Source organism: Musa acuminata, chromosome BXJ2-6 (genome assembly GCF_036884655.1).
Source record: "Musa acuminata AAA Group cultivar baxijiao chromosome BXJ2-6, Cavendish_Baxijiao_AAA, whole genome shotgun sequence".
NCBI classification, from domain to species: Eukaryota; Viridiplantae; Streptophyta; class Magnoliopsida; order Zingiberales; family Musaceae; genus Musa; species Musa acuminata.
In genome coordinates, this window is record NC_088343.1 from 25635021 (window position 1) to 25779199 (window position 144179).

Below are 144179 nucleotides of genomic sequence, written 5' to 3' on the forward strand. Positions count from 1 at the left end.
GGGAGATTTCTTATGATTGAACCAATAGAAGAAGAGGTCATTGAACATTCAGAAGAGAACCTTGAACATAAAGAAGATGTGGAAGAAGAGCCACAACCGACTGACATTACAGTACACGCACTAGCCAGCTACTCAAACCCGCAAACGATGAAAGTTGGATGCCTTCTCAAACAACAACCGATCACTGTTCTCATCGACACGGGCAGTACTGCTAACTTCCTAAATAGTAAGCTTGCTGTTTGGATATCATTACCTATCAAGAATCACTGCAAGTTTGATGTTAAGGTCATCGACGGACGGATTTTGAATTGTGATCGTAGGCGCCCGCAGGAGAAACTATTTCTGTAGGACCAAGAGATAATTGCAGATTTCTTCCTTCTCCCTCTTGATGATCATGAGGCCATGCTCATAATTAAATAGTTGATAACATTATGTGATATTTCTTGGAATTTTATGCAACTAATTATGAAATTTTACAGTAAGGAGAAGCAAGTGATACTGAACGGGAAACGTGAGGGTGACATAACGACGATTTGCACACAACAAATGAAGAAGGTTTTGCATAAAGCATGCAGCGGCCTTTTGGTACATCTTGAGCAGCAAACTAAGGGAGAGCCAATAGAATTTGAAGATCCAAACCTACTTCCTTTGCTTGCTGAATTTTCAGATATATTTGACGAACCGCACAACCTATCTCTTACCTGTCGGCATGATCATTATATAACGATTCTTTCAGGCAAACCTCCAGCAAATACTCGGCCATATCAGTATCGACATCTCCAGAAGGATAAAATAGAAAGGATTGTTAAAGAGATGCTCGAAACAGGAGTTATTCGGCCAAGTTGCAATCTCTACTCTTCACCAGTGCTACTTGTACGCAAGAAGGACGGAACATGGCGAATATGCATTGATTATCGAGCTCTCAATGGCATAACCATCAAGAACAAATACCTTATTCCAATAGCTGATGAATTGCTAGATGAAAGGGAGCACAAATCTTCGCAAAGCTGGACCTTCGATCCGGGTATTATCAAATACGAGTGTATGAAGAAGTCATACCAAAAACCGCCTTTCGAACACACGACGGCCACTACGAATTTTTACTTTCTTCAACAAAAGGTGAAATATCTTGGGCATATCATATTAGAGGAAGGTGTGACGGTGGACCCCTTCAAAATTGAAGCAATGCAAAACTGGCCTACCCCGAGGAACATAAAGTTGCTACATGGCTTTTTGGGTTTAACAGGCTGCTACCGTAAGTTCGTGAAAAACTATGGAAAGATCAATACACCACTTACTTCCTTACTAGAAAAAGATGTCTTCCAATGGTCGGACAGAGCCTCCACTGCCTTCGACAAACTTAAGGCAACCATAACGACGACGTCAGTGCTAACACTACCAGATTTCAACCAACCCTTCGTTATTGAGGCCGACGCATCTGGAGTCAGAATTGGAGTCATTCTCATGCAAGATGGTTGACCACTCGTATACACTAGCAAGTCATTATCTCCCTCCCATCAAAATAAGTCAACATATGATAAGGAGATGCTCGCCATTGTGCGCGCAGCAACGAGGTGGAGACCCTACTTGATTGGTCGGCGATTTCAAATTAAAACCGACCATAAAAGCCTCAAATACTTTTTGGAGCGAAAGATATTATCCCCTGAGCAGCAAAAATGGGTAACAAAACTTCTTGGATTTGATTATGAAATAACTTACAAAAGATGGAAAGAGAATGTTGTTGTAGATGCGCTTTCGTAGCTACCTGAGCATGCTGAATTTTTGATTGTTTTACTTTCAACCAACGACTTCCTTGAGGATATTAAGATGGAATGGCAAGAAGATTCGGAGACCAGTAAGATAAAAAAAAAAATTAGAGGAAGCACCAAGCTCCGTGGCTCATTACAATCGGGACTCAAAAGAATTATGCTATAAGGGACGCATTGTGCTTGTGACAAATTCTACTTACATCTCCAAGGGCAGATTTTGGACAAAGTTATTCCATATGCAGGGTACTAAATTGAAAAGGAGTACGACATATCACCCACAAACCAACAGCCAGATGGAAGTTTTAAATAGATTCTTAGAGACAGCCTAAAACCACCCAACAAATATGACTACCCAAAGAGAACTCCAGACCCAGCCAAGTGCCATTATTGACCGACGGATCGTGACTCGACGACGACGACCCACTAATGAAGTGCTAATACAGTGGGCGAACCTACCAATAGAAGATGCCACTTAGGAAAACTATGACGACTTGAAGATCAAATTCCCAGAATTCACGAATCATCAGCCTCAAGGACAAGGCTGATTTGAAGAGGGCGGGTCTGTTGGGACTCTAGCTTGGAGAGTCCTAATTTAGAGGGACATTCATGTAAAACTATTAGGACTCTAGCTAGGAGAGTCCTAATTGAGAGGGACATTCTGTTAGGACTCTAGCTAGGAGAGTCCTAATTGAGAGGGGCATTCATGTAGGAGGATTTTTCTTATAGAAGAATTACGAGTTGTAAGGGAATAGGAGTCTTGAGTAGGAGTCCTATTAGGAGTTGGTTAGAAGTAAGAGTCTTAAGTAGGAGTCCTATTAGGAGTTAGGGTTTAGAAGCCCTATAAATAGCCATATATTCCTTCTCTTTTCTTAAGCAATAGATGAATCTTTTCTGCAGCCTTTGAGCAGCAACTTGGAGGGAGGAACCCCTATAGAGTTCCAAGGAGGCCGATCCCCTAAAGAGATCAACCCCAAGTTTAGAACCTGCAAGGGTTCTAACACGAAGGCATAGTAAAAGAATAGTAAGGAGGAGAGGTAGTTTGTTATAAAAGTAAATTGCTCAAAGGAAATATAAACCGAGTTTATAATGGTTCGATCGTCGTGACCTATATCCACTCCACCGATTCCTCTTCCGTCGAGGCCACTGACATCCAATATCGGTCTTCCTTCAATGGACGAAGACCAACTACCCTTTTACACCCCTTTTCTCCTTTTCACAAGTTTAGGAGACAACCTTTACAAGCACACACTCCTCTCTAAACAAAATTCTAAGTTTAAGCTAGAGGAGGGGATTTCTCAGGTGATTTTTATAGCGTTTTCTCACTTTTAAACTTTATGCTTGTGTTTTTTAACTAGTGATGAGAGGGGTATTTATAGGCCTCAAGTTGAATCAAACTTGGAGCCTAAAAACATCTCATCCCGGGTTTCTTGGGTACAGGCAGTACCACCATCCGTGCTAGGCGGTATCACTACTAGTGTCAGTTTGATACTGACACTACATTGGGTGGTACCACCGCTTTACAATCTCTCGGAGACTGTCTGGGCGGTACCACCGCCTGACACAATCTCGGAGACTGTGCCACGACGGTGCCACCTCTTGGGTCACTATTTGGGCCTTTCATTAAGCCCAACATAGTCCTTACATGGGCCCAACTGGCCCATAATTGGGTTGGCCCAAGTCCATCGACACTTCGTCTGATTCATTAGCGCATCGTCCTCTTACGGCCTATTGCCTAATCGACCAGTTGACCTCCGCAACTCTGATATTCTTAGTGCAATTATCTGGTCTTCTTGGCCCAATGCCGAAACCATGGCCTGAAGCATTCTATCGATACGTCGATCGATCCTCCAACTCGACATCCAATCTTCTAACATATTTTCCTCCGGCCCAACATGATTCTTCCTGCTTTAATTGTCTCATCCTGATCGAAGCTTCCTGTGTCACTCGAAACGTAGATTAAATCATAAATACTATTAATTTGTTTCATCATTAAAATCTGAGATTTAACACAAGCAGCTTAACCCTTAATGGACCACATCCTCATTGGATCTCAATCCAATTATCAAGTTGGATCTCTATCCAACTATCTGGTTGGATCTCATCCACTTATCCAATTAGATCTTATCTATAGGATCCAAACTGGGGTTGTGCGGATATCTTATACCCGCACCTCTACTCGTTGCAACATCCACCATATGTGTGACCCTTTAAACCTGATACCAAGCTGGCCGTGAGTCGATCCTGTCAAAACTCCTTCTGACATAGTGAATTATTATCTCCATAATAATTCACTTGACTCATCGACTGCGATCGTACTATACCACTATGCCATAATCCCCAAACTATACAAGAGGATCTAATCCATCAAACCTATCTGTCCATAATTACCATGTATATATAGTCTTTCATCCATCTAATATCCTAGAGACTATATATTAGGCATGGTAATGTCAGGCCCATATGGAATCTTGTCCAAGTTTTGCTATAATCTAATTCTCTCGATCCCCACTAGAGTTCCGTCGGGGGTCTTCGATTCACATACTAAAGGGAGTTGCATGTATTACGAACAAATAGTAGGAGTAGATTAAGATAGAAGCCTTTATCTTAATTATTTATTTTTATAAAATCTACATGTTATTTATTTCTACTGCATATTTATTTTTAAAAATATGTTACTTTCAAATCCCTTACATGGCATATTTGATGTCAATTGCCTCACTGGTCTAAATTATACGGATTGGCTCTATAACCTGAGAATTATTCTCACAACAGAGAAAATCATATATATCCTTGATATGATGATGCCTATGCCCAGGGAAGGGGCAAGCAAGTATGAGATTACTCGCTACATGAAGTACATAGATGACTCCACTCTTGCTCGGTGTTACATGTTGGGCTTCATAACTCCTAAGTTATAGAGATAGCATAAAAAGATGGATACCAGATCCATTCTCCTATATGTCCGTAAATTATTTAAAGAATAGGGAAGGACTCAATGATATAAGATATCTAAGAGTCTCTTTCATGGCAGGATGATTGATGGGACATCGGTTTAGAACCATGTTCTAAAGATGATTGAGTGGATAAAAAAACTCACAGGTCTAGGAATGGTCCTATAGGATGACCTATGTGTGGACCTTATGCTTCAGTCCCTACTAGATTCATTTTCTCAATTCATAATGAATTTAAATATGAACAAACTTGAAGTGATTCTCCTTGAGCTCCTTAATATATTAAGGGAGGCAAAGAGCACTATCAAGAAAGAGAAGTCAGTTCTCTATATTGGTAAGAAGCTTAGAGAAGCTTCAAGTACATTCATAATCAGTCTCCATATGTTAGAGTCTCATGATAACACATGGGTATTGGATACCGGTAGTACTTATCACATCTGCAATTTATTGCAGATTCTGGCAAAGCCTAGGAGATTGGTGAGAGGTGATATGGACCTCCAGCTGGGCAATAGAGCAAAAGTTATTGTAGTGGCTGTTGGTGAGGTCACCCTACATCTACTTGGTGGAGCTATTATTGTAACATCCCTTATTTTTAAAAATTTTATAAGGATTTATTTGTAATGTAAGGACCTAAGAGTAAATATTAGAAATTTGATATGATTTATGAAAGATTCAGATTTAAGTTAAAGAGAAAAAAAATGATGAACATGTGTCACTAGCTAATCTAATGGTGCCACCTAAGTTTATTCTATGGATGACACCTAAGCCCCTTTCATGCATGCTTATCACCTTGCAATCCTTATAATAGCTAAATCTAATGCATTAGAGGAGAAATAAAAGGATGAAAGCTTAAGAAGCTGCAGCCAACATGGGTTTGAGATGAGAAGGGAAAAGGAATTGAAGTAGAAGAAGGAGAATAAAAAGCTTTGCTTTGGCTTAAAATTTTGCATCAATTCTACACTTTTGGGACTCAAATTTGTTTAAGGAAAGTGTTCTAACCCCTTTCTATGATCATCTTGATCTTTGATTTCATCTTAATTCTGAAAACTTTGGAAGATTTTGGCTTCATACTTGATTATTCTATCGTTTGAGAATAAAACTGTGAATCTGAAATTTTTCGAGATTTGGCCTTTCTGAATTTTTGAAATTTTCCAAAAATACACTCACATATCTTTCTTCTTATACCAAGATTGATAAATTTGGAGTCTATTTACCTATCGAAACTATTATTTCAATTGACCCTATGAAATCTGTAAAACAGAGATTGTCAATTTTGACCTTTCAGTACTATCTTGCTTATAACTCTCTATTGAAAACTCTGATTTATATGAAACATGATTTATTGGAAACTAGACTCATAAACCTTTCTATGTATATCTGATTTGAATGATTTAGGAAAAAAATGCCTATTGAATTATCTATTCAAATCAACTCTATGAATTCTGTAAAACAGAGATAATGTTCTCTGACCTTTGGTTACTAAATTGTTTATAACTCCTTATTGGAAACTCCAATTTATACAAAACTTGAGTTATCAAAAACTAGATTGATACATCTTTCGAATAACCTCTATTTTGTGTAAATTGGAGCATAATTTATTATCCAAACAATTCATTCAATGTGCCTCTCAAATTCTGTCAAAATCGAGCTTTGATCGATTTTGCCTATTCTTGTTTCGTCTCTTTGGAAATTGATTTCAGCTAAAATCCTTACTTCAGTTGAGCTTCACATTATTGCTTTGAATTCATGTATACTCTTGTCCTATGAGTATTTGCATACCTTGATCTGTTATGTAAACTTCATATTTGTATCATAATGTTTCGTATAGGCATATGCATTCCGTTGTTCCATATGTATTTCTGATATATCCCAATTTATTGCTCACAATACCTTTTGTACTCTGGTGTTTATGGGATTATTTGGACCTTTGCTAGAAATAGTAAAAGGATTATATGGACCTTTGCCATATATGGTAAAGGAATTATTTGGACCTTTGCTATAAATGGTAAAGGGTATGTGCTTAGAGCCCACGATGCTTTAGATTATGTTTGGTGGTCATTCATAAATGGATGAATCATATTATGTTTGGAATCCCACATCACCTTCTATCTGTTTGATATGATATCCAAAGCTTTGGTTATATGCTTCTATATGTACTTTGGATAAGAATGAAATGTATGCAACGTCAAATGTGACGTTTGAGCTTTTGTTTCGTATTTATTTTTTGATATGCTATGAAATGCTTCATATGCCATTGATATGTTCCGAAATATTTCATTTGTCATTGATATGTTCCGAAATGTTTCATCCGCCATTGATATGCTCTGAAATGCTTCATATGCCATTGATATGTTCCGAAGCATTTCATCCATCATTGATATGTTCCGAAATGTTTCATTTGTTATTAATATACTCCGAAACATTTTATACGTCCTTGATATGCTCTGAAATGTTTCATTTATTATTGATATGCTCCGAAACATTTCATACGTCCTTGATATGCTCCAAAATGCTTCATATGTCATTGATATGCTCCGAAATGCTTCATATGCCATTGATATATTCCGAAGCATTTCATCTACTATTGATATGTTCCGAAATGTTTCATCCGATATGCTCTGACTTAATTCATTTGCCATTGATCAGTTAATCGCTTGCTAAGCTCTATGTGCTCACCCCGTTGCTATATAAATTTTTTAGGATAACTTATCGCTTGCTAAAATGTTTAAATTGGGCTAACGCAGTGTAAAGTTAGAAGACTTTGGGCAAATATTTATTGGACGATATGTTTTGTTGTACAAGTACACTTAGTGTCTAATGGAATGTTGATGTTAAATATGAACTTATGAGTTCTGTAAAAGTTTAAAGAACCTCTCATGTTTAGGATTTTGGAATGTTAAGCTAATTTGTATAATGATATGAACATATGGTAAACATTGGTTTTTGTGATTGTATAGAATATCACACTTGTGGATTTATGAGGCGGTTATTGTATTGGTGAGTTGGTTTTAGATTTCATGATTCATTGAGTAAGGTAGTATATGATTTTAAATATGTAATTTTTTTCATTCTTTTGATATTTTAGATTTTAAAATTACCCGGAACAACATTTTGGAAACTTGTGGTTCAATCTTTTCTAAGTTCCTACAACATGGGTACATAAAGTGCAGCCAAGCATATTTTATATAAATAATTAAAATAAAAGCATAAATTATAATTAATCTTAGTGCCTTTAATGCACAATATCCACTAGACTTTTAAATGCAAAATTTATCTTTGTGGGCTGCATTTTCTGAAGACCTGATTGTTGAGTTTTTGTTGTTTCAGGTTTAAATTAACTGCATATCTGGGTAGTCAGGTTCTATTTCCACCATGCGTCATTTTTTTCTCTGGTTATAGACGAGTTCTCTGCAGTCAAGGTTAATAACCGTTTTGACCCTTCCAAATATATGAGATTGACGAAATTTGTATGTTTTGTATGACCTAAAACTGGATTGATTCATTAATTTAATAATAATAGCTACCACAGTTTAGTGCATACCTCACTAGCCTAATTTCTCGTTGTTTCAATGACAAATTTCTGTTTCATCTATCTTTGATGCAGTTAGTGATTTCAAATAAAGCTCAATTGTGTTTAAATCTTTCCCATGCTGCTTATTTAACAGGTCCATTTTACTTCCTTTTGGGCAGTTTTCTGAAAAAATATATATTTTTGATATATCAAAGAATATCTTAAACAAGTCCATTCTTATCATTTTCTGGATACTATAGGCCACTGGCATGTTTGGGGTCAAAATTTGGGTCACCACCTTTTTAATGACAATACATGACCGTGGTAATTTTTTCAATCTCTTTAAAGATATAATAATATGTTAAAATCAACCACTAGCATGATGGTGGCAACACATGACTGTTCGGTAGTGACGGTGTTATGCTTCCAGGTCGCAATTGAACACAAATTTATTGCAAGTTCTGTAATAAATTTTTCAAGTATTTTCCAACTTCAGACTTATTTTCGAATCCTTGAGTGCACTTTTACGAAGTTGTCAGAGGTAATATGAAGTAGTAATAAAGTGTTGGGACTTGTTGAATCCATTGCTATATTTTTATTTGACATTTGCACCATGGATTTTATCAGGTAGTGATTTAGTAGTAATATGAATGGTTAGTGTTAAATGCCAATATGTTTAAAGATACCTCAGTATTTGATGGTCTCATATGTTTGCCTCTAAATCAAATATGAAAATCTTTATACATTTGGTACAGATTGCTCGTTTGTGCTTTTGTTTTGTTTTTCTTTGTTTATTGTTGGGGTTCTGTTCATGCAAGATTTCTTTTCATGCAGGTACGGACATGGGCACAATAACACATTATTGTTCCAAATTACAAAAGCGTGTAGTATGTTTTTCATCTTAAATTTGACCCATTAAACCGTAATTGGCTAAAATAGATTAAACACAATAAATTCAGTAGGATATCATCAACTAAAAATTTTGATTGTTTCTTTGTGTAAAAGCTAAAGGACTTATCAGACACGGAACCTTCTAAACTATCTAATTGGTGCATAAGAGTATAGAAATATCTAATTTTGAAAGAATTACAAACATGAAACTTTATCCATTGGCTTAAGCTATCCCCAAGCAAGAGCAAGCTACTACATCTCATCTGAAATGGCAAGTGTCTCCAGCCTCATGGTCTGATGGTGCGTTTCTGCTTACAGTTGGCCTAGTTTAGCTAATGTAACAGCTTCTTGTGTGAGTTTTTAGAAGATGAGTTTTAAGTAAATTCTAATCAGCAAATATTTATCTTTTCTGGTCGTTATCGTTCAAGTTCAAGACCTCGTGGTTAGTTTATCTTCCAACTTATATTACTATTCTTTCATTTGTCTGAGAAGTTGACGGGTTGTAGACTTGCTAAACATATCATTTAACTATGTCATCTCACCTTCAGTTGCTATTGCCTTCGGCTTATAAGAAGTCAGTTTTTACAATCATCCCAAGCATTCTATACCTCATGGTTGCTTGGATGAAGGGACCTCGCGAGTAACGAGAGCGTCATGTTATGTTTCTAATACATACTGAGAGTCATAGCTCTCAACAACACGATTCTAGTGTCCCCCTAGCTAACGGTAGTTATTCTTTGTTATTGTTTTGGTGATGGATGGGAGAATTGTAGTGGGCTAGATGTCGGTGCTTAGATTATTTCTCGATGACGCCAACCAACCTTAGCTCAACTGGTAGAGTGTTGGATTGTTGCTGGGTGATGCCTTAAAGCAAATCCATGGTCGACTGTTCGAGTCCGACAGGTCGGTTCACGTATGGCCCAAACAGGATGTATGAATACAAGAGGCCAAATCTATTACACTTATTTCACCATGTGCTATAAATAGGTTGAAAGTTCAACGGATAGTCTTCTTTTCTTTATTTGTCTTGTTGGAAGCACGTGAAAAAACAGTTGCACAATGATGCTCCCATCATACCTTGAAAATTAATTGTGTAACCGATAGATGCTAGCAAAAACAGACAATTTCTTTTGCTGTCATACTAATCCAAAGAAGGTCAGTTTGGATGTTGTACCTAACATAACATTTAACATTAAGCTAAATGGAAGGTATGAACTAGTTTAGTTGATAAAAATCTTATCGAAAGGTATTAAAAAGATTTTATCAGATAATCACAAGTTCATACAATTAAAATTTATCTTTATCATTTATTTTTTACATATACAAAAAAAAGGTTTAACGGCTGATATAATATAATTTTTGATCAAAGGGTGCTTGTGCTTCTCTCTCATTTTGTTGATTTATGCTTAATAATATTAGATGAAGCTTACTACCAATCAACAGGGTATCGAAAGGAATCATCGTGAACCACTTGGAGATGGCGTGTATATTCTCTGACGTACGAGAGGTGCAAATGATGGTGGTTCGAACATTTCTTCGAAAGCGTCTGATATTCCAACATAGGTATACTTATACATGTGTCGTAGTAATGATATAACCATCAAAATTTGAGATCAAATGTAGTGGGAGGGATAAAATGAGTGGGCAATCAATAGCAGCAGTCCTTTGCATGCGGTGTCTTCATCATCCTGGATATTTGGGCAATCTGGTGATTCTGAAATGATCTCATTTGGTGGCATTTTATCCCTCCCACTGCATTTGGTCTCAAATTTTGATGGTTATATCATTACTATGAGACCTTATAGGAGAAAGGCAATCAAGACCTGCATGTGAAAAATGAGTGGGCAATCAACAGCGACAGTCTTTGTGTGCGGTGTCTTCATCATCCTGGATATTTGGGCAATCTGGCGATTCTGAAATGATCTCTTTTGGTGGCATTTTATCCCTCCCACTGCATTTGGTCTCAAATTTTGATGGTTATATCATTACTACGACGCTTGTATAAGTATACATATGTTGGAATACCAGACGCTTTTGAAGAAATGTTCGAACCACCACCATTTGCACCTCTCGTACGTCAGAGAATGTACACGTCATCTCCAAGTGGTTCACGATGATTCCTTTCGATACCCTGCTGATTGATAGTAAGCTCCATCTAATATTAGCAAGCATAAATCAACAAAATGAGAGAGAAGCACAAGCATCATTTGATCAAAAATTATATTATATCGACCGTTAAACCTCTTTTTTATATGTGTAAAAAATAAATGATAAAGATAAATTTTAATTATATAATCTTATGATTATCTAATAAAATCTTTCTAATACCTTTCGATAAGATCTTTACCAACTACACTAGTTAACACCTTCCATTTAGCGTAATGTTAAATGCTATGTTAGGTACAACATTACAAAAAAGACTATTGTCTGTTTTTGCTAGCATCTTTCGGTTACATAATTAATTTTCAAGATACGATGGATGCATTATTTTACAACTATTTTCTCACATGCTTCCGACAAGACAAATAAAAAAAAAAGACTATTCGTGCCGGACTCGAACCGACGACCATGGATTTGCTTTAAGGCATCACCCAGCAGCAATCCAAACACCGACATCATTTGACCCACTACAATTCTCCAATTCATCACCAAAACAATAACGAAGAATAACTACCGTTAGTTAGGAGGACACTAGAATCGTATTGTTGAGAACTATGGGTCTCAATATGTATCAAAAACCTAATATGACGCTCTCGTTACTCACGAGGTCCCTTCATCCAAGCAACCATAAGGTATAGAATGCTTGAGATGGTTGTAAAAACGGACTTCTTATAAGCCGAAGGCAATAGCAAATGAAGGTGAGATGACATAGTCAAGTGATATGTTTAGCAAGTCTACAACCCGTCAACTTCTCAGACAAATGAAAGAATAGTAATATAAGTTGGAAGATAAACTAACCACGAGATCTTGAACTTGAACGATAACGACCAGAAAAGATAAATATTTGCTGATTAGAATTTACTTAAAACTCATCTTCTAAAAACTCACACAAGAAGCTGTTACATTAGCTAAATTGGGCCACCTGCAAGCAGAAGCGCACCACCAGACCATAAGACCAGAGACACTTACTTCAAATTAGATATAATAACTTGCTTTTGCTTGGGATAGCTTAAGACAATGGATAAAATTGAACGTTTGTAATTCTTTCAAAACTAGATATTTCTATCCTCTTATGCATCAATTAGATAGTTTAGAAGGCTCTGTGTCTGATAATTTCTTTAGCTTTTACACCAAGAAACAGTTAAAATTTTTAATTGATGATATCCTACTGAATTTATTTTATTTAATTTGTTTTAGCCAATTAAGATGTAATGGGACAAATTTGAGATAAAAAACATACCACACGCTTTTGTAATTTAGAACAATAATATGCCCATGTTCGTACCTGCATGCAAAGAAATCTTCCATGAATAGAACCCCAACAATAAACAAAGAAAGCAAAACCCCAACAATAAACAAAGAAAAGCATAACAAAAGCACAAACGAGCAATATGTACGAAATGAAAACATATGTGGTATTCATTTTCTAGTTTCCCACATTAATGAGTGCATGAAAGACCCGACTGAAATTATAAAGATTTTCATATTTGATTTAGAGGCAGACATATGGGACCAAAATACTGAGGTGCATTTAACACTAACCATTCATATTACTACAATTAAATCACTGCCTGATAAAATCCATGTTTGAATTAATAACCAGTGCAAATGTCGAATAAAAATACAACAATGGATTCAACAAGTCCCAACACTTTAATACTACTTCATATTACCCCTTATTACTACTTCATATTACCCCTGACGGTTTCCTAAAAGTGCACTCAAGGATTTGAAAGATCTGAAGTTGAAAAACAAATCTGAAGTTGAAAAACACTCGTGAAGCAAAACTTATAATAAATTTACACTCAATTGCGCCCCGAAAGCATAACACCATCACTTTTTGAACGATCATGTATTGCCACCATCATACTAATGGTTGATTTTAACATATTATTATATCTTTAAAGAGATTGAAAAAACTACAATATTCTATCCCAATCATCATCAATTTATCCATCCAGCCACTCCCAAATGTCAAAATAGACAAGTACAAGTAATACAAAGTGCAAATGTGCAAACCATTAACTCACCATCATATTGCTGTTGTCATAAAAGATTTAAACACAATTGAACTTTATCATCACTAACTGCATTAAAGATAAATGAATCAAAAATTTGTCATTAAAACAACGAGAAATTAGGCTGGTGAGGTATGCACTAAACTCGTGGTAGCTATTATTATTAAATTGATGAATCAATCCCGTTTCAGGCCATACAAAATTTACAAATTTCGACAACCCCACGTATTTGGAAGGGTCAAAACAGTTATTAACCTTGACGGCAGAGAACTCGTTTGCAACCAGAGAAAAAAAATGACGCATGGTGGAAATAGAACGTGGCTACCCAGATATGCAGTTAATTCAAACCTGAAACAACAAAAACTCAACAATCAGGTCTTCAGAAAATACAACCCACAAAGATAAATTTTGCATTTAAAAGTCTAGTGACCATTGTGCATTAAAGGCACTAAGGTTAATTGCAATTTATGCTTTTATTTTAATTATTTATATAAAATATGCTTGGCTGCACTTTATGTACCCATTTTGCAGGAACTTAAAAAAGATTGAACCACAAGTTTTCAAAATGCTGTTCCGGGTAATTCTAAAATCTAAAATCTCAAAAGAACGAAAAAAAATTACACATTTCAATGCCCCATCCAATATATGAAAAACTACATTATTTGTTTTCAAGTTCTATATTATGTAAACATTTTGGATTTGGTTTCTCTTAAAATGTAGTCTCACAACTTTTCTTATAATGAGCATATATATGAACTTTCATAAACCTGAATAACTTGCACCTTGAATAGCATTCACCAAAATTGACCATCAAAGAACTACAGGAGCAACTACATTCTCAATCTACTTTATTAAGGATATTGTCTGCTACCCAGTAGGGCAAACCTACAAAAGAACATTTTAAAAGCATATATTACATATAATACATAAAGTGAAACAAATAGAAAGGTTCTTATTCATCTTCTTTAACAATAAAGCTTCCATATTTCGATGTTTATTTCTTGACTCATCGTAAATTCCAACGGCTATTTTTTTCTCAAATAATCCAAGCACATCATACTTAAACAAAAAATTTTAAATGTATAAATTCTTGAAGCCGACAACGCAACAAGTATGTAACAGAGAAAGAAAGTGTAGGATGATTAGATACATACAAAAAAGTGTTGCACAAATCATAAATGAAGATCTTCACAGCAGCTTCCAGTTTCCTGTGTCAAATTAAACAACCCAGCCGAAACTTGTATGACCACTCAAGATGCACCATGATATGAACATCATTGTACCATATGATCTACAATGGTAACAACTTCAACTTTATGTATTGCTTGTTAAAATGACACATAAAACAAAGGAATTATAGACAATAACAGCTTAATACCTTTGAATCAAATGGAGGAGCATCATACTTCCAGCAGCAACAGCAATAGCCCCTAGGACTTCAGTTTACAAATATAGAACATTAGTAGAGAACACAATTTTGATTTCACCAAGTGCATCAAGAGATGAGATCCAATAACACATGCTCATCATGAATATTCACTCATCTTCAGTTCATGGATCCCCGGCACCTACACGAGAAAAAAAATATAAGGCAAATGTCAAAGGAGGTATTGCAAATTATCATCCAAGATAAGCATCAAGCTGACTTTCTTATTTTGGAATCTGTTTCTAAAAAACATAGCACCTGTAACATCTGAATTTCCTTCTTCATGCAATTACTATTGCCAGTGATAGCTTAGCTAAGTCTTGTGGGCATCTTACTTGTGGTTGTCAAACTTGGACCTCCACTTTGGAAAGATACAGAGAATTTATGCGATCCAACAGTATTGGCACTTGCCACTCACATTTGGCTCCTACTACTCTATGTTGTTTCTCTGACTCTAGGTTGCTTCCGAAGGGCTATAATTGTATTCCAGCTCGGAAAACTTGCCCAGAAAATATTTAAAATGCTAATTAAAACTATTTGATTATCATCCTAAAATAAGTAAAACTTGTTTTAGACAAATAAAGGACCTTTAATCCTGTCACTCCAAACAAGGTCAACCAGACCCATTGGCAGCAATAAACCCTACTTCAACCACTTCCAAGACATATCTTGCAGAAAGGTATTATTGAAAAAGACAAATAAAAAAGAAAAAAGATTATCCCATGATATTGTCCAAAGAAAAGAACATTGACAAAATACTCTCCATAAAGAAGACAAGATGATTAACGTAAGAATAAAAGGAATGAATCAGTCTGCAGCAAGAAGTCTGAAACAAGAAAGATGAATGGAAGATCTTATTCATTGTGAGATGATGAATTTACAGGTTCTACAAACTTGCCCCTACACAATAGCTGAGTCACAATGACATTAACAGAGAATAGTCATTTACGGTTAGTAATTAGTCAGTCTGTTCAATCCAACCTGCCCGTGCAACCAATACAACTAGTTTGTGCAACAATCTTATGATTTAAGGTCAAATAAGAAAAACCAACTATTGATGTGGCTCTGATATGTCCAACAGACATTTGGAAATAAGTAGTCATCACACATTCAAGAGACAGATAATACAAAGATGACACAGAGAAGAAAAATGATTTGAGCAAATACAATGGAAAATGTAGTTAGAAACTAAGCAGTTGCGTGACAAAAATATTAACAGAAACGAATAGTCAACCCTAAGTGGTCCATCATGGTTTTTCTTCTATATATAGTGCAAAATTTCATATTAATGCAGAATGATATACAGCTTGTCTATCATTTATTGGTAAACTCAAGTAAGTTTTGATGCATCAATGGTAACACCAAACAAAAATAAATTCATGTTTGCTCCAGAAAACCAAAACATCTGCAGAATTCTATAGTTCCAACAACAGAATTGCATTCCATACTTCAACTGACACACATATATAAGTCTCAAGCACAACACATTATTCTTTTGTCAGAGAGAACATAGTCCATGGACAGGTTGCCTGCCCTCTGCGCAGAGAGAGAGTACAAACATTGAATATCAAGCAGACAAAAGAACCATAGATTCTAGATAAATATCCACCATAACATGCAAAGTCACCGACGATAAGCAGCCAAAACTTCTCTTAACAACTGCAAAATAGCTTATCTAGCATTACCTTTGAGAACCACAATTACATGGGATCTTTTGTTCTTCAAGAGGAAATTTGTAATTGTAAGTAATTTCTTCACCAGCAGATATATGTCTCTTGGCATAGATAAAGATCTTCTTTTGACCCTCAACAGTAATCACCTTTGTATAACAGTTTGGCTGAGAAAAAATCAACATACTCAGAACGAGAAATCAAAAAAACTCTCTAACATTCACCAAGAAAGAATCAACTAAAGCAAGTACCTCACAAGAATGATTAATAAACCTTGCTAATCCACCTCGTTTGGTAGCATCGACCTGAAAAACATAAAATTACCGATAATGATGGCACATGCCCAAGCAGGTAAAATAGCCAATTGTCTATGCAATTTGCACAAATAGTTATTGCACTTGCACCAGGTATTTAGCATGAGTTTTAGAAGACTAAGGACCCACAAAAGATACCGATTAGATTACACTAAATGCAATAACAGTCTTTATTAACATTATATTACAATTTAAAAAGTTTGAATTTATCAAACTATCAGACCATCAATAAAATCTAAAGAAATGATAAGAAATTCTGATCATATCCAAGGAAGAGTGATCAAGATCCTAACCTAGAAAGACTAATTTAACTTTCATTTCTTCATTTGTATCTAACAGATTCTGTTAATAAATTTAATAATCTATCTAAAATTTTGGAATTCAATTCTACAAACTGAAGAACAATCCACAACTTAAAATTAATTCATTAATTCAATTTAATATGAACTTCTAACAAACCTACAAGTTGTGATGCTTAGAAAAAATGGAATTGAGTTCTAAAATTCTGTTGATATTGTAAGTATAGTTACTTCTCAAATACTAAAGTACTTCCATTAATGCTATAATTTTTACCAAAATCTTTTGCATCTACCTACAAGTCATTGACTAAGATGGATAGGTCTAGTTTAGGTTTATTTTAAGTCTGGATTCAGATCACACATAAGTTGGGTCTTCCTGTTTTGCATTTATTTCAGAATAAATTTGTCATTAATTTTAGTGGTTGCTGTGCAGGTCGTGTCCAATCTTTTGTTGTATTAGCGCCAGGAGATCTTATTATATATAAATAACAAAGTCCAGGATAATTGATTAGCCATAAAGAACAAGTTCAGAGAGTTTTCAAAATTTTATTAATGTAAATTTTTTGGATTAATAATTCTTTTACCAGAATTTACTTCAATGGAATCCTAATTTGCTATAAAAAAAAACTACCCATAAATCCATACAATTTGTTGCAATTGATCTGATTTTTAAATTAGAAGTCAAAGTTTATTTGCCTAAGGGCTAAACAGTACTTTATGTTCCCTCTCGAACCTATCTACTTTCCATTTTCAAATGTCTTCTAGTTCTCTGCTGGTAGCATATGTATCAGCCATTATTCCTACTTATATATATTTTTCTTAAAATCAATACTTTTTTGCCAAGAGCCTTTAATCTTCACTTTTGCTAACTTAAATCTTTCATTTGAAATTCTCTTAGCGAGCTACTTAATTTTCCCTTTTTCCAAGAACTGCCTTTTGAACTTCACAACATGACCACCAATTTTTTGTCTAACAGACCAAAAGATTGCATTTGGACAAAAACAATAAATGTGATTAGTGACATTAACCTTTGAACATGATTTGCAACAAAATTTCCCATAATAATGGTGTCACTTCTTTTTTCAAACTCCACACTCAACTTCAATCTTGAGATTACACTAAGTTTTCACATTTAAAAATAATTAACCATCTTCCATTCTATCTTGCAAAAATTGTACACATCCTGAGTGATGAGGATACCACAACATACTTCCAAGATGACCTAATCCTAATGTGAACTACATATAAATTCATGCTCATGTTGGTTCTGACATAATTTTACTCACAATATCAACCTAGAATAACCCATTAAGTTTCAAAGTGCCCAGAAATGGAGTTTAAAAGATAGAACATGAAACACGGAATTCATTTACACCTACGGCCATCAATTTGACAATATCAATGCTTTCTAGCATTGCAAAATTCCAAAATGTACACTTGTATAAAAATAAAAATTATATGGTAAATTCCAAAAGTATTTATAGTAAAGAGAAGAAAAAGAAAAGAAGGCACAAGTTTAAATATAGCGAAAATTGCTCACCACATAATCATCATCTAATCTAAATAGATAACTGCTGCCAATTCCCATCTTTTCATACTGGCGCTCACGTACATCAGATATCTGTATTCACAGTCCTGATTAATTTTTCTCTCCAAATGTAGAACATAATAAGTTGTTGCAAAAGAAATAACTTTTTACCCGCCGACGGATCAATTCGCCCACATATTCAATCACAAAATCTTCTGCATCAATTGGCTCGAGTGCAACCAGACCCCAATCATGTATCTTGCTCCTTTGGAAACGAAGCCGTTTTTTCCTTGCCTACAAAGAGGAGATGAAAAGGTAATTGATAAAATGTTTTCTTTAATATGGAGTGTTTTTACTTAGATGGAGTGTTTTCTTTAAGCACCTTCAACTGATTGACTTTCAATAGCTCAGCACCTTCAGCAGCAGCAAGAAGGTTGCGGAGCTTAACCCTATTTGTTCTTGCAGAAGGGCCCTTAGGATTTGAATTTTGGGAAGCATTAGGCTGAAAACCTAATGAGTATGTATGGACCCGAATGCCTCTTACGCGAGCCCTCTCAGAGGGTAGTGCAGTCTTTGACCATTTATGCCACTCCCAGCCATTGATGGAAGACCGAGCACACCCATCCGATATGGGACATGGAAACGTTGGTTTAACCTTATGCTTTGTAGGGCGTTTATGCTTTGATTTCTTAGAAGAAGTCATAGATGATAATTTTGAAATTTTAGGATGTGTTAGTTGATTCAACTCAGCCTTTCTCTTCAGTCGAGAAAATCTTCTTGCTGTCAAAATGAAGGAACAACAAAAAAATGAAATGAATAACATTTTCATGATATAAATGCAAAGAACATTAGAAAAAGAACACAAGCTTGAGCTATATACTTACATTTTGAAATGTCCTTAGAAGTAAACAATTTATTGGATGCTTCTTGTACCCTCAGACCACAATCATTATTGTCATCAACTTTCTCGTTGGAATTTTGTTGCTGAACTAAAACTGCTTCCAACTTGTGTTTGATATCAATAGTAGAAACCACTTCAACTGTATCACATGAATCATCAACAATAGAATCTATTACAGGAGATTCCAATTCAGCATTGCACAAAAGTGTGGATGCTTCTCCATGGTTCCCATGAGTCTTCTTTCTCAACTTATGTCTTTTTCTTAATACACCACAAGGATCAGATAATTCTTTTTGGTCACTAGCCTGGTATTTGATACCAACAGTAGATACCACTTTAACCTTGTCCCATGAATCATCCATAAGAGGATCTATATCATTTGGAGAAAGCAATTCAGCATTGCATGGAATTGTGGAGGCTTCTTTATGAATCTCATAAGCCTTTCTCAATCTCCGTCTTTTTCTTGATAAACTACAAGCATCAGGTGATTCTGTTTTGTTACTAGCCTGCATAGATGGCCTATTTAGCAGATTTTCAGTCCTGTAACTTTTTAATTCTTGAGAACTCACATCAAGTAGTGTCCTTTTTACTGCTAACTTTGGTTTTGATTCAAGCATCCTCTGGCCTTGCAAGGTGTCCACATCTTGCTTGGATAATCCAGAATTCTCTGAACAATCTAAGGGCAGGTCTGATATTTTCTTGCCAAACCTTCTCTTCCGATAATAAGTATATTTTCCGGTTACCAGAGATGCATCAGTTGACCGATAGGCCCCATCCTAAAAAAAGTGAAATGATAAAGAATTAAAAAAATCAACCAATAAAGTACTAGAGATAGTAACAAGAGAAATGAAGACATAACGAAAACCAAAGAGATGCAGAAAAGCTAAACAATATACCTTGAGCATGTCTTTCTGGCATCCTCTCTTACTGTCAACATCAGTAGCATCCAATGTAAGTTTTCTCAAAGCACCACAAGAAAGAAAACATTTATGGAGAGCATCATTGAAGTAAGAGGACTTCCACATTTTAAGAACTTGATCATGCAACTTTTGGCGGAAAACTGCCATTGTCACATACTTGTCAATGAGAGGAATATGCCCCATCATCTTTGCAGGCTGAAATTTAGCTTGTCGAGGAAGAATCATTGATGAACAGTCATCCAATCCAGGAGGTGGTGGTTCATCAGTAATAGTATCATCATTATCATCACAAGACGCAGAGCTAATTGGAAAGCCCAATTGTTCAATAGCATTATTTATACAGTACGTAGAAGGAATTGCTGATTCTGTTTCAAAAAACAAAAGATCTGCTTTCCAATCACAACTCCAAATAAATTTCATAATCTATTTAAAAGAAAAAAAAATACCAGGGAGCTCTATCGCCACATCAGCAGTCAGATCAAGTGAACTAGACACAGATTGATCATGGCGTTCTGTCACATTAAAGATTTCCTGTTATCGGAAGAATAACCAAAATTTATCAGACCATTTAAGGAAATAAGATCTCACAAACAATTACCTATTTTAAGGCAATCAGCAGCTAAAGAAAACATCTAAATGATAAAAAGATATTAAAATGCTAAGAACCAAAAGAACATAACAAATAAGATCTTTGCATGTAACTTACATCATCCTTTTTATACTCTGCTTCCAAGCAAAACAAGTTTGTTAACTCCTCTTTTATGACATCCTCAAAAAAAGGGAACAAAGATGTCTTGGCCGACACATATAAGTCATTCTCTAAACTTTGTTGTGTATATATTAGATCTCCAGGTAAAGTGGCATCACAAGCAGCATCTTTTGCTATGTCCACCTCCTCATCCATTAGACAACCAGCTTCTGCAATCAAAGGTGAATGAGCAGAAGTATGTGCAGGTCCCTTGCCAGGTCCAAATCCAGGGGGAAAATCCATGTCATTTCTTAGTTGCTCTCGTTGCAAGACTACCTAGAAAATTGCAGCATAAAAAATATATACAGAATATATAGAGAAACCATTATCAAAAAATAAATCAATTAAACCAAAGAGTTTTCTAGAAGAAATAAAACGTGTTACATTATCATTATTCTTTTGCATAACATCCATCTTGGGCAGATCCTGCCTCTCACAATCAGCAATAACAGGTGAACATGGAAATGCAGACCAACGCCTTCTTTTAAGCCATGCACCACAATATTCTGCTACAGGATCACAAAGAACGGTGTCCCACAAAGCTTTCATACTATCATAGTACAAGAATTTGCAAAGTGCTAGCAATAATTCTGGAAAGTTATCATAGCTGCTGGAATGTTCTGAACATGTTTGCTGAGACACAGTTACCTCATGTGAAACAGCAACTTCTACCTACAAAATGGTAAACTATTCTCAATCGAAAGTTTAAGATGAAAGTGAAAATGAAAACATTGTTCCATTAAAAAAATAAAGAATAACAATGATCTCAGTTCCACTAATTACCTTCCCTTTAGATGAACCATATGTTTTAGTACCCTGATGTGTTAATTCTGGCCTGACATATTTCTGAGCTTTCTTTGATGAAATAAACTCTGGTATGATGCTGCTAAAGATTTCATCCAATAGAGCCCGTCGAGCTGCTTTCATTATGACAGACTGCAACTGAATTGAGACTTCTTCTGATATATTAGACATGAGTCTGGTAAAAGAACTGTTCAAATCCCTGTCAGTATCTTCGCTCTTAATATCAGTTTCAGATACGTTCTGGTTGGAAATTCTGCTCCATTCTTCAACTAAAGATGCAAGAGTAAATGGCCCAATTTTATTATCCACATGGTATATCTACAAAAGGAAGAAAGTGAATGTTAGGCAAAAATTGAAGCACAATGGACCAGAATAGTAGGAAGCAAAGAGAAATAATACCGGAACATGCATCTTGCCAAATAACATCATAATATAGTAGTAGCACATGTATAGCACAAAAAAGGCAGAGATTAAGCAGATTATTAATATGCAAACCCCAAGATTCCACCTATTAACTAAAAGGCTTCATTCTCACATACAAACACGCAAACTAGATAGAAAGCTAAAAGCTTCTGAAGAACATTATGCCCAGAGACAGATATTATTCAGCATCTTGATATGCAAATCCCAAGATCCCACCCATCAACAAAAGTGAACAAGATTCTTTGCCACACCTTTATATGAAATTTTAAAGCATTATGAAAGTAACATTCTACAAACTGTGCATAGGGCAAAACACGATGAAATTGAACAACAATGTGGATTATCTGTAGAAGCGCACAATGAGAACTTGCAGGCTTATCTTCAGAATCCTTCACCATGTGGAAACATCAACCAAGTAGACATAATGATAAAGCTCAGAACTTATAGACAGGTTAAAAGGTTGCCCATAACCAGATTAATTAACAATTATAATTCTGCAAAAACATAAAAAGCAATTTCTCAGCAATTAATGCAGTACATTTTTTTTACTATATATACTTCAAAGTCAAATACTATGATGAAAATAGACTGGACAGGTAGCTGACTTCAAATTTTACGCATTGCTAGATTCCTTGAAACAAATGAAGCCCCTGTATAAGATCTAAAATGACCTTCTGGGCATGAATAAATATTATAACAGGTGCACTTTCGGTACCAAAGGAGCTTCTAGCAGTGGCGGCAGCAGCAACAACAATAACAACGAAAAAAAAAGCAGCACAACCCCTAACTTTGTGAACATGACATGACCATGAAAATATATACATTAACATGCAATGCTGACTCACAAAGAGAGGAAGGGAGAGAAAGATAGGTTCTTCCTCAAACAAGAATTTGTAATTAATGATATCAGTCAAAGGAATAACAAGACCTAACATTGACAGAAGTGGTATCCACCATGCAAACTAGCATTTTGAGTGCTACAGATATGAAAAAAAGGATATGGGTCTTTAACTTTCCCATGTTCTAGGAGAGCTTGTGTACTATCAGACTATGGCCCAGTTTAAGCTGAAACTGGTCATGAAAGAACATTCTCACATATTGCGATGCAGTCCATCATTTGCAGGACATGAAATTTATCCTAATCACACAATAAACAGCACCGTGTCGTTTATATATATTAAACAAAAAGGAAAGCAGAATTGACCGACCATAATTAATCAAAAGCTACATTTTCTTACCATTAAAGAATCATCAAGATAACTGTTGTGATGCCAATAATACAATTCTGCAAATGAATGTGCTCCATGTTTTCTACCCTCCTGATCCTCGAACATCCAGCAGCTCTCTTCACTTGAGAGCGACTGATTCAGAAAAAGCCCATTGATTAATTTGAATTAGTTGGGAAACTAGACCAAGCAAATTAGACCAACTTTGTTTGAATATAAAGAAGTTACCCTTAGAAGCACCGATGAAGTACATTTGATCATGCCCGTATTGGTTAGTCCCTGTTCAGAACTTTGAGCTCCATATGAAATAGTCAACTGTGCCTCTGATGGTTGAGTTGAGTACAATGAGGAATAGCTTACAGACTCATCTACTTCATATGGCAAAGAATTACGGCGTGCCAGCTCAGAAGTTTGACTTGATGCTGCACCAGCAACTCTTGAAGCTGAATATATTGGGCTTGAAAACTGCTTTAAATACTTCAGGGCAACTGCATTCATAACACTTCCATTAACAACAGGATATATGGGAAGTTCTTCAGGCAAGAACCCTGAGGATAAGCCCTCAATAAGTTGTCCTTGACTGTATGGTCCACACATGTTGCCATTTTCATTAACATACATCCATCCAACGACAGAAAATTGAGCATATCCACCACAAGCACCGTTCTGAGGAGGTGTATGACTAGTGCCATGTGGTAAAGAGATCTCACTGCTGTTAACCAAAGATTGAGAACTTCCTTCCATGGCAGCATATGAGCCTACTTCCACAGGATCACAGCAACAGGATAACCAGTTATCCTTGTCTGAATACCTAAGTATTATACCACAAGAATAAAATGGGATTCATGATTTTAAAAAACTCTTGGAAGAATATAAAAAAAGAAAAGAGCAGCAAGTAGCAGGTGTACCAACAAGACGAGTGGCCTTCAGCATGACCTCGAGAAAAATAATCACTTATGTCACCCATACAATTTTTTGCTTCCTCTTGAGATAAGTGAAGTCCAGACAACTTCATCTTTTTCATCGATGAAGTATAATTAATAAAACCGTAAGAATCTGTCGAACAAGGCCTGGTGTCACTGCTGCAGCAATTTATGCAGACTCTCTCTGGTACAAGTTCCTCGCACTCCACCTACAGCCCCAAAAGAAGAAAACCAACATATCAGCCCAAAATAACCTTCGACGAATAGATTAAGGGAACAATAGGATTTTTCCAAGGAAAAGAATAGAAACACAATTGCACTTTAATTAAAAAAGGCCACATAACATATAAGCATACTAATTTTGTAATTTATTTATTTAAAAAAGGAGATACATCATATCAGGGTGGTTGCTGCATTATGACATGGAAGGAACTATATAGTTGCAAATGAGCCCAACATTAGTGAAACCTTGCACCTGAAGTTACCTTTTTTGTTGAAATGGTTATATCAGGATATAAATGTTGTCCTTGTGGTAGAGTTAATACCATGGCCCCAATTCTTCAGAATTTTTGCACTAACCAGAAGGGGCTGATAAATAAAAAGTTTAATGTAACATAATATGAACAATATTCCCATTCATTCAATATTGATCGAAATCCATATATAGAAAAATGCAAATGCAAAGAAAAAGTCCATCACCCCGTTCTATCATTGGCAATTAATTACTTTTGTTGAAATGGTTATATCAGGATATAAATGTTGTCCTTGTGGTAGAGTTAATACCATGGCCCCAATTCTTCAGAATTTTTGCACTAACCAGAAGGGGCTGATAAATAAAAAGTTTAATGTAACATAATATGAACAATATTCCCATTCATTCAATATTGATCGAAATCCATATATAGAAAAATGCAAATGCAAAGAAAAAGTCCATCACCCCGTTCTATCATTGGCAATTAATTACTCACATGATCACCTACTGTTAATGCCCAACAAAATACATACATACATACATACATACATACATACATACATACATACATACATACATACATACATACATACATACAAAGAAAAAGTCCATCACCCCGTTCTATCATTGGCAATTAATTACTCACATGATCACCTACATATATATATGACAATTTTCCCATGCCTTAAACTGTAGCCTCTCTTAGGTTAAAAAGCATATTCAGGGTGAGGAAGGACATCTAATGCAAGTTTACAAAGAAAAAACTAAATGTGATACCTCACAAAAGTTGCCTTAAGCTGCCAACAGTTCAACAAATAGCAAAAACAAATACACAATTACCTCCGAAGGGTTGCTGGAATTTAAATATGAAAGCAGAAAGAAAGACAATAATGAAGAAGAAATACACAATTACCTCCAAAGGGTTGGAATCTAAATGTGAAAGCAGAAAGAAAGACAATAATGAACAATATTTCCATTTGTGTGGTGCACAAAGATGGCAGGTATCACAAATATGGATAACTGATGAGAAACAAATGAGAACTCATTAAATAATGCACATAGTTCTGTGAAATTAGTCCAATGCAACAAGGAGAGAAAAAAAGGAGATTCCAGAACCCAGGAGAAAAATAATCTTAAAAGATACTTTATGGCATATATGTTTCACGTCATGAGTCGAGATTTATAATGCTGGTGACTTTGTAAGAAGCCTAAAAATGAAAAGGCCATTTTCACTCGCTTGATATTTAACATATATAATCAGAGTTTTTTTTATAAGGGTCTCATTCATCTGTATGTTTATGACATCCATTTTTTATGTTGGGCATCTCATCATTCCAATTCGAAGGCCTAAACAGATTTTCAAATTTCTTAACACACTAACACGAACAGCTTCTGTTTGCAGAGACAGAAGGAAACTTCCCAAGAGATTTATGTACTAGTCATAACACCATGATTATGCACTAATAAGCAGTGATGAAACAGATGCATGAGCAACACTGAATTGGTTTGCTTGGCTAGTCATCATGTAACATAGGTAATGGAAACTCGGAAATCATGGACCAAGTAGAAGTGTCGGATCCCAACACAAACAACAGAGTAAGCAAGAGAGCTTCCTCTAAATCGGTGTCTCACACCACGATCGGTAACAAGGTCCAAGACGATTAGCACAGTACCATAATGAAACATGCAAACAAAACGGAATCCAACCTCCCAAATCCGCCTCATAAAATTCCCACTAACAATCAAAGAGAACCCTAGAAAGGATTCTGTCAAGATAAAACATGTGGTCATAACAAAGAAGGTTAGTTCTAGCTGCATGACAGTCAACAACACGAGTATCGTTGCTAATCAAACATGATTATAGTGAATAAGTAGATCCATGCACGAGCACCAAGAAGGAACAACAGTAGGCAGGATCATCAAACCCTAACCCTAATTAACAAAATATCAAACGCCAAATTTAGGGGAAAAGGCATTAGCGGTTTAGGGTTGCTCGCGAAGACGATCGAGGAAGCAAGAAAGGGATCTTCACCGGATCTGTGGGCGAGAAGCGAAGCCGCGAGTTCCCGCGGGGCGGGGGCGGCGAGATGCAGATCTGCGGCATTTTCTCTGGCTATCGAGATCAAAGACAGATGGAACCCTTCTCCTATCTCAAGGCGAGGACGAGTTTAATTACCGTGAGTGCTGAAAGAGAAATCGCTCTTAAAGTTTGGGCGCGGGCTCGGCCACGAAGAAGATAAGAGGGCAGGAGGAGGACCGAGGCGGAGAAGGGAAGGAATGAGACGGAGGAGACGTGAGACAGATAGGACGGAGAAATTTACGGAGGAAAAGAAAAAGGAACATTAAAAAGCTAGGGCTCGCGACGCAACTGTTAACAAGCGCGAACATACTTATATATGCGAACGGGGAAGAAATTGGATGGGGACGAGGTGGTAACGATCCGGTAACCCGTACTGTAGAGTTTGATCCGATATTACGTGAGTCGTCGTTCCGGATCAGAACAAAACGGGTTATTGGGCTTTTCGGGACTATCAAAGATCCACTTCGATTGGATTCGGGTGGATCTGAATAGAGACGTGATACGTATTTGACTTTGGATTCGGATTTGGCAACGGTCCTGAAACACCCACCGATAGTAATGGGGATGGCCCAGCTGGACACAGGCCGACCTCCGAAGGCCTGCTTTGGAACACTGTTGATATTTTTACGCGTCTGCGTCTCTACGAAATTAATTACGGGAAATTAGCAAAGAATTTTTAATTTAATTATTGTCGCCATAGTTATTATAAAAACATAGTCATGTAATCATGTAAATTAAAATAGTACGACTAAGACATACATATTCAGTATCGTATGTTTATTTTGCATTCTAGTTGATTGTTATCCGTGGTCTTCAATAGCTATGAGTATTTATTTATTTTTTATGTTGATATGATCATTATATTTGATCGATAAATAAGTCATGTTAGATTATTGGATTACGATGTACTAAGGTGACTTCTTGGTGTCTTCATTTAAAACTTATTGAACCAAGCATAAGTTGTTGTTGAACTATTAAATCAATGAATATGATATAATTTTCGAAAGCCGTTAACGGTCATTAAATGATAGAGTGATCTTAAAATAGTATTTCACTTTATCTGATCTTAATCGTTGATATATTCTTTACTCGGTTATTTTTGTCACTTCTAGGATTTAAACCACTTGTTCTTCCTATTCTTTTTTTCTTTAAATTGAATTGGTTGTAAATAATCGTATTGAGTATGGAGACGGCCAAATAGAAAAAGAAGAAGAAATCATAACATCAGCAGCAATAAGATAGATCACGACTTTAAGCATCGATCGAGAGCTCTTGATTCCATACAACCAATGTTATTTGGTTGTGATATGAAGGATAAATAAATGGTCGAGATGGTGTCAACACCAGAAACAAAATCTTTGTTGGTACTCATCCCCTCTTATATGGTGTAAGTTCCAAACACTAATATATATTCTTTGATATAGACTTGAGTAAGTAGATTAAATCTTTTCTTTAACTGTTCATTGCATTTAAATTGTAGGACGATAATGTCGTAAACAATTATGATGATAAATAAGATCATATGTGTCTATTATCATCAATTTGAATTTAAGAATTATAAATCGTGTGGACACCACAACAAACACATTCATTTTTAATAGATGAAGCTTGTTGATGATCATAATCCTATCATCCCATAATCTTTGTGTTTTGTTATTCAAAAATTTATTTGCATTGCTTTCAATAAGTTTTTTAGATTGATTCTTTTCATATTGATTTAAAATTACATTTTCTTTTGCACATCTAAAATAATAGTATGATTATAATATATCATATTCATTTATCAAAGATCGAAGATGCTAACGGTGAATTAAATATTTACTATTTATTATTAAAAAAAGAAAAATATACGTTCATGTGTCCTAACCAGATATATTACATATTGAGTTAATCATTCGAGCATGTGCCAAGAAAAATCTAAAGTATAAGTTATTATATATAAAGAGAGAAAAAAACTTAATCATGTTAGCACCATAAAACACCCCAAAGACCAATGGAGTATTCAAATTTGGATTGTCCATCGATCTATTTTCATCGACATTTATGCATGACAAACTAACCTTTAATTTTTGTAAACCTGTGTTGATTTCGGTCGTCAAACAAAAATCAATTATAAAGTCAACCAAGTCCTCGACAAAATCTGCGTGCATATTTGTATGCTTCGTTCGTCCTAATCCTAATTCAAATTCTACTGGAAGACAGACTTACGATCTCATTGCCGGTCAACAGACAGCCCCCCCCGGCCAAAGAGAAGGTATGCCTCGAAGCTTCTTCCATGACCAAATGTCAACCAAAAAATTAGACATTACTGGTGGAATTGGACGTGCTTTCTCGTCGTTGCCGCTTCACAGCTTCCCTTCCTCGCAGTTTCCTGACGAGGAGGACCTGCGTCACCCACCCAATGGGATGTCTCCACTTGCCCGAAGTCGGGGTTGAGCAATCCATAACTTTGACTCGACGCTCGGATTTGGATCCAAAGATTTGTTTCCTTCCTTACTCTTTTGACTGATCATCATGCAGTGAAGTCATTTAAGCACGAGCCTTAATGTCTCGACCTAATATTTTATCTGTCATGACACTGTGGAGTGCCACCTGAGCAGCTATCGCCTGTTTTTTTGTGTTTTGCTGAATGTGAGATCATTAGTCTTTGTTTTGAGAGCCAAACCAGTCTTTGTTTCGCACTTTGATCTGTAGTTCTTTAAATAAATGCACGAACAAATTATTGCGATTGTTGTTTTGAAACATAACTCGAGATCGTACGAGTATAACTAAATAAAATACTTGATTAATAATAAAAAAGAAATATTTTCACTCAAAATGGTAAGATGATTCATATAATTTGATATTATTAGAAATAATATAAGTATGATTAGTGCAAAGTTAATGATGATTGAATTAACATTCAAAGTATTTGATTGGTAAGTTATATCTGATATTTTTTTTAACTAAAATATTGATTTAGTGATAATATATCGAATATATATATATATATATATAATTAATAATTTAAAATATTATTTAATATATATATTTAAATATCAATTGATATTTTATTAAAAAGTCATGAGTTAGAATGTCACTTACTTTAAAAATATATATATATTTTAAAACAAAATTTAAAATTTATTTTGACCAAGTAGAAATCAAAGTTGGTGATGGAAGGAAAATAGGACGAGTGATTGAAAATAGTGCACAAAATAATCATTGGATATGTCCGAGATAGAGTTGGGACTCGGCCTTTCTAATGAATAGAGATTGACCAAATGAATCGAACCAATTGGGAGATCAAATTTTCAAATGGCGGCCACATGGGGGAGAGGTGTATATATGACAGGGCCATCGCTAACCAAAGAAAAATTTAATGGATAAACTAATTTTGATGGGACTAAATTAAATATTACAGTACATATATGTACTTACATATATGTTTTTCTGTTAATTAATCAAAAATATTATGTTAAATATACTATTTTGAATTAGCTAGTGGCAATCGAACTTAGAAGTTGTTATGCCCGATTTTTGGGATCAATGTTAATAATATATAGTTTTAAATTAAAATATATATAACATCAAGTGTAAAAGAAAAATTAACGTGGCACTCAACAAGTTATATTAAAAAAAATTGAAGATGTTAAATAATTTGACAGATAAAAACTTTGATGGTATATTATAAAGTTATAGACTCCAATCCCATCTTCATCATTTATTTTTTAATAAATAAATATTTTTTTTTATAAAATTTATCTTAATTATTAATTTATTTAATAATAGAAAAAATGATTAATTTATGCAAGATAATTATGTGTACATCGAACGATTAACTCAATTGTGAGGAGATCTAATAGCCCAAATACCTGACTCGATGAAAACTTGCGGATTTTGATTTTTTTTAATATTATTTGTTTTATTGTTACCGGTGCTGTTGTTGCTTTATTTTATTATTATTATTATTTTTTTTTTTTTTTTCCATCTCGTGATAGTCTTATTAAGGCAGGGAGGGGAGCAGCAACAAAACTCTGATCTCTAAAGAGTGAAGAGGGGCCGGGGTGAGGAGAGGAACTCGCCTCTCGTCTTGCTCTGACGTCGCTGTCGCCACCGTCGTCTCGTCTCCTCTTCCCCGCTCTTCTTTCCGGGCTGCGAAGAGGAGGACTTGGTCAACAGCTGATCTGCCGAAAACAATCGCCCGCGAGGGAAGAAGACAGGGAATGGGCGACGATCGCTTCTCGCTGGGTGAGTCCAGGTGGTGGCCGCCGGGGTTCCGGTTCCACCCCACCGACGAGGAGCTCGTCCTCTACTACCTCAAGCGCAAGTTCTGCGGACGCCGCGTCAAGCTCCCCGTCATCGGCGAAGTCGACGTCTACAAGTGGGAGCCCTGGGAACTCCCTGGTACGCAGCGCTGTTGCTGTAATACGATGCTGCCTCTCCGTCTTTGCAGCCGAATCTGGTGACGCGAATCCCCTTCCTACTTTCCCCTTTGGCCTCATCCTCCTCTTTATCTTTGCCCAAGTAACCATGCCGCAGGATTCAATATGATCACTCCAAATTGCTTGCAATTGGCTACTTCAATCCTCTCCTTGCTTCCTCGAATGCCTAATCGTACTCGATCGTCGCAGCTATATGCATCATTTCAGCTTCTTCTCGAATCAAATTAGAATCGATGTGTCGGGTTTCTCTAAATTCGTCGCCTTTTTGCCTTTCCTTCCTTGCCTGACCGAACTGTCACGACTCTGTCGTTGTTTGCAGAGAAATCAGTGTTGAAGAGTGGCGATAAGCAGTGGTACTTCTTCAGCCCTAGGGATAGGAAGTATCCTAATGGATCGAGATCCAATCGGGCTACCGAGTTCGGTTACTGGAAGGCTACGGGGAAGGACCGGACCATCTCTCAGAACTCCAAGGCCACGGGCAACAAGAAGACGCTCGTCTACTACCATGGGCGCGCCCCCAAGGGGGAACGCACCGATTGGGTGATGCATGAATACACTTTGGATGACCAGGTGCTATTGAGCTACGACAATGTGCAGGAAAGTCAATCCTGAGAAAAAGATAGGAAACTGATTGTAGTATCTGAATTCACAGCTATCAGTGTATTTTCTTTGTTGCATATACTTCGATGGTCTTCACCTTGAGTCATCAATTTTCCAGGATTCTTATGCTCTCTATAAGGTCTTCATGAAGAGTGGACCTGGTCCTAAGAATGGGGAGCAGTATGGAGCGCCCTTTAGAGAAGAAGAGTGGGTTGATGAAGCAGCAGACGAGAGCTTCAAGAGCCAGGACAACATTGAATTGTCAAGGAATCAGGAAAACATCGAAGCACCAATTACTAAGCCTCTTCATCATCTTACCTCGTCTGGCGTGATGCATGATGCTGGGAACACTCTTCCGATAAACGAGCTAGAGGATCTTTTGCTAAAATTGCCTGAGGAGCAAGACATGGTTGGCCAGTTCTCGGAACATTCTGCATATATTTCAGAGGTATCACTGTATCCATAGTCTTTGATTATGCCCTAATCCTACATATTTGTTTGCATCACATATTTAGATTACTGATGTACATAGACAGCAGCAAATGTAGCAACAACCATATACACATGAATCCTGCACAAGCATGGAGACACACATGGCACACCATACATGCACACAGCGCCTTTTCCAATGCATAACCTCATACATGGAGACATGCAATATATGCTCACTTGCAAGGAATAATGCACCCAAGCTCATTGGCAACACATACACTTATTATCCTGAGTTTCAGAAACTAATGAAGTATGAAACATTCTTTATTCATGATTCGCTATACCATCAGTGATAATTCTAATTAGAGTCGGTTGCTTTTTATTGGATTTTCACTTCTGTGCAGGTTGATGTTGAAACAGAAGCTGGGAAGCATAATTTCAGCCCACCCTCAACTGAAACTACTACTTCTTTTGAGGACGATAGCACTCGGTGTGAGTTGAGCATTTTGGAGGCAAGCTTTCAAGTTGCAGAACCACATTCTTGCTTCGTGCAGCCTGTTGAGAATCCTGAGATGACTTCATTAACCTATAACTCCCATCAGAGTCCAGAGGAGACTCATGGGGAGTTTCTTGAAATCAAAGATTTCAATGAACCAGAATCTGTCATATGGAGTGGGAACAATTCAAGTAACGGAGACCAGACTGATGGACCTGATGGATTTTATGATTCTTACGATTATTTCGACGACCCTTTGTCTTTCTATAATCATTTTGAGCCTCTGGGCTTTCCAGCACAGAACTCATATCTTGATAGCTTTGGTGATGATGGGGTGCTAAATGAGTCCTATCATGTCTTGACTAATCTTTGGGAACATAATCTGGTCTCTGGTTTCTCAAATGCAGATACAAATCGGATCTTCATGGCATCACCAGCGTCAGGTGCTTAATCATTTTTCATTTGCATGATCCAGCATACCTATACAAGGCAATAGGTCATACAGCTTTTACCTGTGCTATTTCTCATTTGCTGCTGCTACTCAATACATAGGTGTCCCATATGCTTCTGCATCATCCAATATCGAGAAGCCTGAAGAGCAAGGCACTCATGTTAGAGGCACCTCAGAATCATGGCTCAGTTCTGCACTCTCAAACTTGTTAGATTCTGTACCAAGCAGTCCTGCACTAGCTTCAGAAAATACCTTCATCAACAGGGCACTTGAACGTGTTTCGAGTTTTAGATCAGGGCAGGTTGGAGTTCACGGTCCAAACACCACTACAGGTGAACACGCTGCCACATCTATAAGAAGGGGAGACCACCGCAATGAAGGGGTTCTTTTCATTTCACTCCTGGTTGGGCTGGGTGCCGTGTTCTGGGTCTTGACTGTTGGGGCTACAATAACAGTTTTCAAGGGTTTCCTGGCCAGATTCAATTCCCCTTGAGCAAAAAAACCATTATGAGCAAGCTTTGTTCCATGTAACTCTGGGTTTCCATATCTTACTTTCCTTGATGTTGATTTGGAGTATTGTACGTGTTCATGTATACTTGTAAAGGAAGGTTAAATATCAAGTTTCAAGTTAGGTAGCACTGTTGTTAGCCTCACAGCAACTATTTTGATGTGTAGTTTTGCTGTTGTCATTCAGAGGTTCCAGAAATGAGGTGGTTTGAGATTGTGGTAAAGGGCTCCATTGCAGATCTCTCCCTCTGTTGCTGAGGCAACGGGAGATTCTGTAACTCCCCAGTTCTGGCTCTCCACAAGCTAAAAGCGTCAGAGTCATAGCAACTCTTTGGTTAAGTTTAAAATATGGAGTGACGATGCTAGTTAGATTATGTGGGGGCAAGAGCAGGTCCCTATCAGAGTAACGTTGGTTCTGTGCGTAAGCATCTTCGGAAAGACTTCATTTGTGCAAGAACTAGTCAGTATACTACTAAAAGCTATACATGTAGTCTACACTTGTATGGCAATCTTATGTAAGATTTATCACCAGCGTATAGCTAATCATATGGTCTGAACATTGAAGTAAAATGATGACCGGCATTAAATAAATATCTCTCAGATGCACCAATGATTTGTAATTTCGTTCAGACCGATCCATACTAACCGGTGTTTACTGGACCGAACATGAACCTCTTCGCAAACCTTCATCATCTTAACAGAAGAATGAGACCAAACAAAGAACAACCATGTCATATGGCTATCTTAACCTTTTTGATGGGGTCTTACATACCAAAGAAACGATTTTATTTCAACAGAACCATCAACTTGCAATTACTAAGCCAAGCATCACTTTTGAAACACAAAATATACATCATAATTTCCACATAAAGAAAATGTATCCATTACAAGTGTTTTTGACCATAAGGACTAAAACATCACTCAGCATGATGAACTTCAAAAGCACGTCTTAAAACATTAGTCTTATAATGGAAACATCAACACTACTATAGTTTTGGGGCATTCTCACTTAGGATGTAGCAGGCTTGTAAGATGGATTGAAAACCACTTGTTCGGCACAATCCAGATTATCTCCAGAAAATTGGCGCCCTATTCCCATGAGATCCAGGTAATATTGATAGTGAGATATTATGTTGTTCATGGGATCAATATATCCCTGGCCACAAATAATATCTCCATACAGAATATTCATGGTAAGCCCAAAGCCAGGCAACCTTTTCGACAAGGTGTCATTCTTGGTGGGCTTCCAGTTTCCAACGAAAACATCATGAGCTGAAGGCTGCTTTTTCTTCATTGGTGTCATCCACCTCCAGATGGCAGCTTGGAAAGCCAGGGTAGCATTCTGCTCTAGGTATTCTGGATGGTTCAACAGATCTACCTTCAAAGCTTCACCAATAAGCCCATAATTGTAGTTCCTAGAAGTCATCAATTTAACCAGCAGCACTTAATTAATTTCAACCAAATGATAAGATTAATTATTTTGTTCTATCCTTGCACCTGGTGCATACTAGAAATGCAAGATGACAAATACCATTGACATACCAGTACACAGGCAGAGCACCACGTCCATAGTATTGAACTCCTTCGGTGCAGGGATAAAGGTAGTTTGGATCGCAGTAGTCTTGGCTTGGGCTCATCTCATGGTTATAGCACAATCCCCATGCAAATGGGCCACCAGTCGCAACACCATAACCACCTGCGATAAAGATCATCGGCAGATTATATACATATATATGTATACATGTCTATGAGAAAACAAGTTAGGCAGCCATGACAATCATTCCTACAGCATCTGAGACACCACAAGCCAGTAAATCCATTGGGTTTCTATCTCCCCAAAGCCTGCACTAACAGGAGCGTTGTGCAATCTGCATCTCTTTTTTAGGGTTTTCCAATAACCATGGCATGACAACAATTAACATCTAATTGGACATTTTTTGTGCATGATGCCAACCTAAGGTGTCTGCCAGCCTGTGGTGCCTACCAACCGAGGCAAATACACTGGAACTAGAAGGAAGGAACAGTAGCTGCACGCATCTCCACTGAATCCATTCAATCTTATCTTTGCTGAATCTGTTAAGATGAATCTTGTCCAGGTTGCTTGGTCATGCTAGGCAATGCAATTTATTGTTCTCATCACAGAAATTCTGGGTATCTCAGACATCTGAGTGTGCTGTCCAAGTTATTAAGTTGATAGACATTGTCCTCCTAAATAATATCTTCATCATCGATCATTTTATTAGTGCAGAAAAGTTATGTAGCCAGATACGAGGATGAGTGCAAAAGAATTCAGTTGGGTGAGGATAAAAGGATCCATTTTCATATGATTACATTTATTTTCATATTGTTATAATTTACAAGCATCTAATCTGGCTAGGAATCTAGCTATTCATAATATATGTCGGTGAGAGAAATAGTGAAGTTTGAGAAGCTACTTAGCATCAAATAGAGAGACAACGGCCCTTTAATATTTGCCTCCTTGATAATCTATTTTCCATTCTTGCATATGCATTTTTTTCGATAATTTCTCTTCCTTGTCTTAAATATACTCTATTTACCTGCAGTCCTTTTTCTCTCTATCTTAACTACCTACTGTTGAAGAAACAAGAACTGTAAATCACATGTTATCTATTTATAATATGGATCTAAGATTGTCTATATATCTAATTAACACAGAAACTGATTGATTACAACCTACAGCCCTATGTTTAACCTTTTTGTTCACCATGACTGTACAATTAGAATTTGAGAAACCTAATGCAAATTTCACTATAACAAGTTCATTGAATCTTTTGCCCTCAGAGCATTTCCTTGAAATGTATGACAAACTGGATCTCGTGCTTCTTTCCATGTTGTTATAAATCTCCTTTGCCTAAGATATAACCGATTATTTAATTTGCATCACACGAACAAGAAAAATGAACAAACCGTGGACACTCGGAATCATGTTCCACTGATGCAGATGGGAATAGCAGTCGAAAACATTTCAAATTTGTTCATAATCACCATAGGATTTATTTAGTGTCCAGTGACTGTGCATGGCTTGTTTCACATCTTTTTATTGTGCATTATGTTCTGATATCTTGAAATTTTGTCTTTGGCATTGATAGTGTTCCTTTACGTCATGGTAGAGGGAGTCCGCACGGCTTGATTCAGTCACGGGTACGTAAGATCATCCACGTCAGCGCTCGGGCGGCGGGGATCATCGTCTGGTGAGGTCAGGCTCGGGCTCTGGCTTCAAGGCCTGGAAACTCCCCTTGGCTGGCCGCCTCCCACTCTATTATTGGTCCTTGCACACGGGTCAGGGTTGGAAAGGGGGCTCCCGACTTCGACCCCTCCGAAGATTTTGTTAGAACTGGGTCGAAAATGAGCTAAGAACCACTTGTCGCCGGCCTCGTGATGGGTTTTTATCCCTCCGCCAGGGGACCAGTCGTACCTGTCATATTTATGGTTGCCGACCCTCCGGGCGACGGACTTACTCTTGGGGCGGATGTTGGGCGTCCTCGGCGTCACGACGTTGTGCAGTGGTGTCGTACTCAATGCCGTCCCGACTTTTGCGGGACGACACAGTACTCGGTCAGTGCCGTCCCGATCTTACGACGTTGTACTTGGCCGGTGCCGTCCCGACTTTAGCGGGACGACACGGTACTCGGTCGGCGCCGTCCCAATCTTACGACGTTGTACTTGGTCGGCGCCGTCCAACCTTTGCGGAACGGTGTTGACCAGGGGGTGCGGTCCGGTATGTTGATCTTGACGCTGATGTGGCTGTGAATAGTGGTTGGAAGGCAGGTTACCAAAATATGCCCTATCATTCTCTCCCCCCCTTAGAGAGCGGCTTGTGCCGGGTCGCTCCTCGAGGGGCCTGGTGCATGGTGCGGTGTGATCTCGTAAGTCGGGTCTACCCGTGTAATGACTAGTGGTACGGCCAGTGGTTCGCCGGGAACCTCTGGGAGCGGAGATCGGTCGTAGACAGGGTCCGTCAGGAAAGTTTGTCGGGATTTTGACTGGGCAAGCGACGTTGCTCGATGTTGGACGCGGTGATTCGGTCGTAGTTGGTGTGCACCTTGGCTTGGATACTGAAGGATCGATGTGGCTGAGTGTCACGGCTCAGGTTGTTGAAGGCCAAGATAACCGAGAAGCATAACCTGGGCGTTGTAGGCTGGTGTGACCGAGCTGGATAGCTCAGGTAATGAAGATTGACGTGATCGAGCATCATGACTCGGGCACTGTATGACTGATGTGGCCGAGCGGCATGACTCGGGCATTGTATGACTGGCGTGGCCGAGTGGCATGACTCGGGCATTGTATGACTAGCGTGACCGAGTGGCATGACTCGGGCACTGTATGACTGATGTGGCCGAGCGACATGACTCGGGCAATGTATGACTGATGTGGCTGAGCGGCATGACTCGGGCACCGTATGACTGATGTGGCAGAGTGGCATGACTCGGGCACTGTATGACTAACGTGACCGAGGGGCGTGACTCGGGCACTGTATGACTGACGTGGCTGAGCAGCGCGGTTCGGGCGCGGTGTGTCTGGTGGGGGCGAGCGGCTCTGCTTTGCCCTCGGCCGAAACGAACCAGACCGGAATATTCCCGCCACGTTAGTTTTGGCGGGAAACTTCCGTGCTTGCAATGGGTTTCTGTCCTGGCGGGAAATTTCTACCCTGACGGAAAGCTTCTGCCTTGGCAGGAAGTTTCCCGCTAGGGCGGAGACGCTTGCCTCGGAATTTATGCTTCTTCAAGGGTCATTATGGCGAGGGGAGCGACTGCTGGCCTTCCGGGGGGAGGCGAAGGGTCGCCTCGGTTGGCGGGGCTTTGCCCTATAAAACCCCCTTCCCACTCTCCCTATTTGCTTGTTTGTTTTCTTTTTGGCTAAGTTCATTCTTGTGCTCCGTGTTCCCGCTCCCTCGTTTTCTCCTTGGTCGGTAAACGCCTCAGGTCGGTCCAGATATCCACTTCCTCCTCTTCCTCCTCTTCTTCTTCTTCTTCTAGTAGGTCGGGGTCCGAGGTTGCAGCGTCGACTTCGAATAGTGGTCCGTCGTCGGGTGGGACACCTCCCGTGAACGAGAAAACTGTTCGGGCCCTAGAGGTCATGAAATCCCTGCACGACTCCGATTCTATCGTGACAGCGAAGTTGTTCGGCCGTGTCAGGGATCGCTATAGTATCCCGAGCGAATATGAGTTACACGTCCCTCGGTCCGGGCAACGGGCCAACGACCCGTTCCCGAGTGGGTTCAGACTGACTCTTGACGCCCTTGAGGCCGGGCTTAGGTTTCCCTTACACCCGGTGATTGAGGCCTGCTTCTCCTGGTGGCGAATCTCGCCATCACAGATGGCCCCGAACTCGTGGAGGAATATGGTGACCTTCCTCGGGGAGTGTCGAGGAGCAGCTATCACCCCGACCCGCTATCTTTTCCTGTCCTGCTTCCGTTTGTCTAAGGGGTAGGGCGGCTACTTTCTGTCCTGTCGCGGTGGCTTTAGGGTGAGCAGGGCGTCTTCTAACAACAAAGGGTGGAAGAGCCGCTACTTTTTTGTTAGCTGTAGTCGGGGGTGGGGGTTTAGCCTCAGATGGTCGGCTCGAGTGATCAACAACAGCTGCCCTAGGTTATCTAATGACGAGTACGAGCAGCTAGGGCACCTAAAGGGGATTCTCGCTACCTCACGGGCCATTAGGGACATGACCGAGGAGTGGTTGGTCGAGGCTAGCCTTAGTCCGGCGCCCCGGGGTACGGCTCGGGCCAATCCCCCTTTTACTAGTTGTCTTGGCGCTGTTTGACATTGTTGACGCTTTTTGATTTCTTGGATAGATATGATGAATCTCATGCGCCTGCGGGGGATGCCCCGTGCCTCCTCGGCTCCTTAGTCTAATCCTTCCGTCACACAACCCGCAGGAGATTCGGGTCGGCCGAGGAGCTCAGAGCCCGACCGCTCACGTAAGAAGCCGAAAACCGAGACACCGAAGATGCCTGAGTCTGCCGCGGCTCGGGCGTCCGCCGCTAAAGCCGGCGGTAGTTGGGGGGCGGTCCTGTGGTCCTACCCCAAGGGAGACGGCCGGGAGCTCGCATGGCAAGGAACGCGCCGGGAAGGCAAGGTCGGCCAAAGCAGCCCGCCCTGCCACAATGCGTGATCTCTGCCGCACCCGAGCCCGCTCCAAGGATGAACCTTTCCAGGCTCTTTTATAGCGGAGCTACCCGAGGGGCAAGCGTCCGACCCTCTCGTGATGCGCTGGCCGGGGTTGACCCTCGGGAGCCGAGTCTGGACGGACGACGCGGCCTCTACGACTTACGCCCGGGGTGCCCTTTCCCCGATATCGCTAGACAATTGTACGGTTCGCCTTTTGAGGTGTTGATCGAGAAGGTTGCCAAGTCTTTGGTCTAGGTATGGATATCTTTTTCCTTCTCGGTCCTCGTTCGACCTTCTTTGCTTACACCTCGTCGTTTCTTTATGCAGAACCTGCACTACTACACGGCGCTTGTAGACCATGTTCAGGACGCTGGTCGGATAATCAGCAGTCTGGGGGATAAGAACGCCGAGCTCCCAGGCCAAATCGAAGAACTGAAAGTGGGGGCGACGCCGGAAGCGGTGGCGGCAGCCGAGCAGCAAGCCACTGACCTGGAGGGAGAGGTTGCAAGACTAAAGTTGGAGCTCGAGGGCGCCGGGCAACAGCAGGTGGGTCTTTGGGAGTAGCTGAAGGAGTCTCGCAGGCGAGTTCGCTTGATGGAGGGCGAACTGTTGGACCCTGTCCTGGAGCTTAGAAGAGGCTCGTGTGTTAGCGAAGAAGGCCGAGGAGGAAACCCGAGCAGCCCTTGCAAAGAACCAAAAACTGATCGAAGAATATAAGGAGTCCCGCGGGTTTCAGCTCGGGCTGCAAAGGTTGGGGCAGGTCTCGTATGAGTACGGATATCGAGTCGTCGTGTCATGGTTTAAGGCTCGGTTTCCCGACCTGCATTTTGACATGGATCCCTTCTCGTGTCTTCCCAACGATGACGACGTCGAGATGCCCGAGGAAGTTCCTTTCGACGACAGCACGGATCTTCCCGGGGCCTAGGCTGCGTCCCCCTTTCCTTTTTCTTGCTTTTTTGATGGCCGCTCGCCGCTCTTGAATATTCTCGTTTGGTATTTGGCTTTCACGTTGTATTTGGCTTTCACGTTGGTCAAAGCTTCCTTTTTCTTGCTTTTTACAGGAGCCTTTATACAGGAGCCTTTCACGTTGGATGGCCGCTCGCCGCCCTTTCCTTTTTCTTGCTTTTTTGATGGCCGCTCGCCACGCTTTGCTCCAGTTCTTATTTATACAGGGCCTATCTACTTTGAAGACAGGGCCTTTATACAGGAGCAAAGCTTTGACCAACTGGTCAGAAGTGGGATGAGATATATTCATCTCGGGATTCTACAAACTAGAATCCAGACTCTCCACAGACAGGAAGAGGGAACGCTGGCACTACTAGTATTCCGAGACAACAGGTGGGCCGATGACAGGTCCATCATCGCAACCATGGAAGTAGACCTTACCAGAGGAAGTCAACTGGTCTACGTCATACCAGACACTATGATGACGGTAGGAGATTTTTACCGCAATATACAAATCTCCATACTAACCCGTGGATATGACACATGGCAGAATGGAGAAGCAAATTTGTTAGTCACCAGGGGAATGGTGGGGAGTCTTTCAAATACCCCGAATGTCGCCTTTGCTTATGAAATTTCTGGGGTGGTGGATTACCTGACAAGCCATGGTGTAAGAGCTCTACCAGGCAGAAGGCATTCCACATCGGAAATCAGAGGAAGGGATTGGATGATTAGGCCGACTCAGGTCTCAATCCCAATGCAGCCTGCCGAACTCAGAAGTCGAAACCTAATTGATGGAAGAATATCCATTAGTTTCGACAATTATAAAGCCACATCAACATCTAGCCGGATCAACTACAATACTGCGGACAACGAAGCATTCAGTGATGAAGAAGAAATCCGGGGACACAAAATAGCCGTCAATATTCAATTATCATATGACAGCGACAATGAGGCAGAGGAACTGTGTAGAAATCTTAATTCCTACTTTCAAGATACCGACATCTCAGAAGGGGAAGGAGAGTTGCCATACCCCCAAAAGCCCCAAAAGGAAGTAATCGCAGTAGGATTAGAAGATTTAGCAATGGAATACCCACAACTTGCAAAATTATCTCAACAGGTATATTCATCCTCTGCTGTGTCAAATTATAGGCCACCAACAGACTCAACCATGGGGCCAGCAAACTACCCCCCGGCCATAAATGTGGAATCATCAAATCAAAAACCAACATATGAAGGCTATACAAGGCAGCCGAAGTTTAAAGCAAAAGACTTCTCAGAAGCCTGGAACCTCCCATCGGCATTCCAACAACAAGGAGCTATGTTCATAATCCCATCCCAGCTCGGGATGTTTGATGAGGTATTCATGAGATGGGAATTCATCACTAAAAATTTAGTTTCCTTACAGGGATTCACAGATCCGCAAGCAAAAATAAAATTCATCGAAAATTTACTAGGAGAAGCGGAGAAGTTAGCATGGATCCAATGGCGCATGGCATACCCAGAGGAATATCAATTATTAATGGCTAACGCAGATGGATCGGGAGGAACGCAAAACATCCTCTCACAACTAAGGACCATCTTCATCTTGGAAGATCCATTCCAGGGCTCAACAACAGCACAGGAAGAAGCCTACCGAGACCTTGAAAGGTTATCTTGCACAAACCTCAAATACATTATTCAATTCTTAAATGATTACATGAGGCTGGCATCAAAGACAGGAAGGTTATTCACAAGCCCTGAGCTTTCTAAAAAATTATGGTCCAAAATGCCTGGTGAACTTGGAAAAAGAATAAAAGAGGCATTTGAAGCAAAATACAGGGGAAATACTATAGGAGTAATCCCAAGAATACTTTTCTCCTACAAGTATTTAGAAGCTGAATGCAAGGACGCTGCTTTCAGAAGGGCCTTGAAAGACCTATCTTTCTGCAGCGAGATCCCAATCCCAGGATATTACAATAAACCTGAAAGAAAATACAGTGTAAGGAGAGCAACAACCTACAAAGGTAAGCCACATTCATCTCATGCCAGAATAGAGAAAAAGAAACACTTGTTAAGAAATAAGAAGTGCAAGTGCTACCTATGTGGTGACGAGGGACATTGTAATATCCCTCGCTTTTAAAAATTATTAATAAAGATTTATTTATAAATTGGAGGACCTATATGTAAATATAGAAATTTCAAAGACTAAACTGTTAAGTTGTAAAAAGAAGTAAATAAAGAAAAACCGAAAATTTCGGTTTTATCCCACCGCCTCCCACGCACTCTCTGTTTCTTCGAGAAACAGAGAGGAGCGGTGGGGCATGAGGAGTGAAGAAAAGAAGAAGAAGAGGGAAAAGAAGAGAGGAGGAAGAAGAGAGGAAGAAGAGGGAGAAGAGAAGAAGAAGAAGAAGAAGAAGAAGAAGAGGAAGTGGCTGCAGCGAGGGCTGCAGCGAGGAGCTGTGGGGCGTGGGGAGAAGAAGAGAGGAAGAAGAGGGAGAAGAGAAGAAGAAGAAGAAGAAGAAGAGAGGAGGATAGCTGCGGCAAGGCTGCAGCGAGGAGGTGTGTGGCTTTGGGGAGGAAAAGGGAAGAGGAGAAGAAGAGAAGGAGAAGAAGAGGGAAAAGAGAGGCAGCTGCAGCAGCCAGGGCTGCAGCACCTCTGTTTCCCGCAGGTGGAAACAGAGGAGAGGATGTGTGGGGCGTTGAGGATGAAAAGGGAAGAAGAAGAAGAAGAAGATAGCTGCGGCAAGGCTGCAGCGAGGAGATGTGTGGCCTTGGGGAGGAAAAGGGAAGAGGGGAAGAGGAGAAGAAGAAGAAGAGGAAGAGAAAGAGGTGTGATACCTCTGTTTCCTGCAGAGGAAACAGAGGAGAGGGTGTGTGTGACGCCGGGGAAGAAGGGGCTGCAGCTGCGGCGATGGCAGCTGCAGCTGGAAGAGAAGAAGAAGAGGAAGATGAGCAGGGGAGGAGGGAGAGGTTGCGGCCGTGGCTGCGGCTGCGACTGCAGCAGTTGCAGCGGGGAGAGAAGAAGAAGAAAGGAAGGAGAAGGAAGAGGAGAAGGGAAAGAAGTAGCTGCGGCTGCGGTTGTGGCAGCTGCAGCTATGGCAGGGAAAGAGGAAGAGAAAAAGGAAAGGAAGAAGAAGAGAAAGGGAAGGAGAGGAAGAAGAGAGGAAGAGGAGAAGGGGCTGCGGCTGCGGCGATGGCAGCTGCAGCTGTGGCAGGGAAAGAGAAAAAGGAAAGGAAGAAGAAGAGAAAGGGAAGGAGAGGAAGAAGAGAGGAAGAGGAGAAGGGGCTGCGGCTGCGGTGATGGCAGCTGCAGCTGTGGCTGGGAAAGAAGAGAAGGAAAGGAAGAAGAAGAGAAAGGGAAGGAGAGGAAGAAGAGAGGAAGAGGAGAAGGGGTGGCAGCTGCGGCAGTGGCAGCTGCAGTTGGAAGAGAAGTAGGAGAGGAAATAGAGTAGCAGAGGAAGTAGAGGCTGCGGTTGTGGTGGCTGCGGCCATGGCTGCGACTGTGACTGCGGCAGTTGCAGCCGGGAAAGAAAGGAAAGGAAAGGGGGAAAAAGGGGCTGCGGACGGGATTGCGGCCGCAGCGGCAGCGACTGCGTATGCAGCAGTTATGTCTGCGAGAGAAGGGAAGAAGGAAATAGTGCAGTGGAAGGGGGCTGCGGTTGTGACCGCAGTTGCGGTCGTGGCTGCGATTGTGGCAGCGGCAGCGGCGGCGGCTGTGGCAGCTGCGTTTGGGAAAGAAAAAGAAGGAATGAGAGTAAGAGAGAGCAGGTGACTGTGCCTCGATGTTCGACACGTGATGTAGTTACGAAGAAAGGAAGAAAACGGGAGCACAAAACGAAACAGAGAGAGGACACGGAGGAAAAGTAGAAAGATTGGACTGGCACCTTCCTTGGATATTCAGATCAAAATATTTGAAAGGCAAGTTCCCTGATCGTTTCTCCTATAATTGTTCTGATATGTCTTATTGCAAGTTCCCTGATCGTTTCTCCTATAATTGCTCTGATATGTCTTATTGCAAGTTCCCTGATCGTTTCTCCTATAATTGCTCTGATATGTCTTATTGCAAGTATCCTGATCTTTCCTCACTGTCAATTTTATCTCCACATTTGCTTTGAATATGAGGAACTTTGAATTGTTGTAGCCTTGCATTTGATATATCTCCTGTTTAGACGTAACGATTCGAATCTGTGCAACTTCTGAGATTCTGACCTTTTGATACCGAGCTGCCTATAAGCCTTTGTGGAAACTCTGATTTGTTCAAAACTGATTTCATTGGAACCTAGACTCGTAGACCTTTCCTTGATATATGGATTGAAAGATTTGGAATCTAAACACCTGCCCAGTTATCTGTTGAATCTGACATTATGAATTCTGCCAATAGAGATTTTGTTCTACGACTCTTGCTTACCAAATTATTTGTAACTCTCTCTGTTGGACAGTTCAATTCATATGAAGCCTGTCTTATCTGAAAGTATTATCCAATGATTATTTCTGAGTAAATTGGAGCACGATTGATAGTTTGAATCATTTGTTCAATGTGCCTTCTGTATTCTGCCAGAAATCGAGCTTTGGTCGATTTCTCATATTCTGGTTTCATTCCTTTGGAAATTGATATCCTTTAGCTTTCTTATTCAATTGAGCTTTATATTACTGCTTTGAATTCTTGTATGCTCTTGTCCTAAAAATTATTTGCATTCTTGAAAACTGTTGTGTAACGTTTATGCTATATCGTATTGACTCATATAGGCACATGTATATCCTATTGTTCCGCATTTGCTTTCGATATGTGCCTATTCCAGTTTCATTCCTTTGGACATTGAATTCATCAAATCTTCTTATTGAATTGAGTTATATGTGATTGCTTGGATTCCATATGTGCCCTTGCTTTCAATTCCTTTCAAATCTGAATATACTTGTGAAAGATTATTGCTTACTTCGGATTGACTCGTAAAGGCACATGTACGTTTTGTTGTTCCGTGTGTGCTTCCAATATATGCTACTTATTGTTGAAACTGCCCTTTTGTACTCTGGTGTGTGGGATTGTCTGGACCTTTGCCAGAAATGGTAAAGGGTATGCGCTATTTGCCCGCTATGTGGGGTCCCGCTATGAGGGATATTCTGTATGCGCTTGTTGCCCGCTACGTGGGTATGTGATTAGAGCCTGCGATGCTCTGCCGGCCCCCTTTGACTTCACCTAGACGTGGGTGGATGGAGCTCCCAAACGTTGGAGACTTTTGTCAGGTGGTCATTCAGAAATGGATGAATCACATTCTGACTGAGATCCCACTACACCTTCTGTATGTTTGATATGATATCCAGAGCTTTGGTTATGTGTTTCTGTACATGCTTTGGATAAGATTGATATGTTTGCAACGTCAAAGACGACGTTTGAGCTTCTGTACGGTATTTGTTATTGATATGCTCTGAAATGTTTCCTCCACTGTTGATATGTTTCGAAATGTTCCATATGTCGTTGATATGCTCCGGAACATTTCATACGCCATTGATATGCTCCAATTACTCTGTGCTCCATTTGCTATGAACTGATATGTTCTGAAATGTCCTATCTGCCATTGATATGCTCCAATTACTCTGTGCTCCATTTGCTATGAACTGATATGTTCTGAAATGTCCTATCTGCCATTGATATGCTCCAATTACTCTGTGCTCCATTTGCTATGAACTGATATGTTCTGAAATGTCCTATCTGCCATTGATATGCTCCAATTACTCTGTGCTCCATTTGTTATGAATCAAATATGTTTTGAATGACATGATACTTATGATTTTGTATCTAATGAGATGGTATCCTTGAGAATTCTTGTATTCTGCCTTACATTATGATACCTTACTCGTTTGAAACCGTTCCTTTTGTTCTGAATATGTTTTGTCACTTGCTGAGCCGTTTTTGGCTCACTCCGTTGTTATATAAATCTTTCAGGTCAGCTTGTCACTCTTCGAGATGTTTGATTTGGGCTGAGGCAGTGGATAGCTATTCAGAATTATGGGCAAGTCTTGTCGGTTGTTATGCTATTGTTGTATAAGCATATTTTGTATGTAATGAATTGTTCTGATGATCGAAATGGATATACTGTGTAAAAGTGTTAGAAGATCTCTGTTATTTGGAATTTCGAAATGTTAAGTCTAATTTATGACGATATGAACTTGTGGTGAATAGTTGGAGTTCTGATTGTATAATTTATTTAGCTTGTGGATTTATAAATGTTGTTCATGTTTGTCAAGTTGGCTTGGGTTGCCATAAATGTGAAATATCGAGTGATGTGATATATGATTTTAAAATGCACATGTTTTATGGATGTGAATTTGATTGAATGTTTTTCAGTGTCCTCAAACGTTAGTTTGGATCCTGGATTGGTCTGTGACGAAAAGTTTAAAAATCATGGTTATATTTTGAGGGGGCGTGACAGACACTTTACAAGAGAGTGCCCCAATGACCGGAAGAACATCAAAAGAGTGGCAATGTTCGAACAACTTGACCTTCCAGAGGACTATGAAATATTATCAGTACAAGAAGGTGAAAATCAAAGTGACGCAATCTACTCTATTTCTGAAGGAGAAGATGTAGAGCAAGGTATACACTCATTTACCCACGAGATCTTTGCACTAATAGAAGATAGTAGAACTTGGTGGATAGGACCCGAGTCAGGCTACCGGGCCAGGATTCAAGTCTCCCAGGAACAAGCCGAATGCAGACACATATGGGAAATCAACACTGAATTACCAGCCAATCTGGAAAAGTGTAAGTGTTGCAAAAGAATATCACAAAGAAGGCACAGGAGACATTGCCCCCTATGCAAAATGACTTCATGCGGAATGTGCAGCATATATTACTTTGACAAAAAGACCCCCGTAATGATGGAAGAACCACCAAAGTATGAGCCTAAAAACCTGCTTCAACAACAGCAAGATTACATCAACCATTGTGAAGCAGAAATCAGAAGGCTGAAGATGGCTGCGGAATCTGAACAACAGAAAGCCAAGGAACTGGAAGAAATGAATGTCCAAACCGTAGCTACCGCCCAGGAGAACCTTCGCTTACGACAAGAGATATGCGAATGGACAGAAAAATATGATCAGCTTGAAAAGGAAATAATGGAAATGGACAGACTGAGACTAGAAAAGGCTGATCTGATAAGAGAAATTGAAAATCTAAGAACTCTGAAAAACAAAGAAAAAGAAGAAGAAGACATCTTCGTCTTACTTACAGAAGAAACGCAAAAGGTCTTATCTGTGGAGACCAAAGAAACGACTGGCTCAAGGAAATCCAAAAATATGCTGTTCAATCTAAAGGTACAAATAGAAATTCAAAATATTCCCCCTTTTAAGGTAAATGCTATATTGGACACAGGAGCCACAACTTGCTGCATAGATGAGGATGCTACACCAGATGCAGCGGTGGAAGAGAACCCTTACACTGTACACTTCAGTGGGATCACGTCCAAAACAACTGCAAACCGGAAACTAAAGGGAGGTAAAATGACCATTGGTGATAACACGTTCAGAATCCCCTATACTTACGCATTTAAGATGAAACTCGGGGATGACATTCAAATGATAATCGGATGCAATTTTATCAGGGCAATGCAGGGAGGAGTAAGGATAGAAGGTAATATTGTTACTTTTTACAAGAACCTTACTACAATTAACACACTGCCTTACATCCCAGCAGCAGCAGCCATAGAAGAATTAGATCTTGAGGAAAATGACTATGTTCAGATCCAAGAAGCAGTATTTTTCTCCGCCGAAGACCAACAAAGTGATAATACTATCAGGGCAAAGTTTGGAAGCCTACTAGACCAACTAAGGGCCCAAGGATACATTGGGGAGGACCCCCTTAAACACTGGGAGAAAAACAAGATTCAGTGCAAATTGGAAATTAAAAACCCTGATTTCGTGGTAGAAGACAAACCACCGAAGCATCTCACACCACAGGCTAAGGAGGCTTTTTCAAAGCATATAAGGGCCCTGTTGGAAATTGGAGTAATAAGGCCCAGCAAAAGTAAACACCGAACTACCGCCATAATTGTCAACTCCGGGACAACAATAGATCCCATCACTGGAATAGAAAAGAAAGGCAAAGAGAGAATGGTATTCAACTACAAAAGGCTGAATGATATCACCGAAAAGGACCAGTACAGCCTACCAGGAATCAACACCATTCTAAGAAAGGTCAGCAATAGCAAAATTTATTCAAAATTTGATCTTAAGTCTGGCTTTCATCAAGTTGCTATGCACCCAGATTCAATCGAATGGACTGCCTTTTGGGTCCCTGAAGGATTATATGAATGGCTAGCCATGCCATTTGGGCTTAAAAATGCACCAGCAATATTCCAGAGAAAAATGGACGAATGCTTCAAAGGTACCGAAGAATTCATTGCAGTATATATCGATGATATACTAATTTTCTCTAAAAATGAAAAGGACCATGCAAGGCATCTAGCCCAGATGCTAAAAATCTGTCAAAACAATGGCCTGGTACTAAGCCCATCCAAAATGAAAATAGCAGTGAAGGAGATTGAATTCCTTGGGGCAGTCTTAGGAAACTCAAAGATCAAGTTACAACCCCATATTATCAAGAAGATCACGGAATACCAAGAAGAGGATCTTACCACAAAAAGGGGTCTTAGATCATGGTTGGGCATATTAAACTACGCCCGAAATTACATACCTAACCTAGGCAGGCTCTTAGGCCCACTCTATTCCAAGACCAGCCCAACTGGGGAAAAGAGATTTAACGAACAAGACTGGAAATTGATCAGGAGCATCAAAAGCTTGGTCAAAAATCTTCCAGACCTGGAGGTCCCTCCAGAGGAGTGCTTCATCATCTTAGAAACAGATGGTTGCATGGAAGGATGGGGGGGGGTATGCAAATGGAAGAAATACAAAGGAGACCCCAGAAGCTCCGAAAAAATCTGCGCTTATGCCAGCGGAAAGTTCAGCCCTATCAAATCTACTATTGATGCAGAAATGCACGCAGTTATGAAGACGCTGGAAGCATTAAAGATATATTTCCTAGACAAGAAGGAAGTTATTATCCGAACAGACTGTCAAGCAATTATTAGCTTCTTCAACAAGTCTGCACAGAATAAACCTTCTAGAGTTCGGTGGATTGCTTTCACAGACTATATAACGGGGAGTGGTGTAGAAGTAAAATTTGAACATATTGAAGGAGCCAGCAATACCCTAGCAGATTCTTTATTCAGACTAATAAACATTTTAGTTGTAGGATGGCCCAACGAGCAGGTGTTCACGCTACTAGAAGCCACCCGGGAGGTCCAGACGCAACCAAACCCGAAAGCAGTAGCGATCCTCAACAGACTGATTGTAACCTTGTCCAGCAGTACCAACAAAAGCTGGACGAGCTCAAAGCAGAGATACGAGGAGGAATCACCTTTAGCAAGATCAAGGCAACAGAAGGAGAGCTTCTTGCAATTCAAAGAAAAGCCGCCAGACAAGCCTGTGAAGCATTACAATGCTTCCATGATATCCACTCAGCAAAAGTTAGAGAATATCAAAGGAAGAGTGGGGGAAGGGATAACTGGTACAAAGACTGGCTACTGACAATCTGCCAGCAGCAACAACAGCTGGAAAGGGCTCTGGCCCTGACCAAAGATTCCGCCCATAGAATTGAAAACTTCAAATTCTTGTGAATGGGCAGAATCTCGGAAGGTCTTGCATATTTGTCTACTAGTGTCGGCGCACTTAGTTTTGCGCCACTAGTTTTTGCACTGAGCCTCGGGGAGCCATGCATATTTGTCTACTAGCGTCGGCGCACCTGGTCTTGCGCCACTAGTTTCTACCTAATGCACTGAGCCTCGGGGAGCCGTGCATATTTGTCTACTAGCGTCGGCGCACCTGGTTTTGCGCCCCTGGTTTTCTTTTATCCTCTGTGCCCACGTGTTGCACCTCTGGTATCAGTAAAGGCAATATGGAAAATCTTGGATAGGACGTCGATGGGGGCCAATGACCACCCAATCCTCTGTCCAAGTTTCTCTATATGAAGCCCGAAGTTCAGCTCATTGCAGAGCAGGCGAAAGAGATCCGAAGTTCTACTTCGAGTCCAAAGTACAAATTCAGAGTCTGTAAGTTTCCTCCTAGTTCTTATTTCTTCCTAGTTCTTATTACCTATCTCTAAAGTTGTATTTGGCTAAAGACAGGGCCTTTATACAGGAGCAAAGCTTTGACCAACTGGAGCCTTTATACAGGAGCCTTACAGGTAATAAGAACTTTAGAGATGAGGAATATAAGAGAAACGTGGAATATAAGAGAACTACAAACAGAACTACAAACAATACGGGAATACGGGAATATATGAGGAATACAAATAGCCGAAGACATAAAGGGAATACGAACAGAACTACAAACAATACAGGAGTCACAACAAACGAGATCGACCCAATCTCAAGTGGTACCTGAAGACTTGATCACCAAATTAGCAAATCTCAACCTAGGCCCCTCAGAAAGGCCTAAGGAGACAAAAGGCAAAATCCTGGTTTTCAAGGATCCTATAAAAATCCTTCAGGAAGTAAAAAGATGACCTCTAGAACGCAAACCCAGGAAGTATCCACATCAACTCCTCTTATAGAGGACCAGATCAGAAGCTACAGGAGAAACCAGAGGAGAATATTCAACGCCAGACGGCGACTTGGGCAATTCATTTCCAGGAGCCCAGACCCAAGCATACAAGTTTTAGAACAACAAATAGACCCTCAAGCACAACTACAGCTATCCATGAGGGAGAGAGCGGCAATAGCACCTGCTGAAATATTATATCACTCAAGAAGAGATGATGCGCATCACAGGGTCTACACGCATCGATCAGAAGAGGCCATGCTAGTCACCAGTAACCAGGAAGACAGGGCCTTTATACAGGAGCAAAGCTTTAACCAACTGGTCAGAAGTGGGATGAGATATATTCATCTCGGGATTCTACAAACTAGAATCCAGACTCTCCACAGACAGGAAGAGGGAACGCTGGCACTACTAGTATTCCGAGACAACAGGTGGGCCGATGACAGGTCCATCATCGCAACCATGGAAGTAGACCTTACCAGAGGAAGTCAACTGGTCTACGTCATACCAGACACTATGATGACGGTAGGAGATTTTTACCGCAATATACAAATCTCCATACTAACCCGTGGATATGACACATGGCAGAATGGAGAAGCAAATTTGTTAGTCACCAGGGGAATGGTGGGGCGTCTTTCAAATACCCCGAATGTCGCCTTTGCTTATGAAATTTCTGGGGTGGTGGATTACCTGACAAGCCATGGTGTAAGAGCTCTACCAGGCAGAAGGCATTCCACATCGGAAATCAGAGGAAGGGACTGGATGATTAGGCCGACTCAGGTCTCAATCCCAATGCAGCCTGCCGAACTCAGAAGTCGAAACCTAATTGATGGAAGAATATCCATTAGTTTCGACAATTATAAAGCCACATCAACATCTAGCCGGATCAACTACAATACTGCGGACAACGAAGCATTCAGTGATGAAGAAGAAATCCGGAGACACAAAATAGCCGTCAATATTCAATTATCATATGACAGCGACAATGAGGCAGAGGAACTGTGTAGAAATCTTAATTCCTACTTTCAAGATACCTACATCTCAGAAGGGGAAGGAGAGTTGCCATACCCCCAAAAGCCCCAAAAGGAAATAATCGCAGCAGGATTAGAAGATTTAGCAATGGAATACCCACAACTTGCAAAATTATCTCAACAGGTATATTCATCCTCTGCTGTGTCAAATTATAGGCCACCAACAGACTCAACCATGGGGCCAGCAAACTACCCCCCGGTAAGGAAGTTGTTCGACTTCCGGAGGCAGTTTGGCGTCTTGAGTTGAGGCGAACTTCGCCAAGGCGTTGGCTTGTGCGTTCTGGGCCTGCGACACCCTTGTTATGGCGAAGCGCTAGAAGCAGCTAACGAGTTTCTTTACCTCGGATAAGTATTTTGCCATGGTAACATCCCGAGCCTCATAGTCTCCGTTGATATGGCCGACCACTAGCTGGGAGTCGGTGAAAACTTCGATGCCTTTGACTTGGAGCTCGAGGGCCAACTTAAGGCAGGATAGGAGCGCCTCGTACTCAGCTTCGTTGTTGGTAGCCTTAAACCCGAAGCGGAGCGCGTGACTGAACGTCCGGCCATCGGGGCTTTTGAGGACGAGGCTAGCCCCGCCCCCTTTTGCGTTTGCCGAGCCGTCGATGTGTAAGCTCCACCATTGCTCAATATGCTCGTCGTCGCAAAGATCAGCCTCCCAGAAGCCTCCCATGGTCCCTTAGAACCCACAAAAGAGAAAACGGGTTAGAGAAAATACCTCACTCAGGATCCACAAGCAAACATTTTCGAAAATACTTCATAGACAATGCAAATTACAAACAGACTTTACAAGCTCTAAACAGTTGCACAACAAAGGGTCAAAATGGTTCATTACAAACCGAAAATCTCTCACAAGTGTCCACAAGATACAACCTTTATTTACAAGCCTAAAACGACCGCCAAACCCAACTACAATGGGACTATTAAGCCTTTGGTTGTCCCTCTACATGCTGTGCAAAGCATGAACATACATAAGCATTACACGAACATATATAAGCATGAACATACCAAAAAGTTCGGGCGCGGTGTGTCTGGTGGGGGCGAGCGGCTCTGCTTTGCCCTCGGCCGAAACGAACCAGACCGTAATATTCCCGCCACGTTAGTTTTGGCGGGAAACTTCCGTGCTTGCAGTGGGTTTCTGTCCTGGCGGGAAATTTCTGCCCTGGCGGAAAGCTTCTGCCTTGGCAGGAAGTTTCCTGCTAGGGCGGAGACGCTTGCCTCGGAATTTGTGCTTCTCCAGGGGTCATTATGGCGAGGGGAGCGACTGCTGGCCTTCCGGGGGGAGGCGAAGGGTCGCCTCGGTTGGTGAGGCTTTGCCCTATAAAACCCCCTTCCCACTCTCCCTATTTGCTTGTTTGTTTTCTTTTTGGCTAAGTTCATTCTTGTGCTCCTTGTTCCCGCTCCCTCCTTTTCTCCTTGGTCGGTAAACGCCTCAGGTCGGTCCAGATATCCACTTCCTCCTCTTCCTCCTCTTCTTCTTCTTCTTCTGGTAGGTCGGGGTCCGAGGTTGCAGCGTCGACTTCGAATAGTGGTCCGTCGTCGGGTGGGACACCTCTAGATAAAGGAAAAGACCATCCTTACTATGCGCCAGTCTCTCAAATACCACATGCTGCTTGAACTGGGTGGATGCTTGTTGGAGCTTTAACGAGCATCACCTCGCAAACTTTCAAAGTTTTGGGTCCTTCCACCACAAAATTTGTCCATCAACTCTTCTTTCACTTAGTTGTCCCTTCCAAGTAGGTTCGCATCACTTCTACTTTCGATTGACATTTCGTTGGGAAATGAAGTGGACAATCTACTCTTAGTAGCACTGATCACCGTTGGTGAGGATTCGACAACTATTATCTTCCATTATCTTCGAAGGGTCTTTGAACCTGTGCAGAGCTCCTCTGCTGGATAGATAAGAGAACTAGGGTACTCGGTTTCGCCCATTCTCTTAAGAGTTGAGAAGGCAAAGGTTACTTGACTTCGCCCGCCTCCTCGGGGTTGTACTCCATGCATCGAGTTGGTTACTGGCCTTCGCCTGCTCTTTGCTCACACTTCTGAAGCACTTTAAGTGTTTGCACTCCTTGTGTTGAGTTAGTTACTATGATTCATCTTCTCAATGCCATCGAACTTCTAGAATGCAGGAAGTTTTCACCCCAACTTGGAGTAATTCTCTCATAGGTTTGGTTGCCTCTGGGATTGTACCGTCTTCTCCATCAACCCTGCCACCTACTCCACTGAGTAGCAAAGGTACAACACCACGTACTGCCTACTTCGTTCCTTGGTCGTGCACTCTTGCCTGACTCGAAATCCTTCACTTTCGGCTATCTTGATAAGAAGCTCGTTGACACCGGTCTTATGAAGTTCATTGGCCTCTGCCCTTCAGCCTTGTCTCGGTACTTGGAGTTTGCCTCTGCATGTTCCACCTCCTCGGCCCCTTTCACGACCAAGCGCTCTTCCTGCATGAGAGCAAGGGATCAATGACTTTCACGGAAGTCCCGCCTCTGCGGTACCATGGCGCTGCCATGCCCATGGCCCTACTATCCGTTGCCTCGCATCTGCATCCCTTTTCTTCACGATCAGTAGATATGTCTCTGTGGCACTCCTCCGAGTCTACCTCCATTCTAACTGATGCTTTATTTTGGGTAGCTAAGTCCCTCTGGCATCGTCGTCGCTTCCTCGCCCCTTTCGACCCCCTGCTTCAACACCTCTGTGTTCTCCAAGCAGCTCCCTTTGGTCGATGGAAAGACAGACTGCAACTCCCAAGCATGGCCTCTACCATCACGTTGTAGGTTTTGCACTGATTCTGTTCTCCTTAGCTTCCTTAGTAGCAACGTTCGTTTACTCAACCTTGTCCTCTGACTTACCGGGCTCCCTTACGCGAATATGAGCTCTGGAGCAGTCCAACTCTCTAACTGCTTCGATCATACCTCTGCATGATCGAGTCCCTCCCATGGGACTCACTGGTACTTGCATTCGAACTTTTCCCTCGATGGAACACAGCCCCCATATGCTGATGACCAAGGTTTTCATCCGATGCAAAATTCGATGCATGCACGGAAGACTCGCCTCTGCGGTACCATGACCTTCACTCCTTGAATCCATAGCCCTTCTTGTCGTCGTGTTGTTCACCGAAGTGGAGCTTCCAGTAGCTTCCGATTATACCTCCGTATGATCTAATCCCTCACGGGACTATGTCATGTGTATCACATTGCCACGAACTGTTCCACCACGATTCGCCGCACCATGTCGCCTCCAGGTGACATCTCCATTGCATTTTGATCCTTGTGGGATGAACTCGAATTGTGATCCCTCTATGTGTGGCCTCTGCCAATACATCGCAGGGTCTCTTCCACCTTCGATTTTGTTCGTTCCTTTGGAAATCGACCTTCATCCACCCGCTCTTGGGTCACACCTAGATGAAGCACCTCTCTAGGACAGTCCGTCGCCTAGTAGCTCCCGAAGTCCACCGACTTCGCTGAAAATGGTGCACCATTGTCTGGATCTTGGGCCTCTGCCCCTACCAGCACAATCTCCGCTGCGCACCGCTTCTTTCATGGCAACTTGAATGACAACACTATGGCATATTCTTCAAGAGTACCCGCCTTCGCGTCCTCTTGCCCCATGCAAAGGCCTTCTGAACCCAACTTCGCCTCCGCAAGTTGAGTTGCCCTAGTCCCTCCATCAAATGCTTCTCCGAGATAAGGTGTATATGCCCAGAAGCTCCCTTCGTCTTTGGCACCATGTAAGATGAGTTCGCTCCGTCAGAATGAAGGACCCATTGTCACGGACTTAGCTGGTTTTGCCTAAGTCGTGCGGCACCCTTGCGTGTCCGTCCGCAAAGGTCAGCCTCCCATGTCCCTTAGGACCCACAAAAGAGAGAACGGGTTCGAGAAAACGCCTCATTCGGGATCCACAAGCAAACATTTCCGAAAACACTTCATAGACAATGCAAATTACAAACAGACTTTACAAACTCTGAACAGTTGCACAACAAAGGGTAAAATGGTCCATTATAGACCGTAAATCTCTCACACATGTACACATGACACAACCTTTATTTACAAGCCTAAAGCGGCCACCAACCTAACTAAAATGGGACTATTAAGCCTTCGGCCGTCCCTCTACATGCTGTACAAAGCATGAACATACCAAAAGACACGGACATACATAAGCATTACATCAAACATCCTGTTTCGAAGTTTGTCCGTGACATTCTCCCCCACTTATTCCTTCGACGTCCTCGTCGAAGCCTTTGTCGACATTGCAACTCCTCGCCTTTGCTGAGTCTTCAATCTTCTGCTCCAGCTGCAATGCGCCTCCTGGCTCCCAACTGCTCTCCGCTGCTGTTTTTGAGTAGTCGAACCTTTGATCCGCCATGCTGCTTCAACTCACCTATGACTCTGACTCTGGTGTGGGGTTGGCTGAGTTGTGTTGATCCTTGTTGATTCCTACAGATCCTCCAAATGAAAGAAAAGACCATCCTTACTATGCGTTAGTCTCTCAAATGCTCATGCTGCTTGAATTGGATGGATGCTTGTTGGAGCTTTAACGAGCATCGTCTCACAAACTTCTGAAGTTTTTGAGTCCTTCCTCCACAAAATTTGCCCATTGACTCTTCTTTCACTTAGTTGTCACTTCCAAGTAGGTTCGCATCACTTTCGTTTTCGATTGGCAGTACATTGGGAAATGAAGCGGACAATCCAGCTTGGGTACTTCGCCAAGTCACACCCAAGTTGCTCCGCTCTTCGTTTTTGCATTGAGTTGATGATGGCACTCGCGCCCACCATTTCACGGGTCAGCCCTCCCTTGAGTCTGATCTCCATATCGACTCCAAGTATGCCTTCATTTGTGTTGCTTTGGGTCGCTCCCCCACTTGATCTCGCAATGCATCCACCAATGCATTCTCTCAAGCGAGATCATGCGACGACTCCTCGCCGCTTACTCGGTCCATTGCGCTTCGTGGAGTTGTTTGTTGAGGTACTCCTCCTCAACATGTGAGGTCCATCCCACATGATTCTCCCTCTGGAGAGCCAGGACTTATCTCTCCAGGATAACTGTCCCGTTGGAGCAACATCTCTCTTCGTTTCGGAGACCACCATCCCCTTGGACTACTCCGATTTGCTGAACAAACTGTGTATTGTTCTGCCTCCTGCAAACGCACTTGCTAGATTGCGACTCCACGTCAATACAACCCCCGCTGCACCACTCGAGGCCTAGCAACATGCTAAACTCGTTGCACACTTCAGCCTCCTATGGACGTATCCTTCATATGCCAAAAAGAAAGTTTCAATGCTCCATGGCGCCGAGTTTCGATCGCCTTGGGATGGCCGCGAACATTCCATCGTCTGCATACAAGCCCATATATGAGTACCGAATTCTTTGAATTAGTAATTCCCCTCACCTCTGTGAGCTTTGCACAACTCTTACGGTCGCTGAGCAACTCATTCCACCTTGCATGGTCTCATCCTTTACCAAGCGCCTCGCTTGCCTTGAGCACCATCAAGTATAGTTGTCAACGTTGAGCCGTAGCTCAAACTCACCTATCCCAACCTTTGTGCGCTCCGCATTCTTCCAAGCTTGCCTGTTCTCGTGGTGCCTCTTGCGCGAAGGGTTGGCCATTCCTCTGAATGTCAATCTCAGATGCTCGCTCCTCCGAGCGACTCCTTTTCCCTACATCTCTATGCCCGTTTTCCCCCAAACGGTCGCGCGTGTGCTGACTGCCCTCAACGCAGCCCCGCTAGGTCCCCCACGTTTGCATGCTAAGTGTTTCTATGAGTGCTTGTCCCGCTCTGATACCATCTGTCACAGACTTAGCTGGTTTTGCCAAAGTCGTGCGGCACCCTTGCGTGTCCGTCCAGAAAGGTCAGCCTCCCCGAAGCCTCCCATGTCCCTTAGGACCCACAAAAGAGAGAACGGGTTAGAGAAAACGCCTCATTCGGGATCCACAAGCAAACATTTCCGAAAACACTTCATAGACAATGCAAATTACAAACAGACTTTACAAGCTCTGAACAGTTGCACAACAAAGGGTTCAATGGTCCATTACAGACCGAAAATCTCTCACACGTGTCCACATGACACAACCTTTATTTACAAGCCTAAAGCGGCCACCAACCTAACTAAAATGAGACTATTAAGCCTTCGACCGTCCCTCTACATGCTGTACAAAGCATGAACATACCAAAAGACACGAACATACATAAGCATTACATCAAACATCCTGTTTCGAAGTTTGTCTGTGACACCATGGAACAACATGATCCTACTCTTGCCTCTGCAAGAGTTCATGTCCTTGACCTCTGTCCAAGGAAAGCACTGTGCCTCCGCTCCATGTTCCATCTTCTATACTGGCTCCCTTCATGCGGCGTGGGTACTTCGCCAAGTTATACCCAAGTTGCTCCGCTCCTCGTTTTTGCATTGAGTTGATGGTGGTCCTCACGCCCACCATTTCACGGGTCAGCCCTCCCTTGAGTCTGATCTCCATATCGACTCTAAGTGTGCCTTCATTTGTGTTGCATTGGGTCGCTCCCCCACTTGATCTCGCAATATATCCACCAATGCATTCTCTCAAGCGAGATCATGCGACGACTCCTCGCCGCTCGCTCGGTCCATTGAGCTTCGTGGAATTGTTGTTTATTGAGGTACTCCTCAACATGTACGGTCTGTTGCACATGATTCTCCCTCTGGAGAACCCGGGATCTATCCCTCCTGGATAACTGTCCCGTTGGAGCAACATCTCTCTTCACTTCTTTCTCTCTGAAAGTTTCGGAGACCACCATCCCCTTCGGACTATTTTGATTTGCTGAATAAACTGTGCATTGTTCTGCCTCCTGCAAACGCACTTTGCTAGATTGCGACTCCACGTCAATACAGCCCCCGATGCACCACTCAAGGCCTAGCAACATGCTGAACTCGCTGCACACTTCAGCCTCCTACGGACATATCCTTCACATGCCGAAGAGAAAGTTTCAATGCTCCATGGCGTCGAGTTTCGATCGCCTTGGGATGGCCGCAAGCATTCCATCATCCGCATACAAGCCCATACATGAGTACCGAATTCTTCGAGTTAGCAATTCCCCTCACCTCTGTGTGTTTTGCACAACTCTTTCGGTCGCTGAGCAACTCATCTCACCTTGCATGGTCTCATCCTTTACCAAGCGCCTCGCTTGCCTTGAGCACCATCAAGTATTGTTGTCAACATCGAGCCGTAGCTCGAACTCAGCCATCCCAACCTTTGTGCGCTCTGCATTCTTCCAAGTTTGCTTGTTCTCGTGGTGCATCTTGAGCGAAGGGTTGGCCATTCCTCTAAATGTCAATCTCAGATGTCCGCTCCTCCTAGCGACTCCTTTTCCCTATATCTTCATGCTCGTTTTCCCCCAAACGGTTGCGCGTGTGCTGACTGCCCTCAACACAGCACCGCTAGGTCCCCCACGTTTGCATGCAAAATGTTTCTATGAGTGCTTGTCCCGCTCTGATACCATCTGTCATGGACTTAGCTGGTTTTGTCTAAGTCGGCAGCCTTGCGTGTCCGTCCGCAAAGGTCAGCCTCCCCGAAGCCTCCAATGGTCCCTTAAGACCCATAAAAGAGAAAACGGGTTAGAGAAAACGCCTCACTCGGGATCCACAAGCAAACATTTCCGAAAACACTTCATAGACAATACAAATTACAAACAGACTTTACAAGCTTTGAACAGTTGCACAACAAAAGGTCAAAATGGTCCATTACAAACTGAAAATCTCTCACAAGTGTCCACATGATACAACCTTTATTTACAAGCCTAAAACGGCCACTAAACCCAACTACAATGGGGCTATTAAGCCTTCGACCATCCCTCTACATGTTGTGCAAAGCATGAACATACCAAAAGATATGGATATACATAAGCATTACATCAAACATCTCGTTTAGAAGTTTGTCCATGACAGCCTGGGCCTTGATGGCCGTCCTCGGGATATATTGTATGTCGAATTCCTCGAGCTCGACTGACCACTTGAGCATTCGTCCGGACACGTCGAATTTGGATAAGATTTGTCGCAATGGCTGGTCAGTTATTACCTTGATCGGGTGGGCCTAAAAGTAGGGTCGTAGCTTCCTGGCTATCTAATCGAGTGCTAGAGCCAGTCTCTCTACCGGTTGGTATCGCGTCTCGGGCCCACTGAGAACGTGGCTCAAGTAGTAGATCGACTTCTGCACTCCAGAATCTTCCCGGGTCAAGACGGAACTGACGGCGTGTTTGGAAGCCGCGAGGTGGAGGCTGAGTGGCTCTCCCGAGGTGACTGTAGCAAGTCAGGGTAGGTGCGCCAGGTGCTCCCTTAGTCGGCCAAACGCCTCTTGACATTCTGAAGTCCATTCGAAGTTCTTCGGGCTTTTTAGGATATGGAAAAAGGGGAGACATTTGTCTTTTGATCGAGACAGGAATCGAGCCAGGGCGGCGAGCCTCCCAGTCAAGCGCTGGATCTCCTTTACCGAACGGGGAGGCTGCATGTTGATGATAGCTTGAACTTTTTCTGGGTTGGCATCTATTCCCCTTCAGTGGATGATAAAGCCGAGGAATTTTCCTGAGCTGACCCCGAAGACACACTTGGCGGGATTGAGGTGCATGTCGCACTCCCACAATGTTCTGAATGTCTCGGTAAGGTCCGTCAAGTGGGTTCGGGTGGACTTGCTCTTGACGATCATGTCGTTAACATACACCTCCATGTTTCTCCCGATCTGGCGGGCGAACACCTTTTTCATCATCCTTTGGTAGGTTGCCCCAGCATTCTTCAACCCGAACGACATGACCATCTAGAAGTAAACTCCTAGGTTTGTGATGAAAGCTGTGTTCCTGGTCTTCCGGTGCCATCTCGATTTGGTTGTACCCCGAGAACACGTCCAGGAACATGAGGAGCTCGTGGCCCGAGGTTGCGTCGACCAGCTGGTCGATCCTCGGCAGTGGATAGCAGTCCTTCGGGCATGCTCAGTTGAGGTCGGTGTAGTCAACACACGTTCTCCAACTTCCATTAGGCTTTTTAACGAGGACTACATTCAACAGCCATCGAGGATATTTTGCTTCTGCAATAAATCCCACCGCCAATAGTCATTCTATCTCATCTACAGCCTTTTGTCGGTCGAGTGCCAGCTTTCGGGGTCGCTGCTTCACCGGTCGCACTTGGGGACTGATGTTCAGGTGGTGTTGCGCGACCGTTCGGTCAATCTCGAGCATGTCCGCTGGTGACCAGGAAAAGACGTCAGCATTCTCAACTAGCAAGTTGACGAGTTGCTCTCTTTCCTCCTCCGGTAGCCCCGACCCGACCATGACGATCCTATCTGGTCGGTTGTGACATAGAGGGACTTCTTGGGTGTGCTCGATCGGTTCGAGGCGTTGCGTTGGCTTGGCGACGTCCTGAGGGTCGGCGATAGGATGCTCGCGCCTCGACTTCTTGGGTAATGTGACGACCGCCAGGTAACATTGTCGGGATTCCCGAGGATTGCTCCTTGCTTCCCCGACCCCTGCTCGAGTTGGGAATTTTATCGCCCGATGGTATATGGAGATGACCGCTCTGAGCTTGTTGAGGGTTGGTCGGCCCAGGATGGCGTTGTACGCCGAGGGGAGTTCCACCACCATAAAGGTTACCATGACCGTCTTGACCTGCGGGTCTTCGCCCAGGGTGACTGGTAGGACGGTCGTGTCGAGAGCTGAAATAGAATCACCTGTAAACTCGGTAAGCATCGATTGAATTGGGGCGAGGTCTTCCTTGGTCGGGCCGAGCTTCCGGAAGGCGTCGAAGTATAGGACATCGGCGGAGCTCTCGGTGTCCACCATGATCCTTTTAACCCAAGCATTGGCGATCCTGGCCGAGATAACTAGCGCGTCGTCATGCTCCGGGTACTCGAATCCTCCTGCCGAGAAGGTGATCTCGGGCACTTGGGGTTGTCTCGGGCGTTTTTCAATGGTTGCTCGAGCATAAGCCTTTCGCCTCGCCATGCTATATCTCCCCCTGACGCCAGACGGCTGCTGATCACATCAATCTGCTTCTCAATCGGACCCGAAGGACGGGGCGACAATTTGCACGGCCTCCTAAGGTGGTGGCCCAGGTGCCCCCGGCATATGAGCTCTTCGATCTGGTTCTTCAAGTCGCGACACTCCTCGGTGTCGTGTCCGTAGTCACAATGAAACCGACAATACTTCGAGCGGTCTCTGAGCTCGCGTGGTGCCTTCATCAGGTTAGGGGCCTTCAAGAGTCCTTTCTCCCTGATCTGCAAGAATATCTCCCGTCCTGGAGGAATTCAAAGGCGGGAGTGGGGGCCTCGGGAGTGGTGCGTCGAGTCGGTCGATCGTTCTTCTGGGCGACGCCAGGGCTTGCCCTCGGGTCGATTCTGCTCGTAGCCTTTTATGCTCCTCACGCTTCCCCGTCATCAATGCTTCAGTGGCTACGTATTGGTTAGCAAGCTGGAGCATTTCGGGGATAGACGTCGACGACCGCTCGACCAGCGACCAGAAGAATCTGGAAGGCCGAAGTCCTATTAAGAACGCTTGCATTATCAAAGAGGGATGAGCATCGGGCAGCCCCCGGATTTCAGTGGCAAAGCGAGTCACAAAATGAGAAAGGGGCTCGTCGTCCTTTTGGCTGAGACCGAGAAGCAGAGCTACGGACGACTCCGGTCGCACGCTGGCCAGGAAATTGAGCTCAAACTCCTTGGCAAACTAGTCGAAGGAGGTGATCGAGGACGGTCTGAGTCGACTGTACCACATCCGAGCTGGGCCTCGGAGCGAGGTGGGGAACGCCCAGCACATGAGGGCGTCTGAAGTGCCGTATAGGGCCATCTGGGCTCAAAAGGCGACGACATGTTCCGTCGGGTCGGAGCCGCTATCGTAGGCTTCGAGAACAGGGAGACAGAAGCTTGGAGGAACTGGCTTGTCCTGAATTTCAGGTGTAAAAGGCAATCCTCCTGAAGAGGACTCTCCAAGCTCTTCTTTGGACTTGTGAAACTCTCGTTGAACCTCATCCAGACGTCGATTCACCGATCGCAGCTGTGCCCGGAGGGAGTCACTGAGTCGGACGACAGTGTGTCAGGCTCGGGACTGCCGAAGGGGGGGCGTTGGAGGCTTCGCGTACCGTACACGGGCATCGGCCTCGAGCTCAATCGCCATTCGGGTGACGAGGCGACGTTCGTCGTCGCGAGCCACCCGGGGACCAAGGGTGGTGCAGGAGAGGGTGGAGGCTGCGTGGAAACAAGGGGGCGGCAACTCCCGCTGTGGCGTCAGCGGGAGCGTCGAGAGTTGTACGGGGAGAGGAGCGAGGGGAACGATGGTTTGCACCATCCTCGCCATAACTTGGACCTGGTGCGCCAGGCTGAGGAATGCCTCGGTAGAGATGGAAGGTTGAGTGGTAGCCATTCCCGGGGGCAATAACCCCGGGTCAGTGAACAGCCGCCAATAGTGCCCCGGGGTTGCTATGGAGCCATTGGTCTCCTGCTCGGGGGGAGGCGGATGTTGCTCCACGAGCCCAGGAGTCGAGTGGGTCGGGAGGCGTTCGTTGCCCAAGTGTTTGGTCGTGTTGCCTGGGTGGGCTTGGTCCTGCGTCATCGGGCCCTCCTTCTAGCGCCAAAATGATAGTGTTCCTTTACGCCGTTGCAAAGGGAGTCAACATGGCTTGGTTCAGTCCCGGGTGCGCAAGATCATCCACGTCGGCGCTCGAGTGACGGGGATCGTCGTCCGGTGAGGTCAGGCTCGGGCTCTGGCTTCAAGGCCTCGAAACTCAAATTGGCTGGCTGCCTCCCACTTTATCACCAGTCCCTGCACACAAGTCGAGGTCGAAAAGGGGGCTCCCGACTTCGACCCCTCCGAAGATTTTGTTAGAATTAGGTGGGAAATGAGCCAAGAACCACCTGTCGTCGGGCCCGCGATGGGTTTTTATCCCTCCACTAGGGGACCAGCTGTACCTGTCATATTTATGGTTGCCGACCCTCCGAGCGACAGACTTACTCTTGGGGCGAATGTTGGGTGTCCTTGGCATCACGACGTTGTGCGGTGGTGTCGTACTCGCTGTCATCCCGACCATTACGGGATGGTACTGTACTTGGTCGGCATCGTCCCGACTTTTGCGGGACGGCACGGTACTCGGTCGGTGCTATCCCGATCTTACGGCGCTGTACTTGGCCGACGCCGTCCCAACTTTAACGGGACGGCACGATACTCGGTCGACACCGTCCCGATCTTACGGTGCTGTACTTGGTTGGTGGCGTCCCAACTTTTGCGAGACGGCACGGTACTTGGTCAACACCGTCCCGACCTAACGGCGCTGTACTTGATTAGTGTCATCCCGACTTTTGCGGGTCGGCGCCATCCGACCTTTTCGGAACAACGTTGACCGAGGGGTGCAGTCCAGTATGTTGACCTTGACGCTGATGTGGTTGTGAATAGTGGTTGGAGGGCAGGTTACCAAAATATGGCCTATCAGGCAAAAATAACCATTGCTGACAATGCGTGTGCGTATGTCCTTTTTTTTTTGCTTCCCCATGATTCCAATACCTAGTTATTGCTCTGATTCGAAATTCCGCATCGATTTCCACTCCCAAAATACTCATACGTTGAAGTAATTTGCAACAAATAAACAGATTATGATGAACCATACGTCTAAATATTGGATTTTGAAGCCTAAATTCAGGGAAAATAGGGAGAATTTATCATTAAGAAATAAGAGGAGGGACGATCGAGGAAAGAAGGAAAGGAGGGATCTTTCTTACAAGAGGTTTTGCTGCCGACATGGCCTAGGAAGGCGGCGACCTCCTTCATTTTGGTCTGCTTGTCGCCGGCGGTGCCGAACCCGAGCGGCTCGTAGACGGAGGCGGCGATGATGAAGGACTGGTAGTCCCAGAAGCCGACGGCGTGGGCGACGGGGGCGTTGCGCTTGCTGAAGAGATTTTCGAACTGGTACACCACGAAGTACTCGCTAATAGTCTCGTTGCAGCAGTAGATGCTGCCACTGCACTCCCACCCCTTGTCGCACGCCTTGTGCTTCGACTTCGACGCCTCCACCGCCGTTACGGCCACCGCGATCACCATCAGGACGGCCAAACACGCACTAAACTTCGCCATGGCCGGATCTAATAGGAGAAGAAGAAGAGAAACAAAAGCTAATCAGGAGAGGAGATAGAGAAGAATGTGGTTAGTAGATGGAAGGAGGAGGCGGTGAATGAAAGTATTAAGAGAGAGAGAGAGAGAGACCGCCGGAGGAAGAGAGCGTCGGTAGTGCGGAGGATCGATCGGTAGGGCGGACGACCGGAGTTGTTCTCGACTGCGAAAGCCGAAGAATACCAGCCGTCGGATTTGGGGCACCGCAGCTCACAACGTTGCTTCCCCAGAACTCCCCGCAGTGAACTTTAGCGGACCATCCCCGCATTTTTGCTATTTTTTCTTTAAAATACTTTTAGTATTATAAAATAATTATAATTCATTTTTTAAAATAGATTATAGCTCCATGGTTTGATCTAACAGGTAATCTAAAATTTGGCCGGTCGAATGTTTTATCTATGTCTAATGATCATCCTCTCGTATAACTCACATTGATGAATTTGATTGGACCATCTCGTTTGAGTGATGTATGGAAAAATATCTACAATTTGATAACGGATTGGGTGTTTGCGAAGTCGCTTATTTCATGTCGTTGATGCAGATTACACATGATATTTGACAGATAGAATTTGTGATTTAATTCAAATTAATAGTAATAAACTCATCTAATCTTATAAATCACATTAGAAAAACTATCTTTTAATTAATTTTAGAAAAAACATTTATCTAATAAAACCAATTATATCAAATATGATAGCAAAATGTGTATTAAAGTATCGATTATGTGATCTTAATTTTGATTTACCTGATTGATTCTTGTTAAATCTCGAATTTTGATGATGAAATCAATCAATATGTGTTTATGTTTTAATCTGCGTTTTGAGTGACGTATGATGCTTCGATCAGGATAAGACAATTAAAGCAGGAAAATCATGTTGGGCTGGAGGAACATGTCAGAAGATTGGACGTCGGGCCGGTGGATCGATCGATGTATCGATATAAGGCTTCGAGCCGTGGATTCGGGCATCGAGCCAAGAAGAGCAGACATTGCGCCAAGGATATCGGAGTTGCAAAGTCAACTAGCCGATTGGGCAATAGGCCGTAGGAGAGGACGATGCGACGAAGAATCGGACGAAGCGTCGAGGAACCAATGACATGCTGGACAACTTAATTAGATGCTTAGGATTAATTATCTAGATCGAAGTATATTTTACATGTACAGAATTAACTACGGTAGCTTGAAGACATAAAGTAAGTTTACCAGAGTCAAGTTCGATGGGTGTTTAAGAGTTCACCAAAAGTTTGAAAAATCATCGGAAGTGCTGCCGAAACCAACCGAGAAGGAATCGGGGACTTGCCGAAGTTTTCAGAAGTTCACCGGAAAGATCGTTGGAGGTTCGTGAAGATCATCGAGAATGTTCAGATACTTGCCAAAGACTCATTGAACTCGCCACAAGGCCAGGAGCCTGCTGGGAGTCCGTTGGAAGAAATCCGAGGGTGTATCGGAAGTCCACCGGAAATTCATCGGAAAGCTCGTCGAAAGGTAACTCGACGTTGCCACTTAAAATTTGCTTAGGGCTATGTCTTAATTTCATAGTTTGTATATAATTTGGGTTAGGATTAAGGGTTAATCCTATAACCCAGTTAGGGGCCAATTGGGCCCGAGTTTGGACTGGTTTGGGCTAAGTTTAGAGCCCAACCAGTGAGCTGGAACAGTTTAGGCGGTGGCACTGCTGGATTGGGCGGTGGCACCGCCGGACTGGGCGGTGGCACCACCCAGAACCCGAGAGGTCCGGTGGTGGCACTGTCAGTACACTATTGGATTAGGCGATATCACCGCCCAAAACCCGAGAGGTCTGGCGGTGGCACCGCTAGTACACTATCAGTGTCAGACACTAACAAGCAGTGGCACCGCCACTGATAGGCGATGGCACCGCCAGCACCGAAAAACCCAAAAGCAATTCAAATTTGGATCCCAAATTTGAATCCTCTTGGGGCCTATAAATATCCCTCAATTCTCAACAGAGAGAACACCTTTTTAACAAGTTAGAAAGTGAGAAAAAGCTCTAGCAAAGTCTTGTTTTCAATAGCTCAAGTGTTCACCTCCCTCTTTCTTTTTAAAAAATCTGTAAGAGTGTGAACCACTTATAAGAAGGTTGTAAGAGGGGTATTTGGTCCTTCCCCTTCAAAGTGATTTGCTAGTGGAAATTGGGAGCCTCATCGAAGAAGGCTTTGAAAGTGGATGTAGGTCATTTGATCGAAACACTATACATCATGGTGTTCCTTGAATATGTGAGTGTTTAATTTTCTGAACCATTTCTTTACTTAGTTACAAATCGTTCGGTTTTCATCTCCCTACTCTTGACTATATTTACTCGAGCTATTTTAGCTAAGTCATCCTTCATCAAATCGAAATCTCTACATATTTATGAAATCAATTTCAAACTTACGAGTTTTAATCTACTGCACTAATTCACCTCCCCCTCTTAGTGCCACTCCAATTATAACAATTAGTATTAAAGCAAAGCTCACTCTCAAATTTGGTTTAATACCGAAGAGAGATGGCTTACTCCGACATGCAAGAGAGTCACTCTATTACACGTCCACCTATGTTTAATGGGTCGGATTACATGTATTGGAAGACTTGTATGAGGATCTTCCTTATTTCCATGGATTTTGAGCTTTGGAATATTGTCGAAAATGGATTTCAAAAATCTTCTCTTTCAACGAGCGAATAGGATGAATCAGAGAAGAAGGTTTTTGCTTTAAATGCAAAGGCTATGAATGCCTTGTTTTGTGTATTTGACAAAAATAAATTTAATCGCGTTTCGATTTGTGATTCGGCTTTTGATATTTGGAGAACTCTTGAGGTCACTCATGAAGGCACTAGCCAAGTGAAAGAGTCCAAAATCAACATTCTTATGTATTCTTGCGAACTTTTCCGGATGAAACTAAGTGGGTCCATCGGAGACATGTATACCCGTTTCACGGATGTTATCAATGGACTCAAAACTCTTTGTAAAGGTTTTTCTAACTCTGAATTAGTAACTAAAATTTTAAGATCCCTTCCAAGGAGTTGGGATCCAAAAGTTACGACCATTCAAGAGGCCAAGGATCTTAAAACATTTCCTCTCGAAGAACTTATTGGGTCTCTAATGACCTACGAAATGAACAATGTAGCAAAAATGGAACTCAAGAACAACTTTCCAAAGAACGGGAAGGATTTGGGACATAGAACATTTGAAGACCACTCGAGCATAAGCTCAAGTGATGGTGAACCTAAACTACAAATGAAACAAAAATTAAAAAGCAAAAAGAACGGAACTACTTGCTTTGAACGCAAGAAGAAGAACAAAAATTGGGATGAATCGAGCTCCTCCGAATACGAGGAGAAAATAAAAAAAGGTGAGGTGGCAAACTACACCTTAACCGCATTCAACGATGAGGTAATCGAAACCCCTTAATTTATTTTGAAATTACTTGATGTTTTACATGATTCATTTTTTTTCTTAGAATAATTATTTTTGAAAATTACATGTTTAAAAAATAAAAATATAAAAATTAGGAATCATGCTTATCATTCTAGTAATTTTGAACATAATCATGAAAATTACATGTTTATGATAAATAAAATGATTTTGATTAAAAATGCCTTATGAAATCATGCTATATGTGGCTAAGAAGTAATAATGTGTATCATGTTGATTTCCATTGTTATTTCTCGATTTTGATTAAATGAAATCATGTTTGATTTGAAGTAATACATAATGATCATGCTTGATGAGTTTTCTTTTGAAATAATGCATAGTGATTTTTTTGATTTATGGATTATTGATTTTCACGATAATAAATGTAGCTTTTTCGGTTTAAAAATGATGTATATTTTGATTTGACATAAATGAAATAGGCATGCTTATATGAAATAGTGTAAGTGTCATGCTTGACGATTATATACTTAATGATGCATAAAGTTGTAATGAAAATATTGAAATTTTGATACCATGATTTGACGATTTTATGCATGAGATTTTGAAGTTATAAATAATAATTTTTGTAGTTTATTGATCTTGGTGGTTTTCATGACTAAATTTATTTATTGATCCTAAACGTTGATGTATGATTTTAATATAAGAACAAATATTTGAGCATTCTAATATAAAATCAATCACATAAATTGAAACAACTAAAAAGAGAAAAGTATTTTTCTTAAAAATTCTTTTTCTTTATCTTATTGAATTTAATGAATCTATTTGATCATCTTAAAAGTGATTTTGATCATTTTGATGATTTGAATGAGTTTCATCTAACCACGATTTTTATCTTGATTTTTGAAAATTATAACTTGAAAATTTATTTTATAAATCAAGATTGTCTATTATGATTCTTTCTTTTCACTATTTGAGTTATTAAAAAAAATCATAATATATCTCGTGATATTCAAAATTTATATTCATTATTTATGTATCTTATCACCAAAATCCTTTTTGGTATTCTTCATGTGATGATATGAATACATGAAACACTCATGATATGATTTTTATACAATTCCGTGTATTCATGAAATATTTATCTCATCACCCAATTAATTCTTCTTGATGTTACTAATGTAATGAAATGAAATTATGTATGAAATACAAATGAGAAATTAATGATCATGCATGATATGATGTAATGAACTTTGACATTTAGATACCATCATTGAAAAGCTATGATCATATTGCCAAAATGATGTATCATGAATGCTTGAATATTTGTATAATATACTCATAATGATGATTGATTTATTTGTATCATGCATGAAAAATAAAATGTATAGTTTTAAAATTGTGCATGTTAGAATTTGAAAATATGATGATGCATAATGATGAAATTATGTAATAAAAATATTAAATATTTTGAAACCATGTTTTAATATCATACATAATGATCATGCTTAATAAATTTTGAAATTATGCATTTTGATTTTTAAGTAATTTTAAACTTGCTATCGTACTACCATGTATATCTATGATGATAGAAACTTGCATGATGATAAAAATAGATATTATGTTGTTCATTCAATGAGTTGAACTTGTATATCATAAACACTCGATTATGGTACTCCTTTTTGTTGATGACAAAAGGGGAGAAGTATGTTGATTATATGTCATGATTTTATCATGACATGTTGCTTGGATTTTTGAATCCAAGAGTTTCTATCAGTATGGTATATTGATAGGGGGAGTTTGTTTAAACTCCGGTGTTGAATCTCGTATTTTGATGATGAAACTACTTGATATATGTTTATGATTTAATCTGCATTTTGAGTGATGCAGGATGCTTCGATCAGGATGAGACAATTAAAGCAGGAAAATCATGTTGTGCCGGAGGAACATGTCAGAAGATTGGACGTCGGGCCGGTAGATCGGTTGACGTATCTGTTAGGATCGAGAGCACTAAGAGGGGGGGGGGCTGAATTAGTGCAGCGGAAATCTTTCAGCGATTAAAAAATGAAAGCTGTGTTCGTTCGATAAAAACGATTTCGATGCAAAAGTCGGTTTAAGATTACTTAAGATTCAATGCAGTTTATGTCTAAACACAATTTACGTTTAAATGTAGTTTGCGTCTAAACGTAATTTTACGTCTAAACGCAGATTTACGTCTAAACGCAGATTTACGTCTAAACGCAGATTTACGTCTAAACTCAGTTTACGTCTAAAACGCAGTTTTACGTTTTAAACGTAGTTTGCGTCTAAACGCAGTTTTACGTCTAAACGTAGATTTACGTCTAAACGCAGATTTACGTCTAAACGTAGATTTACGTCTAAACTTAGTTTGGGCAGTTTTACGTCTAAACGTAATTTTACATCTAGACGCAGTTTTAAAGGGATCTGAACTTAGAAACTCATTCGTAAAAGCACAGAAGACAGTTTTGCAGAATCAAGGCGTAAACGTAAACTGCAATGTAAATATCGTACGAAAACACCGATTTACGTCTGAATGCAGATTCGGAAAGAACAGCAGTTAGAACTTGTTCGTAAAAGCGCAGAGAGCAGTAGTTATGAAGGAGGTTTGCAGTAATGATAAAGTGCTCAAAATAAACGCAAACCAGAGATTTAGAGTGGTTCGGTCAGTCTTGACCTACTCCACTTTTGGCTTCCTCCACCGACGAGGTCATCGACGTCAACTAGAGGCCTTCCTTCAATAGGCGAAGGCCAACTGCCCTTTTACAGTTTCTCTCCTTTTGACAGGCTCAGGAGACAACCTTTACAGACCTTTCTCTCCTCACTTTACAACTCAAAACTTGAAGAACAGAAGGAGGAGACTTAAAGGCTTTACAACACTTTTGAGCTCTTAGAATCACAGAAAAGATCAAGATTTCGGTGTAGGTCTATGTCTCTTCAGTGCTGAATGGGTGGGGTATTTATAGGCCCCAACCCAATTCAAATTTGGAGCTCAAAACGATCAAATCCCGGAATTCCGGGATCAGGCGGTTGCACCTCTTGACTGGAGAGGTTGCACCGCCTGGCAGAGCTCGAAGACTGAGCCCAGGCGGTGCCACCTCTTGACTGAGGCGGTTGCACCTCTCTGCCAGAGTTCGAAGACCGAGCTCAGGCGGTGCCACCTCTCTGTCAGGGAGGTTGCACCTCCCAGTCTTGCTCGAAGACTGAGCTCAGGCGGTGCTACCTCTCTGTCAGGGAGGTTGCACCGCCCAGTCTTGCTCGAAGACTGAGCTCAGGCGGTGCTACCTCCTGGCTGGGGAGGTTGCACCGCCCAGTCTCGCTAGGAGGCTTAGCCCAGGCGGTGCCACCTCCTGGCCTGGGCGGTTGCACCTCTTGGTGCAATCAGGGTCCGAATGGTTAGCTCCATTCGGCCTAATTTCAATCTTTCAGGGGCCCAATTGCCCCAAGATTAAGCCAATGGGATCACCTCCCATTTTCCAACTTAATCAACGTGCTAACTACGATTAAATCTAAGACAATTTCTGCAGCTTTGCTTCGATGCGTCAATCGCTTCTTCCGGCAAGTTTCCGGCGAACTTCCGTCGATCATCCGATGAATCCTCGGTGATGCTCCTGCGGACTTCCGGCAAACTCCTGGACTTTGCGACGATCCACTTGGCGAGTTCCGACGAGCTTCGCTTGGTAAGCTTCTGGACTTCTCGGATCTGTTCTCGCAGAACCTCCGACGACCGTCCGAACTTCCGTCGAACTCTCGAACTCCCAACGTGATCATGAACTTGACTCCGGCGCAACTCCTGCTGCTTGTCTAACTTTCATCGTAGTTAATCCTGCACACTTATCTCAACACATAGATTAGACAACAAATGACAATTGACTTCATCATCAAAATCCGAGATTCAACAATCTCCCCCTTTTTGATGATGACAATCAATTGATAATGGAGTTATCCTTAACTCCCCCTGTCTATATGCCATAGTTGAGATAAGTCAACCTTGAATTCAAGACCCAAGAATTCAAGTGACGTATTGATAAGTTAGATCAGTTAAACTTATCAATACTCCCATCATGATACTCATGATGTATCTCTTCAAAGATGATGTCAAGGCTTGACATACATCATCAAGTTTGTATGATTGTGTTTGTAACTATTCATCATGTAGTTTGGACATTATTATATAAAGCTGTGAAGCACTATTACATGATGCACACATTTGAAATATTCTAGCAAGTTTTGCATTTTCTTCACATGATAAGATATCAACTCAGGGCATAATGCAAACTTTAGCACATGTTCATATATTTCTTGGTGATGCAAGGATGGCATAATCATAGCAGTGTTTATAGCATCACTCATAGTATTTCTAATCATAGCAGTGTTTATCAATTCATGTATTTCTCCCCCTTTGTCATCAACAAAAAGCATAGTAATTATGATACCAGGAAAATAATATTGGCAAGCTTATAGAGTAATTTTACATAGATTGCTTTAAATACTTATTCCCCTTTTTTGTAAAGATTTTGCAGGATGGAATACATACACATCACTTCATCAAATTTATTCATGAAAGTGTACGAGAAAATCTGTTTTATAGCATTCGAATAAATAAGATGCATTCAGACAAGATTTTGTTGCAGATTTTCACATAGAAATATGGCAATCAAGTGATTTGATAATTCAATATAGTCCGAAAAATAATTTTAGCAAGTTTATCTATTCGGACACATCAACATTCCTAATTCTGAATGAAATCAAAGCACAAGGTTTTCAAAACTTTTAGTTTCGAAGCACAACATTCTTAATTTAGACACATCACATACCAAACATTAATGATACCATAAAAATCTGAGATAACTTTTACCACAAGGCGCAAGATACATGTTTACCACGATAGATGTTTACAGCCAGCACATCAGAAGTAACATAAGAAGTTTACAACAACAACAGGTGTTCAACAAGTTCATTGATGAGGTGGAAAATTAAAGTGCCTAAACAAGGAGTCAAATTGACTATGAATTTGCTGCAGCTCAGATAGGATTTGATCTTGTCGTTGTTCAATCCGTTCTTGTCTCTGTTCGAATCGATCCATTCGAATCCCAATTTCTTCGATGGATGTATGAGTTTGCTCAACTGGATGTGTTTCCTCAAAGGAAAGGGTTGGAGGAGATTGGGTACCCCTAAATACTGGTGTTTCCGGTTCTGGTTCAGGTTGAGGGTGATCAGTTCTTCTAGGGATTCTAACCCAGTTACCGTTTCTATAGTAACATCTTAGTCGGTGAAGTAGATTTTTGTTTATTATGCTGAATCGATCTACTTTCATTACTTCTTCTTCTGGTGGTATTAGAATGTCGTAAGCTTTCATTATTCTTGTGATTATACCACCATATGGGAGCATCATATCTTTCTTAGATAATTCTAACATGTTTTGTTGGATAAGATAACCAAGACAGATGTCATGTCCCTTCATGATTAAGTACATAGTTCCTAATTCCAATTGACTTATTTCATCATGATGGTATTGTTTAGGAAGAATTATACTAGTCATGATATAATGAAGTATCTTAGTGTTCAAAGGCAATAGATGTTCACAACTTTTAGGAACCAATGCTATGTTAGGATTGGCAAAGATTGTTCCTAAGGCTTCAACATAGGATGTTCCAATACTTTCATCATCCCATGATCCTCTAAAGTAAAGTCCTATGCTTTTTATGGGAATGCCTATCATATCACAAATGAACCTATCAGTGATTGAGATGTGTTGTCCTAAAAGATAGGTGGACATCCTTTCTTCATCATCTATTTGTATATTATTGTAAAATAATCTAACTAGCCTAGGATAGATGGGTTCGTTAATCTGTAAGATTGGAAGTAGATCTAGGTTTGCAAACCATTGGATAGTCTCTAAGTCTCTTAGTTCATTTAGATCTACGTATTTTCCCTTATTGATACATCTAAGTTCGAAAGAGGGAAATTTTTCAGCATGGTTTTTTGAATCGAAAAGAGTGAAATCAAACTCTTCTACTAATCTCCTCTTTCCCTTGTCCCTTGAGGATCTTCTAGATCCCATAACTACTGCTGTTTAGAGGGATGATGATGAGCAAGAGTAAATGAAGAACAAAACAGAATTTAAGGGCTTCTTAGAGAGTACCTTTGTGAAATCTTCAAGAGAAGGAAGGATTCTTGATGTTTTGCTCCGAAATGGGAGGTATTTGGAAGGCTTAGAGGAGTGAAATGAGAATGGAGGAGACTTGGAAGAGTAGAGGAGGAAATGGGAGTGAGTTGGGGTTGGTTCCACCGTCGGCCCTAGCGTGGTTTAAAAAGGCAGAGTTGCGGGCGGTTGCACCTCTGGCTGGAGCGGTGCAACCTCTAGCAACCCGTGGTAGCTGGAGGTGCCACCGCCAGCTGGAGAGGTGCCACCGCCTGCAGCCAGTGAACACCTAATGTGATTTTGATCAGGGAGCTTTTGCCTTGAGGAGAGTTTTTTATTTCAGAGCAATTAATGTTTATTAAGATAGATCTTTTAACGTGCATATGTCATACGTATGTTGATAGTTTGTTTGGTATCCCTTTTAAGATCATGACATATTTAGTTTCTTCATGATACAAGAATTAATTCGTAGACGATAGTGTTGACGGGTTCGAAGATCAAGGGGATATGTGAATTTGGATATCATATGTTTTTAATAAGGTTGTATCCAAATTGTATTTGTGATTTCATAACTTCCACTTGTTACTTAAGCGTTGCGAGTTCCTTTTTGACTCTTGGTTTATGACTATCGAGAGTCAAGGAGCAGAATATTATTTCTTGCTCCGGCCTAAAATTTTAATGTTTTTATAGGAAGGGATGATGTTTAGGAACCCATTTGCTTTTGGGTGCCTCAAAGATAGATCTGTATTGTTTATCATATTGCATAGAGTTTATCATGGTTCCTTTAGGAACCCAAATCAATTTGTTTGGACTTATTTTCTTGAATGGACAACAATGTGTCTTGTGTCCAAATTTACAACAGAAGTTACATTTGTCTTGATGTCGATTATGCAAGATGGAGCCTTTTATAAAAGTGGTTGGATTTAGGTGAGGACTTTTCACAAATCCAATTCCACCTCTTTTTGGAACGTGACCCTTGTTTGCAAGGATCATGTTCAATGACTTGCTACCAACCTCGAATTTCTTCAAGGTGTCCTTGAGTAGCATGTTTTCTTTTTGGAAAGTTTCTAAGTCATGACATTTGATACATGAATTTAAACTATCATGATGTTCAACTTTTAACTTGTCAAACTCACAAGTAAGACTATCATGCACCTTTTTCAGCAATTTATATTTCTTACTGATACTCTTGCATTCGTCAAGTAACTCATTGAAAGCATTTAATAATTCATCGAAAGATAAATCAGCATTTAATGAATTCGTTACCTCCTCTCCAATAGCCATTAAGGCGTAATAAGCAACTTGCTCAGTGTTGGACTCCTCTTCCTCAGATGCGCTCGAATCATCCCATGTTGCTTTGAGCGCCTTCTTCTTTGTTGTTCTCTTTTTGGCTTGGGGACAATCACTCTTGTAGTGTCCCGGCTTTTTGCACTCATAGCAAATAACTTGATCCTTCTTGGGTTCAAGTTTATTTTTAGTATCATTCTTAAATTTGTTTCTTTTAATGAATTTTTTAAATTTTCTAGTTAGAAGTGCCAAGTCATCGTCACAGTCCTCATCACTTAAGTTTTCTCTCAAGTGATCTTCAGAGGTTTTGAGTGCCATATCCTTCCTGTTCTTTGGAAGGATGTCTTCTTGCTCTTCATGAGCCTTATAAGTCATTTCGTAGGTCATTAATGACCCGATTAATTCTTCAAGAGGGAAATTTCGTAAATCTTTTGCCTCTTGAATAGCAGTGACTTTGGGATCCCAACTCTTAGGAAGGGATCTTAGTATCTTATTAACAAGTTCAAAATCCGAAAAGCTCTTTCCGAGTCCTTTTAGACCGTTGACGACATCCGTGAAACGGGTAAACATGTCGCCAATGGTTTCACTCGGTTTCATCCTAAAAAGTTCGAAAGAATGTAACAACAAATAGATTTTTGACTCTTTTACTCTACTTGTGCCCTCATGGGTCACTTCGAGTGTGTGCCAAATATCAAATGCAGTTTCACAAGTTGAAACACGGTTAAACTCGTTTTTATCAAGTGCACAAAATAAGGCATTCATAGCCTTTGCATTAAGAGCGAAAGCCTTCTTCTCCAAATCATTCCAATCGATCATTGGAAGAGAAGACTTCGAAAATCCGTTTTCGACAAGATTCCACAGTTCAAAATCCATAGAAATAAGAAAGATCCTCATTCGGGTCTTCCAGAAGGTGTAGTCCGTCCCACTGAACATGGGTGGACGCGTAATAGAATGCCCCTCTTGGTTTCCGGCGTATGCCATTTCTCTTTGGGTTTTAATCCGTTAGAGAGTTAACCTTGCTCTGATACCAATTGTTAGGATCGAGAGCACTAAGAGGGGGGGGGGTGAATTAGTGCAGCGGAAATCTTTCAGCGATTAAAAAATGAAAGCTGCGTTCGTTCGATAAAAACGATTTCGATGTAAAAGCCGATTTTAAGATTACTTAAGATTCAATGCAGTTTACGTCTAAACACAATTTACGTTTAAATGCAGTTTGCGTCTAAACGCAGTTTTACGTCTAAACGCAGATTTACGTCTAAACGCAGATTTACGTCTAAACGCAGATTTACGTCTAAACTTAGTTTACGTCTAAAACGCAGTTTTACGTTTTAAACGTAGTTTGCGTCTAAACACAGTTTTACGTCTAAACGTAGATTTACGTCTAAACGCAGATTTACGTCTAAACACAGATTTACGTCTAAACTTAGTTTGGGCAGTTTTATGTCTAAACGTAATTTTATGTCTAGACGCAGTTTTAAAGGGATCTGAACTTAGAAACTCGTTCGTAAAAGTGCAGAAGACAGTTTTGCAGAATCAAGGCGTAAACGTAAACTGCAATGTAAATATCGTACGAAAACATCGATTTACGTCTGAATGCAGATTCGGAAAGAACAGCAGTTAGAACTTGTTCGTAAAAGCGCAGAGAGCAGTAGTTATGAAGGAGGTTTGCAGTAATGATAAAGTGCTCAAAATAAACGCAAACTAGAGATTTAGAGTGGTTCGGTCAGTCTTGACCTACTCCAGTTTTGGCTTCCTCCACCGACGAGGTCACCGACGTCAACTAGAGGCCTTCCTTCAATAGGCGAAGGCCAACTGCCCTTTTACAGTTTCTCTCCTTTTGACAGGCTCAGGAGACAACCTTTACAGACCTTTCTCTCCTCACTTTACAACTCAAAACTTGAAGAACAGAAGGAGGAGACTTAAAGGCTTTACAACACTTTTGAGCTCTTAGAATCACAGAAAAGATCAAGATTTCAGTGTAGGTCTATGTCTCTTCAGTGCTGAATGGGTGGGGTATTTATAGGCCCCAACCCAATTCAAATTTGGAGCTCAAAACGATCAAATCCTGGAATTCCGGGATCAGGCGGTTGCACCTCTTGACTGGAGAGGTTGCACCGCCTGGCAGAGCTCGAAGACTGAGCCCAAGCGGTGCCACCTCTTGACTGAGGCGGTTGCACCTCTCTGCCAGAGCTCGAAGACCGAGCTCAGGCGGTGCCACCTCTCTGTCAGGGAGGTTGCACCGCCTAGTCTTGCTCGAAGACTGAGCTCAGGCGGTGCTACCTCTCTGTCAGGGAGGTTGCACCGCCCAGTCTTGCTCGAAGACTAAGCTCAGGCGGTGCTACCTCCTGGCTGGGGAGGTTGCACCACCCAGTCTCGCTGGGAGGCTTAGCCCAGGCGGTGCCACCTCCTAGCCTGGGCAGTTGCACCTCTTGGTGCAATCAGGGTCCGAATGGTTAGCTCTATTCGGCCCAATTTCAATCTTTCAGGGGCCCAATTGCCCCAAGATTAAGCCAATGGGATCACCTCCCATTTTCCAACTTAATCAACGTGCTAACTACGATTAAATCTAAGACAATTTCTGCAGCTTTGCTTCGGTGCGTCAATTGCTTCTTCCGGCAAGTTTCCGGCGAACTTCCGTCGATCATCCGATGAATCCTCGGTGATGCTCCTGCGGACTTCCGGCAAACTCCTGGACTTTGCGACGATCCACTTGGCGAGTTCCGATGAGCTTCGCTTGGCAAGCTTCTGGACTTCTCGGATCTGTTCTCGCAGAACCTCCGACGACCGTCCGAACTTCCGTCGAACTCTCGAACTCCCAACGTGATCATGAACTTGACTCCGGCGCAACTCCTGCTGCTTGTCTAATTTTCATCGTAGTTAATCCTGCACACTTATCTCAACACATAGATTAGACAACAAATGGCAATTGACTTCATCATCAAAATCCGAGATTCAACAGTATCGACAAAAGGCTTCGGGCATTGGACTCGGGCATCGGGCCAAGAAGAGCAGGTATTGTGCCAAGGATATCGGAGTTGCGGAATCAACTGGCCGATTGGGCAATAGGCTGCAGGAGAGGACGATGCACCGAAGAATCGGACGAAGCATCGAGGGACCAATGACATGCGGGACAACTTGGTTAATTGCTTAGGATTAATTGTCTCGATCAAAGTTTTGTTTTAAGTGTGCAGGATTAACTACGATGGAAGAAAGATATGCAGCAGGAGTTGCGCCGGAGTCAAGACAATGATCACGTTGGGAGTTCGAGAGTTCGACGGAAGTTCGGACAGTCGTCGGAGGTTCTGCGGGAACAAATCCGAGAAGTCCATGAGCTTGCCAAAGAAGCTCGTCGGAACTCACCAAGTGGATCGTCGCAAGTCCAGGAGTTTGCCGGAAGTCCGTAGGAGTATCACCGATGGTTCATCGGATGATCGACGGAAGTTCGCCGGAAGCTCGCCGGAAGCTCGCCGGAATAAGCGATTGACGCACCGGAGCAAGTTGCAGTAAATGTCTTAGGGAATATCGTAGTTAGCACAATGATTAAGTTGGAAATGGGAGGTGATCCCATTAACTTAATCTTGGGGCAATTGGGCCCCTGAAAAACCCAAATTATGCCGAATGGATCAACCCATTCGGACCCTGATTTCTACTGGGAGGTGCAACCGCCCCAGCCAGGAGGTGGCACCGCCTGGGCTAAGTCTCCGAGCGAGACTGGGTAGTGCAACCGCCCCAGCCAGGAGGTGGCACCGCCTGGGCTCAATCTCCGAGCGAGACTGGGCGGTGCAACCTCCCCTGACAGGAGGTGGCACCGCCTGAGCTCGGTCTTCGAGCTCTGCCAGGAGGTGCAACCGCCCCTGACAGGAGGTAGCACCGCCCAGAGGCTCAGTCTTCGAGCTCTGCCAAGTGGTGCAACCGCCTCAGTCAGGAGGTACAACCGCCTGATCCCGGAATTCCGGGAATTGACAGTTTTGAGCTCCAAATTTGAACTGGGTTGGGGCCTATAAATACCCCACCCATTCAGCACTGAAAGGGCATGAACTTACACCGAAATCTTGATCTTGTTATGTGATTTTTAGAGCTCAAAATTGTTGTAAAGGCCAAAAGTTCTTCTTCCTCTTTTCTTCAAAGTTCTGAGCTATAAAGAGAGGAGAGAAAATTCTGTAAGGGTTGCCTCCTAAGCCCGTCAAAAGGAGTGAAACTGTAAAAGGGTGGTTGGCCTTCGCCTATTGAAGGAAGGCCTCTAGTTGACGTCGGTGATCTCGTCGGTGGAGGAAGCCAAAAGTGGAGTAGGTCAAGATTGACCGAACCACTCTAAATCTCGGTTTGCATTTACTTTGAGCATATTATCTTTACTGCAAATTGTTGAATCTCGTATTTTGATGATGAAACTACTTGATATATGTTTATTATTTAATCTGCATTTTGAGTGACGCAGGGTGCTTCGATCAGGATGAGACAATTAAAGCAGGAACATCATGTTGTGCCGGAGGAACATGTCAGAAGATTGGACGTCGGGCCGGTGGATCGGTCGACGTATCGACAGAAGGCTTCGGGCCGTGGACTCGGGCATCGGGCCAAGAAGAGCGGGTATTGTGCCAAGGATATCGGAGTTGCGGAGTCAACTGGCCGATTGGGCAATAGGCTGCAGGAAAGGACGATGCGCCGAAGAATCGGACGAAGCGTCGAGGGACCAATGACATGCCGGACAACGTGATTAATGCTTAGGATTAATTGTCTCGATCGAAGTTTTTGTTTTACATGTGCAGGATTAACTACGATGAAAGTTAGACAAGCAGCAGGAGTTGCGCCGGAGTCAAGTTCATGATCACGTTGGGAGTTCGAGAGTTCGACGGAAGTTCGGACGGTCGTCGGAGGTTCTGCGAGAACAGATCCGAGAAGTCCAGAAGCTTGCCAAGCGAAGCTCGTCGGAACTCACCAAGTGGATCGTCGCAAAGTCCAGGAGTTTGCCGGAAGTCCGCAGGAGCATCACCGAGGGTTCATCGGATGATCGACGGAAGTTCGCCGGAAACTCGCCGGAAGAAGCGAATGACGCACCGAAGCAAAGCTGCAGAAATTGTCTTAGATCTAATCGTAGTTAGCACGTTGATTAAGTTGGAAAATGGGAGTTGATCCCATTAGCTTAATCTTGGGGCAATTGGGCCCCTGAAAGACTGAAATTGGGCCGAATGGAGCTAACCATTTGGACCCTGGTTGCACCAGGAGGTGCAACCGCCTAGGCCAGGAGGTGGCACCGCCTGGGCTAAGCCTCCCAGCGAGACTGGGCGGTGCAATTGCCCCAGCCAGGAGGTGGCACCGCCTGAGCTCAGTCTTCGAGCTAGACTGGGCGGTTCAACCTCCCTGACAGAGAGGTGGCACCGCCTGAGCTCAGTCTTCGAGCTCTGGCAGAGAGGTGCAACCGCCTCAGTCAAGAGGTGGCACCGCCTGGGGCTCAGTCTCCGAGCCAGTTTCAGGCGGTGCAACCGCCCTTGACACAGAGGTGCAACCGCCTGGGCTCAGTCTTCGAGCTCTGCCAAGCGGTGCAACCTCTCCAGTCAGGAGGTGCAACCGCATGATCCCGGAATTCCGGGATTTGATCGTTTTGAGCTCCAAATTTGAATTGGGTTGGGGCCTATAAATACCCCACCAATTCAGCACTGAAAAGATACAGAACCACATCGAATTCTTGATCTTTTCTGTGAATCTAAGAGCTCAAATTTGTGTAAAGTCCAAAAGTTCTCCTCTTTATGTTCTTCAAGTCTTGAGTTGTAAAGAGAGGAGAGAAAGGTTCTGTAAGGGTTGTCTCCTGAGCCCGTCAAAAGGAGTGAAACTGTAAAAGGGCAGTTGGCCTTCGCCTATTGAAGGAAGGCCCCTAGTTGACGTTGGTGACCTCGTCGGTGGAGGAAGCCAAAAGTGGAGTAGGTCAGGACTGACCGAACCACTCTAAATCTCTGGTTTGCTTTTATTTTGAGCACTTTATCATTATTGCAAACCTCCTACATAGCTACTGCTCTCTGCGCTTTTACGAACAAGTTTCTAAGTTCTGATCTTTCCGAATCTGCATTCAGACGTAAATCTGTGTTTTCGTACGATCCTTACATTGCAGTTTACATTTACGTTTTGATTCTATTTATAACTGCAAACTGTCTTCTGCGCTTTTACGAACGAGTTTCTTTGCAGTTTACGTTTACGTTTTGATTCCATTTATAACTGCAAACTGCGCTTAGACGCAATCTACGCCTAGACGCAAACTGCGCTTAGACGCAAACTGCGCTTAGACGCAATCTGAGCTTAGATGCAAATTGCGCTTAGATACAAATTGCGCTTAGACGCAATCTGCATTTAGACGCAAACTGCATTTAGACGCAAACTGCGTAAACTACGCTTAGACGCAAACTGTGTTTAGACGTAAACTGCACTTAATCATAAGTAATCTTAGAATCGACTTCTGCATTAAAATAGTTTTTATCGAACGAACGCAGCTTTCGTTTTTAATCGCTGAAAGATTTCCGCTGCACTAATTCACCCCCCCCTCTTAGTGCTCTCGATCCTAACAATTGGTATCAGAGCTCGGTATTTCTCATTTCGGACTTACACCCTAGAGAAATGGCTCTTCATGGCTTTCAAGAGGGCTTTTCGGTTTTTCGTCCACCGTTGTTTAACGGATTGGACTACACCTATTGGAAGACCCGAATGAGGATCTTTCTTATTTCTATGGATGTTGAACTTTGGAATCTTGTTGAAAATGGTTTTTCGAAGTCTTCTCTTCCAATGATCGAATGGTCGGATTTAGAGAAGAAGCATTTTTCTTTAAACGCAAAGGCTATGAATGCCTTATTTTGCGCTTTGGACAAAAATGAGTTCAATCGGGTTTCTTTGTGCGAAACGACTTTCGATATTTGGCGCACTCTTGAAATCATGCACGAGGGAACTAGTAGAGTCAAAGACTCGAAAGTTAATATTTTACTGCATGATTTCGAGCTTTTTCAAATGAAGCCAAGCGAAACCATTGGTGACATGTACACCCGTTTTACGGATGTTGTCAATGGTTTAAGAGCTCTTGGCAAATGTTTTTTTAATTCTGAACTTGTGAACAAGATTTTGCGTTCTCTTTCTAAGAAGTGGGATTCAAAAGTAACGGCTTTACAAGAAACAAAAGATTTAAATATTTTTTCACTTGAAGAACTAATTGGTTCATTGTTCACATATGAAATGACGTGCAATGCACGTGAAGAACTTGAGAACCACCTTCTAAAGAACAGGAAGGATTTGGGACATAGAATATTTGAAGACCACTCGAGCATAAGCTCAAGTGATGGTGAACTTAAACAACAAATGAAACAAAAATTAAAAAGTAAAAAGAACGGAACTACTTGCTTTGAACGCAAGAAGAATAACAAAAATTGGGATGAATCGAGCTCCTCCGAAGACGAGGAGAAAATCAACAAAGGCGAGGTGGCAAACTACGCCTTTATGCCTTTCGACGCTGAGGTAATTAAAATGCCTTTAATTTACTTTGAAATTACATAATACTTTTCATAATGCAATTTTCTTTTTTATTTAATTTTATTGAAAATTGCATGTTTAATAATTTTATAATGAAAATACAAAAAAATAGGAATCATGCTTATCATTCTAGTAATTTTGAAAATAATCATGAAAATTGCATGTTTATGATAAACAAAATGATTTTGATTAAAAATACCTTATGAAATCATGCTATATGTGGTTGAGAAGTAATAATGTGTATCATGTTGATTTCCATTGTTATTTCTCGATTTTGAGTATATGAAATCATGTTTAAAGTTATGATTAATGAGTATATATTTTTGAAATTATGATGATTCTTGATATTTATGGATTATCGATTTTCATGATAATAACAGTGGCTTTAAAAAATTGATGCATGTTTTCATAAATGAAAAGGCATGCTAACATGAAATCGACCATTTAAAATGAAATACTTAAAAAGGGGGAAAATATATTATCAATGAAATCATGAATCTATTTATAAATTTTGTGAGCCATAAAAATGATTTTGATGATTTAAATTTGAAATGAGTTTTATCAAAATTATGATCTTGATTTATCAAATTGAATGAATTGAAAATGAATGATGATTTTTCTCTTGAATGATTGTGACTTGTATTCCTTGTATTCATGACATGATTTTTATGCAATTCTTTGTATTCATGAAATATTTATCTCATCACCCAATTATTTCTTTTCAATATTCCTCGAGTGATGATATGAATGCATGAGATATTCATGAATTTAAATGAGAAGTTTCGATCATGAATGGTAGGGTGCAATGTGACAAATTAATACCATGATGATGAGCATGCCTTATCTTCATGATTATATTTGAAAAACTATGGCAAAAATATGTCTGAATGATTAAACGTGTTAAAATTATTTTTCGGACTTTTTTGATTGAATGATCAAATCACTTGATTGCCATAATGATTTTACACAATTACTTGCCATGATTACATGTTGGAAATTATGTGCTTAAATACAAAAATTTCCATGATAATAAGCATATTTTACCTTCATGATTGTAATTGAATATCTCTAGTAAAACCCTGTCCGAATGTATGAAAGTGTCAAATTTTATTTTCGGATTTTCTTGATCCTAACAATTGGATTTTCTTGATACATTATCCTTTTCCGAACTTAACAAGGATATGTCATATCAAGTTTAATTCACATCATTGATTTTTGACATATGGAATCATCTAGCAAATGCACTTATCATGTGAAAAATATTTTTCGAGAAACATATTTGATGGTTCCCTCTTATAAAAGGAAGATATTTTTACATACAAGGATTTGACTCACTTACATATCTTAATCCTTGCAAAAATGAAGTGTGCTTTAATATCTTATCGATTTGAACTTCACATATGGCTTTCCTCCTTCATGTAAAAAGATAACAAATAAAAAGGAAGAAGCAATAAAAGCTATCTCCATGTCATGTTTTCCTCGAGATGTTTGCATTACTGGTATCCTATCACTCACTGTTGGAAAATGACATGAACCAACTTATGGCATCGCACTTATATTTAAAATTTGCTTATATCGTTCTCCTTGTTGTTGATGACAAAGAAGGAGAAATATATGAATTGATATGTTTGCTATCACTAATGATGAGATGATCACTGATGCTGATATGGTTGATGATATGGTTGCTATCACTGATGCTATGATTAGGCCATACTTGCATCACCAAGAAATATATGATTGCCATATGCCTTGTATCAAGATATCAAACAAATATTTGCATCGTACGAGCTGATATCTTACCATGTGATGCAATGCTACACTTGCTAAAATATTCGAAATGTGTACATCATGAAATGATATCAAAATCTTGCTTCACAGCTTTATATGTCGATATCATGCAATATGATGAAATGCTACAATTGATAAACACTTGAAATAGTTGCGTTACGATATCAAAAGCTAACACTGCAAAGGAAGCAAAAATTTGCTAGCTTGCAACTTGCATATTTCAAGAAGCAAGAGTTGCCTTCTTGAATATCTCCAAACTGCTAGCTTGCAAGTTCTAAAATGTTGTAACATTGCTAGCTTGCATGTGCTATCTTGTATGCCGTAAAACTTGCATATCTAAAACTTAATAGCTTGAATGTTCTAAGCATAATGTAACATTTGCTAAATTTTCTGGCTTCAAACTTGCATGATGATAAAAAAAGATATTATGTTTTTCATGCAATGAGTTAAACTTACATCACAAACACTTGATTGTGGTACTTCTCCTATTTGTTGATGACAAAAAGGGAGAAGTATGTTGATGACATGACATGTTATGCATAAGTTTATGATGACATGTTGCTTGGATCCAAGAGTTTCTATCAATATGGCATATTGATAGGGGGAGTTTGTTTAAACTCCGGGAGTTAAATTTAACTCCGTCATCAAGTAGTTGTCATCATCAAAAAGGGGGAGATTGTTGAATCTCGTATTTTGATGATGAAACTACTTGATATATGTTTATTATTTAATCTGCATTTTGAGTGACGCAGGGTGCTTCGATCAGGATGAGACAATTAAAGCAGGAACATCATGTTGTGCCGGAGGAACATGTTAGAAGATTGGACGTCGGGCCGGTGGATCGGTCGACGTATCGACAGAAGGCTTCGAGCTGTGGACTCGGGCATCGGGCTAAGAAGAGCGGGTATTGTGCCAAGGATATCGGAGTTGCGGAGTCAACTGACCGATTGGGCAATAGGCTGCAGGAAAGGACGATGCGCCGAAGAATCGGACGAAGCGTCGAGGGACCAATGACATGCCGGACAACGTGATTAATGCTTAGGATTAATTATCTCGATCAAAGTTTTTGTTTTACATGTGCAGGATTAACTACGATGAAAGTTAGACAAGCAACAGGAGTTGCGCCGGAGTCAAGTTCATGATCACATTGGGAGTTCGAGAGTTCGACGGAAGTTCGGACGGTCGTCGGAGGTTCTGCGAGAACAGATCCGAGAAGTCCAGAAGCTTGCCAAGCGAAGCTCGTCGGAACTCGCCAAGTGGATCGTCGCAAAGTCCAGGAGTTTGCCGGAAGTCCGCAGGAGCATCACCGAGGGTTCATCGGATGATCGACGGAAGTTCGCCGGAAACTCGTCGGAAGAAGCGATTGACGCACCGAAGCAAAGCTGCAGAAATTGTTTTAGATCTAATCGTAGTTAGCATATTGATTAAGTTGGAAAATGGGAGGTGATCCCATTAGCTTAATCTTGGGGCAATTGGGCCCCTGAAAGACTGAAATTGAGCCGAATGGAGCTAACCATTCGGACCCTAATTGCACCAGGAGGTGGCACCGCCTGGGCTAAGCCTCCCAGCGAGACTGGGCGGTGCAACCGCCCCAGCCAGGAGGTGGCACCGCCTAAGCTCAGTCTTCGAGCTAGACTGGGCGGTGCAACCTCCTTGACAGAGAGGTGGCACCGCCTGAGCTCAGTCTTCGAGCTCTGGTAGAGAGGTGCAACCGCCTCAGTCAAGCGGTGGCACCGCTTGGGGCTCAGTCTCCGAGCCAGACTCAGGCGGTGCAACCGCCCCTGACACAGAGGTGCAACCGCCTGGGCTCAGTCTTCGAGCTCTACCAGGCGGTGCAACCTCTCCAGTCAGGAGGTGCAACCGCCTGATCCCGGAATTCTGGGATTTGATCGTTTTGAGCTCCAAATTTGAATTGGGTTGGGGCCTATAAATACCCCACCCATTCAGCACTGAAAAGAGACAGAACCACATCGAATTCCTGATCTTTTCTATGAATCTAAGAGCTCAAATTTGTGTAAAGTCCAAAAGTTCTCCTCTTTCTGTTCTTCAAGTCTTGAGTTGTAAAGAGAGGAGAGAAAGGTTCTGTAAGGGTTGTCTCCTGAGCCCGTCAAAAGGAGTGAAACTGTAAAAGGGCAGTTGGCCTTTGCCTATTGAAGGAAGGCCCCTAGTTGACGTCGGTGACCTCGTCGGTGGAGGAAGCCAAAAGTGGAGTAGGTCAGGACTGACCGAACCACTCTAAATCTTTAGTTTGCTTTTATTTTGAGCACTGTATCATTACTACAAACCTCCTACATAGCTACTGCTCTCTGCGCTTTTACAAACAAGTTTCTAAGTTCTGATCTTTCCGAATCTGCATTCAGACGTAAATCGGTGTTTTCGTACGATCCTTACATTGCAGTTTACATTTACGTTTTGATTCTATTTATAACTGCAAACTGTCTTCTGCGCTTTTACGAACGAGTTTCTTTACAGTTTACGTTTACGTTTTGATTCCATTTATAACTACAAACTGTGCTTAGACGCAATCTGCGCCTAGACGCAAACTGCGCTTAGACGCAAACTGCGCTTAGACGCAATCTGAGCTTAGACGTAAACTGCGCTTAGATACAAACTGCGCTTAGACACAATCTGCATTTAGACGCAAACTGCATTTAGACGCAAACTGCGTAAACTACGCTTAGACGCAAACTGTGTTTAGACGTAAACTGCACTTAATCATAAGTAATCTTAGAATCGGCTTCTGCATCAAAATAGTTTTTATCGAACGAACGCAGCTTTCGTTTTTAATCGCTGAAAGATTTCCGCTGCACTAATTCACCCCCCCCCCCCTCTTAGTGCTCTCGATCCTAACACAAACCTCCTCTAAAGCTTACTGCTTTCTGCGCATATACAATCGGGTTTTAAGCTTTGCACTTTTCGAATCAGTGTTTAGACGTAAATCTATTTTTTCGTATGATCATCATATTTCAGTTTACGTTTATGTTTTGATTTCAATCATAACTGCAAACTGCCTTTATATCCTTGCTTAAACTACATCTTGCCTAATCAAGTAATTTATGAATCAACATTTAGATGTAAATCAGCTTCTTCGTACGAACGTCGTATTTCAGTTTGCGCTTATATTCTGGTTTTCATCATAACTGTAAACTGCCTTCATAGATTGATTTTAACGTCATCTCGCTTGATCTTAAGTTAAAGTAATCTTAGAATCGGCTTTCACACCGAAATCGCTTTTATCGTTCGAACATTTTTTTAATCGTAGAAAGATTTCCGCTGCACTAATTCATCCGGGAGTTAAGGTTAACTTCGTCGTCGATTGGTTGTCATCATCAAAAAGGGGTAGATTGTTGAATCTCAGATTTTGATGATGAAACCAATCAATGTGTTTATGTTTTAATCTACGTTTTGAGTGATGTAGGATGCTTCGATCAGGATAAGACAATTACAGCAGGAAAATCATGTTGGGCTGGAGGAACATGTTAGAAGATTGGACGTTGGGCCGGTGGATCGGTCGACGTATCGACATAAGGCTTCGAGCCATAGATTCGGGCATTGGGCCAAGAAGAGCGGACATTGCATCAAGGATATCAGAGTTATAGAGTCAACTGGCCGATTGGGTAATAGGCCGTAAGAGAGGACGATGGGTCGAAGAATCGGACGAAGTGTCGAGGGACCAATGACATGCCGGACAACTTGATTAGATGCTTAGGATTAATTGTCTAGATCGAAATATGTTTTACATATACAGAATTAACTACGATAGCAAGAAGACATAAAGCAAGTTTACCAAAGTCAAGTTCGATGGGTGTTCAAGAGTCTGCCGAAAGTCCGAAGAATCGTCGAAAGTGCTGCCGGAACCAACCGAGAAGGAATCGAAGACTTACCGAAGTTTTCGGAAGTCCACCGGAAAGATCGTCGGAGAGTCGCGGAGATCACCGAGAAGGTTTAGATACTTGCCAATGACTCGTTGAACTCGCCACAAGACCGGGAGCATGCTGGGAGTCCGCTGGAAGAAATTTGAGGGTGTATCAGAAGTCCGCCGGAAAGCTCCCCGAAAGGAAACTCGATGTTGCCGCTTAAAATTTGCTTAGGGCTATGTCTTAATTTCATAGTTTGCATATAATTTAGGTTAGGATTAAAGGTTAATCCTATAACCCAGTTAGGGGCCAATTGGGCCCGAGTTTGGACTGGTTTGGGTCAAGTTTGGAGCTCAACTAGTGAGCTGGAATAGTCCAGGCGGTGGCACCGCCCAAAACCCGAGAGGTCCGATGGTGGCACCGCCAGTACACTACTGGACTGGGCGGTGGCACCACCTAGAACCCAAGAGGTCTGGCGGTGGCACCGCCAGTACACTATCAGTGTCACTGACAAGCGGTGGCACCGCCACTAACAGGCGGTGGCACCGCCCGCACTAGGAAACCCAAAAGCAATTCAAATTTGGAGCCCAAATTTGAATCCTCTTGGGGCCTATAAATACTCCTCAATTCTTAGCAGAGATGACACCTTTTTGACAAGTTAGAAAGTGAGAAAAAGCTCTAACAAAATCTTGTTTTCAATAGCTTAAGTGTTCACCTCCCTCTTTCTCTTTGAAAAATCTGTAAGAGTGTGAACCACTTGTAAGAAGGTTGTAAGAGGGGTATTTGGTCTTTTCCCTTCAAAATGATTTACAAGTAGAAGTTGGGAGCCTCATCGAAGAAAGCTTCAAAAGTGGATGTAGGTCATTTGACCGAACCACTATACATCGTAGTATTCCTTGAATGTGTGAGTATTTAATTTTTTGAACCATTTCTTTACTTAGTTACAAATCGTTCGGTTTTCATCTCCAGACTACATTTACTAGAGCTATTTTAGCTAAGTCATCCTTAATCAAATTGAAATCTCTACATATTTACGAAATCGATTTCAAACTTACGACTTTTAATCCGCTGCACTAATTCACCCCTAGCTCCGATCCTAACAATTCTGACTCAAAAGTTATAAATAGTAACATTTCTTAGTATACACTCCATTTTGATTGTTGCCAACAATAATAACTTGGTCGTTTTCTTGTAAGTAGCGTTTGCTAACGTTTTGTGGACGTTAAGATGCGTGCTTAAATTAATTGACCGGAGTTAAATGAAAGCACGAAATTTGATACCCAATTGATTACGGTTTTACGGAGCAATCCATCGTACCCCTGTTAACGTTTTCTTTATATTACCGATATAAATCTGATCATTTTCCAACTTAAGCTCTTAACATAATATGATCATGATAAAAATTTTAATATGATATCAGGATAGGAGATCATTTATTTTATATTATCCTTAGGTTTGAACTAATAGGAGTGCAATGCTTCCTATATTTATCTCGATGTCTTTGAGAAGATACTCCAATGATAGAAACAACAACAAAATATATATATATATATATATATATATATATATATATATATATATATATATATATATATATATATATATATATATATATATATATATATATAATGTTGCTGCACCGACAGCGTCATGATGGTTTGCTATCCACTGATATTTAAAAACACAAGAAATACAACTGGTCAACCGCATCGAATAGAGTTGACTAGTATATATTCTTGAATAGAATTTGGAGAGTAATATTCGAATAATATTACTTGTACGATTGAGAATTCAAGTATGAAAAAATATTTTTCTATAGATAGATACGATGTGTGTGTCAACGTATTGGGTAGGAAACATAAAACTAATTTGGGTGTTGATATTTTTGATTTTCTTTATGGAAGGAGTGTCAAACTAAATAAATATTATATTGATTTTTTGATTTAAATTTTATTATCGATTATTGATTATTTTTCCTTTTGACATGCAAACCACTGTAACATCTGTGGTAAAAAGTTAACTTGGTTTATAAAATTAGGTTAATCTATTACTATTAACTCAAAATTAAGTATAATTAATTCATTAATTATCCCATTAGACCTAAAAAACATCAAATTCAAGCAATCACCAGAATATTTCAACACTTTCAGCTAAGACATTGTGCACATTCGAATAATCATCTAAATATTTTAAGACATTCTCCTGATTTAGTTGGTCCTCTAAATATTTCAATATTTTGTGTTAAGACATTCTGGTGAGCGTAAATACTCCACCATTTTCGGTCAACACATTCTGCAAATCCAATTAACCATCTAAATATTTTAACATTTTGTATTATTATAAAGTATTATTTATAGGAAAAAGAACTATTTATTGACCACGAGACACGGAGGCGCACCGACGCCGTGAAATCGAACGCCCACGAAGGAGGGATGGCAAAGATCCAACGGCCAGGACCTCACCAGCGCGTGCGTTACCGACCACGCTTTCGACTAGTCGACGCCCGTCGGAGCGCACTATAAGATGCGCGGACCGGGCGACGGAACCGAGCGCGGTGCAGTCCGTGCTGCCCCTCCCAAGCCCTCCTCTTACTTCCCTATGTTTCGTTAAATCCGTCTACATCTCTCTTTGTACCCCCGACCCCCTTTTCCTCCCCTTCCGATCAAGCAAAAATCCCCAAAAAATCTGCAAAAATCCTCAAAAAAAGCAGCGATCTCCCGTGATCCCAGATCCTTTGTCCCCATAATTACCCACCAAAAAATCCTATCGAAAAGAGGAAGGTTTGTCGTGCTCGTCGTTGTAATCGCTAGGGTTTGTTCCAATAACGAGAGGAAGGGGGAGAAAAATTCCAAAAAATATCTATCCTGTGCGAGAGATGGCGCAGGCTCCGATGCCGCATCAGGCGCCGAACGGGACGGTCGACAACAATATCGCCTCCGCCGGCGGGGGCCACTCCTCACCGACGTCGCTGTACGTGGGTGACCTGCACGGGAGCGTGACGGACGCGCAGGTCTACGATCTGTTCAGCCAGATCGGCCCCTTGCTGTCGGTCCGGGTCTGCCATGACGTCAATACGCACCGATCTCTCGGCTATGCTTATGTCAACTTTATTAACCCTGCCGATGGTGAGTTGGATCATCTTCTTGTCATCAGTTCAGGAAGTTCGATTTGATGCTTGGATTAGATGTCCACTCATGCTAATTTTGGATATTTAAATTGCTAATATCATGCTATTTATTCTCACACTCTTTTTTCCTTTCCTCATTTGATGGCCACAGCCAATTTCGTTGAGGTTTCTTATCATTTGTTTGACTAACCTGATGAAGTGGCCAATTTCGTTGAGGTTTCTTATCATTTGTTTGACTAACCTGATGAAAATTATTAGTTAATGTTGGTTTTATGTTTAGATACCATCTGAGCAAGAGTGACTATGCTTTGGATTAGGTTTAGTGATGGTGTGGTATCATCGATTGGTAGGGTAGAAAGAGGCATATTGATGGACTACCAGCTATTATAAAAACTCGATCCACATTAAATATGAAGGTAAAGCATATAAGATCCTTCTTGTACTTTCTGAATGAAGTGGAGTAGTTCCTTTACGACTTGCTATTAGGATCTTGATAGCCACGAGTCTCTTCAATTGTCTAGTCATTAGTATCTAAAGAATTTGGCAAGGAAGCTTGAGTTGAGAAATAAGGGTACTCTGGCATTTTTAGAAGCCCCGTTTTGGCAGTGGTAGAGTTTTGTTTTTCCCTGTGAAGTATCTGTTTTATATGTTTCAATTGTTTAGGTTGAATTAGTTGTTGTTTGTTATTACATGAGATAACTTTAGGCCTCAATTTTTTTCGGTATGTGATTTTTTGTTAAACATTTTAAGGGAAAATAAGAGTCCTTGATGTTCTAATTTTGACTAGGATGACGAAACTCTTCTTCTTGCACAAAGAAGAAATTGAAATCTTTGTCATCACTTGTTTTGATTGGTTCTTTTTTGTGTTTGTTTATCTTATTTCTGATATCTAGCATTAAGTGCTGGAAATTATTAATATGTACATGATCTTATTGTTTTTGCTGGTTATTCTCCCCTATTTGTGAATGGGGAACTTTACGATGAACGTTTTTGTAGGAGTTTGTGGCTCCTATCTGGTGCCTCATTCATTGAAGGAAGAGAAGTAGCCTCCCAAGAGAAAACAAAAAGAAAAAAAAGAAAAAAAAGGTTTTATTGCTTGTAAAATATTGGATAAATTGAGAGGATGACAATATCCTATTAAAAGAATTCCTAGATGACTTATTTGTGGGCCTATCATTGCTTGATCCCAAGTCATTGTTTGGATTTGGCAAATGATGTCACTGATTGGATGCTAAATCATTAGTGATCAATGAGTTCAATAACTCCTCAGTTGTGAACAAAGCATTGAATGTGATTATTGTGGTGGCTTGTAATTCCAATCTATATCCATCCTAATCTGTATGTTGTTTACTTATATATATCTTGATATCATTTATAAAATTTTCTGCTTCAATTGATTGACCAAATAATTAGTGTATTCAACTTGCTTTGTTGGATCACTGCTGGTAACAGTTGGATGACTATGCATTCTCCTTACATGGAGAGAGGCTGAAGTTCAAGCACCCTAACTTTGCTTGATATGCAAACCATATTATGAGTTACTTGATTAATTATAATCCGAGCCAATGATTTGTTGTAATTTTTTGCTTTATTGGATATACTGTTATATTTGTGATTGTGATGTCATCCAACAATCTATTGGGAGTCTCAAGTTTAGATTTTCTTAATAATTTTCATCAATGTTTGATTGTATCAGCATAGCATAAAAAATTGAAATATCCAATAATCTTAAATCTCTTTGACCTTGCTAATGTCTTAATTTTCTTTTCTAGTATTTGACTAAGAATTGAAAGAAAGGAAAATCCAACAAGAATTTCTTTGTGTTGTTGTCATGGAATCACATTGTGATCCTTGTCCTATGTTTCTCCAGATTTAAAACATAAAATTGTACCTGTTCAACTTCATGTGCTCAAAGTTTGACATTGTAGAATCCCATTTTGTTTGCTGTCCTGCATTCTCTCCCAAGAATGTGAATTTTTATATCCATCACCTCGTCACATCATTAAATGAAATTTTTTTACTTTGGCTTCTGTAGTGAACACACTGACATCCTTCTTTGTTTTCTTGTCAAGTTAAATAGAATTTCTGATCACCTAGGAGAAAAAGCCTTAGAAGTGTGTATCTGTGGCAGTAGCTCTTTGGTATGAACAATTATTTTGTTCAGTCCAAGTGTGTTAACTGAATATTTTCATGCTCATAGACAACCCAATTTAAGCTAAAAGAAGACCTCATTCGTTGAAATAAAAACGGATGTATAAATGAATAAAATTACCTACAGGCCCATATAAGCATAGCCGAACAGTTGATCGTGATTTTGGGGTGTGAACAACAGCTATCTAGGCCAATTATCATTCTTAATTTTCTGGAAAGTGAACTTTAAGTAAACCTTTATATAACTTAATGAGCTCAAGCTTAACACAACCATGGGTGTGAACAATGGCTATCATAGGCCAATTATCATTCTTAATTTTCTGGAAAGTGAACTTTAACTAAACCTTTATATAACTTAATGAGCTCAAACTTAACACAGCCACTTGATCCTACCATCTGACTGATCTGATAGACATGAGAAGGAACTCATATCAGCTGCATGCTGATTTGTTCTCAACTTTTTTATGGTTCAGGATGTCATTGGCCTTTGGTCTCTTCCCTATTCTCAATTATTTCAGTCCTTTTCTGTCTATTTTCTTTTTTTACAAGATGATTTATTTCTCTTTCTTTGTAGCTTTTGTCCTTTCCGAAACAACAAACAAAAACATATCTTTAATTTTATTGACTTATTTGATTCAGGCTTTTTTTATCATAAATTCTGTTAAGAGTGTGTTTGTTGAAAAGAAAGCTTTTCAGAAATCAAGTTCCAATGAGTACCACTGTTTGTTATGGCATAAGAAGGATCCAACAATTTAGGGTTGTTATTTTGTTGAATCAGATTTAATCATTTGGTTTTGAGTTTAATCATTTAGATTGATATTTAAAGGTAGATTGGTCCAGAAAAATACTTAAATTAGGTTCCTCAATGTCTGATTAAGCATATTTACCTTTGTGATGTATTAAATTATGTAGTATTAATTTATTTCATTTTATTAAAGAGAGAGAATTGTTGTATTAGTTGTTACCTAGAGACCTTGGTTTCACTTTCCAGAAACTAACTTTGATCCCCCAGCTGAATTCAAATCTGTTAGGGTGGGGGATCTTGCTATGCCATACTTCTACCATTTCTTCTCACTTCTGCTATACTTAATACTGAAGAAGCAGGGTGCACAACTTACATTGAATGCATTTGGAAGTGCCACTTGTTTTAAGCCGAACAACCCCTTGTGTTCTTTGTTGGATTGTTATTGTGTTAAATAAGCGGATGAACTGGGACTGAGAATTTGATGAGAAAAGACATTTTTGTTATACCTTACTATTCCTCTTGAATATTCTATTTTGAGATGTCTGATTATAAAAATTTTGCAATTGCTTCTCCAGTTTGTCTAAGCATTTATCTTTTATTGTGCTTTGCAATGCTGATGAGAGAAGGTTTTCCGCGGCTTCGTCAATGGTAGTGTCCTTATGAAAGACAGTACCTTCGTTTTGGGCTTTTGGCATAGATGATAGATCTATTGTGGAGTTTAAGCAATAAATTTATAAAATTGGTTTTCTGCAACATACCTGATTCTTCTGGGCATTGTTTTAAGTTCATTTGTTTCATTTATAATTTTTGTTGTAAAATCCGAGATGCTTGGGTATGAAAGTTGTAGTAGAATCACTATAATGCAGACATTGTTAATGTTACCTTTCTGAAGTTTGAAATTTGTTAAAAATGGTTTTTTTAATCTGATGCTAGCTTTATTAATGCCATTCATGCTGTAAATTTTTTATAATAACTAAGATGATTCTTGTATTGATTAGAAGCTCTTTCACCAATGTCAGACAACTTGGTTGTTTGTCGCTGTTATCATTGGATTATTCTTCATGGTCATTGAGGGCTTTCACTATGTGGAAGCTGTCTCAGTACAAATATTGTGCTAGTCTTTTGATTGTTCCATAAAGATTCTGAGTATGACACTACAAGGGAAAAAAAGTGATGCTTATTTTAGTGTGATGGTCAAATGATTTAGGAAGACTTTTTTTTTTTGGATCTGACCCTCATATGTCTGACAGCTGCTACGGCATTGGATGTGCTGAACTTTACCCCACTTAACAACAAGCCTATTCGCATCATGTATTCGAACCGTGACCCTAGTATCCGCAGAAGTGGAGCAGCAAATGTTTTCATTAAGGCACAATGCAATTTGGTTTGCTGTAACAATAACATTCTTTTGTCTTTATGGCTTGCTTGTTTTATGCTACTTACGTTTCCTTTGCAATTTTTTGTCTTGTACTCTTCCCTGCCCCCTCAGAATTTGGATAAAGAAATAGACAACAAGGCACTACATGAGATATTTTCGTCTTTTGGTAGTATTCTCTCCTGCAAGGTCGCAACAGATGCATCTGGCCAATCAAAAGGCTATGGTTTTGTTCAATTTGATCAAGAAGAGGCAGCACAGAATGCAATTAATAAGCTAAATGGCATGCTTGTCAATGATAAACCGGTTTTTGTTGGACCGTTTGTTCGCAAGCAGGAAAGGGAAAATTCTTTAGACAAGACAAAATTTTGTAATGTCTTTGTCAAAAATCTATCAGAGTCGACTACGAAGGAAGATCTAGAAAACATATTTGGCAAGTATGGCAAAATAACCAGTGCTGTTGTTATGAGGGAGGAAGATGGAAAATCAAAATGCTTTGGGTTCATTAATTTTGAGAACCCGGATGCTGCTGCCCGAGCAGTACAAGAACTCAATGGGCATAAATTTGATGATAAGGAATGGTATGTTGGAAAGGCACTTAAGAAATCTGAAAGGGAACTGGAACTGAAAGAAAAGTTTGATCGGAATGCAAAGGAGACAATGGACAAATATCAAGGTCTTAACTTATATTTGAAGAACTTGGATGATAGCATTGGAGATGATGAACTGAGAGAACTCTTTTCTGGTTTTGGTATGATTACTTCTTGCAAGGTATAATTTATCTATCTTTGTACATATTTTGCTCAATTTTTTTGGTAAGTTCTACTGGCCGTTTTATGGATGTGGTTAAATCACAGGTTATGCGGGAACCTAATGGTATAAGTAAAGGTTCTGGATTTGTTGCTTTTTCGGCTCCTGATGAAGCAGCTCGAGCTGTAAGTTTTCCCAATTTTATGTGTTTGGGAAAATGGTAAACTGAAATTTTTTTCCTTTTTATGTAGCTCACAGAGATGAATGGGAAGATGGTCTGCGGGAAGCCACTTTACGTTGCACCTGCACAGCGTAAAGAAGATAGAAGAGCTAAGTTGCAGGTATTTTACTTTATCCAAGTATTTTATCGATGTAATGATCAAGCCTTAATGTGAGTCATCCTATGGTCAGCTGGTTTTAAATGCAGTACCTTCTACTAATGGCCTATCTCTAGTTTAGGATACCTTATTACAATGTAGAAGTTTGAAGGGGCAGAGCTGTGCATTACTTGAAAACATAAGGCACATGTTCTTTGATGGCAGCTCCAGTATCTGAATGATGATACATATTTCATTTTGATGATTGTTATGCTAAATGAGTGGTATTATGACCTGTACTTTTCGAATTCAAATTGTTGTCCCTGATGCTATTGCTCTACTTTGTTTTTCTTGGCTAGATTGAAATGAATTGAGCATAATTCTTCTGATGTATGAAAAATGCTTATGTAATGTGCTCGGATATCTGAGGAGAATTATGTACTAGACTTTCTATGTAATGGAAATTTTACGTTTAGCCAAAAAAAGTGCTTCACTGATGCTGTTAAAGCAGCAAACAGTCTAGGAGGAATAAAATTTTGTTGATATTTTGGGTTGGTCAAAAAAGCCTATTGATTGTCTTCATTTAGCTTTTGTTGTTTGAAGTTGATGTAGTTTTTATTGATTTGCTATTTACATTTGATTTTATGAGGAGTGACAGGAGAATGTCTAGTAGTGTTTCTGTCAAATATTCTTTTCTTATTTGTAGTTCTGGGAGGACTTCCTGGATGTGTTTTGAGATATATATTGGTTCTTTTGGGAAGTTTGCTTTTGATTGAAACTTTGTGCATTGTTCACTGGGGACTGGTAATGGGAGTTAAAACTGGTTGACCATTTTGTGAACATATGAAATCAATACTTAGGTTTCGGTTCACTATCATCTACCATCCATCATTCAAGATTTAAACTAAACAAATAAGTCCTGATCCAAACAAACCCATTTCTTTTTTCCAAACTACTGTTTTTTTTGTTCCACCTGCCCAGTGCAACGACATCCTGCTGCTTCGTTTGATTTCTGTAAAAAGATTTGCAACCCTGTAGCATAGTCACTTCAAAATGCAAAGTCATAAATGTTTCCACAATTTTGACATACAATAGTATTATGCTAACTTCATATTTATGGGCTGTTTTACATTCATCCACGAATCCTTACTACCTTTTTGTGATTGTGTTATCTCTGTGAAACACCATAAATTTTAAAACAGTGACATGTTAAACAATCTTTTATATGGCTGCTGCTTTCAACTTTGCTGTTCACACTTGTAGATATATTCAGATTAGTGTTGTTAGCAGCTCCTTTTTGCTGTTGTTAGAGTTATAAAGTGCATTTTGACAGATAACTTCAGTTGTAAATACTAATTAACCACAACTCTCTGCTTCCAAGTGTGTTTAACAATCTTTTCTGACAACCATGATACAAAGATGGCATAGCAAGCTTGTAGCTTATCCTTTGTGGGATTTTGACATTATTGTAGCAGTGATTTTGGCTCTGATGGTGTCTATGGCTACCATAAGCCTTTTCTCAAGTTTGTATAATTGCTTTTGTTACATCAGATCTGCAGAAAAGTTTCAGGATAGCCATGATTTTCTATCCTTCTGACTAATTTTAAGCTTAGGAACATAAAAGATTCTGACAAGTTATTAAAAATTCACTGGAAGTTGTGAATGACAATTGTTACGGTAAGTAACTGTTCAGCCGTGGCCTTGGGGCCGTCGCGGCTTGGTCCAGGTCCGGAAGGCGGTGGTCAACGGGTGGGGGGCAGCTCCGCCGCAGCTTCAGGAAGAGGCGACACCGTCTTGCACCTGCACACAGGTCGGGCCGGGAGCTCGGCCCGACCCCTCCGACGATCAAGTTAGAGGAAGACGTGGAGGGGGTTGTGGATGAGGCAGAAGAAGAGCCTCTGAGTGTTTTGTGTCTGAGTGAGTTTCTCCCCCTTTGCTTAGGACTCAGGGGTATTTATAGATGAGATTAGATGTTACCTGACGTAGCTGTCTGCGCGGCAGGACAGTACCTTTGGTGGCGTCTGACATTGCCACTGGGGTTGCGTGGGAGGCTGAGCTGCTGCAGGGTATGGTGAGCCTCGGGCAACGTGTCGCTCAGGGGGATGCTGTCATGGCGTGTCACGTCGCCACTTTTATCCCTATCATATGCCCCCCCCCAAAGGGAGCCATGCGTCGGTCGTGATGGAGGGGGTCTGAGGCATGGCTGCGTCTCGTGGTGCCGACGCAGTGTAACGGACAAACTTCTAAACAAGATGTTGGATGTAATGCTTATGTCTGTCCGTTGTCTTTTGGCATGTTCATGCCTTGCACAGAATGTAAAGGGGCGGCCAAAGGCTTAATAGTCCCATTTTAGTTGGGTTGATGGCCTCTTTAGGCTTGTAAATAAAGGTTGTGTCATGTGGACACGTTTGAGAGCTTTTCGGTCTGTAATGGACCATTTTACCTTTTGTTGTGCCACTATTCAGAGCTTGTAAAGTCTGTTTGTAATTTGCATTGTCTATGAAGTGTTTTTCGGACATGTTTGCTTGTGGATCCCGATTGAGGCGTTCTCTTCAACCCGTTCTCTCTTTTGTTGGTCCTAAGGGACAAGGGGAGGCTTCGGGGAGGCTGACCTTTGCGGACGGACGCGCGAGGGTGCCGCACGCCTTAGGCAAAACCAGCTAAGGTCGTGACAGCAGTCTGAGGCAGCCTGTGGTCCAGTGTGTCTCGGGCATTACGCGAGCGTGAGCCTTGGGCATTACGCGACCGAGGAGCAGGACTCAGGTGGGCTGACCGCGATGGTGAGCCTCGGGCATTACGCGACCGAGGAGCGGGACCCAGGCGGGCTGACCGCGCTGGTGAGCCTCGGGCATTACGCGACCGAGGAGCAAGGCTGAAGAGCCTCGGGCATTACGCGACCGAGGAGTATGACGCAGGCGGGTGGACCGCTCTGGTGTGCCTCGGGCATTACGCGACCGAGGAGTATGACGCAGGCGGGATGACCGCTCTGGTGTGCCTCGAGCATTACGCGACCGAGGAGTATGACGCAGGCGGGCTGACCGCTCTGGTGTGCCTCGGGCATTATGCGACCGAGGAGTATGACGCAGGCGGGCTGACCGCTCTGGTGTGCCTCGAGCATTACGCGACCGAGGAGTATGACGCAGGCGGGCTGACCGCGCTGGTGAGCCTCGGGCATTACGCGACCGAGGAGCGGGACCCAGGCGGGCTGACCGCGCTGGTGAGCTTCGGGCATTACGCGACCGAGGAGCAAGGCTGAAGAGCCTCGGGTATTACGCGACCGAGGAGTATGACGCAGGCGGGCTGACCGCTCTGGTGTGCCTCGGGCATTACGCGACCGAGGAGTATGACGCAGGCGGGCTGACCGCTCTGGTGTGCCTCGGGCATTACGCGACCGAGGAGTATGACGCAGGCGGGCTGACCGCTCTGGTGTGCCTCGAGCATTACGCGACCGAGGAGTATGACGCAGGCGGGCTGACCGCGCTGGTGAGCCTCGGGCATTACGCGACCGAGGAGCGGGACCCAGGCGGGCTGACCGCGCTGGTGAGCCTCGGGCATTACGCGACCGAGGAGCACGGCTGAAGAGCCTCGGGCATTACGCGACCGAGGAGTATGACGCAGGCGGGTGGACCGCTCTGGTGTGCCTCGGGCATTACGCGACCGAGGAGTATGACGCAGGCGGGATGACCGCTCTGGTGTGCCTCGAGCATTACGCGACCGAGGAGTATGACGCAGGCGGGCTGACCGCGCTGGTGAGCCTCGGGCATTACGCGACCGAGGAGCGGGACCCAGGCGGGCTGACCGCGCTGGTGAGCCTCGGGCATTACGCGACCGAGGAGTATGACGCAGGCGGGCTGACCGCTCTGGTGTGCCTCGGGCATTACGCGACCGAGGAGTATGACGCAGGCGGGCTGACCGCTCTGGTGTGCCTCGAGCATTACGCGACCGAGGAGTATGACGCAGGCGGGTTGACCGCGCTGGTGAGCCTCGGGCATTACGCGACCGAGGAGCGGGACCCAGGTGGGCTGACCGCGTTGGTGAGCCTCGGGCATTATGCGACCGAGGTGGCGACCTCGGGCATTACGCGACCGAGGTGGTGGCCTCGGTAAGCATGGAGCCGAGGCACTCGGCGCAGGCAGGCTGCGACCGAGGGACGTAACCCAGGTGGGCAAAGTAGTGGATATGGCCGAGGAGTTCGGCGTGGGCAGGCTGGCCGCACAGGTGTGTCTCGGGGTTTATGGAGCCGAGGGGCACGACGCAGGCGTACTGGCGGCGCTGGTCTGTCTCGGGAACAAGGAGCCAAGGAGCACGACGCAGGCGGTCTGGTCACGCAGGTGTGTCTCGGGGATGATGGAAGCGAGGAGCACGACGCAGGCGGGCAGGCCGCGCAGGTGTGGTCTCGGTCATCATGCTGCCGAGGAGCACGACGCAGGCGAGCAGACCGCGCAGGCGTGGGCGCGAGGGCCATGCGGCCGAGTAGCACGATCAGGCGGGCAGGACACGAGGACGTGGCCTCGGGCACCACGCGGCCGAGGAACACGACAGGCGGTCGGGCCGCGCCGAGGTAGGTCTCGGCAGAGATTGGCCGAGGTGCTCGGCGCAAGCAGGCTGCGATCGAGGGACACCGCTCAGGCGGGCAGGCCGCGCTGAGGTGGGATTTTGGCAGAGAGTTGCTGAGGTGCTCGGTGCAGGCAAGCTACGACCGAGGTGGTGGGCTCGGCAAGCATGGAGCCGAGGCGTTCGGCGCAGGCAAGCCGCGGCCGAGGGGCGTAAACCAGGTGGATAGGGCAGTGAAGTTCGGCGCGGGCAGGCTGGCCGCGCAGACGTGTCTCGGGGTTTATGGAGCCGAGGGGCACGACGCGGGCGTACTGGCGGCACTGGTCTGTCTCGGGAACATGGAGCCAAGGAGCACGACGCAGGCGGGCTGGCGGCGCAGGTGTGGTCTCGGGCATTACGCGACCGAGGATCACGACGCAGGCGGGCAGACCGCGCAGGCGTGGTCGCGAGGGCCATGCGGCCGAGTAGCACGATGCAGGCGGGCAGGACGCGCGGACGTGGTCTCGGGCACCATGCGGCCGAGGATCACGACACAAGCGGACAGGCCGCGCCAAGGTAGATCTCGGCAGTGTGTGGCCGAGGTGCTTGGCGCAGGCAGGCGGCGACCGAGGGGCACCGCTCAGGCGAGGAGGCCGCACTGAGGTGGGCTCAGGCCGTCTACGACCGAGCCGTGCGAATGCAAAAAAGAGGGGGTTAGGCCGAAGCTAACCGTGAGCCAAGAGGCGCGCTGAGGCGCACAGGCGGCGGGCTGGCCGCGCATGGGACCTATGAGTCGATGCAGCGGGCTGCACCGTCATGGGGCTGAGGAGCAGCCGAGGCAGCGAGGCTGCTTGCTGGCTGCGCACGAGGCCGAGGAGCCGAGGCCGCGAGGCAGCAAGGCAGTAAGGCAGCGTGCTACTTGCTACGCATGAGGCTGAGGAGCCGAGGCAGGGTAGTGCTTGCTGCGCATGAGGCTGAGGCAGCAGCGTGTTGGCTGCGCACGAGGCCGAGTGGCCGAGGCAGCGTGCTGGCTGCGCATGAGGCCGAGTGGCCGAGGCAGCGTGCTGGCTGCGCATGAGGCTGAGGAGCCGAGGCAGCGTAGTACTTGCTGCGCATGAGGCTGAGGCAGCAGCGTGTTGGCTGCGCACGAGGCCGAGTGGCCGAGGCAGCGTGCTGGCTGCGCATGAGGCTGAGGAGCCGAGGCAGCGTGCTGGCTGCGCATGAGTCTGAGGAGCCGAGGCAGCGTAGTACTTGCTGCGCATGAGGCTGAGGCAGCAGCGTGTTGGCTGCGCACGAGGCCGAGTGGCCGAGGCAGCGTGCTGGCTGCGCATGAGGCCGAGTGGCCGAGGCAGCGTGTTGGCTGCGCATGAGGCTGAGGAGCCGAGGCAGCGTAGTACTTGCTGCGCATGAGGCTGAGGCAGCAGCGTGTTGGCTGCGCACGAGGCCGAGTGGCCGAGGCAGCGTGCTGGCTGCGCATGAGGCCGAGTGGCCGAGGCAGCGTGTTGGCTGCGCATGAGGCTGAGGAGCCGAGGCAGCGTAGTACTTGCTGCGCATGAGGCTGAGGCAGCAGCGTGTTGGCTGCGCACGAGGCCGAGTGGCCGAGGCAGCGTGCTGGCTGCGCATGAGGCCGAGTGGCCGAGGCAGCGCGCTGGCTGCGCATGAGGCCGAGTGGCCAAGGCAGCGTGGCTGCTTGCTGGCTGCGCGTGAGGCCGAGTGGCCAAGGCAGCGAGGCTGCTTGCTGACTGCGTGTGAGGCCGAGGAGCCGAGGCAGCAAGGCAGCGTGCTACTTGCTGCGCATGAGGCTGAGGCAGCAGCGTGTTGGCTGCGCACGAGGCCGAGTGGCCGAGGCAGCGTGCTGGCTGCGCATGAGGCCGAGTGGCCGAGGCAGCGTGTTGGCTGCGCATGAGGCTGAGGAGCCGAGGCAGCGTAGTACTTGCTGCGCATGAGGCTGAGGCAGCAGCGTGTTGGCTGCGCACGAGGCCGAGTGGCCGAGGCAGCGTGCTGGCTGCGCATGAGGCCGAGTGGCCGAGGCAGCGCGCTGGCTGCGCATGAGGCCGAGTGGCCAAGGCAGCGTGGCTGCTTGCTGGCTGCGCGTGAGGCCGAGTGGCCAAGGCAGCGAGGCTGCTTGCTGACTGCGTGTGAGGCCGAGGAGCCGAGGCAGCAAGGCAGCGTGCTACTTGCTGCGCATGAGGCTGAGGAGCCGAGGTAGCGTAGTGCTTGCTGCGCATGAGGCCAAGTGGCCGAGGCAGCGTGCTGGCTGCGCATGAGGCCGAGTGGCCAAGGCAGCGAGGCTGCTTGCTGGCTGCGTGTGAGGCCGAGGAGCCGAGGCAGCGAGGCAGCAAGGCAGCATGCTACTTGCTGCGCATGAGGCTGAGGAGCCGAGGCAGCGTAGTGCTTGCTGCGCATGAGGCCGAGTGGCCGAGGCAGCGTGCTGGCTGCGCATGAGGCCGAGTGGCCAAGGCAGCGAGGCTGCTTGCTGGCTGCGTGTGAGGCCGAGGAGCCGAGGCAGCGAGGCAGCAAGGCAGCGTGCTACTTGCTGCGCATGAGGCTGAGGAGCCGAGGCAGCGTAGTGCTTGCTGCGCAAGGGGCCGAGTGGCCGAGGCAGCGCGCTGGCTGCGCATGAGGCCGAGTGGCCAAGGCAGCGTGGCTGCTTGCTGGCTGCGCACGAGGCCGAGGAGCCGAGGCAGCGAGGCTGCTTGCTGGCTGCGCGTGAGGCCGAGGAGCCGAGGCAGCGAGACAGCAAGGCAGCGTGCTACTTGCTGCGCATGAGGCCGGGTGGCCGAGGCAGCGTGTTGGCTGCGCATGAGGCCGAGGCAGCAGCATGTTGGCTGCGCATGAGGCCGAGTGGCCGAGGCAGCGTGCTGGCTGCGCATGAGGCCGAGTGGCCAAGGCAGCGAGGCTGCTTGCTGGCTGCGCATGAGGCCGAGGCAGCAGCATGTTGGCTGCGCATGAGGCCATGTGGCCAAGGCAGCGAGGCTGCTTGCTGGCTGCGTGTGAGGCCGAGGAGCCGAGGCAGCGAGGCAGCAAGGCAGCGTGCTACTTGCTGCGCATGAGGCTGAGGAGCCGAGGCAGCGTAGTGCTTGCTGCGCATGAGGCCGAGTGGCCGAGGCAGCGTGCTGGCTGCGCATGAGGCCGAGGCAGCAGCATGTTGGCTGCGCATGAGGCCGAGTGGCCGAGGCAGCGTGCTGGCTGCGCATGAGGCCGAGTGGCCGAGGCAGCGTGCTGGCTGCGCATAAGGCCGAGTGGCCAAGGCAGCGAGGCTGCTTGCTGGCTGCGTGTGAGGCCGAGGAGCCGAGGCAGCGAGGCAGCAAGGCAGCGTGCTACTTGCTGCGCATGAGGCTGAGGAGCCGAGACAGCGTAGTGCTTGCTGCGCAAGGGGCCGGGTGGCCGAGGCAGCGTGTTGGCTGCGCATGAGGCCGAGGCAGCAGCATGTTGGCTGCGCATGAGGCCGAGTGGCCGAGGCAGCGTGCTGGCTGCGCATGAGGCCGAGTGGCCAAGGCAGCGAGGCTGCTTGCTGGCTGCGCATGAGGCCGAGGCAGCAGCATGTTGGCTGCGCATGAGGCCGAGGCAGCAGCATGTTGGCTGCGCATGAGGCCGAGTGGCCGAGGCAGCGTGCTGGCTGCGCATGAGGCCGAGTGGCCGAGGCAGTGTGCTGGCTGCGCATAAGGCCGAGTGGCCAAGGCAGCGAGGCTGCTTGCTGGCTGCGTGTGAGGCCGAGGAGCCGAGGCAGCGAGGCAGCAAGGCAGCGTGCTACTTGCTGCGCATGAGGCTGAGGAGCCGAGACAGCGTAGTGCTTGCTGCGCAAGGGGCCGGGTGGCCGAGGCAGCGTGTTGGCTGCGCATGAGGCCGAGGCAGCAGCATGTTGGCTGCGCATGAGGCCGAGTGGCCGAGGCAGCGTGCTGGCTGCGCATGAGGCCGAGTGGCCAAGGCAGCGAGGCTGCTTGCTGGCTGCGCATGAGGCCGAGGCAGCAGCATGTTGGCTGCGCATGAGGCCGAGTGGCCGAGGCAGCGTAGTGCTTGCTGCGCATGAGGCCGAGTGGCCGAGGCAGCGTGCTGGCTGCGCATGAGGCCGAGTGGCCAAGGCAGCGAGGCTGCTTGCTGGCTGCGTGTGAGGCCGAGGAGCCAAGGCAGCGAGGCAGCAAGGCAGCGTGCTACTTGTTGCGCATGAGGCTGAGGAGCCGAGACCAGCCCCAGAAGTCGCTGCTGCTCGTGCAGGTCGGCTGCAGTGGAGCAACCTAGGAGAAGACTAACGTACCATCATTCCGGGCCCTCCTTCTAGCGCCAAAATGTTACGGTAAGTAACTGTTCAGCCGTGGCCTTGGGGCCGTCGCGGCTTGGTCCAGGTCCGGAAGGCGGTGGTCAACGGGTGGGGGGCAGCTCCGCCGCAGCTTCAGGAAGAGGCGACACCGTCTCGCACCTGCACACAGGTCGGGCCGGGAGCTCGGCCCGACCCCTCCGACGATCAAGTTAGAGGAAGACGTGGAGGGGGTTGTGGATGAGGCAGAAGAAGAGCCTCTGAGTGTTTTGTGTCTGAGTGAGTTTCTCCCCCTTTGCTTAGGACTCAGGGGTATTTATAGATGAGATTAGATGTTACCTGACGTAGCTGTCTGCGCGGCAGGACAGTACCTTTGGTGGCGTCTGACATTGCCACTGGGGTTGCGTGGGAGGCTGAGCTGCTGCAGGATATGGTGAGCCTCGGGCAACGTGTCGCTCAGGGGGATGCTGTCATGGCGTGTCACGTCGCCACTTTTATCCCTATCAACAATAATATTTGGTCTGTATCATGAAGTTTGAGAGCTGCTTTGTTTGAGATGGTAATGTTTATCAATAGCAAATTTGCTTTATAAAAGCAAGTATTAAGCACTTGTTAAGTGTTGGGAAGTACACAGGCACAGTGCATATGGATGTGAATTCATGTCTTTCATGGCCTATCCACCCCTTTATTTAGCGAGATGACAGTGAATGGTCAAGCTTGTATACAATGGGGGTTGATGACTTATTGGAGTGTAAACTCGAGGTGTATGTTGAGTCATGTATCATGTGTCCCTGTGAATGAGTTGCTTCTTAAAAGTGAGACTGAAAGACCAAGCTTGCTTACATGTCAAGGGGGATGAGGAGCATTAGATAGTTTATTGATGAACTTTATTGTCTTTTGGGAGGTGTTGAAAAAGGTTGCTAAAAGGAAGATGCTTGGTGCAATATTGCAGCACGGAAGTGTCTTTGTTTTAATGTGGTTATGCGTGCAATTGATGGTAACTAATAACAGTATAAAAGCTTGTTGCAAGCACCTTGTTTGAATAATAGAAAAATAGGTATAAAGAGCTCTAGACATTGTCAAACACTTCTAAAATATAGCTTCTTCCAACTCCAAAGTCATCCAAAGGAAATTTGAAAACTTTAGCAAATGAACTTCTTAGATCACAACTGTAATTTGAAGGATATGTAACAATTCACAGAAGTGGCATCGAAAAAGTTGAAAAGGTTAGTAAAATTGGTATAGTTTCTGAAGTTATGGAAGGTCAAATGTCAATTGAGTTAGCAGATCAAGATATTGCGCATGACTTGTTGACAAATGAAGAACCTTCATAGCCTGTTTAAAGCAACCTTAGCAACTGCAGCCCGCAAGTAATGTATCCTGGCAGCACAATTCTTTTTAACCTTGCCCTCCCTCATAGCCTGTTTAAAACAACCTTAGATCCTGCTTATCTCCACTTTCTGAGACCACAAGCAACCAGTTTGGCAGCTGTTATTCCCTTTTCCTTAGACCTTGTTGACTTATCTACATAGCAGCTACAGCCTGTTTAACAAGGCTGGCCAAGAAGCTTCACCCAAACTTGTAAGATGGATTCTTCAGGTTTGGACACCAACACATTGTTTTACAAGTCATTTGTCTCCTGTGTTGGAGCTCTATATTATTAAATGTCAAAAACAAAAATCTTCAATTGTATGATTTAATTAGCCACAGGTAACTGGTATTAAGAATTCGAACAGTCGTATATGGTGCTTATAATTGAACTGCTTGTTAAATTTTGTCAATTTCCTTTGACAAGTATAGTTCTCGACAGGGAGCACCTTGCTGATTTTAGAACAGCATCGCACTGGGAATGCAGTTTTTAGGCTGCCGCAAACTTCTTCTTTATGATGTCTGTCAAGTTTGGATAGCTTCATTGTCCACTTGTCATGCATGAGTGTTCTACTCAGGTGTTTACTTTTGCAAGTACCAAACCAGATTATTTTACTTTCCTTGAATGGTCCAACCTAGTAGTTATGTACAGTGTACTGTTAGCTGGCATGGTGGCCTTTGTACCATTTTGTTTTTATTTTTTACTCTGCCATTAGACAGTACTACCTCTGCATGTATTGTTTACATATATGTTTTTTGGTCATTTTTATCATGCTTTCTATTGGTTTTGTTAATTTTCAGGCACAGTTTTCACAAGTACGGCCAGTAGCAATGGTGCCTACTGCTGGTACTCGTTTTCCCATGTACCCCCCTGGTGCTCCTGGTGTGGGGCAACATATATTTTATGGTCAAGCACCTCCTGGCCTTATTCCACCACAGGTAACTATTATATTGTTGTTATGTACTTTGATTTATTTATTTTTTCAGTCAACAGTGCTTACAAAAAAATTTAATGCTTTTCTTCCATGCACAACCCCTTAATGATACACCTTATGTTGATTGACTGTCTTTAGTGTCTTCATTATATGCAATATTAATATAAGATATCTTGATGAAGCGTAATATTGATGTTAAAAAAGAAAACTCATATTTCTTGGGATTATTTAGTTTTTATCTTAAGATTTGATTTGGCCGAAAGTTAAAGAAAAAGCCCACGATCATCATTCAAGCTGTTATTTAATTTGGTGAGTAGTGATAACTCAATGATGGTTAATGTGCATGTCATATAACATCCATTATAATGCTTAATAACAGGTTTGAGCATCAATTTTCCAATGTAATTGATTTTTTTTTCCTGTTATGATTTTTTTTATATTTCAATGTGAAAGACATTGCAGCATTATGGTTCTCGGACAAAGTTGGAGAACATGGAAAAATGGGGATTGGAAGTTTGATATGCTTAATGTTGATGAATTTAGCTGCTTGCCCCACTTAACAGAAGACCACTTGTATGCCATTTCCATTATGTTACAAAAGGTGCATTAAGCACTTTCTGAGATGATCAGGCAAGGACGAGGACATGAAGGACACCTTCTCATTATATTAACTATTTGTCTTTTCTACGGCAATGTAACAACTAGCATTTTTCATAATCTTAACTATTGAAAACCATTTCTAGCATTTATGTTGAGGCTGCTTCTTTCCAGCTCAAATCTTTGTCAAATCTTGTCAGGGCTTTTGACCCAATGATGAGATTAGTGTGAAAATAGATGGATAGCTTTGACGATATGATGCTTAAGGAAAATATGCAATTTGCAGATGCTTTTTCTTTTTTATATTGGATGAGTTTTGATCTATTGATCTATTCTTTTTTGTCATTGCCAAATATTTGGATGCTATTGGAAATCTAATCTTCATATCATTACATTTCAGATTGATAAATTGTTATTGTGCACTGGGTTGATTGATGTTGTAATTTTTTATAGTTCATAAATTAGCACCAATACTTATTAATCTTTAATTGCATTCTCAAAATTCTACAATTTCATCTACAGCCTGGATTTGGTTTCCAACAACAGCTTATTCCTGGAATGCGGCCCACAGGGGCACCTATGCCAAATTTCTTAGTGCCCCTAGTCCAACAAGGTCAGCAGATGCATCGCCCAGGAGGTAGGCGTTCTGGAGTAGGACCTAGACAACAAATGCAGCAGTCTATGCCTCTAGTTCAGCAACAGGTCTGCGATCATCCTCTTTGCATTCGGAGATGTTTTTCCCTTTCTGACCTTTTGCAATATTATATTTATATGGTATATTTCAGCAATATTCACATAATTGCAACTGGTTGTAAATAAAACATGATAAAACAGGAGAGGTGTTGAATGGGTTAAGATCCACATTGTGTTTTAAATTGGTTTTGCACTAGTTCTGATTTATTTGAGGGGGTGAGGCAACTAGTTATATATGTGGTAGATACTGATTTGTTAAAAATTAACTGACTGGTCAGGTAGATGCCTGAAATGAGCAGTTCTAACCTCATTAGAGGCATCTGAGTGCTGGATTTGCAAAAAGCATCACGGAAAGATCAAGCACATTGTCACACTTTTCGATGATAAAATTAAGCATGCATGATAATAGATGGAGGAGAGTACAGATGGGATCCATGCTTACACTGAGAGACATAGGGTGCGCAAGTATGGTCCATCTAAATTTTGAGCTGTGCACAGCTGTATGTCTGATGTGTTTTACTTCTCGATTTCTCATCAATGAAATCTGAAATATTGCTATATGATGGTCTGGTGCTTGGTCCACTTTGTTGATTTTTCTGCCTGCATGATTTGGAGCTACGCAATATGAATTGTTACTTTGTCGCAAATGCAGTAATTTTACTTCTTGATTGTTCCAGTGATCCTGATTTGTATAGTGCAAAATGTGTATTCATATTATTTTTTGCCAAAATTGGATAGCAGATGTTTCCAAGGGGCCGTGTCCAGCGCTACCCTCCTGGACGCAACATGCCTGATATTCCAATACCAGGTGTTGTTGGTGGGATGCTATCTCCCTATGACATGGGAGGTTTGCCCATGCGAGATGCTCCTATGTCACAACCTATTCCCATTGGGGCATTGGCTTCAGCCCTCGCAAATGCTACTCCTGAGCAGCAAAGGATGGTATGTCTTTTCACTAGATGCATCTCCTACCAGTTACCGTGTGCAACTTTTTTTCTTTGTATATGTTTTTAAACTGTTATGCCATTCTGTTAGTAGTACATATTTGTTGGGATAACATGTCTCACACATCTTATATCATGCGGCAGAGTAATGTTTGTTTCTTTAACTAAAACCAGCACCAAACTATGGGTAAAAATGAGTGAACCTCCTGAAACTCCATGGCCATACATGGCCCATCTCCCAGCCACTTGATGGTCTCTGCATTTTCAGATTGACCGAATCCATCTCTGGGCTTGAAATCCTTGTCACTTGCTTTCCTGTGGAGCCTATCACTGACCACAAATTGTTCAGGATGCAGATATTATGCTCATATATTTGAAGTATACCATTATGCTTGGTCAGTGGGGACTATCTTAATGTCCCATGATCAGTTACTGTGTTTGATTTGTGATTCTGAAATGATCCACTGATAATGATTCAAATGTTTTTCCTGTCTAGATGCTGGGTGAGAATCTGTACCCACTAGTTGAGCAACTCGAACATGATCATGCAGCCAAAGTTACAGGGATGCTACTGGAGATGGACCAGACTGAGGTCCTGCATCTGCTGGAATCTCCAGATGCCCTGAAAGCGAAAGTTGCAGAGGCAATGGAAGTTCTGAGGAACGTCGCACAGCAGCATCAGGCTAATGCCCCCACTGATCAGTTGGCGGCGTTGTCCCTGAATGATGGCCTTGTTTCTTGAGATCGCAGAGACTCGATTAAAATAATACCAGACACCGTCTGGTGACAAACAGCTGGTCTTTTGAGGTTATTTTGGCTTGGTTTTTGTTGGATTGGGTGTCAACTATGCCATTGTCGACCTGTTTGTCAGTGGAAACAATGATTGAATCTCCTGGATCATCGTATTGTATTGGCTTGAATTTGACTTACTACTGCTGCTTGCAAGTGTTGCAGGTATGATATGGTCATTGGCATTGGGAATCCAGGAATTGCTGGCACAACATGAGACGGACACCTACGGCTAAAGTAGACAGCATATTCTTCGCCACAGCAGTTTAACCATGGCCTTCAGGTGCGTTTTCTCAGATCTGGCGAATGCTCCCTTTATCAAAAGAAAATGTACGTTGTTGAGACCTTGTCATGCGCTAAACCAAGAAAGCCGCATTGGTTTAGTCATCCCTCACCATGGGTGGAGCGAACAACCCTTTAGGGTTCCGAGTGCCTTGACTGTCCAAGCCAATGGACATTGGCATCTGTTAACTTTCACCAGGCTGATCTTTGAAGTCGGTTGTTTCCGTGAGGCAGAACAAGGAACGAGCTTTGGGAGACTTTGTCCCACTTGTGTAGAGAGAGAGAGAGAGAGAGAGAGAGAGAGAGAGAGAATTATTTGCATTTGAGATGGGTAATGGGTTCGGAACATGAAAGACCTAGGTTTGAGGGAGTTAGTACGCACGTGTCTAAAGTATCGCTTGGGTGGCGATTAGATCAGATCGAAGTTATGAGATGACTAGACATCATAGTATGGGAATTGATAGTCTAAAAAGCTTTTAGACTCCATGCGTTTTGACCACCAAGTTGGACTTTCGATGAGAGCAGCTCTAGTTTCGACAATTTGGTTCACAGAAAATAGTAGAGATTTTGGAAGTGGAGTTGATCCGTATAGTCTAAAAGTATGCAAAAAAAAAAAGAAAGTTTAATGTGACATGACCAATGACCGCTTGCTTCATCTTTGTCAAACCCTCATGCTTCTATACTCCCTCTCAAGAACATGATGGCACGATCTTCTCTACAGAGACCATGTTTTCTTCAATGTCTGCACTATTTATTGAGCTGGACATGGAAGTTTTGACATGGCCAACCCTTTCAGTCTAAAGAGTAATTTCTTAGACTGCATCATTTTTTTGACATCATTAGAACATATTTATACAATACTGGGTCAATAGATGTCTCCTTAGTGCACACTCTACACAGGACAACTGTTTACATAGATCACATTTCAATTTGATCAAATTAGGTGGAGAATATTCATCTGCATTTATGTTGACCAACCTTAAGAAACACACCTTGCTTTGACCATCATAATGTTAAATCTCCCTTCAAGTATACCTAAATCATCATTCTAATTGAATCATTCAATTGGTTCTTTAATCCCTTTTCTGCTTTTCTTTAAAGGAGGCGAAAGGCCTCGATCATGTCAATGACGGTCGTTAAGCCCTTAATTTTCTTATGACAACCTAATATTATTCGATCATTCCTTTACTGGGTCAATGGTATGATTCTGAACTCTTGCCCTTCCGTTCATCAAAGGTGCAGTCCTTTGTCATCTCGTATGTCGTCTTTTTGTCCCGTGGCCAAGTGCATGATACCTTCTGCTGGCACATAAATGACAGGAAAGGAAATGTAAAAGGACCACCATTTCCCCTCTTGCATTTCATTAAACCCGTGACCAGCAACACATAGGTATGTTTGTACATATATACCTGGAGGATTATACTACTGCCTATAAAAAACAAAATACATCTACTTTATAATGCTATTGCTGCTAAAAATCTGCTCCTGTTTTTTTTTTGTTTTTTCTTCATACGTATGACGTGGTCAAGTCCTATACGGATAGTTCTTTATCATCTAACACGGGAGGAAATATGCACCACACGAATATGATCGAACTTGGCACTTGAACAGTCAAGTGTTAGGTGTCGCAAAAAGATTTGAACCTATGATCCTTTGAAAGGATTTTTTTTTAATTTTTTTATGATCATCTTCCTTTGTTGTTTTAGGTCTGGTTTTCTTGCTCCTTCACAAAACATTACATTTTTTCCTGAGGATGTATATTATTAATTAATAAGGCAATTAAATATTTATTTATGCTTTTGAATTTTTATCTCTCTTCTTATCCCATTTAAAGTTATGTAAATAGTGGAAAAAAAAACTAATGCATTATTTTATGTGTGATAAGATAAATCGAGATGGATTTTGATGTAGCCATTGAAAGGAATGGCGGGTGGATCATCTGAAGCCTGTCTACTGTTGGAAGAAAAGTCAACATGCCGGCGGTGTCGGTAGTGGAATGGAGGATCCCAATTGCATTATTATTCACATCACTTTCTTCTTAGTTTATCGCCTTGTCTTCCTCGTCACACCTCCGGCGCCACAATTCTTCCATTAGGATAAGACAACGGCCACAACTTAGCTGAGCCACACCTCCTCTCTATCTCTTTCTTTCTCCGCCACTATCTCTCCTGAAAAGTCCTCCCCCCACCGCTTCTTCCGCACATCATCTCGAGCCTCCGTTTCATCCCCACCAAGCGATCTCGACCGTTGGCTTGAGGAAGAACTAAGCTCCGATCTCTCTCCCACCCATCTCTATCATCGTCGTGTGTATGTGTGAGAGAGAGAGAGAGACCGAGCGGATGGGGGGTTTCCGTAGGCGAGGCGGAAACGTCGACGTCGGCCACTGGGTCACGTGTCCGGTGGTGGCGTGCTGCGCTCCACATCGCCTGTCGGCGGCGGCGGCGGCTGGGATCTCTCTCCATCCTTCCACGTGGCAGCATCTCCTTATCAAGCTATCGCGTCCGTGTCCCGTCTCGCTTTGCCTTGTTTGTTTCTTGCCGACTACGTGTATAATTTCTTGGCCGTTGAAAGGGTTGATTTGACACAATCTACACCGCAGGATTTGTCAAACTACGTAGAATTATTAGCATCTTAGCCGTCGGTTTCCGTCGCCAAAGAGCACAGCTCTTTACATACACACTACACTCACTATTCCGTTTGGCTTTTAGTTATTGTAGTTCTCATCAGCAGCTTTAGTTAATCCCCTCAACATTTTAGTGATAACTATATATGTTATTGAGAGAGAGAGAGAGAGAGAGAGAGGGTGAAGGGATGGAGGGGCAGTGCTGCTCCACCTCCACCAGCGAGGAACCAAGGAAGCCACCGCCGGCAGCGTCCAGGCGGAGGGTGGTGGCGGCGGGAAGCGTTGGCGGCGGCAGGGACAGACCTTTCAGAGGAGTCAGGATGAGGAAGTGGGGCAAGTGGGTGGCGGAGATACGGGAGCCTAACAAGCGGTCGCGGATTTGGCTGGGATCCTACTCCACCGCGATAGCTGCCGCCCGGGCATACGACACCGCCGTCTTCTACCTCCGGGGTCGCTCCGCCAGGCTCAACTTCCCGGACGAGATCCTCGCTGAAGATCCAGAGGCGGAGGGCTTCGGCAGCGGCGGCGTTATGTCGGCCGACTCGATCCGGAAGAAGGCCACCGAGGTGGGCGCGCGGGTGGACGCTCTCCAGGCGACACTGGTACCACCACAGCCGCCACCATCACCGCCGCTGCCGCAGCAACACCACCTTCAGATTCAGTGGCGATCCAAGAATCCTGATTTGAATCAGCAACCGAGCCCGGAGAGTTCCGATGTCGATTGAAGTGCTACAAACGCTATCAGCACATGTTCCATAGCCGGTGAACAAGGATAGAAAAGGACTATAACTTCATTTTCTTGTGCCCTTTTTTCTTGTGTTGATGTCTTTTATCTCTCTAAGTTTGCTTCTTCTTTGAGACTTTTGGTTACGAAGTGGAGTAAGGAAGAAAGATAACGGTGGCTGGCCAAATTCCAAGTCGTAAGAAGGTGAAGACAGATAAGAGAGAAAAGAAGAAGATGACGATGATGATGGAATCCCTAAGTGGCGGGTCCCTTGTGCTGTGTCCACCATCATGCTGTAACCTCAGGAACAAGTCTCTTCTAAGCATGCATGGACTCCTTAAGAACTACTTAGATATTCGTACTAGACTGTAACGCCATGAACATGGCTTTTTCTGTGCATGTGTGGGTGCCAAAGCTACTTTAATCTTCGTGCCGCTATGTTCTCCGGTAACATGAGATGGACGAGTGGTTCGAAATGGACCTGACCGTTGTTTGATTCGAATTGAAATCAGATTAGAATTGTAATCGGAATTGAATTGACTTACGATTCGTTTTGTTAGTGAACAAATATTTCATGGTTGATTAGTCAGCGCGGCCTGGTCCATGGGTCAATGTCGGGAGTCTTCTGCTGACTGAGCTGGATGTCGAGGTCGATCGGGCCCTCACGACGGGGTGCTGATTAGCGTTCCTTGGTATGCTGATCCGGGCACTATGTATGCCATGCTGCATCTCTCCTTCTCCGGGGTGGTTGGCAGCTCGTCTTCGTGAGATGGCCGTGTTTTCCTGCAAAAATGACCCTCGTTGGGATCACCCGATGAGGCCCCTCCGATGAGCAAGTCAATGGAGTGATCAATTGATTTTTCTCTCCCCCCCTTTTTCCTGGATCAGGTCGGGGGTATTTATACCTGTGTGTGGGAATTGGTCGGGCCTTGGTCCGACATGGCCATTGACTCTAGGGGCAGAACAACCTCTCTGATAAGGTGGCATCTTCGAGGGTGCTTGAGCGGCGTCAGACGGCACTGCCCTAACAGCAGACGATACCGCCCCCAACACTTGGGGTGGTCAGGCCGCATAGTCGCACCATTGAAGCTTGACGTGGCATACACCCTGCGGTTTTGGAGGCGTACGGTGTTGCGTCGGTCTGTAGCGTTTGTCGGTGGTTCACATAGGGCCAAAATACACCCTATCACTCCCCACCCCCCTCTCCGAGGCGTGCCGATGGATCGCTGACGGTCCTATTGGGAAAATCTTTGGGGGCGACATCACATGCGCAGCGGAAGAACAAGAAAACAAAATCCTCGATTCCCAAGGAGATGTTCATCGTCGTGCGAAGATTGGTGCGCAAAATCTGCGAAACTAAAAAAAAATTACGTATAGAGTAGATTGTGTTACCTAGGGAGATCGTATATCCCTGTTTCCTTACAGATCCTTAGGAGAGGGTGAAGGAGGTCAAGCGTCATCTTCTCTAGTGGTGATCCACATAACAGGGCTGCGACGACGCTCCTCAAAACTCCTGGCCTGCTCTGAGGTGGAGAGGGGAAGGAGAATAGGAGAGGCAAGCAAAGGCTCTAGCCTATGAGGCTCTGAATCCCTCCTATTTATAGAGGTCTATTGTTAAACCCTAATGGATCCTCACCTAGTGGGTATTGGATCTGCATCCAATAACCCAAGCCTTTTAGATTAGTGGACCTTTATCCAATAATCTCTCATGGGCTCTTATTGGATCTCGTCCATGGGATCCAATAATTCAGGGGGTTTATTGGATATCCAAGAAGACAAGGGCTCCGTCGGATATCTCATATCTGAACCTCTACTCATCGCAATGCCTACCATATGTGTGTGACCCTCTAGGCCCAATATCGAGCTGACCGTGAGTCATACCTATCAGAACTCCTTCTAACTTAGTGAATTATTATCTCTGTAATAATTCACTTGACTCATCGACTACGGACGTACTAGGCCACTACACCGTAGTCCCTAGATGATACAGGGGAATCCAATCCATTGTACCTGTCTGTCCTTAGTTACCGTGTACCTATAGTCCCTCATCAATCTAATATCCCAAAGACCGTATATCGAGCATGGTGCTGTTAGACCCATACGGTTTCTACTCGAGTCTCGCTCTAATCGAATTCTCCCGGAGAACTCTTTCTCTCTCAACCCGAATGACCCTGGCCAGGGATTTGTCCGAGCAAGAACACATGAGATATTCTTCTCATGACGCCGAGAGTGGATGATCCTCTATTGACACTCAATAGCCCTCGTAAGGTCGACTACCACTCCCAATGACCAGCTATACTAGATCTGGGACAGTCAAACCTATAAGTCTGGTATCAAAGAGTGGAGCACTCATATAGGACATCCTTGGTGTCTCAAGTCTAAGGACCAGATATACCACTAGGACTACGGAATCGCTGTCTGACAACAAGGCATCATCAACCATCCAGCATTCCGTAAGCGGATCAATCAGTGAACTCATTCTCCAATGAGCACATGTACTGTATCCCTAGTTTCTCTACACGAGCAGCTATGAGACCCGCTGCATCCATCATATGGACGAGTATACAACACATCAGTCTGTCCGGTTATCACGATGTCCCTCTCGAGTAACCTATGACCGGGATTATTTAGGATATGTGTTTAAAGGTGAATCGATCTCATTTTCGTGATCTCATCACGATTCGATTCCCATTGCACAAATCCAAGGACATCACAATATATATATGCATATATGCAATAGTTATAAAGTGATATATGCCAAAATATAATAAGCAAAAAAGATTCTGTATCAAGTCACACGTGCCATCACTCACGTGATTGGCTTGCTGGGCACCTATGACTAGCAATCTCCCACTTAACCTAAAGCCAATCACCTATGTGTCTGATCCCCATCAGACCCCTGTGACACTCAAAGACAATATGAGATAACGGCTTTGTTAGTGGATCTGCAATGTTATCTTCGGATGGAACTCTTTCCACTACTACATCTCCTCGGGTTACGATCTCTCTGATAAGGTGGAACCTCCTCAGAACATGCTTAGATTTCTGATGAGACCTAGGTTACTGTTAGAACCCTTGCATATTCTAAACTTGGGGTTGATATCTTTAGGGGATCAGCCTCCTTGGAACTCTATAGGGGTTCCTCCCTCCAAGTTGCTGCTCAAAGGCTGCAGAAAAGATTCATCTATTGCTTAAGAAAAGAGAAGGAATACATGGCTATTTATAGGGCTTCTAAACCCTAACTCCTAATAGGACTCCTACTTAAGACTCTTACTTCTAACCAACACCTAATAGGACTCCTACTCAAGATGTTAGGATCGGAGCGGCACTAAGAGGGGGGGGGGGTGAATTAGTGCAGCGGATTAAAACTTCGGTTTTGATAAATCTTTCGTACGATGAAAAGTAATATTAATGGAAACCGATTTTAGAAGCTTGATAACTTAGAAACGTATGGAAGCGTAGTAACTAAGTAGAGAAGTTTGCAGTATGTAAATGGCAAGAGTAGGATGCAAACCAGATAACGTAGATTTTATAGTGGTTCGGTCAAATGACCTACATCCACTTGCGAGGCCCCTCTTTGATGAGGCTCCCACCTTCCACTAGCAAATCTCTTGAAATGGAAGGGCAAATACCCCTCTTACAACCTTTTACAAGCAGTTTAACCTCTTATAAATTTTCAGTAAGAAAGAAGGAGGTGAACTCTCTAGCAAATTGAAAAACAAGACTTGCTAAGACTTGCTAAGACTTTTCTCTCAATCAATTGCTTCTCAAAAAGTTGTAATCTCAGCTGAGATTTGAGGGGTATTTATAAGCCTCAAGAGGATTCAAATTTGGGCTCCAAAATTTGAATTCTCTTTGGGTTCCCGATGCTGGCGGTGCCATCGCTTGTCAGTGGTAGTGCCACCGCCTATCACTGTTAGACATTGACAGTGCTGGGCAGTGCCACCGCCAGACCCTTCGGTTCACTTGTTGGGCTTCAAATTTAGCCCAAACCAAGTCCAATTTTGGGCCCAGTTAGCCCCTAACCAGGATATAGGATTATCTCTTAATCCTAATCCTAATTACAAGTGAACTACATAACAAAACACATCCTAAGCAAGTTTTCAACCGCGAACGTCGTGTCTTGTTTCGGCGAGCTTTCCGACGAACTTCTTCCGACGGACTCCTATCAAGCTCCCGAACTTGTGATGACTTTAACGAGTAGCCGAGCCTTCTCGGTGATCTCCGTGAACCTCCGACAATCTCTTCGGCGAACTTCCGAAAATTCCGACAGGTTCCCGATTTCTTCTCGGTTGGTTCCGGCAGCATCTCCGACGATTCTTCGGACTCTTAAACGTCCATCGAACTTGACTCCGGTATTCTTGCTTTGTATTTTCTGGTTATCGTAGTTAATCCTGCACACTTAACTCAATAATATGGATTAGATCAATTAACCCATCAATTGATTTTATCATCAAAATTCGAGATTCAACAATCTCCCCCTTTTTGATGATGATAATCAATTGATGACGGAGTTAAACATAACTCCCCCTATCTATATGCCATATTATGAGAAACTAAAAACACTTGAATTCCATCCCATTGAATTCAAGCATAAACTGATAAGTTCTAACCGTAGAACTTATCGTTATTCTCATTAAGCATAAGTAATTGTGAAACTTCGAAAAATCATTTTCAAGTCGAATGATAAGAGACAATTTTTACTACGACAGGAGATAAAGATTTTCAACATGAATTTCATGATATACATGTTAGACATGCTTTCAATATGATCAATCAATCTTGCGATATTCTCAAAGATTTTGCAAGGCATATAAGACATTCATATCACTCAAGCTTTTGCAATTCATATAAGTCATTCTATTAAAATGGTACAAGTCATCACTTTTCTCTCCCTTTGTCATAAACAAAAAGGGAATGAGACTTGAAGCACATAATTTATGATTAAAACTTTAGGTATTCTGCATTGATCATAAAAATTTTATCATTCAAAATTAAGTATGCTAAAATATTTACGCAGAGTTCATCTTAAAGGAAAATTCAGCATTAATCCATTTTATCAAATCTCTTCTTTCTATAAATAACAAAAATTGTAGATGTACAAGGAAGAGATAGTGATAAAAATTCCAAGTAGTAACTCCAATAAGTCAAGATCATAATTCGAATACAAATCCATTCAAATTCAATTTGTCAACTTGAAACTCATAATCAAGTCATCAAAATCAATTTTGAGATTCACAAAATATCATAAAATTATTAATCTTGATCAGATGGGAGTGGAGTTTGACTCATAGGATGAGATAATTTAACATGTCATTTAGAATTGAAAGAGAAGAATCAGATTCATCGAGGAACGGAGAGAGGATGAAAAACTTTACGGAAAAATCCATTCAAACAAGTTTATTCTTAAGGACAATTTAACATACCTAATTCCCTTATAATGAATTCAAATTGGTCTTTATTCAAAGCTTTTGTAAATATATCTGCTAATTGATGCTTTGTGTCAATGAATTCTAGAACAATATCATTGTTAAGGACATGATCACATATGAAATGATGCTTAACGTTGATGTGCTTAGTTCTAGAGTGCTGAATTGGATTTTTAGTAAGACATATGACACTAGTATTATCACATTTTATGGGAATGTTTTTAAAGTGAATTCCATAGTCTTCTAATGTATTTTTCATCCAGACAACTTATGCACAGCATGCACTTGCAGCAATGTATTCGGCTTCCGCCGTAGATAGTGCAACTGAATTTTGTTTCTTGGAAGTCCAAGAAACAAGTGCATATCCTAAAAATTGGTATATTCCGGATGTACTTTTTCTATCTATCCTGCATCCGCCAAAATCGACATCTGCATAAGCTATTAAATCAATTTTTTCAGATTTTGGATACCACAATCCTAGATTTGGAGTTCCTTTAAGATACCTAAATATTCTTTTAACACTTTCAAGATGAGATAATTTAGAATTTGATTGAAACCTAGCGCAAAGTCCTACACTAAACATAATATCCGGTCTAGTCGCGGTGAGGTAGAGTAGACTACCTATCATTCACCTCTATGTTTTTTGATCGAAATTTTCACTATTTTCATCCATATCTAACTTAGTCGCGGTACTCATAGGGGTATTTATTGCTTTTGAATTATCCATGTTAAATCGTTTTAACAATTCTAATGTATATTTAGATTGGTTAAGAAATATACCATTACTAAGTTGTTTGATTTGTAATCCTAAAAAGAAAGTTAATTCACCCATTAAACTCATTTCAAATTCATGACTCATACATTTAACAAATGATTCATATAGTGATTCATCCAAATAGCCAAAAATAATATCGTCAACATAAATTTGCATAATAAGAAAATTATTTTTAAAATGTTTAATAAACAATGTAGTATCAACCTTGCCTTTGGTAAAATTATTTAAAATAAGAAAGGAACTAAGCCTTTCATACCAAGCTCTAGGAGCTTGTTTCAAGCCATAGAGAGCCTTAGTCAATTTGAATACATGGTTAGGAAGAAGAGAATTTTCAAATCCGGGAGGTTGTTCGACATATACTTCTTCGGAAATAAAACCATTCAAGAAAGCACTTTTGACATCCATTTGAAATAGTTTAAAATTATTACTACTAGCATAGGCAAGGAGCATCCTTATGGCTTCTAATCGAGTCATGGGAGCGAAGGTTTCTTCGTAATCGATACCTTCTTCTTGGTTGAAACCTTTGGCCACTAATCTAGTCTTGTTTCTAACCACGATACCATTTTCGTCTTGCTTGTTTCTAAAGACCCATTTAGTACCAATGACTAAATGGTCACTAGGTCTAGGAACAAGCTTCCATACCTTATTCCTCTCAAATTGATTCAATTCCTTTTGCATTGCGATAACCCAAAAATCATCTTTTATGGCCTCGTCAATGCAGTTAGGTTCGATTTAAGAAAGGAAGGCGGCGTTAGCACAAAAATTCTTGAAAGAGGAACGAGTTTGAACCCCTTTTGATGTATCTCCTATAATTAGCTCCTTTGGATGAGTATCTATATACTTCCATTCCTTAGGTAAGGAAATTTTGGAAGAAGGTGCATCCAAGTTGCTATTTTGAGGAGGGGGTTCATTTAAATTCAAATTATCAAAACCAAGATCATCATCAAAATTATTTTTCTTTAAATTAGAAATTTCATTAAAAACTACATGAATAGACTCTTCTATTACTAAGGTTCTTTTGTTAAAAATCCGGAAAGCCTTAGAAACGGAAGAGTAACCAAGAAAGATGCCTTCGTCGGATTTAGCATCAAATTTTCCTAAGGCATCCATTTCATTCAAAATAAAGCATTTACAACCGAAAACTTTAAAATAGGAAATATTTGATTTTTTGCTATTCCATAATTCATAGGGAGTTTTTGATAGGGATGGTCTTATTAGGACCTTATTCATGATGTAGCAAGCCGTATTTACGGCTTCAGCCCAAAAATACTTGGGTAGACTATGTTCATTTAACATTATTCTTGCCATTTCTTGTAGGTTTCTATTTTTTCTTTCAACTACTCCATTTTGTTGGGGATTCCTCGGAGTGGAGAAGTTGTGATTGTATCCATTAACTTCACAAAAATTTTGAAAGTCACGGTTTTGAAATTCGCCACCGTGATCACTCCGAATTGATGAAATCATGAAACCTTTTTCGTTTTGAGTGAGTTTACAAAATTTAAAGAAACACTTGAAGCAATCACTTTTGTGAGCTAAGAAATAGGTCCAAGTGTATCTAGTATAGTCATCCACAATTACAAACGCATATTTGCTTCCTCCTAGACTTGTTATGTCAATTGGTCCAAATAAGTCCAAATGAATTAATTGTAATGGTCTAGTGGTGCTAATTTGAGTTTTTGGTTTGAAACTAGTTTTTATTTGTTTACCTAGTTGACATGCATCGCATACTTTGTCCTTAATAAACTTTATATTTGGAATTCCTCGCACTAATTCTCTAGATGAGATCTTAGATATTAGTTTCATGCTTGCATGGCTTAGTCTCCTATGCCAAAGCCAAGCATCATCATTTAAAGCGGAGAAGCACATTTCATTACTTAGTTCATCAAGGTTGATGGTGTAGACATTATTTTGTTTTAATGCAATCATAGTTATGTTATGGTTTGGTTTTTCAATAATACACACATTTGATTCAAATCTAACGATATAACCTTTATCGCATAATTGACTAACACTCAAGAGATTATGTTTCAATCCATCAACTAATAAGACATCATCAATAGAAAAATTTAATTTGTTACCTATAGTTCCCTTGCCAATGATTTTGCCTTGGTTGTTGTCTCCGAAGGTGACGCACCCTTCTTCTTTGCTAGTGAGCATAGAGAAATAAGATGGATCTCCAGTCATATGTCTTGAGCATCCACTATCTAGATACCATCTCTTGCTCCTAGCTTGTGATGGTGTATGTTTCTACAAGAAGGGATTATTTTTAGGTACCCATTTTCTTTTGGGTGCCTTAAAAACTGATTTAACTTGTTCATCATATTGCATAGAATTGATCATGGTTCCTTTAGGAACCCAAGTTAGTTTGTTCGGACTAATATTCTTGAATGGACATTTATAAGTTTTATATCTATATTTGCAACAAAAGTTGCAATTGCTTTGGTGTTGAACATGTAAGATAGGGTCTTTAATGAAGGTGGTTGGATTTTGGTGAGGACTTCTCACAAATCCAATTCCACTTCTTTTAGGAATGTGACCCTTATTTGTAAGGATCATGTTCAAAGATTTGCTACCAACCTCAAATTTCTTCAAGGTGTCCTTAAGTAGGAAGTTCTCCTTTTGGAGAGATTCTAGATCATGGCATTTTATACATGGAGCTAAACTATCATGATATTCAATTTTTAATTTATCGATATCACAAGTGAGACTATCATGCTCATTTTTTAGCAATTTGTATTTTCTACTAATTGTCTTACATTCATCAAATAACTCATGGAAAGCATTTAATAATTCATGATAAGGTAAATCTGCATCAATTAAATCCGTTACCTCTTCTCCGATGGCCATTAGGGCGTAATGAGCAACTTGCTCGGTGTTAGACTCCTCTTCTTCGGACGCGCTTGAATCATCCCACGTTGCCTTGAGCGCCTTCTTTTTTGATGTTCTCTTTTTGGCTTGAGGACAATCGTTCTTGTAGTATCCCGGTTTTTTGCATTCATAGCAAATCATTTGGTCCTTCTTTTGTTCGAATTTATTTTTTGTAGTATTTTTAAATTTGTTCTTTCTTAAATATTTTTAAAATTTTTGAGTCAAAAGTGCAATGTCAATGTCATTGTCCTCATCACTTGATGTTCTTTTCAAGTGGTCTTCTTGTGATTTGAGTGCCATATCCTTCCTGTTCTTTGGAAGGGGGTTCTCGAGCTCGTCATGAGCTTGACAAGTCATTTCGTAGGTCATTAGAGACCCAATGAGTTCTTCAAGAGGGAATGTTTTAAGGTTTTTGGCCTCTTGAATGGCCGTAACTTTTGGATCCCAACTTTTAGGGAGGGATCTTAAGATTTTGGTAAAATCTTTACCAAGAGCTTTGAGTCCATTGATGACATCCGTAAACCGGGTGTACATGTCTCCAATGGACTCACTTGGTTTCATTCGGAAAAGTTCGTAAGAGTGCACAAGGATGTTGATTTTGGACTCTTTCACTCGGCTAGTGCCTTCATGAGTGACCTCAAGAGTTCTCCAAATATCAAAAGCCGAATCACAAATTGAAACATGATTAAATTCATTTTTGTCTAGTGTACAAAACAAGGCATTCATAGCCTTTGCATTTAAAACAAAAACCTTCTTCTCCGATTCATTCCATTCGCTCATCGGAAGAGAAGATTTTTGAAATCCGTTTTCAACAATAGTCCAAAGCTCGAAATCCATGGAAATGAGGAAGATCCTCATACGAGTCTTCCAATAAGTGTAATCTGACCCATTAAACAAGGGTGGACGTGTGATAGAATGACCCTCATGTATGCCGGAGTAAGCCATCTCTCTTGGGTATCAAACCAAATATGAGAGTGAGCCTAGCTCTGATACCAATTGTTAGGATCGGAGCGGCACTAAGAGGGGGGGGGGGGTGAATTAGTGCAGCGGATTAAAACTTCGGTTTTGATAAATATTTCGTACGATGAAAAGCAATATCAATGGAAACCGATTTTAGAAGCTTGATAACTTAGAAACGTATGGAAGCGTAGTAACTAAGTAGAGAAGTTTGCAGTATGTAAATGGCAAGAGTAGGATGCAAACCAGATAACGCAGATTTTACAGTGGTTTGGTCAAATGACCTACATCCACTTGCGAGGCCACTCTTTGATGAGGCTCCCACCTTCCACTAGCAAATCTCTTGAAATGGAAGGGCAAATATCCCTCTTACAACCTTTTACAAGCAGTTCAACCTCTTATAAATTTTTAGTAAGAAAGAAGGAGGTGAACTCTCTAGCAAATTGAAAAACAAGACTTGCGAAGACTTTCTAAGACTTTTCTCTCAATCAATTGCTTCTCAAAAAGTTGTAATCTCAGCTGAGATTTGAGGGGTATTTATTGTTAGGATCGGAGCGGCACTAAGAGGGGGGGGGGGGGGGGTGAATTAGTGCAGCGGATTAAAACTTCAGTTTTAGAAAAATCTTTCGTACGATAAGAACGGAACTTGAAAAGTTTAACTTGAAAGCGTATTCTTAAAGTTGCGCAGCAAGGGTAATAAGAAACTAAAGCAGTAAGAAGGTATTCAGTAATGTAAATGACAATAATAAAATGCAAACCAGAGATTACGCCGATTTTAGAGTGGTTCGGTCAAATGACCTACATCCACTTGCGAGGCCCCTCTTCGATGAGGCTCCCACCTTCTACTAGCAAGTCTCTTGAAATGGAAGGGTAAACACCCCTCTTACAACCTTTTATAAGCAGCTCAACCTCTTATAAATTTTCAATAAGAAAGAAGGAGGAGAACTCTCTAGCAAATTGAAAACAAGACTTGCTAAGACTTTCTAAGACTTTTCTCTCAATCAAAATGCTTCTCAAAAGTTGTAATCTCAGCTGAGATTTGAGGGGTATTTATAGGCCTCAAGAGGATTCAAATTTGGGCTCCAAAATTTGAATTCTCTTAGGGTTCCCGATGTTGGAGGTGCCACCGCCCAGCCAAGCGGTGCCACCGCCCATCGTTCGGGTGCTGGACGGTGCAACCGCCCAGCCAAGGAGGTGTCACCGCCCAGCTCTCGGGTGCTGGGCGGTTTCACCGCCCAGCCAGGCGGTGCCACCGCCTGGCTCTCCGATTCATTGGTTTGGCTTAATTTTAGCCCAAACCAAATCTGACTTTGGGCCCAATTGGCCCCTAACCAGGATATAGGATTATATCTTAATCCTAATCCTAATTACAAGTGAACTACATAACACAAAAAACATCCTAAGCAAGTTTTCAACCGCGAACGTCGAGTCTTGTTCCGGCGAGCTTTCCGACGAACTTCTTCCGACGGACTCCCTACAAGCTCCTAATCTTTGTGATGACTTTAACGAGTAGCCGAGCCTTCTCGGTGATCTTCGCGAGCCACCGACGATTTCTTCGGCGAACTTCCGACACATTCCCGATTTCTTCTCGGTTGGTTCCGGTAGCATCTCCGATGATTCTTCGGTCTCTTAAACGTCCATCGAGCTCGACTCCGGTATCCTTGCTTTATGTTTTCTGGTTATCGTAGTTAATCCTGCACACTTAACTCAATAATATGGATTAGATCAATTAACCCACCAATTGATTATATCATCAAAATCCGAGATTCAACAATCTCCCCCTTTTTGATGATGACAATCAATTGATGACGGAGTTAAACATAACTCCCCCTATCTATATGCCATATTATGAGAAGATGAAAACACTTGAATTCCATCCATAGAATTCAAGCATAAACTGATAAGTTCTAACCGTAGAACTTATCGTCATTCTCATTAAGCAATAGTAAATACAAAACTTCGATGAAAATCATGATAAGAGACAATTTTTACTACGATAGAAGATAAAGATTTTCAACATGAATTTCATGATGTAAATGTAAGGCATGCCTTCAATATGATCAATCAATCTTGCGATATTTTCAAGGATTTTGCAAGGCATATAAGACATTCATATCACACAAGTTTTTGTAATTCATATAAGTCATGCTATTGTTATGGTGTAAGTCATCACTTAGTCATCACTTCTCCCCCTTTGTCATCAACAAAAAGAGACAAGCCAGCTAATTGATGATCATAGAAAAAGGTTTAGCATTTAACAAAGTTCATCATTCAAATTTGCCAGAAATAGTTTATCCAAAAGACATCATCATTTATGCAGATTAAAACAGTAGTTATCTAAAAGGAAAGATCAGTTATCGTTCAATCGATGACAAACTTGAACTTGTTGTTAAAAGCAAACAGAACAGAATAAAAAGATACATCAATTTAATCCTTAGGAGGTAATCCACAGTGCTGATACATGATATCTATTTTTTCATTCATCTGTCGTAGTGTCTTCAAAATTTCAACTTGTTGATTCTGAATTTGTTCTTGCTGTGATTTGATCTGAGATAGCTCCGCCATAATGATATCTCTTCAGAGGAGGAAACAGGAGCTGAAGGTGCTGCGCCAAAGGGACTAGGAGGAGGAGATTCATTTCCCATAAGAATTGGTGTTTCGGGTTGTTCTATTGGTGGAGGAATTGGATCCGTCCTTCTAGGTTGCCTAACCCATATGCCATTGCTAAAAGTGCACCTAAGTCTTTTCAGTAGGTTTTTATTCATTATGTTATATCGATCATTTTGAATAGATTCTTCATCGGGTGGAATGCAAATGTCATAGGCATGAAGAATTCTAGTGATTAACCTCCTATATGGCAATATAGTATCTTTAGTCATAATATCCTGCATGTGTTGGCGAATTAAGTACCCAAAACAATTATGCTGACCGGTCATAATTCAATACATGGTTCCTATTTCTATTTGACTTATTTCGTCAAGATGAAATTGTTTGGGGAATATGATGCTTGTGATAATGTGATGAAGAATTTTAGAGTTGAAAGGCAGTAAGTGTTCACAGCTCTTGGGTAGGAAGTCAAGGTTTGGATTTGTAAAAATTGTTTTCACGGCTTCGGTATAGGTTGCTCCTATTGTTTTGACGTCCCATTTACCTTTAAAATAGCATCCCCTATCTTTTTCAGTTATGCCAATTAACTCACAAATAGTGCCTTCAAATATTCTAATGGGTGTTCCTAGAAGGTAAGTGCTTAGGCTATCGTTGTCCTCATAAAGGTTGGCATAGAACAATCTAACTAATCGCGGATAGATTGGTTCATCTATTTGTAGTAGAGGTAGAGCTTCTAGGTGTGCAAACCACCTAATGGGTTCTAAGTCCTCTAGTTCATCCAGATCAACGTATTTTCCCTTATGGATATATCGTGTTTCAAATTTTGGAAAGCTAAGGGCTACCTCTTTTGATCTAAAAAGATCATGGTCAAATGAATCTCCTTCAATCCTTTTTCCTTTTGATCTCTCAGGAGCCATAATCTAGACAAGATGATGATGAAATTGTGAAAAATAAGCAAGGAAAAGAGGAAAGAAAAGAAGGAATGGGATACCAAAAAGAGGGATTTCAAGTGTTACCTTATGGAGATTATGTTGAGAGATGGAAAGCTTGGACCACCAAGAATCCTTCTCCAATGCTTCTAAGAGTTAGAATGAGGGTTAGAGGGAATGGGAGAGGGTTTTGAGAGTGTTTTTTTCGGGTTGGGGGCGGTGTCACCGCCGGCCCTAACCCCTCGGGTTAGTAAGGCTCGCTCGGTCGGTGTCACCGCCAAACCGGTCGGTGTCACCGCCTGGCGCCCGAGCGCCAGGCGGTGCAACCGCCGGATCTGGCGGTGCCACCGCTGGCATCCCGCGGAGGAAAGAAAAAAAAATTTTTCTTCCTCCCTTTTGTTTAGCTTCTTCCCTCAAGATCATAAGTTATACTTTAATGGATCATTTTGAATTGAAGAAGAAGGAAGAAATCAAATCCACAAAAGAAAGGAAAAGGACGAGTCATTTTTCGTGAAGCTCATTTTAGGGACAATTTAACATGCCTAATTCCCTTCTAATGAATTCAAATTGATCTTCGTTCAAAGCTTTTGTAAATATATCTGCTAATTGATGCTTTGTGTCAATGAATTCTAGAACAACATCATTGTTAAGGACATGATCGCGTATGAAATGATGCCTAACGTCGATGTGCTTAGTTCTAGAGTGCAGAATTGGATTTTTAGTAAGACATATGACACTAGTATTATCACATTTTATGGGAATGTTTTTAAAGTGAATTCCATTGTCTTCTAATGTATTTTTCATCCAAATGACTTGTGCACAACATGCACTTGCAGCAATGTATTCGGCTTCCGCCGTAGATAGTGCAACTGAATTTTGTTTCTTGAAAGTCCAAGAAACAAGTGCATGTCCTAAAAATTGACATGTTCCGGATGTACTTTTTCTATCGATCCTGCATCCGCCAAAATCGGCGTCTGCATAAGCTATTAGATCAAAATTTTCAGATTTTGGATACCACAATCCTAAATTTGGAGTTCCTTTAAGATACCTGAATATTCTTTTAACACTCTTCAGATGAGATAATTTAGGATTAGATTGAAACCTAGCGCAAAGTCCTACACTAAACATAATATCTGGTCTAGTCGCGGTGAGGTAGAGTAGACTACCTATCATTCCCCTATATGTTTTTTGATCGAAATTTTCACTATTTTCATCCATATCTAACTTAGTCGCAGTACTCATAGGGGTGTTTATTTCTTTTGAATTATCCATGTTAAATCATTTTAACAATTCTAATGTATATTTAGATTGGTTAAGAAATATACCATCACTAAGTTGTTTGATTTGTAATCCCAAAAAGAAAGTTAATTCACCCATTAAACTCATTTCAAATTCATGACTCATACATTTGGCAAATGATTCACATAGTGATTCATCCGAAGAGCCAAAAATAATATCGTCAACATAAATTTGCACAATAAGAAAATTATTTTTAAAATATTTAATAAACAATGTAGTATCAACCTTGCCTTTGGTAAAATTATTTAAAATAAGAAAGGAACTAAGCCTTTCATACCAAGCTCTAGGAGCTTGTTTCAAGCCATAGAGAGCTTTAGTCAATTTGAATACATGATTAGGAAGAAGAGAATTTTCAAATCCGGGAGGTTGTTCGACATATACTTCTTCGGAAATAAAACCATTCAAGAAAGCACTTTTGACATCCATTTGAAATAGTTTAAAATTATTACTACTAGCATAGGCAAGGAGCATCCTTATGGCTTCTAATCGAGCCACGGGAGCGAAGGTTTCTTCGTAATCGATACATTTTTCTTGATTGAAACCTTTGGCCACTAATCTAGCCTTGTTTCTAACCACGATACCATTTTCGTCTTGCTTGTTTCTAAAGACCCACTTAGTACCTATGACTAAGTGGTCACTTGGTCTAGGAACAAGCTTCCATACCTCATTCCTCTCAAATTGGTTCAATTCTCCTTGGATTGCAATGACCCAAAAATCATCTTTTAAGGCTTCGTCAATGCATTTAGGTTCAATTTGAGAAAGGAAAGCGGCGTTAGCACAAAAATTCTTGAAAGAAGAATGAGTTTGAACCCATTTTATTGTATCTCCTATAATTAGCTCCTTTGGATGGGCATCTACATACTTCCATTCTTTGGGTAAAGAAATTTCGGAAGATGATGCATTCAAATGGCTATTTTGAGGAGGGGGTTCGTTTAAATTCAGATTATCAAAACCAAGATCATCATCAAAATTATTTTTCTTTAAATTAGAAATTTCATTAAAAACTACATGAATAGACTCTTCTATTACTAAGGTTCTTTTGTTAAAGACACGAAAGGCCTTAGAAACAGAGGAGTAACCAAGAAAAATGCCTTCATCGGATTTAGCATCAAATTTACCTAGGGCATCCTTTTCATTTAAAATGAAGCATTTACAACCAAAAACTTTAAAATAAGAAATATTTGGTTTTTTGTTATTCCATAATTCATAGGGAGTTTTTGATAGAGATGGTCTTATTAGGATCCTATTCATGATGTAACAAGCCGTATTTACGGCTTCGGCCCAAAAATATTTGGGTAAACTATGTTCATTTAACATAGTTCTTGCCATTTCTTGTAGGTTTCTATTTTTCTTTTCAACTACTCCATTTTGTTGAGGATTTCTTGGAGTTGAGAAGTTATGATTGTACCCATTAACTTCGCAAAAATTTTGAAAGTCACGGTTTTGGAATTCACCACCGTGATCACTCCGAATTGATGAAATCATGAAGCCTTTTTCGTTTTGAGTGAGTTTACAAAATTTAGAGAAACACTTGAAGCAATCACTTTTGTGAGCTAAGAAATAGGTCCAAGTGTATCTAGAGTAGTCATCCACAATCACAAAAGCATATTTGCTTCCACCTAGACTTGTTGTATCAATTGGTCCAAATAAATCCAAATGGATCAATTGTAATGGTCTAGTGGTGCTAATTTGATTTTTTGGTTTGAAGCTTATTTTTATTTGTTTGCCTAGTTGACATGCATCGTATACCTTATCCTTAACAAACTTCATATTCGGAATCCCTCGTACTAATTCTTGAGATGAGATTTTAGATATTGTTTTCATGCTTGCATGACCTAATCTCCTATGCCAGAGCCAAGCATCATCATTTACGGCGGAGAAACACATTTCATTACTTAGTTCATCAAGATTGATGGTATAGACATTATTTTGTTTTAAAGCAATCATAGTCATGTTATGATTTGGTTTTTCAATAATGCACATATTTGATTCAAATCTAACGATATAACCTTTATCGCATAGTTGACTAATACTCAAGAGATTATGTTTCAATCCATCAACTAGTAAAACATCATCAATGGAAAAACTAAATTTGTTACCAATAGTTCCCTTGCCAATGATTTTGCCTTTGTTGTTGTCTCCGAAGGTAACGTACCCTTCTTCTTTGCTAGTGAGCATAGAGAAATGAGATGGATCTCCAGTCATATGTCTTGAGCATCCACTATCGAGATACCATCTCTTGCTCCTAGCTCGTGGGTTTGTCTACAAAAGAGGATGATTTTTAGGTACCCATTTGATTTTGGGTGCCTCAAAAATTGATCCACTAACCTTGTTATTTATTTTTGAATCCTTTATAGTTCCTTTAGGAACCGATATTAATTTTTGTGAACTAATTTTCCTAAATGGACATTTGTAGGTAATATGTCCGGATTTGCAACAGAAGTTGCATTTCATATAAGAGGAAACATGTAATGTAGGTCCTTTAATGAAAGTGGTAGGATTTTGATGTAATCCTTTTACAAATCCAATTCCATTTCTATTTGCGATGTGACCCTTGTGTGCAAGGATCATATCTAATCCTTTGCTACCAACCTTAAACTTGTTTAAGATTTCCTTAAGAAGCAAATTTTCATTTTTTATTGCTTCTAAATGCTCACACTTAGAGCATGGAGGAGTTTGAAGACTATCAAACTTGTAGCAAAGCATGCTCTTTCTTTAAGATACTTAACTTCTTGCTAACAGTTCTACATTCATCAAATAATTCAAGAAAAGCGATAGAGAGTTCTTCAAAAGATAAATCTTCATTAAATAAATCACATACCTCTTCTCCTAAAGCCATTAGCGCGTAATGAGCAACTTGCTCGGTGTTGGACTCCTCTTCTTCGGACGCGCTTGAATCATCCCATGTTGCCTTGAGCGCCTTCTTCTTTGATGTTCTCTTTTTGGCTTGAGGACAATCGTTCTTGTAGTGTCCCGGTTTTTTGCATTCATAGTAAATCCCTTGGTCCTTCTTTTGTTCAAATTTATTTTTTATATTATTTTTAAATTTGTTCTTTCTTAAATATTTTTTAAATTTTTGAGTCAAAAGTGCAATGTCATTGTCACTGTCCTCATCACTTGATGTTCCTTTCAAGTGGTCTTCTTGTGATTTGAGTGCAATATCCTTCCTGTTCTTTGGAAGGGGGTTCTCGAGCTCGTCATGAGCTTGACATGTCATTTCGTAGGTCATTAGAGACCCAATGAGTTCTTCAAGAGGGAATGCTTTAAGGTCTTTGGCCTCTTGAATGTTCGTAACTTTTGGATCCCAACTTTTAGGGAGGGATCTTAAGATTTTAGTTACTAGTTCAAAGTTAGTAAAATCTTTACCAAGAGCTTTGAGTCCATTGATGACATCTGTAAACCGGGTGTACATGTCTCTGATGGACTCACTTGGTTTCATTCGGAAAAGTTCGTAAGAGTGCACAAGGATGTTGATTTTGGACTCTTTCACTCGGCTAGTGCCTTCATGAGTGACCTCAAGAGTTCTCCAAATATCAAAAGCCGAATCACACATTGAAACATGATTAAATTCGTTTTTGTCTAATGCACAAAACAAGGCATTCATAGCCTTTGCATTTAAAGCAAAAACCTTCTTCTCCGATTCATTCCATTCGCTCATCGGAAGAGAAGATTTTTGAAATCCATTCTCGACAATAGACCAAAGCTCAAAGTCCATAGAAATGAGGAAGATTCTCATGCGAGTCTTCCAATATGTGTAATCCGACCCATTAAACAAAGGTGGTCGTGCAATAGAATGGCCCTCTTGCATGCCGGAGTAAGCCATCTCTCTTGGGTATTAAACCAAATATGAGAGATAACCTTGCTCTAATACCACTAGTTAGGATCGGAGCGGCACTAAGAGGGGGGGGGGGGGGTGAATTAGTGCAGCGGATTAAAACTTCGGTTTTAGAAAAATCTTTCGTACGATAAGAACGAAACTTGAAAAGTTTAACTTGAAAGCGTATTCTTAAAGTTGCGCGGCAAGGGTAATAAGAAACTAAAGCAGTAAGAAGGTATGCAGTAATGTAAATGACAATAATAAAATGCAAACCAGAGATTACGCCGATTTTAGAGTGGTTCGGTCAAATGACCTACATCCACTTGCGAGGCCCCTCTTCGATGAGGCTCCCACCTTCCACTAGCAAGTCTCTTGATATGGAAGGGTAAACACCCCTCTTACAACCTTTTACAAGCAGCTCAACCTCTTACAAATTTTCAATAAGAAAGAAGGAGGAGAACTCTCTAGCAAATTGAAAACAAGACTTGCTAAGACTTTCTAAGACTTTTCTCTCAATCAAAATGCTTCTCAAAAGTTGTAATCTCAGTTGAGATTTGAGGGGTATTTATTGGCCTCAAGAGGATTCAAATTTGGGCTCCAAAATTTGAATTCTCTTAGGGTTCCCGATGCTGGAGGTGCCACCGCCCAGCCAAGCGGTGCCACCGCCCATCGTTCGGGTGCTGGATGGTGCAACCGCCCAGCCAAGGAGGTGTCACCGCCCAGCTCTCGGGTGCTGGGTGGTTTCACCGCCCAGCCAGGCGATGCCACCGCCTGGCTCTCCGATTCATTGGTTTGGCTTAATTTTAGCCCAAACCAAATCTGACTTTGGGCCCAATTGGCCCCTAACCAGGATATAGGATTATATCTTAATCCTAATCCTAATTACAAGTGAACTACATAACACAAAAAACATCCTAAGCAAGTTTTCAACCGCGAACGTCGAGTCTTGTTCCGGCGAGCTTTCCGACGAACTTCTTCCGACGGACTCCCTGCAAGCTCCCAATCTTTGTGATGACTTTAACGAGTAGCCGAGCCTTCTCGGTGATCTCCGCGAGCCACCGACGATTTCTTCGGCAAACTTCCGACACATTCCCGATTTCTTCTCGGTTGGTTCTGGTAGCATCTCTGATGATTCTTCGGTCTCTTAAACGTCCATCGAGCTCGACTCCGGTATCCTTGCTTTATGTTTTCTGGTTATCGTAGTTAATCCTGCACACTTAACTCAATAATATGGATTAGATCAATTAACCCACTAATTGATTATATCATCAAAATCCGAGATTCAACAATAGGCCTCAAGATGATTCAAATTTGGGCTCCAAAATTTGAATTCTCTTTGGGTTCCCGATGTTGGCGGTGCCACCGCCTGTCAGTGGCGGTGCCACCTCCTGTCACTGTCAGACATTGACAGTGCTGGGCGGTGCCACCGCCCAGCCCATGCGGTGCCACCACCCAGCTCTCGGGTGCTAGGCGGTGCAACCGCCCAGTCTGGCAGTGCCACCGCCAGACCCTTCGGTTCACTTGTTGGGCTTCAAATTTAGCCCAAACCAAGTCTAATTTTGTGCCCAGTTGGCCCCTAACCAGGATATAGGATTATCTCTTAATCCTAATCCTAATTACAAGTGAACTACATAACAAAACACATCCTAAGCAAGTTTTCAACTGCGAACGTCGAGTCTTGTTCCGGCGAGCTTTCCGACGAACTTCTTTCGATGGACTCCCATCAAGCTCCCGAACTTGTGATGACTTTAACAAGTAGCCGAGCCTTCTCGGTGATCTCCGGGAACCTCCGACAATCTCTTCGGTGAACTTCTGAAAATTCTGACAGGTTCCCGATTTCTTCTCGGTTGGTTCCGGCAGCATCTCCGACGATTCTTCGGACTCTTAAACGTCCATCGAACTTGACTCCGGTATTCTTGCTTTGTATTTTCTAGTTATCATAGTTAATCCTACACACTTAACTCAATAATATGGATTAGATCAATTAACCCATCAATTGATTTTATCATCAAAATCCGAGATTCAACACAAGACTCCTATTCCCTTACAACTCCTAATTCTTTCTATAAGAAAAAACCTCTTACATAAATGTCCCTTTCAATTAGGACTCTCCTAGCTAGAGTCCTAACAGATCCGCCCTCTTCAAATTAGCCTTGTCCTCAAGGTTGAGATTCCATGAACTCAGGGAACCAGGTCTTTAGCTCCTCATATGGTTCCCATGTGGCGTCTTCAAGTGGTAAATTATTCCAATACACTAGTACTTCAGTATAGGGACGTCAGTGACGCATCACGATCCTGCGATCGAGGATGGCTTGTGGTTGAGCTTGAATAACTCCATCCTCAGTGGTGTTGGGCAGTTTGATCTAGGGTGACTCGTGTTCTCCCAACTTGGGCTTCAGGCATGACACGTGGAAGACAGGGTAAATTTTGGCATCCTCAGGTAATTTAAGTCTATACACCACTACTCCAATACGCTCTGTGATCTGATAGGGCCCAAAAAATCATGGAGATAGCTTCATGGAGGCTCGAGTGTTGATGGAGAGTTGCTTGTATGGTTGTAGGTGAAGATAAACCCAATCTCCTACTTAAAATTCTCTTTCGCTTCGTCGTGTGTCGGCTTGCTGCTTCATTCTGGCTTGAGCTGTAGAGAGATTATCTTTTAACAGTTGTAGGAGTTTGTTCCTATCAATCAATTCTTGTTCAACGTGATCTACCTTGGCCGAGCCAATTACATACTTTGGAATCATAGGGGCTGGTCGACCATACAATGCTTCATAAGGGGCACATTTTGTAAATGAATGATATGTAGTATTATTCCACCATTCGGCCTAGGGAAGCCATTTTGCCCACTCTTTTGGTTGGTCGCAAGCGAAACACCGAAGGTATGTCTCTAAACACCTGTTTACCACCTCTGTTTGGCCGTCAGTTTGTGGATGATACGCTGTGCTCATCTTGAGTTTGGTGCCTTGTAACTGGAATAACTCGGTCCAAAATTTACTAGTGAAGATCCTATCATGATCACTTATAATGGACCTTGGCATTCCGTGCAGTTTAACAATATTTTCTATGAAAACTTGGGCAATACTAGCAGTAGTGTAGGGACTTCTCACAACATAAAAATGAGCATATTTCGTAAGTCGATCAACCACCACGAGAATTGTGCATTTACCTTTGGCAGGTGGCAGCCCTTCAATGAAGTCCATGGAGATGTCAGTCCACACGGAGTCCGGTATAGGTAGTGATTGTAGTTTCCCTAGATTTGCCACAGTTTCACCCTTGTGTTGTTGACATACATCACATTGTGCCACATATTCAGCAATAATTTTTTTCATCCCTCTCTAATAAAAATTTTGCTTCACTCTTTTGTAGGTTCTTAGGAATCCAGAGTGCCCTACTAAAGGTATGGAGTGCATTTCATGCAGGATGATTGTGATACAAGGGGAGTCAGGTATAAGCACAATACGACCTTTGTAGCGTAGATCCCTCGAATCCCAAGTGTAGTGGTATTGCACTTGGATCCTCCTCCAATTTTTTTTGTAATGTTGCTGATCTCTGGATCCTTCTTCCATTCTTCCCTAATGTCCACGAGGAGACTAGTGGTAGGAAGGGAGATGGCTGAAACCTTAGCTTGCTCAGGTAGCCGTGAGAGTGCATCTGCAACAACGTTTTCTTTCCCCTTTTTGTATATAATTTCATAATCGAATCCAAGAAGTTTGGTTACCCATTTTTGTTGCTCAGGGGATGATATCTTTTGCTCCAAAAAATACTTGAGGCTTCTATGGTCGGTTTTAATTTGAAATCGTCGGCCGATCAAGTAGGGTCTCCACCTCATTACTGCGTGTACAATGGCGAGCATCTCCTTATCATATACTGACATATTTTGATGAGAGGGAGATAATGCCTTGCTAGTGTATGTGAGTGGTCGACCATCTTGCATAAGAACGACTCCAATTCCGACTCCAGATGCGTTGGTCTCAATGATGAAGGGTCGGCTGAAATCTGGTAGCGCTAGCACCGGCGTCGTTGTCATGGCTACCTTAAGTTTGTTGAAGGTAGCAAAGGCTTTGTCCGACCATTGGAAAGCATCTTTTTTCAGTAGAGAAGTGAATGGTGCACTGATCCTCCCATAGTCCTTAACAAATTTTCGATAGTAGCTTGTTAGTCCAAGGAACCCGCGTAGTAATTTCACGTTTGTAGGTTTCGGCCAGCCTTGCATTGTCTCAATTTTTGTTGGGTCTACCGCCACTCCTTCTTCTGATATTATGTGCCCAAGGTACTCTACTTTTTGCTGGAGAAAGCTACACTTTGGTTGCTTAACAAAAAGAGTATTTTCCTGAAGGATCGTTAGAACAATCCATAAATGCTGAAAGTGAGTCTCAAGAGAAGGGCTGTAAATTATAATATCATTCAAAAATACCAGTACAAATTTACAAAGAAAGATCCAAAAAATATCATTCATGAGACTTTGAAAAGTTGAAGGAGCATTAGTGAGTCCAAAAGGCATTACCAAGAATTCATAATGACCATCATGTGTGCGGAATGCAGTTTTTGGAATGTCATCTTCACATACCCGAATTTGGTGGTAACCGGATCGGAGGTCCAACTTCGTGAAGACTCGAGCTCCTTTTAATTCATCAAGAAGTTCATCCACCACTGGTATTGGGTACTTGTCCTTAACGGTGATGCCATTTAAAGCTTGGTAGTTGATGCACATCCGCCAAGTTCCGTCCTTCTTGCGTACAAGTAGCACTGGTGAGGAATAGGGGCTGCAACTTGGTCGAATCACCCCTGTTTCAAGCATCTCCTTTACGATCTTTTCAATTTCATCTTTTTGGAGGTGAGGATATCGGTACAGTTGAGTGTTTGCTAATGGCTTGCCCGGAAGGATTGGAATTCGATGGTCATGTTGTCGAGAAGGAGGAAGACCGCATGGTTCAGCAAAAATATCGGCAAATTCAGTAAGAAATTGGGCAAGATTTTGATCTTCAATTTCTATTTTCTTCCCCCCTGGTTGCTGCTGGAGGTGCATAAAAAAGCCACCATTTATCTTGTGTAAAACTTTCTCCATTCGTTGGGTCGAAACAGTGGTAACGTTGCTTCCGCGCTTCCCGCGTAGGATGATCTGTTTGCCCTTACAGTAGAATTTCATAATTAATTTAGAAAAGTTCCAAGAGACATCACCTAGTGTAGTTAGCCATTCTATACCAAGCACTGCCTCATAGTCATCAAGTGGTAGGAGGAAGAAATCGATAATAATTTCTTGGTCTTGCAGTAATAGTTTCACCTGCGGGCATCTTTGGTCGCACTTTAGGATTCTGCCGTCGGCCACCTTTACATCAAACTTGCTGCAACCTTCAATATGCAGTGCTATTCGAGCAGCAACCTTACTATTCAGGAAGTTATTAGTGCTGCCCGTGTCGATGAGAACAGTAATCGGCTGTTGTTTGAGAAGGCCTCCAACTTTCATCGTTTGCGGGTTTGAGTAGCTGGCTAGTGCGTGTACCGTAATGTCGGTCGGTTGTGGCTCTTCTTCCATATCTTCTTCTTCATATTCAAGGCTCTCTTCTAGATGTTCAATGACCTCTTCTTCTACTGGTTCAATCATAAGAAGTCTCCCTTTTCTACAGCGATGCTCGTGGCTCCACGGCTCGTCGTAATGCCAACATAACCCCTTCGCAGATCACTCCCGAAGTTCTTCTTTTGTTAACCTTTTCGGTGCAGGAACTTGGTTGATAGTAGGGGGGGGGGGGGGGGGGGGGGGGGCTGAGGGCTTTAGTATTGTAGGTCGAGGAGTGATCCTAGTCCTCCGGGCTTCATGGTTCAATCGCTCCTCTTGAAGTCGTGCAAAAGAGATGGCTGCCATAAGCGTGTATGGTTGTCGCGCCTTAACTTCTCCCCGGATCTCCGGCTTTAAGCCCTCAATAAAGGTCCCCAATAGCTGTTTTTCAAACTAATCACGAGTTTGATTAGATAACCTTTCAAACCTGATTTGGTACTCCTGAATGGTGGAGGTTTGTCGGATCTTTGCTAGTTGTCCGTCAATGTTCTCGTAATAAGTTGGTCCGAAGCGGATCAGCAGTCCTTCTTTGAATTGTCGCCATGAAAGGACTCCATAAGTGTGTTCAAACCAGTCAAACCACTGTATGGCATCCCCTTCAAGATCTATAGCTGCAATTTCCACCATGGATGCATCCGTAGTTTTATGGTACCGAAAATATTGCTCCGCGCGCGAGATCTAACCAATTGGGTCTCCTTCTTCCCATCTAGGGAAGTCTACTCTCATGCGCGAATAGTTGGGGTCGGTCATAGAGCCTCCCCTCTCTTGGAAGTCATCTCTTTGGGCATGATGTGATTGGTTAGAGCTCTCTCCTTGATGTGATTTCTTCAGGCTTGGTGGTCGGCCCAAACTGAATTTGGTAAGGAGAGTCCGAATCTTATCCTCCATTCGTGCCTCGAAGGCTTCAAATTTAGCATTGATTGCCTCCTCAGATGCCATAGTATATGACTCCAAATCTGTGATGTTAAGATCTATCTTTTGTTGACGGGTTAAAGGCATGTATAGGTTGAGAGAAGTGATGGTTGAAAGGGTTGGTGGATTGGTTTGGACAGAGAAAATATAGTATCAAGATCAAACAAACAGAGCTATGCGGCTGAAATTCTGCAATGTATCTTTCTTTGTAGAGATGAAAACTTTGTGACGAAAAGTTTATGTAGTAATATAAGAACAATTTTTTTTTTTTTGGATTTTCGGATAGGGATAACTAAATTGCAGCAGCAGTAAGGTAGGAAACCAGAACCTGTTGTAATTCAAGTGGAGATCAAAGGATGATCCGTGGTGGTGGAGATGATGGCGGAATTTGGCGACGATCTTTTAAGCAATTGTGGGAATTGCTTTGGGCGGCTGTGGAGAGCTGATGGATGGCTATGGAAGGGCAGGGAGATGCCAAGAACGCTGCTCTGATGGTTGAAAGGGTTGGTGGATTGGTTTGGACAGAGAAAATATAGTATCAAGATCAAACAAACAGAGCTATGCGGTTGAAATTCTGCAATGTATCTTTCTTTGTAGAGATGAAAACTTTGTGACGAAAAGTTTATGCAGTAATATAAGAACAAATTTTTTTATTTTGGATTTTTGGATAGGGATAACTAAATTGCAGCAGCAGTAAGGTAGGAAACCAGAACCTATTGCAATTCAAGTGGAGATCAAAGGATGATCCGTCGTGGTGGAGATGATGGCGGAATTTGGCGACGATCTTTTAAGCAATTGCGGGAATTGCTTTGGGCGGCTGTGAAGAGCTGATGGATGGCTATGGAAGGGCAGGGAGATGCCAAGAATGCTGCTCTGATACCAGGTGTTAGAACCCTTGCAGATTCTAAACTTGGGGTTGATCTCTTTAGGGGATCGGCCTCCTTGGAACTCTATAGGGGTTCCTCCCTCCAAGTTGCTGCTGTTGAATCTTGTATTTTGATGATGAAACCACTTGATATGTGTTTATGATTTAATCTATGTTTTGAGTGACGCAGGATGCTTCGATCAGGATGAGACAATTAAAGCAAGAGGAATTGACGTTGCGCTGGAGGAGATCACGTCAGGATATTGGATGGCAGAACGCTTCGGACGTCGGGCATCGGGCCAAGGAGAGTGGAATTGCGCCAAGGATATCGGGGCTGCGGAGGTCAACCACCGATTGGGCAACAAGTCGCAAGAGAGGATGAAGCGCTGAAGAATCAGACGAAGCGCTAACCAATGACGTGCCGGGCAACAGAATGTCAATTCGCGTTGTAATAATTGTCTAGATCGGAGTAGAGTTTTGGCTTTTATGTGCAAGATTAACTACAATAACGACGAAGACATAAAGCAAAACAAAGTGTTAGAGTCAAGCGCGAAGGATTCGTTGTGAGTTCGAGAGTTCGACGGAAGTCCGAAGGTTCGTCGGGAATGCTGCCGGAACTAGCCGAGAATGAGTAGGGAGCTTGCCGAAGGGTTTTTAGGAAGCTCGTCGGAAAGTTCGTTGGAAGTTCGCGGAGCTCACCGAGAAAGATCGGAGCTTGCCGAAGAAGCTCGTTGGAACTCGCCAAGATCAAATCGTGAAGTCTAGGAGCTTGCCGAGAGTCCACAGAATGGTTTCCGAGAGTTTATCGGAAGATCGCCGAAAGTTCGCCGGAAGCTCGCTGGAAGAAGTTTTGACTTACGGACTTTGTAATAGCTTAGGGAAATATCTTTAAATTCGTAAATAATATGTTAATTAGGGTTAGGATTAGGTGTTAATCCTATAACCCAAGTAGGGGCCAATTGGGCCCGAGTTTGGACTGGTTTGGGCCAAGTTTGGAGCCCAACCATTGAGCTGAAATAGTGTAGGCGGTGGCACCGCCTAGGACCCGAGAACCAAGCGGTGGCACCGCCCAGCACCCGAGTGGTCCGACGGTGGCACCGCTAGTACACCTGTCAGTGTCCGACACTGACAGGCGGTGGCACCGCCACCGATAGGCGGTGGCACCGCCAGCCTCGGAAACCCAAAAGAATTCAAAATTTAGAGCCCAAATTTGAATCCTCTTGGGGCCTATAAATACCCCTCAATTCTCAGCAGAGAATACAACCTTTGAGAAGCAAGAGATTGAGATAAAAGTCTTAGCAAAGCCTTTAGCAAGTTTTTGTTTTCAATAGCTTGAGTGTTCACCTCCCTCTTTCTCTTTGAAAATTTGTAAGAGTGTGAACCACTTGTAAAAGGTTGTAAGAGGGGTATTTGTCCTTCCCCTTCACAGTGATTTGCTAGTGGAAGTTGGGAGCCTCTTCGAAGAAGGCTTCGCAAGTGGATGTAGGTCATTTTGACCGAACCACTTTAAATTGGTGTGTTCTCTGGTTTCCATTTACTTATTGCTATTTACCTTACTGCAAACATTCATACGTACTTTACTTCCTCATTACTTTTGCTGCACACCTTTACGAACACACTTTCAAGATAAGCACTTCGAGTTCGGTTTTTTATCGTACGAAATATTTTTCCAAAATCGAATTTTTAATCCGCTACACTAATTCATCCCCGCCTCTTAGTACCGCTCCGATCCTAACAATTGGTATCAGAGCCATGATTTTCTACTTTGGTTTAATACCCAAATAGAAATGACTCTTTACGGCTTTCAAGAGGGTCATTCTCTCATTCGTCCTCCCTTTTTCAATGGGACGAACTACCCTTATTGAAAAACTCGAATGAGAGTTTTCTTACTTTCTTTGGATTTGAATTTATGGCACATAGTCGAAAATGGATTTGAAATGTCTTCTCTTCCAATGAAACATTGGAATGATTTGGAGAAGAAGATGTTTTCTTTAAACGCAAAGGCTATGAATGCCTTATTTTGTGCTTTGGACAAAAATGAGTTCAATCGGATTTCTATATGTGAAATGGCTTTTGATATTTGGCGAACACTTGAAAACACACACGAGGGAACTAGTAGAGTCAAAGACTCGAAAGTTAACATTTTATTGCATGATTTTGAGCTTTTTCGAATGCAACCAAGCGAGATTATAGGCGACATGTACACCCGTTTCACGGATGTCATCAATAATCTAAGAGTTATTGGTAAATCTTTTTCGAATTTTGAT

At 42.2% G+C, this 144179-nt stretch overlaps 5 protein-coding genes across 9 annotated transcripts; 3 read left to right on the forward strand and 2 right to left on the reverse strand.

The window, feature by feature from the left end:
* Positions 1 to 13435: 13435 nt before the first annotated feature.
* On the reverse strand, positions 13436 to 27314 carry LOC103973775 (histone-lysine N-methyltransferase ATXR7). Of its 4 annotated transcripts, none has more exons than XM_065113427.1 (19): positions 26987 to 27314; positions 24468 to 24691; positions 23788 to 24370; positions 23572 to 23694; positions 21890 to 22228; positions 21491 to 21778; positions 21065 to 21382; positions 20805 to 20889; positions 20335 to 20723; positions 19422 to 20214; positions 18920 to 19317; positions 18709 to 18831; positions 18550 to 18630; positions 16648 to 16701; positions 16412 to 16563; positions 14679 to 14868; positions 14455 to 14508; positions 14083 to 14185; positions 13436 to 13648 (listed from the first exon to the last, which is right to left on the reverse strand). In XM_065113427.1, the coding sequence occupies exons 1-16, from the start codon at positions 27056 to 27058 to the stop codon at positions 14847 to 14849; spliced, it is 4044 nt and encodes a 1347-aa protein (XP_064969499.1). In that variant the 5' UTR covers positions 27059 to 27314; the 3' UTR covers positions 13436 to 13648; positions 14083 to 14185; positions 14455 to 14508; positions 14679 to 14846. The 4 variants fall into 4 exon arrangements, with proteins under 4 accessions (XP_064969499.1, XP_009386701.2, XP_018677121.2 ...); XM_009388426.3 differs by having other exon boundaries at positions 14455 to 14591; XM_018821576.2 differs by lacking the exon at positions 14083 to 14185.
* Positions 27315 to 32065: 4751 nt separating this feature from the next.
* LOC135615221 (NAC domain-containing protein 17-like) lies at positions 32066 to 34072 on the forward strand. The gene is made up of 3 exons (XM_065113428.1): positions 32066 to 32506; positions 32895 to 33429; positions 33539 to 34072. The coding sequence occupies exons 1-3, from the start codon at positions 32204 to 32206 to the stop codon at positions 33928 to 33930; spliced, it is 1230 nt and encodes a 409-aa protein (XP_064969500.1). The 5' UTR covers positions 32066 to 32203; the 3' UTR covers positions 33931 to 34072.
* Positions 34073 to 34793: 721 nt separating this feature from the next.
* On the reverse strand, positions 34794 to 65981 carry LOC135615222 (chitinase-like protein 1). The gene is made up of 4 exons (XM_065113429.1): positions 65820 to 65981; positions 65339 to 65698; positions 35487 to 35640; positions 34794 to 35359 (listed from the first exon to the last, which is right to left on the reverse strand). Exons 2-4 carry the CDS (start codon positions 65688 to 65690, stop codon positions 34954 to 34956), a joined length of 912 nt encoding a protein of 303 aa, XP_064969501.1. The 5' UTR covers positions 65691 to 65698; positions 65820 to 65981; the 3' UTR covers positions 34794 to 34953.
* A 26240-nt stretch (positions 65982 to 92221) lies between these two features.
* On the forward strand, positions 92222 to 112379 carry LOC103973778 (polyadenylate-binding protein 2). 2 transcript variants are annotated; one of them, XM_009388430.3, is made up of 9 exons: positions 92222 to 92814; positions 96963 to 97096; positions 97202 to 97858; positions 97945 to 98022; positions 98089 to 98178; positions 109112 to 109249; positions 110365 to 110544; positions 111274 to 111477; positions 111976 to 112379. In XM_009388430.3, exons 1-9 carry the CDS (start codon positions 92565 to 92567, stop codon positions 112219 to 112221), a joined length of 1977 nt encoding a protein of 658 aa, XP_009386705.2. In that variant the 5' UTR covers positions 92222 to 92564; the 3' UTR covers positions 112222 to 112379. The 2 variants fall into 2 exon arrangements, with proteins under 2 accessions (XP_009386705.2, XP_009386706.2); XM_009388431.3 differs by having other exon boundaries at positions 111277 to 111477.
* Positions 112380 to 115361: 2982 nt separating this feature from the next.
* On the forward strand, positions 115362 to 115898 carry LOC135613917 (ethylene-responsive transcription factor RAP2-1-like). The gene has a single exon (XM_065110927.1). The coding sequence runs from the start codon at positions 115362 to 115364 to the stop codon at positions 115896 to 115898; it is 537 nt and encodes a 178-aa protein (XP_064966999.1).
* The last annotated feature ends 28281 nt before the right edge of the window (positions 115899 to 144179 follow it).

Bases quoted from the DNA above. Each gene is read 5' to 3' on its own strand.
- LOC103973778 (XM_009388430.3), top strand. From the start codon at position 92,565: ATGGCGCAGGCTCCGATGCCGCATCAGGCGCCGAACGGGACGGTCGAC. The intron at 98,023-98,088 runs GTAAGTTTTCCC...CTTTTTATGTAG, and splicing joins CTGATGAAGCAGCTCGAGCT to CTCACAGAGATGAATGGGAA. The intron at 98,179-109,111 runs GTATTTTACTTT...GTTAATTTTCAG, and splicing joins ATAGAAGAGCTAAGTTGCAG to GCACAGTTTTCACAAGTACG.
- LOC135613917 (XM_065110927.1), top strand. From the start codon at position 115,362: ATGGAGGGGCAGTGCTGCTCCACCTCCACCAGCGAGGAACCAAGGAAG.
- LOC103973775 (XM_018821576.2), bottom strand. From the start codon at position 27,058: ATGCCGCAGATCTGCATCTCGCCGCCCCCGCCCCGCGGGAACTCGCGG. The intron at 18,832-18,919 runs GTGCTTAAAGAA...TCCTCTTTGTAG, and splicing joins TGAAAGTCAATCAGTTGAAG to GCAAGGAAAAAACGGCTTCG. The intron at 14,869-16,411 runs GTAATGCTAGAT...TTTCTCGTGTAG, and splicing joins TGTAATTGTGGTTCTCAAAG to GTGCCGGGGATCCATGAACT.
- LOC135615221 (XM_065113428.1), top strand. From the start codon at position 32,204: ATGAAGAGTGGACCTGGTCCTAAGAATGGGGAGCAGTATGGAGCGCCC. The intron at 32,507-32,894 runs GTATCACTGTAT...ACTTCTGTGCAG, and splicing joins ATTCTGCATATATTTCAGAG to GTTGATGTTGAAACAGAAGC. The intron at 33,430-33,538 runs GTGCTTAATCAT...CTCAATACATAG, and splicing joins CATGGCATCACCAGCGTCAG to GTGTCCCATATGCTTCTGCA.
- LOC135615222 (XM_065113429.1), bottom strand. From the start codon at position 65,690: ATGGCGAAGTTTAGTGCGTGTTTGGCCGTCCTGATGGTGATCGCGGTG. The intron at 35,641-65,338 runs GTAAGAAAGATC...TCTTTATCGCAG, and splicing joins TGTCGGCAGCAAAACCTCTT to GTGGTTATGGTGTTGCGACT. The intron at 35,360-35,486 runs GTATGTCAATGG...GATGACTTCTAG, and splicing joins GGTGCTCTGCCTGTGTACTG to GAACTACAATTATGGGCTTA.